Source organism: Lithobates pipiens, unplaced genomic scaffold, assembly GCF_037356315.1.
Source record: "Lithobates pipiens isolate NorthernLeopardFrog02 unplaced genomic scaffold, aLitPip1_a1.2 Scaffold_23, whole genome shotgun sequence".
Lineage (NCBI taxonomy): Eukaryota > Metazoa > Chordata > Amphibia > Anura > Ranidae > Lithobates > Lithobates pipiens.
Genome location: NW_027507785.1, coordinates 87,798,193 through 87,931,128, shown reverse-complemented (window position 1 = coordinate 87,931,128; position 132,936 = coordinate 87,798,193). Strand labels below are relative to the sequence as shown.

The 132,936-nt window shown below is 42.8% G+C and overlaps 1 protein-coding gene across 1 annotated transcript; it reads left to right on the top strand.

The window, feature by feature from the left end:
• The first annotated feature begins 20,845 nt into the window (after positions 1–20,845).
• Positions 20,846–104,757, top strand: EOGT (EGF domain specific O-linked N-acetylglucosamine transferase). The gene is made up of 16 exons (XM_077451978.1): positions 20,846–20,944; positions 26,789–26,998; positions 31,307–31,407; positions 36,783–36,891; positions 36,970–37,064; positions 38,453–38,557; positions 54,313–54,419; positions 61,677–61,780; positions 80,356–80,448; positions 84,292–84,363; positions 84,476–84,562; positions 86,572–86,640; positions 92,447–92,508; positions 94,433–94,552; positions 98,207–98,309; positions 101,370–104,757. Exons 2-16 carry the CDS (start codon positions 26,804–26,806, stop codon positions 101,514–101,516), a joined length of 1,569 nt encoding a protein of 522 aa, XP_077308104.1. The 5' UTR covers positions 20,846–20,944; positions 26,789–26,803; the 3' UTR covers positions 101,517–104,757.
• Positions 104,758–132,936: the final 28,179 nt, after the last annotated feature.

The window sequence follows — 132,936 nt, the reverse complement described above, 5'->3', positions numbered from 1 at the left end:
TATTAGGGGAGTAAGGCATCTCGTGATCTAGTGGGCCCAAACATGAGACATATGAAGACATGCATCTAGGATATTCATATTATCTGACCAAAACCTCATGAAGTGGGTAAGAGCTGCGGAGAAGGAATGTGTACCAGGGAGGGGGAGGAGAGGGTAGTTAAACGGGTAACACCAATATTGGGGAAAAAGCAAGGGGTCGGGAAAGAGGGAAGGGGGTAAGGCATGAGGGAGGGAATGGCAGAGGAAAGAAGACGGGTGGCAGAGCGAGATAACGAAGATGGAGTAGTGTCAAGGGAGAGAGGGTAAAGTGGAGTAGAGTAGTGCCGGGGGGGGAGAGGGGAACCAGCCCATTGGGTGAATGAATCTGAGCCATCTCAAGGAGATAAGCATCTGTGTATATAAAATTTTAATTTCCAGCTTGGGGAATAGGGCATACAGGATTGAAGACATAATTTCTCATTTGTTCAATAATAGACATCAAGAGCAAACACATATGGGGATGTGGATGTCGGAGGAAACCCCATCTGGAGCAGTATTAGCGCACATCTAAAGAGTCTGTTTTGAAAAGGTTAAGCAGGAGAGATTTGTAGTGCCATAAGAGTCTCGCCAATAAACGACCATTATGATTGCCCCAATGACAGTCTATGCACACATTCAACAGATTAAAAAAAGAAAGAAAAAAAACACGAATCTTTAAAGCGTAACTGAAAGGTGAATACTCACCTATACAAAGGTCTCTTGCCAGTGCCGGGACTCTCCATTGACCAGCACGGGATGAAGTCACATGTGTGCATGTGCAGAAGCCAGTTATCCCAGCACTCGGAGACCGGCAAGGTACTGCAAGCTGAGCTGTGCATGTACAGCACAATTTGCAGTGCCAGAGAAGACGACGAGCAAGCAGGTGGGGAATTTCATTGCATTTCTCTTCTGTAATAAAGGCCTGCCTGCTCGTTGTTTTCTTACAACAGGACTTTAGTTCCACTTTAAAGTAGAACTAAAGGCAAAAAATGTTTTTTTATTATTGCTTTGGATAGAGCAAGGGCAGTTTATCCCCCTATCCATTTCAATTTTTTTTCCCATCTGTGTCTTAGGGAGATTTGCCTTCTCTCCCTGTCCCATAGCAAAACAGGAAGTGAGAGGAACTCCCTCCAAAGTTGTCACCAGGGTCACAAGAACTAGTGTTGCCATTGGAAGATTTCCCCTCAATTCCTGTTCTGGTGACCTAAAATTTGGGATTATATTTCTCTACATCCAGTTCTGATATTTACGACAATCTGACACACAGCACAGTTATACCTGGGAAGCGAGGCGACCTAATCTTTCTCTGCTGCAATTTCACTTTTACTTAAGGGTCCCCTCCTCACCCCCAGCCTGTGATTGAACAGTGAAAGGAGTAGCAGCACACTGATGAGCTCACCTCTCTGCTCTCTCCTCTTAGCTTACTTTTTGTGCTTCTCCCTTCCCTGTTCTAAGCTCTGCTGTAATGCCTCAGTGCATGTTTATAGTGTAATTCCTCGGGTAAAACATAATTTAGAAGATTGTCATACATTCATCATCGGAAGCCTGCAGACAGCTGTACACACACACTAAGATTATTTCCATTTCATTAATCTTTATCCAGACATTAAAAAGGCTATAGTACCTCTTATTTATTATATATATATATTTTTTTTCTTCATCAGCTCATTCCCCACAGTTATTACCCTTTGTATCACTTGACCTTCCTGTTTGGATTGTAAGCGCTAACAAGCAGTTCCCTCTGATTCCTCCTGTATCGAATTGTATTGTAACTGTACTGTTTGCCTTCATGTTGTAAAGTTCTGCACAAACTGTATACAGGGGGTCCCCGGGTTACGAACCCGTTAGGGACTTCCCTCCAGTTTGTTATCCGGAAATGTTCGTAAGTCGGCTGCGCATGCGCAGAATGACAATTATGGACATTTCCGATGTTCCATTGAATGCCGTTCGGCGCATGAGTGCCAAATTACAGACATATTTTCCGAGGCTCCATCTGGCCGCGCATGCGCACAATGGCAGAGGGTCCCCGCAGCACCCTGTTTGTAAGTAGGGGTGGTTCGTATGTCGGGGACCTCCTGTAGATGGCATTATATAGATCATGTATATTAATAAATATATATATATATATATTAGCTGTGAATCTACAATTTACAGATAATTCCCTTCCCAATGCATGTGTTTTAAATAAGTTCATGCACATGGGCACCCGGGGCCCTGTGATGTAAAATTTGGACATATTTCCCCACCCAGAGGCCATAGGAAATGTGTACAGCTGGCCATGAGAACTTACAGGATGTGGTATTGGTAGCGTTTAAAGCCTCATTCAAATTGTTTAAGACTTTCAGAAGATCAGCAATGGTAGTCTCCATATTTCTGCGGTACAAGTGGAATCCCATCTATCCATCTATCTACAGTGCCTTGAAAAAAGTATTCATACCCCTTGAAATTTTGCACATTTTGTCATGTTACAACCAAAAATGTACCGTATATACTCGAGTATAAGCCGAGATTTTCAGCCTCTTTTTTGAGGCTGAAAGTGCCTCCCTCGGCTTATACTCGAGTCATCGCTGTCTGCCCGCTCGATCAGCGTGTCGAGCAGACAGACAGCGGCCATTCTATTCAAAAGCCGCGCCTCCGGCTCCGCCTTCGCCTGTGATAGGCGGAACACTGAATTTCCCAGCAGCCTGTGTTCCGCCTATCACGGACGTCGTATCATCCTCGTACTACGGACGAGGATGATACGACGTCTGTGATAGGCGGAACACAGGCTGCTGGGAAATTCAGTGTTCCGCCTATCACAGGCGAAGGCGGCGGCGCAGCTTTTGAACTTTACAATGGCCGCCGACGAAGAGGGCACGGGACGGCACGGCACGGGACGGGACGGGACGGGGGCAAGGCAAGGCACGACACGGGACGGATGCAAGGAGGCAAGGCACGGCACGGGACGGAGGCAAGGAGGCAAGGCACGGGACGGAGGCTCGGGACAAAGGTAGGCTGGACACACACACACACACACACACACACACACACACACACACACACACACACACACACACACGGATGGAGACACACACAGGGATGGATGGATGGATGGATGGAGACACACACACACAGGGATGGATGGATGGATGGATGGATGGAGACACACACACACAGGGATGGATGGATGGATGGACACACACACACACAGGGATGGATGGACGGACACACAGGGATGGACGGACACACAGGGATGGACGGACACACAGGGATGGACGGACACACACACAGGGATGGACAGGCATGTCTCACCCTCGGCTTATACACGAGTCAATAAGTTTGCCAGTTTTTTTGGGGGTAAATTGGGGGCCTCGGCTTATGTTCGGGTCGGCCTATACTCGAGTATATACGGTAAATGTATTTTATTGGGATTTTATGTGATGGACCAACACAAAGTGGCACATAATTGTGAAGTGGAAGGAAAATGATAAATGGTTGAGGTGCACTACTGCTGACTGCTGCCCTATACTGCAGCAGTCCTTTATCAGTATAGGGACTGAGGTACAGTCTGCTAATCATTCACAACCTACTAGTTCCACAAAGGTCCTTATAAGGACTGGTAAGGTATAGGGTACTACAGTACATAGGGTTGAGTGAGGTACAGTCTGCTATTCCTTCTCCTCTCTCCTCACAATTGTCCTCCACTCCACCTTCCATCACGCCAAGCTCACGTTTTTCTGCAAAAAGGCAGGCTTCCGTGGGCCTAATGTTCGAGCGTAAAAAAACGATGACGCCAGATAACCCTCTTGCCCAACGGTTGAGGGCTGGCTTGTCAGAACTGATAGCCCGCCAACTACTGCCATATAAACTGGTGGACTCAGAGGCCTTTCGAAAATTTGTGGCCATTGGAACACCACAATGGAAGGTCCCAGGAAGGAAGTATTTCTCAGAGAAGGGCATCCCAGAGCTATATGGCCATGTTCAGCGGCAAGTGAATGTATCTCTGGCACACAGTGTCGGTGCCAAGATACATCTGACCACAGACACGTGGTCTAGCAAACACGGGCAGGGAAGGTATATCACTTTTACTGCCCACTGGGTGAACCTTCTGACGGCCGTCAAGCATGTAACCCGTGGCACCCGTGTATCTATGGTGGGACTATGTTTGCACAGCTAGTAATTATTTTGTGGCTGCAAATTTGACCTGTAGGTTTGCAAAGTTCGCCTCCCATTAAAGTCAATGGGGCCCGCCGCGAACGTTACGGTTCGCAAACTGTCCCATCGGAAGTTCGTCCATCACTACTTACTATGGTCTTTTCCGACATAAAAAAAAAGTCACAACAGACGTCAGCAGTTGGGGATGGGGGGCCCAATGGGATAAAAATATGGCACATATTAAATAAATTTATAAAATTTATATTTTATAATATAAATTTGGTCCCGATCCAAAGCAGAAAGGTCCTCAAACTGGAGGGAGTTAAAAAAAAAAAAGTCATCCTAGTATTGGCTACCTTCTCTCCAAACCTATAGGGGTCCGATGTGCAGATTCTATCAAACAATGCCACTACCATGGCATACCTGAACAAACGGGGGGGGGGGGGGGGGGGGGCACAAGAAGCAAGGCTCTTCTGTTGCTGTCAACAGAAATCCTGAAGTGGGCAGAGATTTATTTACTCTCACCGTCAGCAGTGCATCTCAAAGGCATGCTAAATGCAGTAGCAGACTTCTTGAGATTACGAAAAAAACTGAAAATTCAGGAAGCAGAATGGATCTTGAGTCCAGAAATATTTTCATTGATCATCAGGATGTGGGGGCATCCACAAGTGGACTTGTTTGCATCAAAAGAAATGCTCAGCTGCTCCGTCGGTTCTTTTCTCTGCACCGAGACAGTGGCTCACTAGGGATAGATGCCTTAGCACATCCCTGGAACTTTCATCTGGGCTATGCCTTCCCCCCTTTTCAGCTAATTCCACTGGTATTAAGGAAAATACAAAAGGAAAAACTGTCAGTAATTCTGATCACCCCATCCTGGCCGAAAAGAGCCTGGTTTTCCTCTGTTCTACAAATGACAGTCAAACTATTCTGGCAGCTTCCTCTCAAACAGGACTTACTACTTCAAGGCCCGGTATACCACCCGGATATAGCCAGATAAAGCCTTACCGCCTGGTATTTGAGGAGCGGCTGTTAAGGAACAAAGAATTGTCAGAGCCTCCATTATCCACTTTACTTGCCGGTAGAAAGAAAGTAACTAGAGATATTTACGCTAAAGTTTGGAGAGTCTACAACTTTCATTCATCAAACCGAACCATAGAAGACATTGGGGGTTATTTACTAAAGGAAAATCCACTTGGAAGTAAAGTCGCTGTAGATCTAAAGGGGACATGCAAGGAAAATAAAAAACAACATTTTAGCTTGCACATGATTGGATGATAAAATCAGCAGAACTTCCACTCATTTCAGATCTACCCCTTAGATTTAGAGCGACTGTACTTCCAAGTGCACTTGCAATGCAAAGTGTATTTGACTTTCGTAAATAACCCCCATTGTGTCAGTTTTGGACAAAGGTCTTGTGATTAGCACTCTTAAAGTGCAAGTGGCTGCCCTGGGAGTATACCTAGAAAGGCCAATTTCTTCAGTTCCTTTGGTTACAAGATTCTTTAAGGCACTTACTAGGTCCACACCAGCTCCTACTAAGCATTTTCCTAAATGGGACCTGTCAGTAGTTTTGCAAGCCTTCCCAAAAGATCCTTTTGATCCATTAAAGACAATCTTGTTAAGGAATTTAACTTTTAAAATTGTATTCTTAGTTGCAGTTAGGTCCGCAAGAAGAATCCGTGAACTACATGCTCTATTAGTAAAGGAACCTTTCTTGTTAATTTACCCAGACAGGATTGTACTTAAAACAGATCCAGGGTTTTTGCCAAAAGTAGCATCAGTTCATAATAGGTCGCAGGAAACCATCCTGACAACTTTTTGTTCAAATGCTTCTGTAAAAAAGGAGAATTTATTCCATAACCTAGATCAGTGATGACAAACCTTGGCACTCCAGATGTTTTGGAACTACATTTCCCATGATGCTCATGCACTCTGCAGTGTAGTTAAGCATCATGGGAAATGTAGTTCCAAAACATCTGGGGTGCCAAGGTTCGCCATCACTGACCTAGATGTAAGAAGAATTGTATTACATTACTTGGAACTAACACGGGACTTTAGGTCTTCAAAACTCTTTATGTCAGGTCACCTTGAGGCAAGGTGACAGATACACACCGAAGGGATCTGGAGTGCACCGCAAGGTTGTGGACCCCAAAGCTGACTGCCGCGGACGGGAGACAGATCCCACCGAGGTTAGGGCATAAGATTCCCTGGGGCGCGAAGTCTAAGAGCCAGCAGGTGTTCACCAGAGCCTCTAGTGGTGAGGATGGACTTGGCTGCAACTGGCTCCAGGTCGCGACCCCCAGGGTCCCCCAGCTCACACCCACAGTAGGCAACAAGAGGACAGGGATAGTGAGGGATAAAGCCAAGGTCGGGGCCACAAGCAGACAGGAATAGTCAGGGACACGCCAATAGGTCAGGATCACAGGCAAACAGGGATAGTCAAGGACACGCCAAAGTCGGTAACAGAACAACAGAAGAGCACACGGCAGGTAACAGGAAGCTAAACACACAAAGGAATACACAATGGTTGATCAGCTGGGTTGGCTTGCAGTGCACAGGCTAATATAGAGTTCTCTGATAGGAGCTAGGGTGGAGTCATGCCAGAGGATGGATTACAAAAGCAGTCAGGTGAGGGTCGGCTGGTCTCTAGAGATGAACACATGGAAACAGGTAAGCAGACAAACTCTATTGCATAACCATGACACTTTATTTGTTCTTTTTTCTGGCAATAGAAAGGGCCACCAAGCATCAAAGGGATCAATTGCTAGATGGCTAAAATCAACTATTTCAGAAGCTTATTCCCTGATGGGTTTGTCTCCCCCGCCGGGAATACAAGCACACTCTACTAGAGCTCTGGCCACTACACAGGCCTAAAAAGCTGGTGCCACCCCAGATAAAATTCATAAGGTGGCTACATGGTCAAGTTATCTAATGCTTGTCCGTCATTACAGACTGGATCTTCTGTCAGCCAGTGAGGCATTTGGCAGAAAGGTCCTGCAGGCTGTTGTCCCTCCCTAGTTGGTAAGTCTCGATTATCCTCTCAGATGCTGCCTTGAAAGACGTTTAGGGAAAGTTCAAGTTAGACTTACCGGTAACTTGTTTTCCAGGAGTCTCTCAGGACAACAACGACCTGCCCTTTTCTTGTTTATATATTTGCTGTGACCAGGGGTGGACTGACAACTCATGGGGCCCCCAGGCAATCTGAGATTATGGGGCCACACAGTATACACACACAGACAGTATACAATCACACAGTATACACATACATGTACACACAGTATACACAGACATGTTTCTATTGGCTGAGAAGGTACTGGAGAGGTGGGGCAGCTATAATCTCAGGATTTTTAGACCAAAAGGATGTCGGTAAGGGACATTTCAGAGACAGATGTAAAAAAAACACAGATTTTTACATACTGTCCCTGGTTTTACTGAGGCTGGCAACCCTGATGGGGCCCCCTTGTGGCTCAGGGCCCTCGGGCAGTGCCCGAGTGGCCCAATGGTCAGTCAGCCCCTGGCTGTGACTAACCATAATCTGTTTATGTGTTCCAGCTTGGGCTAGAGGTACTCTGCTACAACTGACGAGCTGTGGGGAGAAGCCTTCTTTTTAACCTTTGGTGGAATTGGTGTTTCCTAGTGGGTGGGGCCACTCTCTCTGGTGCTATCCTGAAAGTCTCCTGGAAAACAAGTTACTGGTAGTATAACTTGAATTTTCAAGGCACTGTATATGCTGGTAGTTGTGTAAACTTGTGAATGTGTATAGATGTACGACCCTGAATGCTGACACTACTGATGTATGCCATGTACTGCTGCATCCTGTAATTGATTTCTATAGGCAGTTGTGTGTAGCAGCTGTGGTGTCCAGGCAGGGAGATACACTCAAGTTTGACGACACCATATGACCCCAGGTGCCCATGTGCAATAGGCCACTGAAAGTGATTGATTCACCATCAGTGAATGTTTTGTGTTAAGCCTCATACACATGATCGGACTTTTACAAAAGTCCGATGGTTTTGCGTGCACACGATCGGACTTTGCTCCATCGGACTTATGTTGTCAAAACGTTTGTCCGTTCGCACAGCCAACAAAAGTACGGTGAAAATGGAAAAAGTTTGTCCGATGGAGTGTACACATGGTCGCTAATTTGCATGTTTGTTGTCAAAAAGTCTGATCGTGTGTACGGGCCTTAAGTTACATTCTCTGATATATATATATATATATATATATATATATATACACACACACACACACACACACACACACACACACACACACACACACACACACACACACACACACACACACACACACACACACACACACACACACACACACACACACACACACGTGTATGTGCCCTATAGTCTATTTTTTATTTTATTTTAATTTTTTGACACAGTGATTGCCATATTTTGCTAATGCACGGTCAGTAGTGCGCCTCACTAAATAGAGCAGGATCTAAACCTAAAACAGCAGCTTATACACAACAGCAGTTGTTTAGCTCCGTTACAAATCCCCAGCAGCTGGAGAGCCCCATGGTACTTACATCTGCTGCAGTATTGGAATGTCATATGACATCTCACCCCTAGTGTGGCATGAGAAGTCCCCAGTACCCATCTACAGCTGCCAGCACCAGGGGGAAATATTTACCAGTACCACTTACCATGTAGATTTTTAAAATTTCCCTCTTAGATTTTAAGCTCTGATGAGCAAGGCCCCCTGATTCCTACTGTATTTAATTGCATTATAACTGTACTGTTAGCCATTATTTTGCAAAGCACTGTGTAAACTGTTGCCGATATATAAATCCTATAATAATAATAAAAATATTTTTAACCACTGTATGGTTTACCCCCCTTCCTGACCAGGCCATTTTTTGCGATACGGCACTGAGTTACTTTAACTGACAATTGTGCGGTTGTGCGACACTGTACACAAATAAAATGTTTGTCTTTTTTTTCCACAAATAGAGCTTTATTTTGGTGATTTTTGATTTCCACTTCATTTTTTATTATAGACAGACTATTTTGAAAAAAAAAAAAAACATTTTTTACTTTCTGAATGTATAATAAATTCCTGCCACGGCTCTATAATGTTCTATAATTAGTTTGGGTCAGCAGCAGATACTATATCACAATATATGTGAAAATGAATGTCAGTTTAATTAATGTTACTTTATTACACTGACATTTTTTTTTTTTTTCTATAAAACATCCAATAAAAAAAAAATAAATAAAAATAAAAAACGTCTTCATCAATTTAGGTCAATATGTATTCTGCTACATATTTTTGTTTAAAAAAAAATCCCAATAAGCGTATATCAATTGGTTTTCGCAAAAGGTATAGCGTATACATACTATGGGATATTTTTCTACTAGGTACTAGTATTTTTTTTTACAAGTAATGGTGGCGATCAGCGACTTACAGTTGTGCTCATAAGTTTACATACCCTGGCAGAATTTATGATTTCTTGGCCATTTTTCAGAGAATATAAATAACACAATTTTTTTTTCACTCATGGTTAGTGTTTGGCTGAACCCATTTATTATCAACTATGTTTACTCTTTTATAAATCATAATGACTACAGAAACTACCCAAATGACCCTGATGAAAAGTTTACATACCTGTCAGGGTCGTTACCTGGATGGTCGCGGTGCTGCCCGTGTTGGTGTGCGCCGATGTCCTGCAGTGCGTGCTGGGGTGCGTGTTCCTGTGCGCGCGGTGTTGCGCGCTCCTGTGGGCGCTGGTGCGCGTCGGTGTGTGCCCTCGCATGCCCCTGCTGGCGTCGGCGCGTGCACGTGCGCGGTGCTTGGCGCCAATCGGCCTATTTAGGCCTGCTGCTGAGATCATTCAGGTGCTGCCTGATCAACAGCTTCTCGGTTCCTGTCCCGTTGTCCGTATCCTGTGTTCCTGTTTGCAGATCTCCTGACGACCCGGCTCTCCTTAGACACCTCTGACCTCTGCCTGCACCTGACCTCGGCCTGTTTGACCTCTCTTTTGCCTGCTCCTTCTGTGCCTCTGCTGCCCGCCTGTTGCCATACCCTGCCTGCACCCGGACCTGCCTGCTTTGCTCCTGCCCCGTACCCAGTTTGTCTGTGTCCTACCTACGCACCTGCTGCTGGAAGTTTCCTGCAAGTTCCTGCTCCTGGAGCCATACCACAGGCTCTCTTACCACTCCGCACTCTCAGCCACCTGTCTGCTCTATCAGGGGTTGTAAGTCGGACACGTACGGGAGACCACCCTCTGCCCAAGTGGACTCACCGGTTCGGTAAGTGCCAGTCTGACAGTATCAGGCAGCCATGACTGAGTCCGGGCAGGGGGCCTCCCCCATGGATGAATTATGCAGACATTTGGCCGGTCTGACCCAAGCTGTGAAGAGTCTCCAGGATGGCTACTCAAGGTTGGAGGAGCAAGTCCAAGCCTTGTCCTCCTCATCTAACCCTCAAGGAACCTCTCCCACCGGTCTTTCATCTGCACCCTCCGTAGTGATGCTTCCTCCAGAGCCAAGGGTACCTACGCCCGAGAGGTTTTCTGGCGATCGCACCAATTATTGTGCGTTTCGCAACTCTTGTGAACTGTACTTCGCACTGCAGCCCCGGACATTCTCTCTAGAGGCAACCAAGGTGGGCTTTGTAATATCCCTGTTGTCCGGCGAGCCTCAGACCTGGGCCCCCCGTTTGCTGGAGCAGAAATCTGGAATCCTGGATAGCCTTGATAACTTCTTCTTGGCCATGTCTCAGCTATATGAGGACCCCCAGTTGACTGCGACTGCAGAAGCCGCACTGCACTCTCTCCAACAAGGTCGCAGAGCGGCCGCGGACTATGCAGTGGAATTCTGCCGTTGGAGCTCCGACACGGATTGGAATGACGCCGCCTTGCGCCACCAATTTCGGATGGGACTTTCTGACCCCCTTAAGGATGAGTTGGCACGGGTAGGAATACCACAAACCCTGGATGAGTTAGTCAACCTCTCCATTCAGATTGATCGCCGTTTAAGGGAACGCCGGTCGGAGAGGTCCTCCAGCCACTTCCGTCCCACCTGGGTGCTCCCCAAGGTTCCCAGTTCTGCTGGTCAGTTCTCTTCTACCTCTTCTGCTCCCGCTCTGGAAGCTCCTGAACCAATGCAGCTCGGGTTACTTCGGCCCTCGTTGACCCCTGAAGAAAAGCAGCGCAGACGTGCCCATAACTTATGTCTCTACTGTGGGGAACCTGGGCACTATGTCAGGGCTTGCCCCAACAAGACACATAAGTGTGTTTCCTCTTCCTTCATGTGTGCCTCTGTTCTACGAAAACCCAGTTCTCACCTTGCCCTTCTCCTCACTTTGCAGCTTCCAGGAGGGAGTTTCCCAGTGTCAGCCATCATTGATTCCGGAGCATGCAGCTGCTTTATCGATCTGACTTTCGCTGCCAACCATCACATCTCGCTCATACCTAAGGCTCAGGGGCTTGCTGTACATCTAGCCGATGGCTCCGCTCTTAGTTCCGGTCCTGTCACGCAAGAGACTGTCCCTTTGCTGGCTACTATGGGCACCTGTCACCAGGAGCACCTACGTCTGGATGCCATCTCTTCCCCCTTGTTTCCCATTATCCTGGGGATACCTTGGTTGCAGGCCCACAATCCAAGCATTAACTGGGCCACAGGAGAAGTCAAGTTTCTTTCTGAGTACTGTCAACAACACTGCTTGGCCCAACCAACATACAATTCCTCTCAACTTCTCTGTTTGGATGTCGATCCGAAATTGCATCAGTCCGTTCCTGAACCCTATAAGGACTTTCTGGATGTATTCAGTAAGAAAGGGGCAGACACTCTTCCCCCCCACAGGCCTTATGACTGCCCTATTGAACTGTTACCAGGTACTGAAGTCCCTTTTGGGAGAATTTTTCCATTAACGGAGCAGGAGTTAGGCACGCTGAAGGAGTATATTGATGAAAACCTGAAAAAAGGGGTTTATCCGTCCTTCTACTTCCCCTGCCGGTGCTGGCATTTTTTTCGTCGAAAAAAAGGACCATTCCCTACGCCCCTGCATTGACTATCGGGAATTGAACAAGATAACTGTCAAAAACCGTTACCCTTTACCCCTAGTACCCGAGATATTCCAAAGGCTGGGGTCTGCAGTCATCTTTTCGAAATTGGATCTTCGCGGAGCTTACAATTTAATCCGTATCCGAGAAGGAGACGAATGGAAGACAGCGTTCCGTACTCGTTTTGAGCACTTCGAGTACCTTGTCATGCCCTTCGGGTTGTGTAATGCACCCGCGACCTTTCAACATTTTGTCAACGACATCTTTCGTGACTACCTGGATCTATATGTAATTGCATACCTGGACGATATCCTAATCTTTTCCTCATCATTGGAAGACCATCGTAGACATGTCCGTAGCGTTTTAGCTCGTCTCAGGGTACACGGGCTCTACGCAAAACTCGAAAAGTGTGAGTTTGAACGCCAGTCCATCCAATTCCTGGGCCTGGTTATATCTGTGGAGGGCATCAAGATGGATCCCCTAAAAGTGTCTGCCATCCTGGACTGGCCTGCGCCTGTGGACAAGAAGGGTGTACAGCGCTTCATCGGCTTTTCCAACTTCTACCGGAAATTTATCAGGGGTTTCTCTGCAATTATTGCTCCCATCACCGAACTGACCAGGCAGGGTACCCGATTCTCTTGGACCCCTGAGGCTCAGCTGGCCTTTGAAAGACTCAAGATGCTATTTACTTCTGCCTCTATTCTGAAACATCCGGACCCAGCCTTACCCTTCGTTCTTGAAGTGGATGCTTCGGAAATCGCTGTGGGGGCGGTGTTATCCCAGCGGCAGGGTGCCAAGGCCCTTCTTTTTCCGGTGGCGTTCTTTTCTCACAAACTGTCGTCATCCGAAAGGAACTATGATGTTGGGGACCGAGAACTTCTGGCCATTAAGGCGGCTCTGGAGGAATGGCGTTATCTATTGGAAGGTGCTGCACATCCCATCCTGGTCTACACCGACCATAAAAACCTGGAATATTTGAGAACTGCCAAAAGACTTATACCACGGCAAGCCAGATGGGCTCTTTTTTTTTCCCGGTTTCAATTCCACATCACCTATAGACCTGGTTCTAAGAACGTCAAGCCGGATGCCCTGTCACGTATGTTTTCTAACCCTGAAAAGACTCGGCCTCCTGATACAATTCTCCCTTCTGGGAACTTCCTGCTCCTCCAAGGGGACCTTATCTCCCGGATCAGACAGGCTTCTGTTGGAATGCCCCCGAGCCCTGAGGTCAGCTGTAGTGAGGGGTTGTTCTGGCATAAAGGCAAGATTGTGGTTCCTGAAGCCTTGAAGGTGAACGTGTTGGAACTCTGCCACGACCATAAGATGGCCGGACACTTTGGTACCCTGAAGACTGCCGAACTGGTTCAGCACACCTTCTGGTGGCCTCAACTTCTCAAGGATTGCAAGGACTATGTGGACTCGTGTAGCACTTGTGCCCGAAGTAAAAACAGCCGGACACGGGCTTGGGGTCTACTGAAACCTTTGCCGGTCCCTGAGAGACCGTGGAAAATGATTTCGATGGACTTTATCGTGGAACTTCCCCTATCCGAGGGGTTCTCTACTATCTTTGTTGTTGTAGATAGGCTGTCCAAAATGGCCCACTTCCTCCCGATGAGGGGCACCCCCTCGGCAATGGAGACGGCCAAGATCTTTATCAAAGAAATTGTAAGGCTGCATGGGATCCCGGCAAGTATTGTTTCCGATCGAGGTGCCTAATTCACTTCAAGGCTTTGGAAAGCGCTCTGCGGGTCTCTTGAAATTGAATTGGCCTTTTCCTCCGCTTATCACCCCCAGACAAATGGACAAACGGAAAGAACCAATCAGTCCCTGGAGCAGTACATCCGCTGTTTTTCTTCTTTCTCGCAAGATGACTGGGTCTCGCTACTACCTATGGCGGAGTTTGCATATAACAACTCCTTGCATTCCGCCATCAACCAAACACCGTTCTTTGCCAACTACGGCTTCCACCCAGCTTTTTTACCCAACTCAGTCCCAGAATGCCTTGTTCCGGCAGTTTCCGAGACATTGGACTTCTTCTCTAAAAACAACAAACTCCTAAAGGAGACTATGGCCCGGTCCCAGGAATGCTATAAACAAAAAAAGTATGGTTATCTACAGCCAACCTTAAGATGGCCTGTCTCTCCAGGAAGTTAGGCCCTAAATTCATGGGCCCTTTCTCAGTAAAGAGGAGGATAAATGAAGTTGCCTATGAACTTAACATGCCTGACTCTTTTAGAGTGCACCCGGTCTTTAACGTGACCTTACTGAAACCCGTTACCCCAAATCCCTTTGCTGACCGCACTACTGGCCCACCCAAACCTGTTATAGTGGACAATGAAGAGGAGTTTGAGGTCGAAGCAATCCTTGATTGTAGGAAGAGGGGTAATGTAACCCAGTACCTTATCAAGTGGAAGGGTTATGGCCCTGAAGACAACTCCTGGGAGCCCGAGGGCAATCTGCATGCTCAAGAACTTTTGCGGGCCTTCAAGAACCGACAGGTTTCCAGATCGGCTCACCTGGGCAGCCGGAGTCTGCCCTTAAGGAGGGGGCACTGTCAGGGTCGTTACCTGGATGGTCGCGGTGCTGCCCGTGTTGGTGTGCACCGATGTCCTGCGGTGCGTGCTGGGGTGCGTGTTCCTGTGCGCGCGGTGTTGCGCGCTCCTGTGGGCGCTGGTGCGCATCGGTGTGTGCCCTCGCGTGCCCCTGCTGGCGCCGGTGCGCGCTGTTGTGGGCACTTCGGGTGCCGCTGGTGTGTCTGCTGGCGTCCGGGTGCGCGCGTTGTAAGTCGGACACGTACAGGAGACCACCCTCTGCCCAAGCGGACTCACTGGTTCGGTAAGTGCCAGTCTGACAATACCCCAGTTCTTAATACCGTGTATTGCCCCCTTTAACATCAATAACAGCTTGAAGTCTTTTGTGGTATTTGTGAATGGGGATCTTTATCTTCTCAGATGGTAAAGCTGTCCATTCCTCTTGGCAAAAAGCCTCCAGTTCTTATAAATTCTTGGGCTGTCCGCCATAAACGTCACGTTTGAGATCTCCCCAGAGTGACTCAATGATATTGAGGTCAGGAGACTGAGATGGCCACTCCAGAACCTTCACTTTCTTCTGCTGTAGCCAATGACAGGTCGACTTGGCCTTGTGTTTTGGATCATTGTCATGTTGGAATGTCCAAGTACGTCCCATACACAGCTTCCTGGCTGATGAATGCAAATGTTCCTCCAGTATTTTTTGATAACATACTGCATTCATCTTGCCAACAATTCTGATCAAATTTCCTGTGCCTTTGTAGCTCACACATCCCCAAAAAAAACAGCAATCCACCTCCGTGTGTCACAGTAGGAATGGTGTACCTCATCACAGGCCTTGTTGACTCCTCTCCAAATGTTGCTTTTATGGTTGTGTACAAAAAGCTCAATTTTGGTCTCATCACTCCTAATGACTTTGTGCCAGAAGGTTTGAGGCTTGTCTCTGTGCTGTTTGGCGTATTTTAAGTGGGATACTTTGTGGCATTTGTGTAGTAATGGCTTTCTTCTGACGACTCGACCATGCAGCCCATCTTTCTTCAAGTGCCTCCTTATTGTGCATCTTGAAACAGCCACACCACATGTTTTCAGGTGTATTTCATCTGAAGTTTTTCTTTGCATCCTGAACTATTTTCCTGGCAGTTGTGGCTGAAATTTTAGTTGGTCCACTTGACCGTGGTTTGGTTTCAAACAGAACATCTCGTTTTCCACTTCTTGATTAGAGTTTGAACACTGCTGATTAGTATTCTCAATTCCTTGGATATTTTTTTATATCCCTTTCTTGTTTTATACAGTTCAACTACATTTTCCTGCAGATCCTTTGACAATTATTTTCCTTTTCCCATGACTCAGAATCCAAAAACATCATTGCAGCACTGGATGAAAGATGCAAGGGTCTGTCAGGAGTCCAGAAACCTATTATATACACACACACACACAGTACGGCAGTAAAATAGATCCCCTGCAGCCAGCAACAATATACCCCATCTCAGCCGTACTCGACCCCCCCCCAGCAATAACAGATCCACCCAGCAACAATAGACCCCATCCCAGCCATACTAGATCCCCCAACAGATCCTCCAGCAACAATACATCCACCTAGCCACAAAAGACCCCACCACAGAAACAATAGATCCCTCGCCACAATAGATCCCTCACACAACATTATACCTCCCAGCAACAATGGGCCCCCTGTTACAAAATACTATTGATCAGATTTTCCGACAACTTTGTGTGACTGTGTGTATGCCACACAAGTTTCGGACAAAATCTGTCGGAAAAAAATCTGACGGATTTTGTGGTCGGACTGTCCGACCGTGTGTATGCTCCATCGAACATTTGCTGTCGGGAATTTCCAGCCACAAATGTTTGAGAGCAGGTTTTCAAATTTTCTGCCAACTTCACTGTCAGAAAGTCTGATCGTGTGTACACAAGCCTGACGCACAAAAGCTCACGCATGCTCGGAATCAAGCAGAAGGAGCCGCACTGGCTATTGAACTTCCTTTTTCTCGGCTCGTCGTACGTGTTGTACGTCACCGCGTTCCCACGTTCAGAATTTCCAGCAACATTTGTGTAACCGTGTGTATGCAAGACAAGTTTGAGCCAACATCCTTCGGAAAAAATCAACTGTTTTGTTGTCGGAAATTCCGATCATGTGTACACTAAAGGGCATAAGTGTTTGTTCACATCACAACACTGGTATCATGTACAGATTTTTTTTCTGCCCAGGAATGTGCAACGTGTATTCATGTTGTTTTCACATCAGAAAAAAACTGATGTGACATCAACACTGTGGTGTTAATGAGGCACATAACTGACATGCATGAAAACTGATGTCAACTCGTGTCTTTGTAAATGAAATGTGCGGTTTTCGCATCAGTTCTCATGCATGTATGGTGTGAACGAGCCCTACCTATGATCAATACAAAGCATATCACTGCAAACTCACAAACATACCCGTATAAGAGCTTCCATAAATGCTTACTGGTGCGAACGAAGGCTAAAGGCTTATTCTGACATGCAGTCCTTGCTGTCCCTCTGAAAGGTGATCCACAGTGGCAATTTGTCACCTCCTCAATTCTGGTTTTAGCCCTGAAAATGCTGACCCACCCTGCTGCAATTGCGTGCATTGCAGGCGCTTTCGGAGTGGCCTAATAACTTAAACTGGTCACATTTGGCTGCAGTTCTGAGTGCCCTTTTCAAGGTGGGTGACTGGGGGCAGTAAATCTATGGCTCAACTCCCTGCTTTTATAGCACCCTGGCCACCCATGTGAACAAGTCCTTCGGGCACTTTCACACAGCTGTGCTGAGGTCTAGCCACAGGGCGGGTGCAGCTCAATGTACCCATGGTTTTCATGCGGGTTGCCCGCACTTTTCCAGAGACTTCTATTAGATTGTGTGTTTTTGATGCGTTTTCTGAAAGCACATTAAAGATGCAGCATGTGGGACTTTAAGTATGCTTTCAGAAAACGCATCAAAAACACCCAATTTAAGGCCAGATTCACACCTATGCATTTTTAATGCTTTTTGCATTTTGCAGATTTGCACTACAGAACGTGTTCCATAGGAAACCATGTTAAATGGAGTGCAGTGCAAATCTGCAAAATGCAAAAAGCACTAAAAATGCACAACGCACCGTACTTTCCGACTGAAAATGTGCGATCGGATCGTGTTGTCGGAAAATACGATCGTATGTGGGCTCCATCAGACTTTTTCCGTCAGAATTTCCGTGACACAAAGTTTGAGAGCAGGATCTAAAATTTTCCGAGTAAAAAAATCTGATTTTTTAAATTCCGATCGTGTGTAGACAATTCCGACGGACAATGCCATGCATGCTCAGAATAAATTACGAGACGAAAGCTATTGGCTACTGGCCCGTTTATAGTCCTGTTGTACGTGTTCTACGTCACCGCGTTCAGAACGGTCAGAATTTCCAACAAAATTGTGCGACTGTGTGTATGCTAGACAAGTTTGGCCCAAAATCCGTCGGAAAAAATACGATGAATTTTGTCGTCGGAAAGTCCGACTGTGTATATGGGGCATAAGTGTGAATCAGGCCTAATAGAAGTCTATGGGGAAACATGGGTAACGCGTGCATTAAAATCGCAGGTACACTGAAAACACCCTTAGTGCTCACTAAACACTATGACTTTATGACTATGATTTAAAGCCGAGTTCTGCTGGCAGAAAAAAAAAAAAAAAAAGTCAACAGCTACAAATAATGCAGCTGCTGACTTTTAATATAAGGACACTTACCTGTCCAGGGAGCCTGCGATGTCGGCATCCCAGTCAATCTTCGGATCGTCTCTGCTGCTGCCGTCATTCCTGGTAAGGGAACCAGGCAGTGAAGACTTGCGGCTTCACTCCTGGTTCCCTACTGCGCATGCACAAGTCACGCTGCATGTTCTGATTGGTCCCTGCTGTCTTCTGGGACCTGTGTGTCTCCCAGAAGACAGCAGCAGGGGGGATTTGCTGGACATTGTGTAGATCGCCGCGCAATGTGCAGCAATTTTCCCCAAAGTGGGAGTAGATACCTGGTTTTGACAGGCATCTACTTCCCCTTCCCCCTCCCCCTCTAAAAGGTGCCAAATGTGACACCGAAGGGCAGGAGGTACAGAGGGTAAGGAAAAAGAGTCACCCCCTTTAAAATAATCACATTTTGCTGCGTTGCAATTTGAAATGAAGTTTTAATTTTATCCAGCTGTGCAACTTACAACATCTAATGCCGCGTACACATGATCAAACTATCTAGCGGACCAGAGTCCGCCGGACAATCCGCCCGTGTGTGGGCTCCGGCAGACTTTTTTTCCCCAAAAGTACGGTGGACTTAGAAAGTAGTTTTGACTCAAAAATTCCGGCTGTGTGTGTGCTAGTCCGCCGGACTTTTGAAATGAACGGACTTTCCCGCACACGAAGACATGCACATATTCTGGTAAAAGTATTTAAGATTTTTTTCTAATCAAAAAGAAAAAAATATAGTTTGGTAAAAGTATTCAGATAGCAAACCTCTTCTTTGGATATATTAGGGAATAGCGCCACTTCTACCCCTTACCTCTCTCAGTGTAAAGTTAATGACACCCCCAGATCGGTTTGTGGATCGCAGTGCGAACTTTGAAATGGTCCAGGAATTGGATCACCCATGCGATCCGATTCCAGTGCGGACCAAAAAAAAAAAAAAAAAGGTCTTGCACCATTTTGGTTTGAATGCGATGCGATTTCAGCCTTACAGTTTGTATGGCTGAATTTGCATCGCATGTGATCTGCACAGGAATGTGGTGCGAATCGCATGCGATGTCTGTCATCACACTAGTGTGAACTGGGACTAAAACTGCTTTAAATGTGTACAGCGAAGCGACACTAAACTCTGGTTTAGAAAATGAAAATTCTATTCCAGCGTGTATTCTCAAGACCCCTTTCATACAGAGAGTAATCCGTCCATCTCTCTGCTAATCCGGGGAATGACAAGTCCGTGTCCCCTCCGCTATGCAGAGCAGACACAGCGCGCTGTTCTCTATGGGGCGGTCGGATGGACTGCCTGTCTGTTTCTATCTGATTGTCATCGAATCTGATTTGCCAGGCGGATGGCGAACGTATCCCCATACGTCTGATGTTAGAGGACTGGATCAGATGCTGGCGGGTATCATCTGCTGCCCTATAGAGGGCAATGGGTGATCCGATCGATCTGTTGGTGTGGGAGGGACCTAAAGGATACCTCCACCTTTACAAAAATAAAAATAAATGCATTTTATTTTTTGAGGGTAAAAAAAAAGGTTAGGTAAAAGAAAATCTCAAATTTTGGGTTAACATCAGAACACTAATTGGGGGAAAATTTTCTAGTGACAACCTGGGAAGATCTGACTTTGGAGGGATTTCCTCTCACTTCCTGTTTGGTTACAGGACAGGGTCAGGAAGTGAAGGGAAATCTCCACAATGGGACACAGATGGCAAAACTGAAACCAATAAAAAATAAAGAAAAAAAAACTGACAGGGGTTATAACCCTTCCTTACTCTATGCAAAATGAAAAAGTGTTTTTTTTTTATACTTTTTTTTATCTAATAATTGAACGAAAAGAAGAAAAGTTTTTTCCCAGACATTCCCACCAATAGAAAGCTTGTTTAGTATGCCTGTGTGATGTAATGACAGTTATCTCTGAATAATCAGCTCCATAGCAGCCATGTAGGGGTGGTATCGGTGGGTATATAGAGGTGTACAGAGCTGTACATGGGAACTGGTTATACTGGACTGTTATATATACACAGCGATCCTCACCGAGCCATGCTGCTGGCTGGGCTCCGCCCTACTTCATCCTGATCCACGCCCCCATTGTCCTTTCCTCCCTCCCTCTCCTGCCGCTGGCATCCCGCCCCTTTATCTTCCCACTCCATGCTCCGCCCCTCTTTCCTTTCCAATCCACTGTTGCCCCTCCCTTTATTCATTTTAGCCCGCAGCTCCTCCCTTCTCTCCCACCCTTTTTCATCGCTTACACCGCAGCCCCTCCCTCGTCGCCCAGCTTCGCTTTCTTTCTGATCCTCTGCCCCGCCCCTACCAATTTATCATCTGGTGGCCCCGCCCTCCCATCCAAATCTCAGCCGGCTGCCCCGCCCTGCTTTTCCTAGCTTGTATTGTGCCCCGCCCTCAGCCCCTCCCCTTGTTTCCGGCTTCCCTCCTTCACTGACTCCCAGCCGGAGATCTGGGTGATGCGGCCGGGCAGAGATCGGGAGCCGGGCACAGGCACAGGAACAGGTGAGGGGGGGAGGAGGAGGAGGATTGCCGGGCTCATCCATTCCTGGCTGCATGGAGGGGGTGCAATGTGCTGCTCCTCTAATCTTACTCACAGCTCTGTCATGTTCATCCTGCTGCTTCACCCCCCTGCCAGCTCATTGGTGGGTTCTGTGCTCATTTCTATGACAAAGAAGGGCATGCTGCTGTAAGACTACAGATCCCAGCAATCCCTGCACATGTCTGATCTCCTGTACAGAACTTCATGGAGGGGATGGGACTGCCTGAGCAATGCATAGAGATCCTGTGTGCCCAGACACTGCATTCTGTACCAGGCACCCGCATACAGGACCAACCTGTACTCTAATGTTATTGTGTGCTGCTACATCACAGCTGTGATGTCATAGTGTGATGGGGCGTCAGTCACAATTCATGACATTAGATGTGTCATGTAGTAACACACCAAATCATATAGATGGCGCTCCCAAAGTGTGTACCCCTTTATAAAAGCCAGCGCCTGCCCAATACCCCCAGTCATGGGTGACCCCATCTCAAATACTGTCTGCACTCTACAACGTGGTGTACAATACATATTCTGTACATTACATACTCTGCATTCTTCATGCTGTGCTGTACATTGCATACTCTGATTTACTACATTCTGTACACTGTGCTGTATATTACATATTCTGGATCACTGCATTCTGTATACTGCTGTACATTACATACTCTAAATCAGTGCATTTTGCACATTGTGCTGTACACTACATTCTCTGCATTCTTCATTGTGTTGTACATTACACACTGGATCACTGCATTTTGTACACTGTGAAGTACATTACATATTCTGCATTCTTCACACTGGGCTATGTATCACATACTTGGGTCATCTGTATCCTCTAGACTGCACTGTACAGTGCATTCTTCATGTTTTGTTGTATATTACATACTTTGTATCTCTACACTCTCTATCACTTTGCTGTATGTTATATACTCTGCATTTTTCACGTTGTGCAGTACATTGCATACTCTGTACAGAATGTACAGTGTGCTGTATATGGCATACTCTGGAATGGATCACTTCATTCTGTATACTGCATTGAATTACATACTCTGGATTCTCGACACTTTGCTGTACGCTACATACTCTGCATTCTTCATATTGTGCTGTACATTACATACTCTGGATCTCTGCATTCTCTACATTTTGCTGTACGCTACATACTCTGCATTCTTCACATTGTGCTATACATTGTATACTGTGGATTGCTGCATTCTGTACACTGTGCTGTACATTACATACTCTGCATCACTGAATGCTTTAGACTCTGCTGCACAGTACATACTCTGGATTGCTGCATTTTGTACACTGTGATGTATATTACATATTCTGCATTATTCATGTTGTGTTGTACATTACATTCTCTGTATCTCTACATTCTCTACACTTTGCTGTACGCTACATACTCTGCATTCTTCACGTTGTGATCTACATTACATACTCTGGATCTTTGCATTCTCTACACTTTGCTGTACGCTACATACTCTGCTTTCTTCACATTGTGATATACATTGCATTCTGTACACTGTGCTGTACATTACATACTGCGCATCACTGAATGCTTTACACCAGTGGTCATCAACCCTGTCCTCAGGACCCACTAACAGGCCAGGTTTGCAAGATAACTGAAATACATCACAGGTGATATCATTTGCTGCTCAGTGATTGCAGTATTCTAGTCTGCATCTCCCCAAGGTAATACATAAAACCTGGCCTGTTAGTGGGCCCTGAGGACAGGGTTGATGACCAATGCTTTACACTCTGCTGCACAGTACATACCCTGGATTGCTGCATTCTGTAGATTGCTGTAGATTGCATATGCTGGATTCCTGAATTCAGTGCACTGCGCTGTACATCACATACTACTGCACTCAGCGTATATTGGGCTGTACATCACATACCGCAGACTGCACAGTGTAGGCTGTTTTGTATTTACCATACAGCAGACCTCTGTTCTCAGTATATTGTAATTATGTTCCATAGTCACTCAGGACTGCTGTGCTGCATATGACAGACTCTGGACCAGGACTCTCTGCACTGTGCTATACATGACATACTCCAAACTGCCATAACATTAAGAATATATTTCAGGAGTTCAGAGTTTTTTCCTATGCTATACACGCACACTTTTTTAGTTTGGATAACTAAATCTGCTACAGTAAACCCCTCTTGCCCTAAAGCAATACCTACTACCCACACACATTACTGTGCTACTATATGTCTGCTGTGAGCTGAACTTTGGAGTGTGTAGAGTTGGACAATGTGCTCCTTCATCCCACTGGAGTTTGTGTGGATCATAAAATCAATGATAAAATCAATGATAGACACACAGCAGATCACCTCCGTATCTTCTCCAGGCTTTCATCTTAGAGCTCCCAGCCCCGATAGAGGGCCATCCGGGGGAACTTTAAGCAACTTGCGTGTCTATATAAGCACATTTCTGACTTGTCATCCTATACAGCAACAGTGCACATTTTAAAAAGACAAACAAAAGGAGCTCTTCAACTTATCGCAATCCATGAGCTTCAGTCCAGTGACTTTGTCTAGGCAGAGATAATGTCAGCACTCTGCTGCGGGCAGGAGGAAGCATTTCCTCAGTCTCCTCTCCAGTGATCAGACTGCAACATTGTAACTTGGTAGCAAGTCACATGGTTAGAAGTTGCAGCAGGGGGCTGTTCTGTATCAAACATTTGTGAACTGACATCTCATTCCAGGAAGTAGATGGGTACCCTAGGTGAACAAAGGTGGCTCTATTATTCTGGAGAGGAAAGCCTATCTATCTATCTTATATTTTCTTATATTTTTTTCCTTTTCTTCCTTTTTTTTTTCTTTCTTCCTTTCTTCTTGTCTTATTCCCCACCCCTTTTTCTTTCCTTCCATCCTTTTCTTCCTTCCCATTTTTTCTTAACTTTTTTTTCTTTCTTAACTTTTTTTTCTTTAACTTTTTTTCTTTCTTCCTTTTTTTTTCCCCACCCCTTTTTTCTCCTCTCCTCCTCTCCTGTGCTTCTCTTTCGCTCTTCCTTCTTTTCATCCTTCTTTCCCTCCCTTTTATTCTTCCCCCCCTTTTTTTGTCTCCTTTCCCTTGCCTCCGCTTTCTTCTTTCCCTTGCCTCCGCTTTCTTCTTTCCCTTGCCTCCCCTTTCATCTTCTTTTTTTTTTTTTTTTTTCCCTTGCCTCCTGTGTTCTTCCTTATCTTCCCTTCCTTTTTCTTAACTTTTTTTTTTCTCTCTCCCTCTCTCTTCTTTTCCCTCTTTTCCCTCTAGCTATTCCTTTTCATCCTTCCTTTCCCTCCCTTTTCTTTCTTTTTCCCTTCCCCTTCCTTTTTTCTTCCTTTTCCCTCCCCCTTCCTTTTCTTCCTTTTTCCCTTCCCTTTCCTTTTCTTCCCTTTTTCCCTTCCCTTTCCTTTTCTTCCCTTTTTCCCTTCCCTTTCCTTTTCTTCCTTTTTCCCTTCCCTTTCCTTTTCTTCCCTTTTTCCCTTCCCTTTCCTTTTCTTCCTTTTTCCCTTCCCTTTCCTTTTCTTCCTTTTTCCCTTCCCTTTCCTTTTCTTCCTTTTTCCCTTCCCTTTCCTTTTCTTCCTTTTTTCCCTTCCCTTTCCTTTTCTTCCTTTTTTCCCTTCCCTTTCCTTTTCTTCCTTTTTCCCTTTCCTTTTCTTCCTTTTTCCCTTTCCTTTTCTTCCTTTTGCCTTTCCTTTTCTTCCTTTTGCCTTTCCTTTTCTTCCTTTTGCCTTGCCTTTCCTTTTCTTCCTTTTGCCTTGCCTTTCCTTTTCTTCCTTTTGCCTTGCCTTTCCTTTTCTTCCTTTTCCCTTTTCTTCCTTTTCCCTTTTCTTCCTTTTCCCTTTTCTTCCTTTTCCCTTTTCTTCCTTTTGCCTTGCCTTTTCTTCCTTTGGCCTTGCCTTTTCTTCCTTTTGCCTTTCCTTTTCTTCCTTTTGCCTTTCCTTTTCTTCCTTTTGCCTTTCCTTTTCTTCCTTTTTCCCTTTTCTTCCTTTTTCCCTTTCCTTTCCTTTTCCCTTTCCTTTCCTTTTCCCTTTCCTTTCCTTTTCCCTTTCCTTTCCTTTTCCCTTTCCTTTCCTTTTCCCTTTCCTTTCCTTTTCCCTTCCCTTTTTCCCTTTTCTTCCCTTTTTCCCTTTTCTTCCCTTTTTCCCTTTTCTTCCCTTTTTCCCTTTTCTTCCCTTTTTCCCTTTTCTTCCCTTTCCCTTTCCCTTTCCCTTTTCTACCTTTTCCCTTCCCTTTCCTTCTCTTCCTTTTTTTCCCTTTCCCTTTCTTCCTTTTTTTCCCTTTCTTCCTTTTTTTCCCTTTGCCTTTCTTCCTTTTTTCCCTTTGCCTTTCTTCCTTTTTTCCCTTTGCCTTTCTTCCTTTTTTCCCTTTGCCTTTCTTCCTTTTTTCCCTTTGCCTTTCTTCCTTTTTTCCCTTTGCCTTTCTTCCTTTTTTCCCTTTGCCTTTCTTCCTTTTTTCCCTTTTGCCTTTCTTCCTTTTTTCCCTTTTGCCTTTCTTCCTTTTTTCCCTTTTGCCTTTCTTCCTTTTTTGCCTTTCTTCCTTTTTTCCCTTTCTTCCTTTTTTCCCTTTCTTCCTTTTTTCCCTTTCCCTTTCTTCCTTTTTTCCCTTTCCCTTTCTTCCTTTTTTCCCTTTCCCTTTCTTCCTTTTTTCCCTTTCCCTTTCTTCCTTTTTTCCCTTTCCCTTTCTTCCTTTTTTCCCTTTCCCTTTCCCTTTCTTCCTTTTTTCCCTTTCCCTTTCCCTTTCTTCCTTTTTTCCCTTTCCCTTTCCCTTTCTTCCTTTTTTCCCTTTCCCTTTCCCTTTCTTCCTTTTTTCCCTTTCCCTTTCCCTTTCTTCCTTTTTTCCCTTTCCCTTTCCCTTTCTTCCTTTTTTCCCTTCCCTTTCCCTTTCTTCCTTTTTTCCTTTCCCTTTCTTCCTTTTTTCCCTTCCCTTTCCCTTTCTTCCTTTTTTCCCTTCCCTTTCCCTTTCTTCCTTTTTTCCCTTCCCTTTCCCTTTCTTCCTTTTTTCCCTTCCCTTTCCCTTTCTTCCTTTTTTCCCTTCCCTTTCCCTTTCTTCCTTTTTTCCCTTCCCTTTCCCTTTCTTCCTTTTTCCCTTTCCCTTTCTTCCTTTTTCCCTTTCCCTTTCTTCCTTTTTCCCTTCCCTTTCCCTTTTCTGCCTTTTCCCTTCCCTTTCCTTCTCTTCCTTTTTTCCCTTCCCTTTCTTCCTTTTTTTCCCTTTCTTCCTTTTTTCCCTTCCCTTTCCCTTTCTTCCTTTTTTCCCTTCCCTTTCCCTTTCTTCCTTTTTTTCCTTTTTTCCTTTTTTCCCTTTCTTCCTTTTTTCCTTTTTTCCCTTTCCCTTTCTTCCTTTTTTCCTTTTTTCCCTTTCCCTTTCCCTTTCTTCCTTTTTCCTTTTTTCCCTTTCCCTTTCTTCCTTTTTTCCCTTTCCCTTTCTTCCTTTTTTCCCTTTCCCTTTCTTCCTTTTTTCCCTTTCCCTTTCTTCCTTTTTTCCCTTTCCCTTTCTTCCTTTTTTCCCTTTCCCTTTCTTCCTTTTTTTCCCTTTCCCTTTCCCTTTCTTCCTTTTTTCCTTTTTTCCCTTTCCCTTTTCCTTTTTTCCTTTTTTCCCTTTCCCTTTCTTCCTTTTTTCCCTTTCCCTTTCTTCCTTTTTTCCTTTTTTCCCTTTCCTTTCCCTTTCTTCCTTTTTTCCCTTTCCCTTTCCCTTTCTTCCTTTTTTCCCTTTCCCTTTCCCTTTCTTCCTTTTTTCCCTTCCCTTTCTTTCCCTGACATCTAACTCTCTCTTCCTTCCTTACGTCTGTATAAATATTGTTCCTGTTTTTTTCCAGGAAGTGGACCTTGTCATGCGGTATCTAATCTCTGGATTGCTGCTGCATGTAGTACACCTTGCCGCTCGGTTTGCGTTTGTATCGGCCGTTAGAAATGACTCCTTTAATCTTCAGAAGATCGATCTTCCAGGTGAACACGTTCCATACTTTCTGTACGGTAACCCAGACGCGGCCGCCCTCTGCTCCCAGGATCCTCACTGTCCCTTTAGAGTAAGTTCATACAAAGCCGCCATTGTTCACCTGCGATGTGTCTGCGCCGAGCGTGGATTGTCCTTGCTGATCTGAAGTCCTGATGTGGCTGCGATGCTCACATTAAAAATAATAGCTCGGCGGAAGCTCAGTTCAAAACTTTTTAAAGTTGAACTGGCAAAATACACAGAGTACATAGGAGCTGTCTTACCAAATGATTTGTATTTCTGTCCATACAGTCCTGAGATTTACACAGCTCTGCCACACACAACAGCCTTGTCTGGTAAGAGACCTGATTTTTGTCTGCTGCTGTTAAAACAGAGCTACACTGCAAACTCCCCCATCCATCCATCCATCCATGGCTCCATGCTTTGTTTTCTTGTGAAATCATTTGAACCACCCCCTAGCATTTGCAGCTGTGGCCATCTTGAGTAAGGGCAAATGAGTCAGGTAGCATTTACTTCCTGGGATCCATCTGCCCTTAGCTCAGGCATGCAGGCAGAAGGGTGTGCTAAGCTGAGAAAACCCCTCCTCCCCTCCCGAAGACTTCTGGGATAGATAACATCATTTGCCTAGACATGGAAACCAGAAAGTAACTGAAGAAATGTTTAAAACAAGTAAATATGATGCACGTTCCTATCTATTTACTAATCCTAGCTGTACAAGTATTAAAAATGGTCAATGTTGATTGAGATTTAAGGTACTTGTACCACTTACATAAAAAAAAAAAAAACATTTAGTGAATAGAGAGCTGCAATTAAGAGGAACTTCAAGTCATAGTAAAGGCTTATGCATTAAAAAAATATATTATTGTTATACTTACCTGCTCTGTGCATAGAGCAGCCCCGATCCTCTTCTTCTATGGTCCCCACAGGTATTCCTGGCCCCTCCTCTTTGCTGAGTGCCCCCATAAAAACCCACTTGCCAAGGGTTTGCGCCTGTTCATAAGACACACACACAGCATGGCTCGGCCCGCCCCGCCCCCCCCCTGCTCTCACTTCACTGGCTGGGATTGACACGCTGCTGTGTCTCGGCCAATGAGGCGGCAAAGACCTGATGGAGCTGCTGCTCTCATAAACATTGCTGGATCAAGATGGGGCTCCAGTAAGTACTAGGGGGGGAAGCTGCACACAGGTTTTTTTAGCTTAATTTATAGAATGCATGACTATAAAGCCAGGCTTGACAAATTTGCTTTGAATCTAGGAGCCAGCTAAAAAAGTAAAAAAAAAACATAAACTAGTAAAGTGCACTACAAGGTCCAGCCCAACAGACAGCAGTCTATTCTATCAGCATGGTAAGGACAAGGGTCCTGCAGCTTGCCAGGTAAAGATCCAGGAAGATCCAGGGAGCGCAAACAACAAATAAATGGCAGAGCAAGATCCTCAGAATGATAAATTAATTTATTCCATAAAAACAAAGGTGGGAATGAACCTCTGAAACACGTTAGACCCATCCCCAGCATTATCCCCCCACAAACAGAAAGAGGTTGCCACAAGGTAGACTGCGCATGTGCAGGGCGCTGAGGAATGGTGGGCTTTCTGACAGCTGTCATGATCTCATCTCCCTGATGGCATCTATAGGGATAGGACAGGCTCACACATTGACAGATTGCCCGTTTCTCCATCCATCACGCTGCGTACAACCCTGTGGTGTTATTTATCTGCCATCCATGCCCATTACCAAGATTTTAACATGTAAGTGTACTATTTGTTTTTATGGAATAAATTAATTTATCATTCTAACGAGGATCTCGCACTTCCATTTGTTTGAGCTAAACTTAGTACTTAACTTAAACTAAAGTTAGCAGCCTGTTTATTTTTATTTTTAGCATAGCGTGGGTTGTCAGTGCCCGGGGTAGGGCAAATAACTTGTGCCCCCAACCCCCCCCCCCCCCCAATGTAATTGCAGCAGAGCGGTCAGTCAATAATCCAGACGCAACGTTGTTACATAAGGGTTGTAGGCTGGCTGGAAAGGAGTTTCCCCCTATGCCGATTGCCATCTCACCAACTTTCACAAATCCCCCCCCCCCCCCCCACAACAGCTCTCACCTCTTCAAAAATCCCCTACACTTCACATATTAAATCCTCCCTCTCTTCACATATCCCCCCCCAGTGGCAATATGTGAAGAAGAAAAAAACTATTTTAGCTCTGCTGGAGCCTTTTTTTCCCCTAGATTTTGAAGGGTATCTCCACCTTCATACCTGCAGAAACATTAACCACTTGCCGACCAGCCGCTGCAGTTGTACTGCGGCAACATGGCTCGGCTGCGCAAATCATCGTCATGTTACGTCGCTTCCACGTTCAGCCGCTAGGGGCACACACGCACCCCCCGCTTGCCCAAGTAGCCACTGCGAGTGACCGGCCGTCGCGATCACCGCCTAGCTCCCACGATTGCTCGGGGCACACGGAGAACCGGGATCTGTGTGCGTAAACACACAGTTTCCGGTTCTCTGAGGGGAGAAGAGACAGATTGTCTGTCCATACAGAGTATGAACAGCGATCTGTCATCTCCCCTACACAGTCCCCTCCCCCCTTCAGTTAAAACACACACTAGGAAACACAACCCCTTGATCGTCCCCTAGTGTTAACCCCTTCCCTGCCAGTGATATTTATACAGTAGTCAATGCATTTTTGAATGAATGAAATACTTGTATAGCGCACAATGCGAACTGAATCGCCTCTAGCACTGATCGCTGTATATATGCCATTGGTCCCTAAAAATTGTCCGATGTGTCCGCCATAATGTTGCAGTCCTGATAAAAAGCACTGATCGCCGCCATTACTAGTAAAAAAAAAAAAAAAATTATAAAAAAAAATGCCATAAAACTATCCCCTATTTTGTAGACGCTATAACTTTTGCGCAAACCAATCAATATACGCTTATTGGATTTATTTATTTTTTTACCAAAAATATGTAGAATACAAATCGGCCTAAACTGAGGGAAAAAAAAATATTTTTTTATTTATTTTTGGGGATATTTATTATAGCAAAAAGTAAAAAATATTGCGTTTTTTTTTTTTTTTTTAATTTTTTCAAAATTGTCGCTTTTTTTTTTTGTTTATAGCACAAAAAATAAAAACCACAGAGGTGATCAAATGGCACCAAAAGAAAGCTCTATTTGTGGGAAAAAAAAGGACGTCAGTTTTGTTTGGGCGCAACGTCGCAAGACTGCGCAATTGTCAGTTAAATCGTCGCAGTGCTAAATTGCATAAAGTGCTCTGGTCGGGAAGGGGGTAAAATCTTCTGGGGCTGAAGCAGTTAAAATGGTGATAAAGTCTTTTTTTTTTATTTTTATTTTTTTATTTAAAAATAACACATTTCTATACTTGCCTGTTCTGTGCAGTGGTTTTACAGAGAGCAGCCCTGATCCTCCTCTTGGGTCCCTCGCCGGCTCTCCTGACCCCTCCCTATAGCTTATTATGGGGGTACCCGAGCCAAGCCGCTGCTCTGTGTGTCCATTTACACACAGAGCTGTGGCTCTTCACCACCCCCCCCCATTGACTCACTGATTTTGATTTACAGCAGTGGGAGTCCATCAGGAGGGAGAGTCCTGGACAGCTGAGGCACTTGTGCAACATCGCTGGATCGGGATGGGGCTCAGGTAAGTATTAAGGGGGGGGGGTCCTCAATGAAACATAAAAAAGGTGAGTGAGTCTCCAGGTAATCACCACACACTAGTCGGGTGCTAGCCCAGCTCGTATGATGTGTATCATATCCAAAAGTCCTCTTTATTGAAGCTTCATATGACAAGTGGTTAACAGATGGAGCAGGGGACAAAAAGGTAGCTGCATTTTGCACAAATGTTAGTGCTTCGTCTTTAGGTAATGACTAAGCGCTAGCATTTGTGTGAAACGCAATCTGACGGATTTTGTGGTTGGAATGTCTGACCATGTGTATGGGGCTTTAGACTGGGATGCCATTAAAGTTCATGTGTGTGTAAAGGCTGGTGTCACAATACTTTTGGCAATATAGTGTATATTTTATATTCAATTGTGGGCAGGTGGGGAAGGATGCAGGGCAACATGACATTTATTCAAGGGTGATGGTCCGCTTTATTTTGTGCCTTTTTTATACCTGTCGGGAGTTAGCTTTAACCAATGGATAAGGTTTTGTAACTGCAATTTTCAGTCTTTTAGTGCTCAGCCCAAAATAATAAAATAAAATAACTGTCACTTTTTTTTCTTTTAAAGAAGTGTCCTTATGCTGGTGTGAATTGAGCATTTCATGTACTTACAAATACTCTATAGTTTCCAGTTCAATATCTATAAAACAAAAAATTGGTTATGGTGTTATTTATTTATTTATTTATTTTTTATTTATTTTTTTAGGAGCACCTGACCAATCGTAGGTCTTGCTGGGGTTATGAGGAGCCATGCAGGAAGGAGCAGAGGTTCAGCTATCCAGTCTGCGACAAGGTTGACTTTGCTTGGTATGTGGTTTACGGCTGAAGACAGATATTTTATTGCCTGCAGTTAAAAAACAGAATATAGGTGTGCCATAAGAGTGATCCTGGAGGCTGTAAAAGTTAAATTTTACTGCAATTTATCTCTTTATCCTTCCTGATAGGCATGCGTATCTATGAATGCAGTTATTGGTGCTTTTTGATTGCATGCGAGTATACACCTGTACTTGTATAAACGTACCACACTGAATGCATCTGTCCGAGCATCCAGGGCTGTACATCTGTACGTGCGTTCATGTTTATACTTGCGTATATCCATGTACAGCCATTGATTTCTACGGGAGGCCGTGTGCTCTGTACCTGTGGCTCCTGGGTGGAGAACTTCACCCAAATTTTATAGTGTGCAACCCCAGGTAGGTATGTATCAATGGTATGCATCCATCCCTGTTTAATTTGTAAAAAATTAGAGAACGGAAATGGGACTTTAAATGAAATATGTAATCGTGGGTATGATTAATAAATGTAAATAAGTTCGATAAATTTTGATTTTATTTGATGTCATTAACCGATAGGGGTGGTCCATGATTTTTAAAGCATGAATAAAATAAAAAAAGGATACAGGTGTAATCTTAAAAGATTAATATATTTATAATGTTAATCATAAATGTAACCGCTTGCCGACCGCCTCACGCAGATATACTGCGGTAGAATGACATGCACAGGCAAACTAACGTACCTGTACGTTGCCCTTTAAGAGGCGGCCGGCGGCGTGCACGCCCGAGGCAAGCTCTGTGAGTTGGGTCGTGGGTCCCGCAGACTCGATGTCTGCAGGGATACCCGCGATCATCTCACACAGAGGAAGAACGGGGAGATGCTAATGTAAACGAGCATCTCCCCGTTCTGCCTAGAGACAGTGTCACTGATCTCTGCTCCCTGTGATCGGGAGCAGAGATCAGTGACGTGTCACACGTAGCCACGCCCCCCACAGTTAGAATCACTCCCCAGGACATACTTGACCCTTACACTGCCCCCTAGCACTGCATAGCACTGATTGCTGTATAAATGACAATGGTCCCAAAAATGTCCGATGTGTCCGCCATAATGTCACAGTCATGATAAAAAAAACGCTGATCGCCGCTATTGCTAGAAAAAAAAAAAAGTTATTAATAAAAATGGCATAAAACTATCCCCTATTTTGTAAATGCTATAACTTTTGCGCAAACCAATCAATAAAGCTATTCGATTGTAAGCTCTACTGAGCAGGGCCCTCTTAATCCTCTTTTATTTTATTGTATTGTATCTGCATTGTCTCCTTTTTATATTGTAAATAGCTGCATAAATTGCTGGCGCTATATAAATCCTGAATAATAATAATAAAAAGCACTTTATTTATTTATTTTTTTACCAAAAATATGTAGAATACATACCGGCCTAAACTGAGGAAAAAAAATGTTTTTTTTAAATGTTTTTGGGGGATATTTATTATAGCAAAAAGTAAAATATTAGTTTTTTTTTTTTGTTTTAATTGTCGCTCTTTTTTTGTTTATAGCGCAAAAAATAAAAACCGCAGGGGTGATCAAATACCACCAAAAGAAAGCTCTATTGGTGGCAAAAAAAGGACATAAATTTTGTTTGGGAGCCACGTCGCACCACCGCGCAATTGTCTGTTAAAGTGATGCAGTGCCGAATCGCAAAAGGTGCTCTGGCCAGCAAAACAGTCCGGGGCTTAGGTGGTTAAGCAAACAAATCATTGTACATAAATTGATGCAATTCTTACAAAGAAATACATGAGTCATAAATTTACCGATCAAAATGACATAAATCACATGATATGGATACTGAATATTGATTGAAATCATGATTAAAATAGGCTTGGCTCGGCACCCTTAGTTTATAACCCGACGCGTTTCTTGGATTCCTGCCAGTCATCAGGGGTGGGATGCACCCATTTACTAAAAAATCAATAGAATGAATATTAATATATGTAAAACCTTCTAAATAGAGAGAATTTCGGAAACAATATTAAATTTCGGAAACAATATTTAAAAAAAAATAATAATTACTTACAGATTAACCCATAAATTGGGCAAAACTCCAGCAATGGGATTTCTAGTGGTCTGGAACAAACTGTCTCTCACCTAGGGAGGAGGCAGGGTAACACCCCCCCCCCCCCAAAAAAAAAAAATCGGAGAGTGGGCCAGGGGAAAACGACAGCCAAGGACCAACCCAGACTCCCTCTACACCTAGCCACTGGCACCCAGGTGGGTGTGGGGTTCATTAAGGGGTGAGTGCACACTGTGTGGTTGCAGACCCGCACCCACGCGGCTGTCAGATTGGGAGCAGTGTCTGTGTAGCTGCTGCATCCCAATTAATATGAATGGATCTGCCTACCCAGGAATGCGCAGAGCACCCACGTATCCCTGTGTGGGCAAACACAGCTTTTGCACATGCTTAAGTATGCCAGTCTGGACAAGGCTGTATACAGCCTGGAGAGACCAATTGAGGTTTTGAGTGTCAGAACTTGGAACTTTACTACAAGACATCTTAGCAAGGTGTCACTTATGTCCCTAAAGACTCGTTCACCCCCAAGTGTCAGGGCTGTATACATACTGTGGCTGCGGCAAATAATTGAACAGCATGTAGAATTCTGTGGGTATTACTGCTGCCAAACACAACCTATGCAAGTCTATGAGGCTGCCTCCTGGTGTTGCGGTTGGGCAGCATTTACAGGGTAAAATAAGGCAGTGAGGCAACATATCACTTCCTCACCGCCTGTCAAACACCTCTGAAAAGTGATTCGCTGGCGATCACTTTTCAGAGGGGCAGCAAGGTCTGCCGTACATGTTAACAAGCCCCAACCGACTCATATTTAATTTACATTGTCCGTTCTATTTCTGTATGTAGATAATGGCATTATAATTATTTTATTAAAAAAAAAAAAAAACACCTAAGCACCTTTTTTTTCTAATTGATATACAGATGTCATATGACTCAGATCTTTCCCAGCCTGTCTGCAGAGAAACATAAGCAGGAGCAGCTTCTAGTCCTCTGCTGTTGGTCAGGTGTTCAAAAAAAAACAAAAAAACCTTTTGGAATACAGAGTAAAAATAAATAATATGAATTCACGGTTTTAAATTGGCATACAAATAATTATTTGAAATTGGTTGAAATGATTGGTTGAACTAGATGGACTTGTGTATTTTTTTCAACCTGATATGTAACTATGAAATCAAATCTTTATTATTTTTTTGGCAATAACATGATGTGGGCGGATTTGTGCCAGTCACAGGCTGTGTCACACCCCTCCAGCCTGTGTCACAGAAAAGAGGGAGGCGAAGCCTCCATTAATCTACATATAATATCCATGTATTTATCTGGTTAGTGAACATGGAGGAGGGAGGGAGTAGGCTGCCACAGTGTATACGCCCATATGTGTGACTTTATACATGGATATCTGAAAAAGAGATACCGGCGCACAGATATATAATATCAATTGGGTCTGCTGCAGTCAACGTAACCCCTTTTAGATGGGCTAAGAAATGTTTTTATTCTATAGTCACATGGGCTGCTCAGATAGGGAGGAAATGCTCAGCATAGAAACTCACTGAAAACTGAGCATGTGCAGAGTTGTCACCACAGCTGCAAAATCCCTAGTTGAATTGGGAATTGAATTGACATGAACAGAAGGTGGAGATAGAGAGCATAGAGTGAGTAGGATCAGCATGTAAAACACAATTTCTCGATCGTTTTTTATGATGTGGGATTAGTGACACTTTAACTTACCGTATATACTCGAGTATAGGTCGATCCGAATATAAGCCGAGGCCCCTAATTTACCACAAAAAAAATGGGAAAACTTATTGACTCGTGTATAAGCCGAGGGTGAGACATGCCTGTCCATCGCTGTGTGTCCATCGCTGTGTGTCCATCGCTGTGTGTCCATCGCTGTGTGTCCAGCCCTGTGTGTCCCGAGCCTGTGTCCTTCTGCACATACGGTGGCCATGCCACGATCGCCGCACCTCTTCTCGTCTGTGACAGACGGCGGCCATTCCACTGTTCAAAAGCCGCGCCTCCGTCTGTGATAGGCGGAACACTCAATTTCCCAGCAGTCTGTGTTCCGCCTATCACGGACATCCTCGTCCGCAGTATGAGGATGAGCGGATGTCCGTGATAGGCGGACCACTGACTGCTGGGAAATTGAGTGTTCCGCCTATCACAGACAGGGAGGCGCGGCTTTTGAATAGTGGAATGGCCGCCGTCTGTCTGCTCGACACGCTGATCGGGTAGACAGACGGCGGTGACTCGAGTATAAGCCGAGGGGGGCACTTTCAGCCTAAAAAAAGAGGCTGAAAATCTCGGCTTATACTCGAGTATATACGGTACTGTGTTTCCCCGAAAATATGCCCGGGTCTTATATTAATTTTGTCAACAAAGGACACAGTAGGGCTTTTTTTCCGGGTAGGTCTTGCCATGTAATGTGCGGTCTTCTCTGCCCCTCTTCCTCCCTGCCTGTCAGGAATCCCCAGTGTGAACTGAGTTAAAATGCTTGTAAGATCCTATAATTTACTATATAACAGTGGTAACAGTAGTATATAATGTACAATGTGTGTGTTTCTGTAATGTAATTGTGCCAAATACATATGTTATAGCGCCGCTCTGCGCTTCTGTGACCCACTGGAGCTCTCTTCCCTGCAATTATGTTACAGAAACACACACATTGTACATTATATACTACTGTAATAGAGTGGATTATAGGATTTTTACAAGCATTTTAAACTAGGGCTTATTTTCAGGGTAGGGCTTATATTGCAGCCCTCTTGGAAAGTAACGCTAGGTCTTATTTTCAGGGTAGGCCTTATTTTCGGGGAAACGCGGTAGGCATCATGTACACTAGCAACATTATTATTTTTTTTTTTTTTTTGCAAAAGCTCCATAAAAGCCCATCTGTCCATGTACACATAGGCTTTTACTAGATTTGCGGTTATGGGAGCTTCAACCTCACTCTCCTGAATGCAGAAGAATCATGTTCCAGGAAGGAATGTTTTAACCGATGTCCGTGAATTTGCCGCGTTTTCCCACGGATGGCGGTCAAAGTAGTTTTGTGGTTTATTTAGTAAAGCCGGAGAGTGCAAAATCAGGCTCACTTTTGTGTAGAAACCAATCAGCTTCCAGGTTTTATTTCCAAAGCTCAATTGGACAAGCTGAGGTTAGAAGCTGATTGGCTACCGTGCATAGCTGCACCAGATTCTGAGTGCTCCAGTTTTAGTATATCAACCCCTTTGTGTACATAAAGCCTTAAATACTGTTTGTGGTCATAATAATTACTTTTTGGCTTACATGGCGTATAAAGACGCAGACAACGCATTGGTGTGACTGGGTCCTAAATGTATTTGTTCTTGAAGGGCAAAGAACTTAGAGGAGGCTCAAGAAGTGTTCTGGAGACAGGCAGACTTCGGATATGTGAAGGAGAGGATCTATGAAATGCAAGTTTTATGTCATCCTCACGAGCCGGTCAGTATTCCTGTGCAGACTGTTTTATCATTGATCACCATGATAGAAAATAATCATTCCTATAATTCTCCCTTTTAGGGTGACTCCCTATTGGCCTGTTCTGCCAACCTTCAACACTGCAGAGCCACCAACCTCTACCTGGACTTGAGGAAACCTAGAAGAGGCCCTGACAGGTCAGACAGATTTAGAAAACTCCAGCCTAAAAATATCAACGTCCTATTTATTTAACTCTTTCATTTCCAGAGCCGTTTGTGCAATTTTTTTTGCACACATTAACCATTTGCTTACTGGGCACTTTAGCCCTCTTCCTGCCCAGACCAATTTTCAGCTTTCAGCGCTCTCACATTTTGAATGACAATTGCGCAGTCATGCAATGCCTGTACCCAAATCAAACTTTTTTTCCCCAAAAAAATAGTTTTATTTTGGTGGTATTTGATCACCTCTGCGGTTTTTATTTTTTGCGCTATAAACATAAGAAGAGTGACAAGTTTGAAAAAAAAAAATTAGATTTTTTTACTTTTTGCTATAATAAATATCCCAAATTTAAAAAAAAAAAAAAATGATTTTTTTTTCCTCAGTTTAGGCTGATCTATTTTCTTCTACATATTTTTGTTAAAAAAAAAAATTGCAATTGCAATAAGCGTATATTGATTGGTTTGCACAAAAGTTATAACGTCTACAAAATAGAGGATAGATTTATGTAATTTTTTTTTACTAGTAATGGCGGTGAGCTGCGATTTTATTGTGACTGTGACATTATGGCGAACAAATCGGACACTTTTTTTTTTTTTGTATAATTTGTATTTTATTGTAATTTTCAAAATTGAACAAAAAGAAAGAGGAACAACACAAGAAATCAACATACATAAGGGGAATACGGGGAAAAAAAAGGGGGGGTAGCCCAGGGGGGGGGGGGGGGATACATACAACCTAGTCAAGTTACAGGTATGCATACATGGTGGTAGAGAGTCACATCGGACACTTTTGACACTATTTTGGGACCATTCACATTTATACAGCAATCAGTGCTATAAAAATGCACTGATTACTGTATAAATGCCACTAACAGGGAAGAGGTTAACACTAGGGGGTGATCAAGGGGTTAAATATGTTACCTGGGGAGTGATTCTAAGTGTAGGGGGAGGGGATTCACAAGGGGAGGAGACCGATCGGTCTTACTCTGTACTGAGAACACATGATCTGTCTCCTTTCCCCTGACAGGACATGGATCTGTGTATTTACACACACAGATCCACGTCCCACGTCACAGATCCCTCCTGCGGACGTCATTTGACTATGGGCGGGGTATGAAGTGGTTAAGCTTTGACAAAAAAAAACATGGAAGCTGATTGGTTGATTTTGCACTCTCAAGTTTTAGTAAATCAACCTTAATATGCTGTGTAGTTGGGGGATATTTAAGTATTTGGCTGGATTTTTGCTTTAAGCTTTATAATGGGTAATATTTATAATTAAATGTCTGGCTAATGAACAATTATTTTCTTAAAAAATGATGGACCTTTTAGATGTTGCTGACTGCTGAACCTTTGCCGTTCTTTCTTAGATTTAAGGAGGATTTTATCCAGGATGGTGAGATCGGAGGTCACTGTGAACTGGACTCCAAGAAGCTGCAGTCTCAAGATCAGCGGAAGGGCCCCTTGCAGTCTTGGTAGGTCTCATCATTTCCTGTATCATTATGTACCCCTTCTACAGGAAGGGGTCTTGTGTTCTAAAGTGAACCTTAAACCATTTTTCTTGTTGTAGATGGGGTTAAAGCCCCTGTCATTATTTTCTTGTCCTATTCCAGTGACATTTGTAAGCGTTTAGATTTCACATCCGTTTCTGGCCTGGTGAAAATTCTTAACAAAGGGGAACCAGACAGCAATAAAACACTATTCAAGAAATGGCCAGCGTGACAAAAACCTAAATTTAAAAATCAAAGTTTATTGGGGTTCACATGCGGAAAACTGGTAAAGGAAAAAGTTCAAAAGGCAAGCAAGTCCGCCAACATTTCTTTTCTCAAGATGACCATTGTGTCTGTCACCTTGGGAAAGCGGTCCAGCAAGGCCCACAAACTTTGGATATGCTTACTTTTACACTTTATTTTTGTTCAGGTTATGCATGTGAACTTCAATAAACTTTTTTTATTTTTGAGGTTCATTTTTGGTGTGCAGCTCTTTTCTTGAATGAGCTATGATACAGTATTACCATTGTACAGTGGATATAAAAAGTCTACACACCCCTGTTAAAATGTCAGGTTTCTGTGATGTAAAAAAATGAGACAAAGCTAAATCGTTTCTCAACTTTTTCCACCTTTTTAATGTGACCTAAAAACTGTGAAAAACAAATCTTTTAGGGAGGTTAAGTAGATATGCAACCACATTATTTTTTTTTTTTTATAAGTGTGCACACCCTCTTATAACCGGATGTAGCTGTGTTGAGAATTAAGCAATAACATTCAAACTGATGTTAAATAGGAGTCAGTACACACCGGCCATCATTTTAGAATGCCTCTGATTAACCCCAAATAAAGTTCAGCTGTTCTAGTAGGTCTTTCCTGACATTTTCTTAGTCGCATCCTACAGCAAAAGCCATGGTTTGCAGAGAGCTTCCAAAGCATCAGAGGGATCTCATTGTTAAAAGGTATCAGTCAGGAGAGGAGTACAAAGGAATTTCCAATGTATTAGATATACCATGGAACACAGTGATGGCAGTCATCATCAAGTGGAGATAAATATGGCACAACAGTGATATTTCCAAGAACTGGACGTCCCTCCAAAATTGATGAAAAGACGAGAAGAAAACTGGTCAGGGAGGCTGCCAAGTGGAATACAGCAGCATTAAAGGAGCTGCAGGAATATCTGGCAAGTACCGGCTGTGTGGTACATGTGACAACAATCTCCTGTATCCGTGTCTGGGGTAGAGTGGCAAGATTGAAGCCCTTTCTTATGAAGAAAAACATCCAAGCCCCACTAAACACATCTGAAATCTCCCAAAATCATATGGGAAATAATGTTATGGTTTTTACAAAACCAGTTGTCAGAACAGATGCTGTGAGACAACGCAGTCACCGCACATCCACTGACACACTGGAGAGCAGCGCTCTTATGCAAGTGAATATTTGCTGATACTTAATTTACCGATTCAAATAATGTACATCTTCTTATATAACAAACGTATATATGATTAAATAAATAAATCAATAACTCCACATGACTCTAGAACAGTGTGCAACGTAGTCCAAAAAAAAAGTTTTTTTTCTCCAATCAACACTATGCACACAGGAGGAATTACACCCCCTATCTGCGTGCAAACAATCCAAAAGGGGAATAGTTCAAAAGGGAAGAATAATCCAATATGGGCCCCTTGTGCTGGAAACTATTTTTCACCACCACCGTACTCTTTGCGACACCTCCACACGTGAATTCCACAATCAGGGGGTTGTGACAAGTGGAGCACCCCCTTCTTTGGTAATACTCTTACCGAAGTGCACCGGTGAAGTCCGCACGTCATGTACTCATTGGGCTCCTCAATACTGGTTGATACATTATTCATCATCCTCCCTTAGAACATTGTTGTGACCATTGCTTCCACCGTCCCCAATGGTTATAATACGGACAAAAAATGAAAACATATATAGAGTAATTCCGTAAAAAAACTATTACATTTATTTGAATAAAACAGCAAAAAATCCACTCACAAACGACAATTTCCAATAGGCTTTAAAATCATAAACACAGAATATTCGTCAGGATCACTGCAGGTTAATTTATTTGCTCACCCATCCCCTGGACTGCATTAGGCTCACATATAGTTGTGCTCCTATGGCCTTCACTAATGGTCCTCTCCTGCAGCGTAACCTTTCGTCTGTTATTAGACATCATCTGAGGGTGCCGGTACCCATACTCCCCTTCCTTTATATACTGTATGTTGTTAAGATAAATTAGTCGGGTTAATTACCTCATTTTTGTGGGTTTCCGCCGTTCGAATAACCGCACCGCTATGTTAATGATGTCATTATGAGGCGACGCGCGGTCACATGGGTCAACACTTGTTCTGACAACTGTTTTTTGTTGACTTTTGTATGAACATATTCTTATGGATAAGGAATTTAAGCAGCTGCAGTGTTTGAAACTTTATAGTCTCCAGCAAAGATACTCAGCGGTGGTATCAGCGCTTGTGTTTATACAGATTGCAGACGCAGGGCACGATAGTATAAACAATTTTTAGACTGTTATGGTTTGATGAAACCAAGGTTGAACTTTTTTCTGGCTATGTTTCCAAAAAGATGTGTTTGGCGCAAAAAACAAAACTGTACATGACCAAAAGAACACCATACCCACAGCGAAGCTTGATGGTGGCAGCATCATGCTTTGGGGCCGTTTTTCTTTAGCTGGAGCTTCAGGAGCCTTAGTCACGGTTGAGGGAATTATGAACAGTTCCAAATACCAGTCCATATTGGCACAAAACCTTCAGGCTTATGCTAGGAAGCCGAACATAAAGAGGAACTTCATCTTTTAGCAAGACTATTACCAAAGCATATATCCAAATCAAGAAAGGAATGGCTTCACCAGAAGAAGATTAAAGTTTTGGAATGGCTCAGCCAGAGCCCAGACCTGAATCCTATTGAAAATCTGTGAGGTGATCTGAAGAGGGCTGTGCAGAGGAGATGCCCTGGCAATCTGACAAATTTGGAGTGTTTTTGCAAAGAAGAGTGGGCAAATATTGCCAGGTCAAGGTGTGCCATGCTAATAGACTCAACCCAAAAAAGACTACAGAGTACTGTAATATAATTAAAAGGTGCTTCAACAACGTATTACTTCCCTCCATGTGCACACTTATGCAACCATATTATTTTTTATTTTTACTTCCCTCCACCTAAAAGATTTCAGTTTGTTCAACTGAGTTGTAACATTTATAGGTCACATTAAAGGTGGAAAAAAATCTGAAATGATTGATCTTTGTCTAATTTTTTTTACATCACAGAAACCTGACATTTTAACAGGGGTGTGTAGACTTTTTATACCCACTGTATGTGAACCCATTTTGAAGGCAGAAGAGGGTCTGGTGGTGGATGGATTGGACAGCAACAATAAAAACCTGACAGTGGTTCCAACCCTTCTTCACTCTACCCAACACAAAACAAATTGCTTTAGATATAAATATCAGTACCAAGAGCTACTTATTCTCTTCCTACAGCAGCCTATTAAATCTAGGCCTCTAAAATCCACCTATCATTGTACCAGGATAAGTACAAAGTTAATTTCGTGTTCTGGGGAGATATCATCAGTTCTTACCTATTCTGTAGAGTATATGTTACCATTAGGGATGCACCGATACTGACATCTGTGCCGATACCAAGTATTTCCGTGAGTATCGGTACTTGCCCAAATGCTCCAGAAACCAATACTTTGCGGTGCGGTTTGCATTAATACAAAATGAATGGGCGCAAATCACAATGCAAAGAATCGTATGCAATTTGACCTGGAATGCGTCGCTCCTGTGAGTGTGTATAGAAAGGGATTAAAGCGCCATCTAGTGGGCAGTTTAAAAATTTTATAACTCAAAGTACATACCTGGCCACATGCAAATTAATCTGCATAGATGTCCTGGTCCGCTGATTATAGCAAATCACGGCTGCTTGAGGTGCTCACAGGGCTGAAGGAGATGTAGAGGTAGTCCATCCCCAAGCTGACATCACATCCACCTTATACCCACAGGGTCCTGGAACTTCTCCAACGGCCCTGATTTGCAACCATCGGTGGACCGGGATATCTTTAAAATGTGATTTGCGACAATTTTCTTTTTTTGTTACATAGTAGGTGAGGTTGAAAAAAACACAAGTCCAGCAAGTCAAACCTGTGTGTGTGATTATATGTCCCCCGCTGAGACCACCGCCTGTGAAAGGGAATTCCACATCCTTGTCGCTCTTACAGTAAAGAACCCTCCTACGTAGTTTATGGTTGAACCTCTTTTTTTCTAATTTTAATGAGGCCACTTGTCTTGTTATACTCCCATGAAAAAGTTTTATCCCTATTGTGGGGTCACCAGTATGGTATTTGTAAATTGAAATTATATCGCCTCTCAAGCATCTCTTCTCCAGAGAGAATAAGTTCAGTGCTCGCAACCTTTCTTTATAACTAATATCCTCCAGACCCTTTATTAGCTTTGTTGCCCTTCTTTGTACTCGCTCCATTTCCAGTACCTCCTTCCTGAGGACTGGTGCCCAGAACTGGACAGCATACTCCAGGTGCAGCAGGACCAGAGCCTTGTAGATTTGTTATAATTTTATCTCTGGAGTTATTCCCTTTTTTAACGCATGCTAATAATCTGTTTGCTTTGTTAGCAGCAGCTTGGCATTGCATGCCATTGCTGATCCTATCATCTACTAGGACAGACCTTTTCCATCCTAGCCCCCCCCCCCCCCCCCCCCCCAGAGGTTTTCCCCCCAGTGTATAGATTGCATTAATATTTTTGCCACCCAAATGCATTATTTTACATTTTTCTACATTAAACCCCATCAGCCATGTAGTTGCCCACCCCATTAATTTGTTCAGATCTTCTTGCAAGGTTTCCACATCCTGCAGAGAAGTTATTGCCCTGCTTAGCTTAGTATCGTCTGCAAATACAGAGATTCAACTGTTTACCCCATCCTCCAGGTGGTTTATGAACAAATTAATTGGGGCTCTTCCCAGCACAAAACCCTGGGGGACCCCACTCCCCACCCCTGACCATTCTGAGTACTCCCCATTTATCACCACCCTCTGAACTCGCCCTTGTAGCCAGTTTTCAATCCATGTACTCATCCTATGGTCCATGCAAACGGATCATATTTTGTACAGTAAACGTTTGTGGGGAACTGTGCCAAATGCTTTTGCAAAATCCAGATACACCATGTCTACAGGCCTTCCTTTATCTAGATGGCAACTCACCTCCTCCATAGAAGGTTAATAGATTGGTTTGGCAAGAACGATTCTTCATGACTCCACACTGATTACTGCTGATACAGTTTTCATTACTATTATCTTATAGTCCCATATCATCCCCTCCAAGAGCTTGCATGCTATTGATGTAAGGCTAACTGGTCTGTAATTCCCAGGGATGTATTTTGGGCCCTTTTTAAATATTGGGGCTACATTGGCTTTTCTCCAATCCACTAGTACCATTCCAGTCAGTAGACTGTCAGTAAAAATTAGAAACAATTGTCTGGCAATTACTTTGAGTTCCCCAAGTACCCTTGGGTGCAAGCTATCAGGTCCCGGTGATTTATTAATGTTAAGTTTCCCAAGTCTAATTCTAATTCTGTCCTCTGTTAGCCATGAGGGTGCTTCCTGTGATGTCTCATGAGGATAAATACTGCAGTTTTGGTTACAGAAGCCCCCCGGTATTCAATTCAATACCTTCGCCATCTCCTCATCTTGTGTAACCAGATTTCCTTCCTCATTCTTTATGGGGCCAATATGATCTGTCCTCCCTTTTTTTCTGTTTACATTGAAGTTCTTGGTATTTTTTATTTATTTTTTGCTCTCCTCCGCTATGTGTCTTTTGTGTTCTATCTTAGCCACCCTAATTGCACCCTTACATCTCTTGTTGCATTCTTTATAAAGTCTGAATGCTGATGATGATCCCTCAACCTTGTATTTTTTGAAGGCCATCTCCTTTGCTTTTATATGCATTTTTACATTGGAGTTAAGTTATCCAGGACTTTTGTTCGCTCTTTTAAATTTATTACCCAATGGGATGCACTGGCTAATGCCCTTATTTAATATACTCCTAAATCAAACCCATCTCTCCTGCATGTTCTTTGTTCCTAAGATTTTATTCCAATTTATGCCTTCTAGCAAGGTTCATAGTTTAGGGAAGTTGGCTCTTTTGAAATTCAGTGTCTCTGTATTCCCCTTATGTTTCCTATTTGTGTGATTTATACCGAAGCCATTGACCTGTGATTGCTGTTTCCTAAATTGCCCCGTATTTCCACATCCGTGATCAGGTCTGTATTGTTGGTAAACGGTAGATCTAGTAACGCTTTATTTCTAGTTGGTGCGTCTACCATCTGAAGCATGATATTGTCCTGCAAGACATTTAGGAACTGGCGAGCCTTAGATGAATGCGTGGTTCCCTCTGCTCAGTCTGTCTGGATAATTGAAATCCCCCATTATGATATAGTGTTGGGTCTCGAGCACGCACAGTTGATTTCACGGCTGTATACTTACCTGTTGACTCCCATTGCCTTGACTGTTGCCTCTCAGGTCCGTTCTCGGTGGGAGGGTGATCTCGGAGCGGTATCGGTTGAAGACTGGGACGAGGCTTTGGCGAACCACAAAATTGTGTCGCCTAGGCTCTCGGACCGCCTTACCCACCTTTATGTCCTCCACAGGTCCTACCTTACACCCCATCGTATAGCCAAGTACAGGCCTGATTATGATCCCCGCTGCCCCCGCTGCACTTCCTTGGACGCCTCCTTTTACCATCTAATTTGGGCATGTCCGATCATACAGGTTTACTGGGCACAGGTTGTCCAGTTCCTCCATGACCGCATGGGCTCCCCACTGTCGTTATGCCCTAGACAATGCCTTCTGGGGCTCCTCTCCCTATCTGACAGCGATAAATACCTTAACATTTTTCTACAAGAAACCTTATTTCAGGCCAGAATGCAGATAGCCAGAACATGGTTGAGAGGAAATCCCCCTACTATACAACAATGGATAAGAGCGATTAATGTTACTCTCCCCCATAAGAAAATGCTATACTCTCACAGAGGCTGCCCCCATAAATTTAATAAAATTTGGGACGGGTTTGTTGGAAGACCCCTCCACTTGTAGCGTCGAGGGCTAGTTGTTCTTAGTCTGCTGTGCCAGCGGATCTCCCGTGTCAACCTCTGTCAAACAGTCTTCTCACTGCTTTGTGTCTCATGAGTTACTCTTGCAACTACCTGTATGTTTCCAACACTTGTATGTGAAATGCACCTGTTTGTGTTAGTGGCGCCTGTTGCGCCAGGCAATGCTGTCATTAACCTGTCTCTTATGCTCAATAAAGCTGCATTTTGAAGCAAAAAAAAAAAGAAATCCCCCATTATGATAACACTTCCCATCCTTGCTGCTAATCCAAATTGTGATAGGAGGTGCATCATCCCCTCCTTCCTCAGGTTAGGGGGCTTATAACATACTCCCAGTATTATTTCCCCCATAGCTTCATCCCTTTGGAGCTATGCCCATAAGGATTCCACCTCCTCCCTAGCTCCCTTAGTGAGATCATCTCTCACATTCACTTTATTCTTTATATATAGACATACCCCTCCCCCTTTTTTACCCTCTATCCCTGTGATAAAGGGTATACCCTTGAATGGTGGCCAGCCAATCATGAAAGCTGTTGAACCAAGTCTCTGAAATTCTCACAAAATCCAAATCCTCCTCGTACAACGGGTATCTCTAGTTCACCCATTTTGTATGCCAGGCTCATGGCATTGTTACTATACTTACTTTGGGTTTATGTGTTTTAGTCAACCTACCACTAATGCCCCAATATTACCCTCTGTGCTGACTATCTCTACCTCTGGACCCCCACCGGTCACCTGGTTTAAAAACCCCTCTAACTTTTTGGCCATCTTTACTCCCAGCAGATCTGCACCCTCCTCATTTAGGTGCAGTCCGTCCCTTCTATAGTACTGGTGACTGACTGAGAAGTCAGCCCAGTCCTCCAGGAACCCAAACCCCTCCTTTACTACTCCAGCTCCTCAGCCACTTGTTTACTTACCTAATCTCCCTCTGCCTTTCTGGTGTGGCTCGAGGTACCGGTAGTAGTCCTGAGAATACCACCTTGGAGGTCCTTTTCCTCAATTTGGCTTCTAAGTCCCTAAAATGGTTCTTTAGGACACTCAATCAGTTCCCAACAGGAAAGTCCAGGTAACACTGGGGGAAGGGGGCATTAAATTTACTATCTGGTTAGATTACTGACTGATTGTCCTGTGGAATTTTTTCACCCTTGGGGACCTGCAGTGCCAAGCTTGCTACATCAGCCCGCTGTGCAGCCCAAAAGTTTTCTACCTTTTTTATGTGTACTGGAGCTGGAATACTTTTAGGGCTATATTTAAAGCAAATATTTCCTAAGAGAAACCTGAAGGCTGCGATTGCTGTCCACCTTCTACAAATGCTAGTTCCCTGGCTCTTATAATGTCCCTTTGCTTTACTGCTGACCTGCAACAATCATGTAGATCCGAAATGTCATAAATAAAGTACAGACAAAAAAGAAAAAGCACCCCCCCAAGTTCCCAAGTTTCATAAAATTGTATTGCCGCATACACGCGGCCAGACTTTTCGATGGACTTGGTCCGGCGGACTTTGCAGCTGAGGTCCACCGGACTTTCAAACGAACGGACTTGGCCACACACGATCACTCCAAAAGTCCGATGGATTCGAAAGTGATGACTTAGAATAAGGAAGTTCATAGCCAGTATCCAATAGCTGCCCTAGTGTCGGTTTTAGTCCGTTGGACTAGCACACACACGACCGGATTTTTCGACCGGACTCGAGTCCATCAGAAAGATTTGAAGCAAGTTTTTTATTTCTAGGTCTGCCAGACTTTTGGGAAGAAAAAGTCCACTGGGGCCCACACATGATCGAATTGTCCGAAAGGATTCCAGTCCGCCAGACCAAGTCCGTCAAAGTCCGGTCGTTTGTACGCGGCATTAAGGAAAAGTCAGCGCACAGATCACAAAAAGGATAATATAAGGAATAAAGGTTATTCCATTACTCTCCATTACAAAATACGCAGCAGTCCAGCTGGTAATGATAGAATAAATAATTAGAAGGCAGATTTAAGTGTTCCCACAAATGTCGAAAAGTAAAGCGAAGGCACAAATATTTAACCTTCCTGGGAGGACCATTGTTGTGGATCAGGTAATGAGCAATGCTCATCTAAAGTGAGATTGGACCAAAAAGGATTATTGGGAGATTTCGACCAAGGGGCTTTAGATATACGAGGAGTGTCTAAAAAGTCTGGTGACATGGTCCGACATTTTAACGGCAACATGGGCCAGGTGTGCGCGCATGCACATGGTTATCCAGAGACACACGAGAAGTGCCACCTAGCATGGAGTACACATGACCATAAGGGACACTGTGGACAGTTGAACAGTCTGTATGAGAAGTGAGGTCACAGTGCAATTGAGTAACAAGTTAACCTCATGTTCTGCTACAAATTGTGGGGAAAATGGCGACGGAGACGCATGAGATGTTGGTGCAAGTGTACTGGGCAGAAGCTGTGAGCAGGAAATGTGTTTACTACTAGTTCAAACGCTTTTGTGATGGGAATGAAGGATGAGTCACGTTCAGGTCGGCCATTGACAATCAGAACCCCCAGAAATAAATGGAGCGAGTGCGACAAATTCTGGCGTCTAACTCTCTGATTGCAAAGGAATTGGGGCTGATCAAGGACACGGTGTGCACCTTCGTCCTCAAAGAATTGGATCAGTGGAAAATCTGTTCCCGGTTTGTGCTGCTCAAGCTGACAGACGAACAGAAAGCAAAATGGATGGAAACCTCTGGAGATTTCATTACCATGTGTGACCAGGATCCATCCTTTCTGAAAACCATTGTTACAGGGGATGAGACACTGGTGCTACCAGTTCGATCCGAAATCTAAGTGCCAGTTGATGAAATGACACTCCCCATCATCCAAAAAAGAGTTGCCTGCAAAAATCCAAGGTCAAGAAAATGTTTTACGGAAGTGGCTTGGGAAAGAAGGATCCGCCAACATGTCAGGCTGTGGCGTCAGCCGACAGCAGACTTCAGCCCACTGTCTGCTGAAAATGGGTCACAGGAGTGCAGAACAAACTGCACTCTTGTGGTCTACAGAAGTACAACCAACCGAGCTTTAGCTGTTCTCCTTTTAATTGGCCCTAGCATGTGTGTACATGTGTGCATGTGTGAAATAGGGGCCTTAGTTTGTACACGGGATATGTGAATAGATAGTATGTAACGTTCAGCATACATTGTTTAAAAAAAAAAAAAAAACAACCCGTAGTAAATAAAATATTTAAAAAAAGTAGAACTGGGTACTTTTTTAGTTCACCATGCTGACCTGCTGATACCTTTTTGTTAAGGCTTCATTCACACCTGAGCGTTTCATTTTCAGGCAGAAAGTCGTGAAAGTGCGTTTTTACAGCATTTTTTTGCCATGATTTTGCACAGGTCAAAAGGTCACCAATGTAAAAAGCAGAAAAACGACCTGTAATCTGCCCAAAAAGAAGCTCATGTACTTTTTTGAGCTTCAGACGTTTTGCTTCAGGCTACAAAACGCTCAGATGTGAACAGGGGCCATTTAAACTAATGGGATTTTGATTGTTTGGCGTTTTTTTCTGGCGTTTTACGAGCTGAAAATGCTCAGGTGTGAATGCAGCCTTAATGTGACTTGCCTGGAGTTCTTCCTTTCACTGATTTTTTTTAAATCTCAGGTTTGCACTTTTTTGTAGTAGCCAAAGTAGTACAATTGTAATTAAACACCATAGGTATAAATCAAAGTCAGGCCAGAGAGGTCTAATCAATTTCTTTACACCTACCGTAGACAGAAATCGATGGCTCCGTTTTGTGTTTTTGCTTTCTCTGCTATTGATTGGGAGTCGCAGACTGGTATACTTGCTTTTTGGGGCCACACAACATTTTTATGAGACCTTTCCCTGTTCCTTGCTGTATTTGAATGTAGGTTAGATCTTTTTACTTTTACAGATAATTGTAACATGAGCAAGCTGAACTCCTAACAGCTACTACTTGCAGAAGGGTTTGTATTTCTGCTTATTTACATTGTCTGCTAGGGCAGGAGACCTTTTTTTTTTTTTTTTTTTTTTTTCTGCTTCACTTAGGCAATAGAGGTCTGGTCTTTCCTCCAACCTGTGATTGGACACTGAAGGGAGAAGCAGCAGACTGATGAGCTCATCTCTCTGTCGCTCTTATTATCTTGGTAGCTTTTCCCTCTCTAAATCTGAGCATTGCTGTACAGGGGATTGCAAGCGGCCGATTTCAAGTCAAATTCAGATACTTGCATATAAAAAACTTAAGTTTTTATAGCATTTAAATAAAAATACATTTAATTAGAGGTGCACCGAATGGAGATTTTGGTACTGAAAATGTAGGATGCATTTGGCTGAAAACTGAAAATGACTTTTTAAAAATATTTATATTTTTTGATATAATTGTATCATATTCGACTTTTTAATTCAATATCATCAATTTAAAATATGGATTTATTGCCGGCCATTATTGGGACCTTTAGCGCAAGAAAAGCTCAAGCAAAATATATCCCTTTTAAATTATATTTATATATGCACACTGGTCAGTTGCGCTTCCATTGTGGTGTTAAAAATCCGGCTTGGTGCATTTTTGGTCAGTTAAAAAATGCACCTCCCAGTTCAAATGCATTGAAAACGCAGCAAGAACACGGCATTAACACACCCATGTTATGTTTTGATGCGGTTTTTGAGTCACAGGAAAAACGCACCACAAGCACAGTAAATCATGGTAAAATCGGCATGCAAATTCAAGGTAAAATCGCAGTGAATTTGCAGTAAAACTGCTGCAAACTTGCTGTAAAATCCCGGTTCGTTTTTGGTGCCAGTATTGCCACCTTTTTCTCTTATCAGCTGAATGTCGATAACATCATTTTCATGAAGGTGAATGTATGCAGCACTGAAAACGTAAAATTATAAAGTAAGAGTCCATAGTGTTAAAACAGAATCCTTGTTCAAGGAAACAGCTGGAACCACCCACCGTGTAGACAGAGACAATAAGGTGAGCATGAAATTATCCTCCACCGAACATCAACCCACCGGGCTTTTTACCAAAGAAAATGGACCACTGAGTTACAGGTGGTCAAACAAGCGTGATATATTAACATCGCCACAGAACCACTTCAATTGGATCATAGATGGCTGGATCTTGTAGTCTCACCAAATGGAAATTCATAGGTACATGTATGAAACACAAAAAGGCAACTCCTCATGGTGTAGTATTTAGGGTGAATTTATTTCATAAAAATCAGCTAGGGTTCTCACATTGCATTAGATAAAAGCAGGCATGTCACAAGCTACAATCTGTCATGGATATCAATTGTTTCCAACCACAAAGATGGCCACGGTCGGCACGTTAAAGCGCTGTGATGTCAGAGCTCCGCCCTACGTGTCGTTTCGTCCAATAGGAACGTCTTCAGAGGCGTGGTCAGAGATCATCATATCCTCTTTATTTAGGAGGGAGGGCGAGCTAGAAACGCCCCTCCCCCCTGCATTCCAAGCCTCTTTCATCCACCGGGAGCGGAACCACGTCATAACTAAGACATGCATGACTAGACACACCCACGACGGCCATGTTTAGGGAGACCAGACAAGGAACATTTATACAATATACCAATCTGGTTTCTGAGAGAGGATAAGGAGAAAGAACTGGGCCAATTTGGAAACGGATGATAAATATAAATCAAAGTGATCAAAACAACCAAAAAACATCAAATTTAAAAATAGAAAAATTTATAAAATTCCACAAACGTCTTAATCAAAGACCGACTGTGGAATAGAAGCAATGCTGCCATCTAGTGGTTGGAAACAGGTAATATATAAAAAATACTAATACATAAAAACAACATGAAAACATTAGCTAAAAATATATAGAAAAGGAGGAAGGTTAATCTAGGGATTCAGCTATTGTTGATAAACGCAATGACATCCTATTCTATATTTAAGCCAAAAGGTCTATAAGATTTTAAACACAAAATCCACCAAGTCTCCATCTTTGAGATCTCTCTCCTGATGTGGCTGCCTCTCCAATGAGGATGAAACCTATCTATAGCCATAAAGGATGTACCCTTTAAACTCTTATTATGGCACAAAGTGTAACGTTTTGATAGACTATGGTTCAAAAAATCTTTACGAATGTTCTCCAAATGCTCCTTAAGCCTGGTTTCTAGCTTGCAAATAGTGTAACCCACATAATGTAGGCCGCAAGGGCATGTGTTCAAACTGCATTCTTGGTCGAACAGGTAATGAAAGATCCCACATCATATGTTTAACCAGTAACAATCGAACTGAAGGAGAGATACTTTCTCCCCCTAAGGCAATTATTTTGGGAAACTTCACAATCACAAACTCCAGCCACAACTCCGTGGGTAATTAGCTGCCATTACCCACATAGGCGGTGCAGCAGTCTGGGAATTTTAAAACACAACTTTTCTTCCCCTTCTTTACTTAGATCCCTTTCACATTGGATGTGTTTTTCAGGCGCTACAGCGCTAAAAATAGCACCTGAAAAAGCGCCTCCATTCCTCGGGCTTTCACACTGGAGCGGTGCGCTGGCAGGGCGTCAGAAAAAGCCCTGCCAGCAGCTTCTTTGGAGTGGTGAACTCGCCGCTCCTCCACATTTTTAAACCTGTATGGAGGGGATTATATGGGCTTCCTTTCTAGCTGTCTGACTGTGATTAACACATTGACTGAGCCAGAAAGAACATGCAGAGTTAGGACTTCTGTCTTTCTCTATCCACACTTTTCTTGTTCTGGGTCAGTGACTCACAGGATTGCAGCCATAGAGAGCCAGACAACTAGCATTTTCAGAAGGCGGTGAACACTGGTAGCCATGTATTTCTCTCAGCACAGGTTTCTTTTAAGTATGGTGGAGTTATCCAGTGGGAAGTCATATTTGTATGCTTGGACGACACGGTTTCCTATTGGTACGTTGGAACTTGTCTTGGCTGGGAGCCACGATGGGTTAGCCGACATGACGGTGCTGGAAGAATAAGACTCCAAGAGTGAGATTCCATTGAGACACATGAGATCACAGATTCCTGGAAACACTCAAGTGCTGTCTTATAAACGTGGGAAGTATCAAGCAAATACCAGCCTAGGTTCCAGCAATGGAAAGACTGGGTAAAAAACTTATTGGGGAGTTAACTCTTTAAAAACAAAAAGAAAAGACATTGGAACAATACAAAAAAAGAGTGGAATTAAACTTAGTGGTTGTAAAGGCAAAAGTTTTTTTTTTTTTTTTTATCTTAATGCATTCTATGCATTAAAATAAAAAGCCTTTTGTGTGTAGCAGCCGCCTTAATACTTACCCAAGCCCCATCTAGATACAGCAGTGTTGCAGGAGTGTCTCGGCTGCCCAGGACTCCCCTCCTTATTGGCTGAGACGGCAGCGCAACGCCATTTGCTCCCACTGCTGTCAATTAAAGTCAGTCAGCCAATAAGGAGAGAAAGTGGTAGGACCGGAAGCCGCTGCGCTGTTTGAATGGACACACGGAGCTATGGCTCGGCTCAAGTGCCCCCATAGCAAGCTCCTAGCTGCGGGGGCACTCAACAGGAGGGATGGGCAAGGAGCACAGAAGAGGGAACCGAGAAGAGGAGGATCGGGCTGCTCTGTGCAAATCCACTGCACAGGGCAGGTAAGTATAATATGTTTGTTATTCTTTAAAAAAAACAAGACTTTAGTATCACTTTAACAATTACAAAACTGCAAGCAGGCAGCTCTTTATTGCAGAAGAGACATAAAATGTAACCAACAAACCTGCCTGCTCATGAATGTACACTGATCTGCAGGTGTTTACCTCAGCATGCATTCTTGGCACACTCTGGCTGTGCCAGAATGACTAATGCCTGGTACACTCTGTGAATTTTTTTCCGTTCAACCCATTGGTCAGAGCTACTGTACTAATATCCAATGTTAGTACAGTGATCTTCCCTGCTGAGCTGTTGTGTTCTGACAGGGGGACACTGATCGGGAGTCGGTTCCCTGCTGGTTTTTCTCTTCCAGCAGGAGCCGGCCAAATCAGCCGGCTTCTGTTGGACTGGCTGCCATAAACACAGGCCAAATGCCGGCCAGTTTATATTGAACCAGCCGATGATGCCTGATTTGGCTCATTTGTATGCATGCGTGGGATGACATCTTTTCACCATTGGCCAATCAAGAGGCCTGAAAACCCAGCACCTGGAAGCAACTGGGGAGGAGATGACAGCGGCTGGTAGGGGATGTAAACGCTGCATCGCTGGAAGGTGGAGGTGTGTATTTCTGGGGGTTTAGTTTAGTTCTGATATAAAGTAAATTTTTGGGCAAAAATCAATCCCCCCCCCCCCATACTTCCCACCCATTCAGAATGAAAAACCCTTCTAAAAGCCTTTTACAACTGAATCTGCTGTCATGTGACCCTCTGTGGTGCCTCTTCTGTTAGTGCAGACTGGTGATCCATCACTGCCATCCACTCCCGTCAACCAGTCTTATTGCCACCCCTCACGTCACTTGAATCAAATTATGATAGAATTATCTCATTAGTATAATCCTGTTGATTTCGGTGTGCTGCATATGAAGTGACAACTGTCAAATGTTTCAGTCTCTCAGCGGCTTTGACATGTGCTTTACAAGTCCTCATTCTTATTAATTTTCCTATGAATTCTAGGTTTGCAGAACTGCAGTCATACAGCTCTTTATCCTTCAGACCTATAGAGGATGGACACTGTAACATCATCATTGAAAAACCAACTTATATCATGAAGCTGGATGCAGGTAATTGCCCCTTGAAGCTGATGATTAGATTTAAAATCTATTAGTCATGGCCAAAAATATTGGCACCCCTGTCCTTCGCCCAGAAAATTGTTGCAATTCCAAATGTTTAACCATTCTCATGCTTATTTCTTTTGTATTACTATGACACAAAGTGGAGAAATAAAAAACCAAATCTTACACATTCCACGCAAAACTCCAAAAATAGACTGGACAAAGTTATTGACACCCTCAATTTATTATTTGGTAGCACAACCCTTGGAGAAAAATACCTGAAATCAATTGCTTCCTGTAACCATTTATGAGTTTCTAACACCTACTAGAGTTTTGGACCACTCTTCTTTCGCCAACTGCTTCAGGTCTCTCAGATTGGAAGGGTTCCTTTTCCAAACTGCTGTTTTGAGATCTCTCCACAGGTGCTCTGATTTAGATCTGGACTCATTGGTGGCCAGTTCAGTACTCTCCAGCGCTTTGTCTTAAACAATTTCTGGGGTGCTTTTTGACGTGTGCTTTGGGTCATTATGCTTCTGTAAGACCCATGACCTCTGACGGAGACCCAACTTTCTGACACTTGGCCCTAAATTGCACCCCAGAATTCTTGGGTGATCTTCAGATTTCAAAATTCCATGCACACAGTCAAGACATCCAGTGGCTGACGCAGCAAAGCATAAACCTCCACCATGTTTGACTGTAGGGATTGTATTCTTTTCTTTAAAGGCCTCATTTCTTTTTCTGAAAACAGTAGAATGATGGACTTTACCAAAAAGCTGTAATTTCGTCTGTCCACAGCACTATCTCCTAAAGCTATTTTGGCTTCATCAGGTACATTTTGGCAAACTCCAGTCTGGCTTTTTTTATGTTTCTGTGTCAGCAGTGAGGTCCTTTCTGTGTCTCCTACCAAAGCATTCCCTTTCATTCAGATCGCGATGTATAGTGTGAGCTGACATAGTTGTACCCTGTGCCTGAAGGTCAGTTGATCGGGTACTTTAGCCACCATTTGAACAATCCTTTATTGCAATTTTTGATCAATATCTTTCGTCCACGTCCAGGGAGATTAGCTACAGTGCCATGGGCTGTACAGTTCTTGACAATGTTGTGCACAGTGGACACAGGAACATTTAGATATTTGGAGATGGATTTGTAACCTTAAGATTGTCCATGCTTTTCCACAATTTTTGTTTTCGCATTCTCAGACATTTCTTTGCTGCTCTTTCTCTTCTCCATGTGGCACACAAAGACACACAACAGAAAGGTTGAGTCAATTTATCACCATTTTAACTGGTTGTCAGTGTGATTTCATATATTGTCAGCACCTGTTAATACAGCTGAGTTTAATTACAAATTACAGGAGCATCACAAGCTTGGAATGCAATTATTTCTTACAATTTTTAGAAGGTGTTAATATTGTCCAGTCCATTTGTGGCGTTTTGCATGTAATGTGCCAAAATTGGCTTCTGACAGAAATGCAGGGGGGCCAGTTATTTTGGTCATTAATAAATAAATCTATATATAAATAAATCTCATATATATATATATATATATATATATATATATATATATATATATATATATATATATATATATATATAATACATTTAATCTGTGAGTACACCCCTCACGTTTTTGTAAATATTTTTAGACGATCTTTTCATGTGACAACACTAAATAAATTACACTTTCCCACGATATAAAGTAGTGAGTGTACAGCTTGTATAACAGAGTAAATTTGCTGTCCCCTCAAAATCACTCAATGCACAGCCATTAAAGTCTAAACTGCTGGCAACAAAAGTGAGTACACCCCTAATTTAAAAAAAGCCAAATTGGGCCCAATTAGCCATTTCCCCTCCCTGGTGTCATGTGACTTGTTAGTGTTACAAGGTCTCAGGTGTGAATGGGGAGCAGGTGTGTTAAATTTGGTGTTATCGCTCTCACTTTCTCATACTGGTCACTGGAAGTTCTATATGGCACCTCATGGCAAAGAACTCTCTGAGGATCTGAAAAAAAGAATTGTTGCTCTAATTAAAGATGGCCTAGGTTATAAGAGGATTGCCAAGACCCTGAAACAGAGCTGAAGCATGGTGGCCAAGACCATACAGCAGTTAAACAGGACAGGTTCCACTCAGAACAGGCCTCACCATGGTCAACCAAAGAAGTTGAGTGCACATGCTCCGCGTCATATCCAGAGGTTGTCTTTGGGAAATAGACGTGTGAGTGCTGCCAGCATTGCTGCAGAGGTTGAAGGGGTGGGGGGTCAGCCTGTCAGTGCTCAGACCACACACTGCATCAAATTGGTCTGCATGGCTGTTGTCCCAGACGGAAGCCTCCTCTAAAGATGCTGCACAAGAAAGCCCACAAAGAGTTTACTGAAGACTAAGGACACTGGAACCATGTCCTGTGGTCTGATGAGACCAAGATAAACTTATTTGGTTCAGATGGTGTCAAGCGTGTGTGGAGGCAACCATGTGAGGAGTACAAAGACATGCGTGTCTTGCCTACAGTCAAGCATGGTGGTGGGAGTGTCATGGTCTGGGGCTGCATGAATGCAGCTGGGGAGCTACAGTTCATTGAGGGAACCATGAATGCCAACATGTACTGTGACATACTGAAGCAGAGCATGATCCCTTCCCTTTGGAGACTGGGCCACAGGGCAGTATTCAAACATAACAACCCCAAACACACCTCCAAGACAACCACTGCCTTGCTAAAGAAGCAGAAAGTAAAGTTGATGAACTGGCCAAGCATGTCCCTAGACCTAAACCCTATTGAGCATCTATGGGGCATCCTCAAACGGAAGGTGGAGGAGCGCAAGGTCTCTAACATCCACCAGCTCTGTGATGTTATCATGGAGGAGTGGAAGAGGAATCCAGTGGCAACCTGTGAAGCTCTGATTTAACTCCATGCCATAGAGGGTTAAGGCAGTGCTGGAAAATAATGGTGGCCACACACAATATTGACACTTTGGGCCCAATTTGGACATTTTTCACTTAGCGCTGTACTCACTTTTGTTGTCAGTGGTTTAGACATGAATGGGCGTGTATTGAGTTATTTTGAGGGTGCAGCAAATTCACACTGTTATACAAGCTGTGCACTCACTACTTTACATTGTAGCAAAGTGTCATTTCTTCAGTGTTGTCACATGAAAAGATATAATAAAATATTTACAAAAATGTAAGGGGTGTACTCACTTTTGTGAGATTGTGTGTGTGTGTGTGTGTGTGTGTGTATGTATGTATTATAAAATGTACTTTTTATTTTATTTTTTTATATGCAATGGTGTCATAAGTGGACCGGGTTTGGACTGTAACTGTAGATAAGCTGAACTGAAGTAAATGTCTCCCTATACACACAAGTAAAAGTGTTGAGTTTTGCTCTGACGGTACGTAGACAACAGAAGGCCCTCCACCTCCTGTTTGGGCTGTACTAAGTGCTTCCAGAAGCAGTCAGGGCTTCCTCAGGAGCCAAAGTCTAGGCCAAATTTGGCCATACATGGAGCAAATTTTGGCCCATTCCTGATAAACCAGCTGAAATTGGCTCAGTGGGTGGCCCTGTCTGTTCGACATCCTTCGAAGAATCAAAGGAGCTGGGTGGAAATCTGTCACCTGAACAGCAGCTGGCAGGTCTGGCTGTCCAAATCCAGTAGCTGATTTGTCCATCCATGCTGTGTAGGGTGGCAGAATTTCTAGGTGCATGAGCAGCTTAAAGTGGAACCAAGCTGTATCTGAGCACCACAAATTGAAAACGCCAATTAATTCATTTTTAAAATTCAAAACAAACTCCTCCATCCATGTTTCCGTGCTTTATTTGGTTGAGGAATCCGTTTGTAAAACCCCTCCGTTAGGCTCCATTCACACCAATACGTTCTTTCATGCTTTTTACAGAAATGCAGGAGTTTTTTTTTTTTTTTAATATGGGTTCCTATGGAACACGTTCACATCAATGCATTTTATGCCTCTGCGTTTTTTGAAAGGACCAGGGACTTTTTTAAATGCAAAACGGTGCTTTTTTTTGCATTTTTTTTGGTTCAATAGACTTCAATGGAGAAGCTGCAGAAAAGCATGTAGTGCATTTTTACTGCGATTTTGCAGCAATTTGCCTTTTTTAAATCTGCCCAACAACAAATTAAAAAGAAAACAAACACAAATGCTGACAAAATCATGGAAAGCACTGCAGAAACGCTCAAAAGCAACATGCATAGATGTGACTCGAGCCTTAGCATTTCTAGCTGTGGCCATCTTGGATAAGGGCAGATGACTCATAGTAGCATTTACTTTCTGGAATCCACCTGCCCTTAGCTCGGCATGCAGGCAGGGGGGTGTGCTAAGAAAGCCCCCTCCTCCCCTCCTCCAGATGAAAAGGAAAGAAAATGGGCATGAAGACTCCTGGGATGTATGACTGAATTTTGGCCTAGGTTAGAAACCAGGAAGTAACTGAAGAATGTAGAAAAAAAAATGGGAAAAAAAGTTTAAAACAAATAACGATAATACACTTTTTATCTGTTTATCTTTTCACAAATGCTAACAGTTTGACCGCTTGACCTCCAGAAGATTTTACCCTCTTCATGACCAGAGCATTTTTTGCTATTCGGCACTGCGCTACTTTAACTACTTAAGGACCAGGCCTCTTTTTCAGATTTGGTGTTTACATGTTTAAAACAGTTTTTTTTTGCTAGAAAATTACTTAGAACCCCCAAACATTTTATAATGTTTTTTTTCTAACATCCTAGAGAATAAAATGGCGGTCATTGAAATACTTTTTTTCACACCGTATTTGCGCAGCGGTCTTACAAGCGCACATTTTTTGGAAAAAATTCACTTTTTTGAATAAAAAAATAAGACAACAGTAAAATTAGCCCAATTTTTTTTCTTTATTGTGAAAGATAATGGTACGCTGAGTAAATTGATATCCAACATGTCACGCTTCAAAATTGCGCCCGCTCGTGGAATGGCGTCAAACTTTTAGCCTCAAAAATCTCCATAATCGACATTTTAAAAAATTCTACAGGTTGCATTTTTTGCATTACAGAGGAGGTCTAGGGCTAGAATTATTGCTCTTGCTCTACCGATCGCGACGATACCTCACATATATGTGGTTTGACCACCGTTTTCAGATGCGGGCGCTACTCACGTATGCGCTCGCTTCTGTGCGCAAGCTCTTCATGACGGGGTGTTTTTAAAAACCTTATTTTTTTTCTTATTTATTTTAATTGATTTTTATTTATTTTTACACTGCTTTTTTAAAAAAAAATAAAAAAATGGATCACTTTTATTCCTATTACAAGGAATGTAAACATCCCTTGTAATAGAAAAAAGCATGACAGGTCCTCTTATATATGAGATATGGGGTCAAAAAAAAAGGAAAAAAATAAAAATTAACATTTAAAAAAAAAAATACCTTTTAAGAGGTATGGGCGGAAGTGACGTTTTTGACGTCGCTTCCGCCCTCCTATGGTATAGAGATGAGTGGGGGCCATCTTAGCTTCACTCGTCTCCATACCCAGCTAGGAAAAGGACCCGATCGACTCCGCTGCTACCGACGGCTCCGGTAAGCGGCGGGAGGGGGGTGGCACCTCTCCCACCGCTGATAGCGGTGATCTCGCGGCGAATCCGCCGCAAAGACCAACGTTATCGTACAGGCGACCGGCGCCTGAAGAGATGGATATCTCTGTTGTGGCAGCAGCTGCTGCCGTTACCGACATATCCCTCTTCAAAAATAGGACGTACATCGGCGTGCACTGGTCGTTAAGTGGTTAACTGACAATTGGGCGGTCATGCAACACTGTACGCAAATTAAATTTTTAGTATATTTTTCACACAAATAGAGCTTTCTTTTGGTGGTATTTGATTTAATTAGTTTTTTTGGGGATATAAATAAAAAAAAACTAACATTTTTGAAAAAAAATATATATTTTTTACTTCTATAAAACATATTTCAAATTTCTTCATTAATTTAGCCCAAAGTGTATTCTGCTACATGCTTTTTGGTTAAAAAAAAAAAAAAAAAATCCCAATAAGTGTATATTTGGTTTGCATGAAAGTTAGGCCGCGTACACACGCGCGGACTGTTCGCCCAACCTTGTTCGTCAAACAGTTTGACAAACAGTCCGCTCAAAATTAGCATGAACGGACTTGACCACACACGATGAACGAACAGTCCGCTGAAACCGTGCGCGATGACGTGAACGGCACGTACGACGGGACTAGAAAACGACGTCCTATACACTGCAATGCAACCTTCGGCGTGTAAATCCTTTCTGAGTATGCGCGGAACTTAGTTTGACGAACAAGCCTACACACGAGCGGACTGTCCGCTCAAACCAAGTTTCAGCGGACAGTTTTACGGAAATTCCGAAAAACTTTGTTCGTCAGACTGTCCGCTGAAACTGTCCGCTGAAGCCCACACACGAGCGGACTGTCCGCTGAAACACTGTTCAGCGGACAAAGTTGGGCGAACAGTCCGCGCGTGTGTACGCGGCCTTAGAGTCTGGTATAGATAATGTCATGTTTATTTATACTAGTAATGGTGGTGATCAGTGACTGATAGCGTGGCGGACAATCTGACACTAGCTGAGGTGTATACATCAGTAGTGACACTAATACAGTGACTAGTGCTAATATTATGCACTGTCACTGTACTGGGAAGGGGTTAACATCTACGGCCATCATGGGGTAATTTGTGTGCCTAACTATGTGTAATGTATGTGTTTTATGTGCTCCTTTTTTTCCCCCTGCTTTGCAGGGAATAAAAAAACAAAACGGCAAGATCGCCTGTCAGTGTTCGGAGCTCTGTGTTTAAGACATAGAGCTCCCTTCCCTAAATGACAGAGCCGATCAGCAGCTTCGGTGACCAGTCATTGGCCGAGACCTGCTGATCGCCTTCAGCTGTAACAAATCACAGCTCAGCTGGGGCGGTGGACGCGCACACGTGGCCCTCTACGCGGAATCGCTGATCACGTACCAGACACAGGATCCGGCGCAGAGCGGCCACCCTGTAACAATATTGCCGGTTGCCAATAAGTTAAGGATTAAAAATGGTTCATGTTGACTGGGAGAGTTTAGTTTTTGCTTTAGGACATGAAATTAGGTCATTGTCTATAAAATGAATCCCAAAACACGCTGTCATCAACATTGGCGCAGCAAGCGGTAGAGATACATTATCATGACTTAAAATGCACCGGACTGAAAGTTGTGACAAAAATTGTGCATACAAGTTGATCTACACAGCTCTTTATATTGTATGTTTTTTTTTCTTTTTCTTTTTCAGGTGTAAATATGTATCACCACTTTTGTGATTTTGCTAATCTTTACATAACACAACATGTGAACAACTCCTTTAGTACTGATGTCCAGATTGTTATGTGGGACACAGTAAGTAACTTTTAACTAAAGACTCTTTTCGAGGAAAATGAATGTACATTGTGTGAAGGTGCTAAAGGGGTCAGTATTCTGATATACACTATATTACCAAAAGTATTGGGACACCTGCCTTTTACACACACATGGACTTTAATGGCATCCCAGACCTTGCTTTGGTCTGCATGGTTAAGAGGTTGTCTTTGGGAAATAGATATGAGTGCTTCCAGCATTGCTGCAGAGGTTGAAGGGGTGGGGGGTCAGCCTGTCAGTGCTCAGATCATACGCCGCACACTGCATCAAATTGGTCTGCATGGCTGTCATCCTAGAAGGAAGACTCTTCTAAAGATGATGCACAGGAAAGCCTGCAAACAGTTTGCTGAATACAAGCAGACTAAGGACATGGATTACTGGAACAATGTTCTGTGGTCTGATAAGACCAAGATAAACTTATTTGGTTCAGATGGTGTCAAGTGTTAGATTTTATATTAAAGTAAAAATATTGCTCATCCATGTCTTTATGGACCTTGCTTTGTGCACTGGTCCAAATCATTTGGTGGAGCAGGGATTATGATGTGGGGTTGTTTTTCAGGGGTTTGCTTTGGCCCATTAGTTTCATGGAAGGGAACTCTTAAGGCGTCAGCATACCAAGACATTTTGGACAATTTCATGCTACCAACTTTGTGGGAACAATTTTGGGGATGGCTCCTTCCTGTTCCAACATAACTGCGCACCAGTGCACAAAGCAAGGTCCGTAAAGACATGGATGAGGGAGTTTGGGGTGGAGGAAATTGCCTGGTCTGCACAGAGTCCTGATCTCAACCCAATAGAACACCTTTAGGATGAATTGGAGCAGAGACTGCGAGCCAGGCCTTCTCATCCAACATCAATTCCTGACTTCACAAATGTGATTTGTGAAAGAATGGTCAAGCATCCCCATAGACACACTCCTAAACCTTGTGGACAGCCTTCCAGAAGAGGTGAAGCTGTTATAGCTGCAAAGGATGGGCCATTGCAATATTGAACCCTACGGACTAAGACCTGGATGCCATTAAAGTTCGTGTGTGTGTGTGTGTGTGTGTGTGTGTGTGTATGTAGGTGTGTAGGTGTCCCAATACTTTTGGTAATATAGTATATATTACTGAGCTCTCATCCGTACAATCCAATGTTGGGTTAGTACAGAACTTTTTGCTATGCGAATTAGCAGATCTACAGAGGTTATTGTCACTTTTGCAGTCAAATTTGAGAACCAAATTTCATACCCAAAAAATATGTCTTACCTTTTCTAACGGTTTCTTTGAAGCAGATTTTTAAATTCAAACAAAAAAAGAGGAAGACAAGAGAGAACTTTATAGGTTGTCACCAATAGCCCCTAAATAATGGAGATGAGTACTAGAATTTTGTGTATAAAAGTATACAAAATGTATTCACAATCCCAAAAATCTTTAAAATCAGTATAAAAATGTCATACATCTATAATGGTTGTCAACTATATTCCCGGGGGGGGGGCAAGGGGGGAACAGTACATGTAGCCTAGAAATGTATATAGAACAAGTATAACTGCAACATAAGCATCAGGTTCCCAACAAATTGTACTGGGCTAAGTAGTATGGGGAATCCAGTTGTCAGTCTTGATCTCTACGCATTTTGCCAAAAAATGGCTTCTTCAGGAGGTCCTACTTACACTCACTGGCCACTTTATTAGGTATACCAGTTCAATTGCTTGGTAACACAGATTGTTAATTAGCCAATCACATGACAGCAACTCAATGCATTAAGACATCTAGGTGTGGTGAAGGCACTTTGCTGAAGTTCAAACCAAGCATCGGAGTGGCGGAAAAAGGGGATTTAAGTGACTTTGAACGTGGCATGGTTATTGGTGCCAGACGGGCTGGTCTGAGTATTTCAAAAACTGCTGATCTACTGGGATTTTCACTCACAACCATCTCTAGGGTTTACAGAGAATGGTTTGAGGAAGAGAAAATATCCAGTTGTGTGGACAAAAATGCCTTGTTGAGGTCAGAGGAAAATGAGGTGATAGAAAGGCAACAGTAACTCCACTAACCACTTTTTACAACCAAGGTATGCAGAATAACATCTCTAAACTCCCAACACAATGAACCTCAAAGCAGATGTGCTACAGCAGCAGAAGACCACACCGGATGTCACTTCTGTCAGCTAATAACAGGAAACTGAGGCTACAATTGGCACAGGCTCACCAAAATTGGACAATAGAACACTGGAAAAATGTTGGCTGGTTTGATGAGTCTCAATTTCAACTGTGACATTCAGAGGGGTCAGAATTTGGTGTAAATGTGAATCGTGGATCCATCCTGCCTTCTGTCAATAGTCCAGGCTGGTGGTGTAATGGTGGGGGGGGGGGGGGGATATTTTCTTGGCAGACTTTGGGCCCCTTAGTACCAATTGAGCATCGTTTAAACGCCACGGCCTACCTGAGTATTTTTGCTGACCATGTCCATCCCTTTATGACTACAGTGTCCCCATCTTCTGATGGCTCCTTCCAGCAGGATAATGCACCAGGTCACAAAGCTCAAATCATCTCACCACTGGTTTCTTGAACATGACAATGAGGTCACTGTACTCCAATGGCCTCCACAGTCACCTGATCTCAATCCAATAGAACTCCTTTGGGATGTGGTGGAATAGGAGATTCGCATCATGGATGTGCAGCCGACAAATCTGCAGCAGCTGCGTGATGCTATCATGTCAATATGGACCAAAATCTCTGAGGAATGTTTCCAACACCTTGTTGAATCTATTCCATAAAGAATTAAGGCGATTCTGAAGGCAAAAGGGGTTCTAAACCGGTACCAGCAAGGTGGACTTAATAAAGTGGCCGGTGGGTGTATATTAAAGAACAAATTGTAATTACTTACAAAACTTAAAGGGGTTGTAAAGGCAGAAGGTTTTTTCTATCTGTGCATTAAGATAAAAAGCCTTCTGTGTGCAGCAGCCGCCCCCCCCCCCCCCAATACTTACCTGAGGTCCATCTACATCAAGTGATGTTGCAGGAGTGTCTTGGCTGCCCGGGACTCCCCTCCTCATTAACTCCCACTGCTGTCAATTAAAGTCACTCGGCCAATGAGGAGAGGGAGGGGGTGGGGCTGGGCCACGAGCTGTGGCTCGGCTCGTGGGCCCCTATAGCAAGCTGCTTGCTGTGGGGGCACTCAACAGGAGGGAGGGGCCAGGATCCCTGAAGAGGTGCCAGAGAAGAGGAGGATCTGGGCTGCTCTGTGCAAAACCAACTGCACAGAGGAGGTAAGTATTACATGTTTTTTTTTTTTTGTTTTTGGTTAAAAATAACAGACTTTAGCATTACTTAAAAATACTAAAAATGACTTAAAATTCTAAATCCTAAAATAAACTTAAAAGTCATACCTATAAATGCCATGTCTAGTACTCGCAAATAAAGACTGTTTGTCTGTTTTACATCCGTTTTTCATCTGATCCGTTTTTTTGTTTTTTAATGGAAGAAAAATAAGGCTTTGATCTGTTCTAAAAAAGGGATGTTGAGGGAACTGGATTTAAACAGATGTAAATGTATGATCATCCGTTTACATCTGTTTTTCCATAGCGATGAATTGATGTCCGTTTTTCATCTGTGAAAAACTAACAAACGGACTACCCGTGTGAAAGGGGCCTTAGTATAAAACCTTAAATTTAAAAAATATTCCAATGCATATCATCAACCTACTGTCAGAAACCATGAAATCCGACCGAAACAGAAGTACAGTTAAGGTGGGAGTTCCGCCATTTTTTTAAAAGTCAGCGGCTACAAATACTGCAGCTGCTGACTTTTAAAATAAGGACACTTACCCGCCCAGCGCGCCCGTGATGTCGGCACCCGAAGCCGATCTCTCGATCGTCTTTCAGGTGCTGCCGCCGCCACCTTGGGTATGGGAATCAGGAAGTGGAGCCTTGATGCTTCACTTCCCGGTTCCCTACTGCGCATGCGCGAGTCGCGCTGCGCAATAAGGATGGTCCCCCGTTGTCTCTGGGATCCATGTGTTTCCTAGCAGACAGCGGGGGACCCGCAGGAAGTGGCGTAAATATCCGCAGATTCTGCGAATATCTATGCCGGAAGTGGGTGCAAATACCTGTACTGTACAGGTATCTACACCCCCCTCCCCCCTGAAAGGTGCCAATTGTGGCGCCGGAGGGGGGGAGGGTTCCAATGAGCGGAAGTTCCACTTTAGGGTGGAGCTCCGCTTTAGATCATACTTGTTTAATAGAAAAAGTAAATAGAGCAAACGTAGTCAAAATATAGCCAGAGTTCAGGAACCGTAACGGATAGTCAGACAAGCCAAACGTCAGAGTCGGAGATGAGCATATTAAAACAGCAAGCAGGATCTGGAGCCAGAAGGGATGTCAGCCAAGCAAGTCTTTTAACAGGAAGGCAGGAGAGCGTCTCTGTGATGTTGACCAAGGCGAAGACAGAGATCCTCTGGACTGGATGGCATAAGTAGGCAGGACTGACGAGCAGGATCATCAACAGCTGAGTGAAAGATATAAATAGTAGGTTATGGCGCTAAACCCAAAATTATATACCTAGCATATGATAGCCTGTCTATAAAAAATATATATAATATTAGTGATTTATTTGCAAATAATATGATGCAAATTTATGACTCAGTGCTGAAGTATTATTTAAGCTTTATAAAATTAAAGTGAAAAGAATATAATGGTTGGTGTGTGCAAATACGTGCTGACACTACTGTGTCGAATTAATGGAAATTGCCTATGACAATAACACCAAAAATCATTCAAAAAATTCATACAAAGTAATTAATACCAAAATCCTTGTGCATAGAAAAAACTTTCAAAGTCGCATCCTAGGGTCGCTAAAAAAGTCCCATATAATAATGTCCTAGGTAGTAGTAACACAAGATAAAGTGACTAGTGCAGTAAGTGCCAATCTTCAATGCAGAGAAAACACTCGTCCCCGGTGCGCCAGTGTTGTGGTAATGTGAATGCTCTCACCAGATCTTGTACCCCTGTGGGGTTGGATGGGCCTTCACGGTATAAGCCACTCTGTTGCTATCTGGATACTGCTGTTGGTGCGCTGGGGAAATGTTCACTCTTCACTTTATATAAACTCCGTTGATATGTACATTAAGGGAAGAAAACATATCCATGGTGTAGTACGTTTAAGCAATCTTTTATTTGAATAAGTATAAGAAAACTACTCACATTTGCAAGTAAAAAAGTTTGCGTTATTTGTAAACAATCTCCGCCGGCCGCTTCTGGCTATAGGAAGGGTGCACGTACGTAACGTACGTAGGTACGTGCACCCTTCCTATAGCCCCCCATTTTAGGGGGTAGAGGATCTAGGTAAAGGCAGCTCTAACCCCTGTAAATTTTACGTTTAATAATTCACAGTTATATTTATATCTTCAATTCTTTATTTGTTTTCAATTTTCACTTATTTCAGTCACTCACAGGGTGGGTAGTCCGTAGCGCAACTTTATTCATTCATTTACATCAACAGCTGAGTAACTGTGGAGAGATAGGAGCTGCCAATTAGCTGACAGCTGAGCGGCCAGGACAGAGAAGGAAGGACTGAGGCCAGCCCTGACACCTACACACATACTCCTGTGCTGTATCCCAGCACACAGATATCCCGCTTATTGTATTACTATACCGACTCCACTCTCGTTCTGTGTGAGCCCAGTACTTCCGGCGGAAGTGACATCACATCTAGCTAGCTCCCTCCCTACGCATTTCACCTTCTGGCATCCTTGATCACTCCCAGAGGGCATCAGAAGGTGATTTGTGGCTTGTATTTTCTGATTTATACTGTGTATTAGTGAATAATTGTATAGCACTAAACATTTTTTTTTTTTTTTTGTAGATATGGTGTGTGTATATATGAGATATTATTATTTTATATGTAATTTTTTTAGTTTTTGAAAATTTGGGAGATTTTTAGCATAATATAGTGCTACATATTGGACTTATAGATTGTGACGCATTTAGGCTGGGTTCACACTGATGCGAATTGGATGCAGGTTTCCCCACATCCAATTCGCATGACAGTAAATTGTGACCGGCTCTCTATGGAACCGGTTCATACATCTCCAAACCACAGCAGAAGGGTCCTGTGTATATTTGACCCCCATTTCAGGTCTGAATTCAGGAAAAAATTCTGACCTGATTCACCCCTGAAACAGAGAACAGGGACACACCGGACCCCTGCTACAAGCCCCTCTGCACATAGTGTGAACCCGGCCTTAATGTCTGTTGCAGTGGCTAGGATTATTTAGGAAGGCAAAGATATAATATTTAGGTTTTTAAAGCGGTTCTTCACCCTAAAGGGGAAGTTCCGCTAGTATTATCCCTCCCCCCCTCCGGTGCCACAATCGGCACCTTTCGGGGGGGAGGGGGGTGCAGTTACCTGGATAATCCAGGTAACTGCACCCACTTCCGGACAGACCGCCGCATGGCTCTGCCCACCGCCGCATGGCTCTGCCCACCGCCGCATGGCTCCGCCCCCCGTTGTGTTCTGGGAAGCACACAGTTCCCAGAGACACAGCGGGGAACCAGCGCAGCGCGACTCGCGCATGCGCAGTAGGGAACCGGGCAGTGAAGCCCTCATGCTTCACTTCCCGATTCCCTGACAGAGGATGGCGGCGGTGCCTGCAGCGAGACGAGCGATCGCTCGTCATCTGCCGCCGACATCGCTGGAACCTGGGACAGGTAAGTGTGATATTATTAAAAGTCAGCAGCTGCAATATTAGTAGCTGCTGGCTTTTAATATTTTTTTTTTAGGTGCAGCTCCTCTTTAAATAGGATATTGTAGGCACGTTTCTGTTGCCCTAAATGGATGGCAATAAAGTAACAGACACGGGCAGGTTTTTTTTTATTTTTTAAGTACATTAACATACAATTCAGAACCCACACATTGAGGTCCTTAACTCATTTGTTAGAAGAGACAGTGTTCAGGTCGAGTTTACAACTAATATTGAAATCTGCTAGCACAGTACAGACATGGTTATGGTAAAGTCCTTAACATTGCATAGAAGGGAATACTAAGTTATTTTTTTTTTTTTTTTACAAGGATACATTTTTTTTAAAGGTAAGCATACATTAATTAAAAAACAAAAACAAGAAAAAAAACGACGTGAATGGGAACAGATATAACGTTGGCTTTCTTCCAATATGGCTGCAAAAGTTGAAATACATTATAAAGGAGCAAAACTTTATCATTTTAGATTGGTATGGTGGTTAGAACCCTGTTTTTTGATTTTCATTTGATATTTTCCCTTACTTCCCTGCCTGCAGATCGTTCCAAAATAAAGAAAAATCCCTTCTAAAGCCTTGTACACACGATCGGATTTTTCGACGGGAATTGTGTGATGTCAGGTTGTTGTCAGAAAATCCGACCGCTTGTACGCTCCATCAGACAATTGTTGTCGGATTTTCCGTGGACAAATGTTGGATGGCAGGCTTTAAAATTTTTCGCGGACAAATGTCTGTTTTTGGATTTTCTGAGCGTGTGTACACAAGTCTGTCAGACAAAAGTCCAAAGTACAAACATGCATGCTCAGAAGCAAGGACGAGCCAGAAGCGGTCGGTCTTGTAAACTAGCGTTCATAATGGAGAATTAACATTTGTGACGAGGCAAATTATGAAATATCGAAATGCAGCGCACAATTCTCTTCTTCTTTAAAGTGATAAGAAAATTAAGCTGCTTTGCTGATGATACTGATAGAGTTCTTCCAAACGTATTTTCAAAGGCTTTTTTTTTCTAGTGATATCAAGAATAATATTACTAGGCTTGTTTTTTTTGTGGCAAGTTACCGCAACGCCATTGTCCCTTGTCAATTTTGCATTGTATTTTTTTTTTTTTTTATGTAACTGCCTACTCCCAAACTGTCATTTGAAGTAAAACACAAGTATTATTCTCCACAATTTTTTTTTTATTTTTTTTTTGTGCATCAAAAAAAGAAAACAAACTTAACCAAGAAGTTCATTCTTTGCATCCACAAATATAGAAAATATGCCAAATCAAATCATTATTCAACCAAAAAATAAAATAAAAGCCTCATGCATGTGTCCTGCTTCTTAATATAGGGGAGTCAACAATGCCAAGAGTTGGTGAAAGCAGGGGTCCGTCATCTGGAGATAATTTCCGAAAAACATCTGGATTATTCTCCTGGAGCTCCCGCAGCAAAAGCATATGACATAATTGGTCATGATTAATAAAGCAACCACTTTTTGGTCCAAGAAATCCTCCTCTTCCTGGTCTGGACTTGGGTAAAAGCAATAACGCCAAGGCCAATAATAAATAATACGTGATCTCCTCTGATTCTGCAACATGGCTGGTTGACGATTGGCCATTCACAAACAAACTGAAAAGTGCAAAATGAAAAGCGCGAATCAACACTCACCAAACTTCTACTAACATGAAATTAGCAGAAGGAGCCCAAAGGGTGGCACATGACAATTTAACTTTTGTAGTCTCGTAATACGTCACTACATTTGTTTGTTGGCTGACAATTCCTTGCCGTTTGTATGCAAAACAAGTTCCTGGCCAATGCCCTTCGGACAAAAGTCTTAGGCTTTGTCTGCGGAAAATCCGATCGCGTGTGCGAGGCTTTAGACTAAAACCGTTGTCCCTATTGGACGATTTCCCCTCTGTTCCCATTTCAGTGACAGCTATAAATTGTTGGAATTCCTATCATTTTCTGCTGGGAAGAAGGTGGTGACTGGGACAAACCTGAGGGGGTAAATCTTCCCATTCGTGACACAGACAGCAATTACAATTTTGTTTTTTGTTTCCACTATTAGGAGCTGTCTGGTATATGACTGTAAATCGGAGGGCCCAGAGACACTAAAGCTGCCCATAGATGGATTGAAATTCATCTGGATTAGCAGGGAGAGGACACATTTTCTATTCATCTATGGCTATTATTGGTTGAAAAAAAGGCAATCTACTGATTGACTTCTCGTTAACCATCCTGTTGGAAAATGTATGCTTGATCAGAGCTGCAGGCTATAGACTGTGTATTGTGATGGTGGGGAAGTCTTCCTGCTGACAGAATACAATAACACAGTGGGGAGGATCCCCCATCCACCTCAAATGTGTGCATGGGGGAACCAGGTCAGTTATTTCATTTAACCCATTGGTTGAGCAAAAAAAAAAAAAGTCCCATCTATGGCCAGCTTAAAGTGATTGTAAAGTCTCAAGGTTTTTTGCCTTAAAGTGGATGTAAACCCGAAATGTATTTATTTTTATTTTGTCTGGCACAATATAGAGTATGGGATTTTAGATCAGCTGTGGCCAGTCTTGCCACAAAGAGTTAATCCAGCTCTGAGCAATCCTCACATATTTTTTTTTTTTTTGTGAAATAAAACGGACAAACTGTGAAATCTTTGTCCGTTCTTCTCCCTTGCTGTGATTGAGAGGTGATTTACATATGTCATGCACTAGCCTAAGACATGCATTATTTTTTAATTCCCAACCCCACTCCTTTCTTCAGCAGCTCTGGACTGCAAGGATTGGCTGTTCCACACCTCAGCATGAGTTGGCATGCTGAAGTCATGTGGGGACTTTTCTGGGTTTTGACTGGATGTTAGTGATCATAGCAGAAGTTCAGTGTAAGAAATACACAGGAGAAAATGCATGTTGATAAGGGGAGCGTAGAGGTGGGCGGAAAGTCTACTGACATCACGACTCCACCCACTAAGCCCTGGAAAACTGACCCAACCACAAAATCTGCAGTTTTTCGGGTCTCATAGCAAACGGAGGGGAGACATTTGACAGATAATTACACATGCAGGAGGCATGTATATCCTTCTAGATAACCAATATTGCAGTCGTTTAGAAAGGATGAGAGTGGGTTTACATCCACTTTAATGCAAAAGGTGAATAACCTTCTGTGCTGCAACTTCCCCCCCAGACTTCCCTTTTCCTTACCTGAGCCCATCCGATCCAGCGATGTGCACAAGCCCAGCGGCTCCAGCTGCTTTCTCTGTCCTCATTGGACAGGTCTATAGCAGCAGAGGCCATTGGCTCTCACTGCTGTCAATCAAATCCAGTGACACGCAGGGGATGGGGCGAGTCCCGCTGGCTGTGTCAATGAATGCAGCAGTGGGACTCGGGAAATCGTCTTTCCGTGGGGGGTTTCTTGATCGTGCATTGGGGTTACGTGCTTAATTAAAATGGACCTCTACTCAGACAATTCACTTGGCATAATTCTTTCCCTCTACACATTTGCATTTTTCTTTCTCCCATTACGTCCAATCCCTCGTTCTTCACCTAAGCTGGTGCAATCCACAAACACAATGACCATTGTGCACCTTGGAGTGGATGGTTAAGGCGATGTGGCCCTCCTCGGATTGAGAATCTTGGACTATACAAGCAACAAAAAAAGCAAAAGGGCACATTGAAAGATAAGAGACTTCCTCTTTTGCCCATAAGTAATGCCGCGTACACACGATCGGAAATCTCGTCGGAAAAAGCTCTGATGGTTTTCCCGACGGAATTCCGCTAAAGCTGTCTTGCCTACACACGGCCACACCAAATTCCGATCGTTTAGAACAGTGATGGCGAACCTTGGCACTCCAGATGTTTTGGAACTACATTTCCCATGATGCTCCACTACACTGCAGTGTGCATGAGCATCATGGGAAATGTAGTTCCAAAACATCTGGGGTGCCAAGGTTCGCCATCACTGGTTTAGAACGTGGTGACGTACAACACGTACGACGGGACTAGGAAAAGGAAGTTCAATAGCCAGTAGCCAATAGCTTCCGTCTCGTAGTTGAGTCTGAGCATGTGTGATTTTTGCCGTGTCGGAATTGCATACGCACGATCGGAATTTCCGATAGCATGTTCTCAATTTTCCCGAAGGAAAAACTATCAATTTTTGCCTGGCGGAAATTCGGACAGCTAAATTTCCGATGGAGCATACACACGGTCGCATTTTCCGATGAAAAGCTCTCATCTGCCTTTTTCTGGCCGGAAATTCCAATCGTGTGTACGCGGCATAAGAGTGGTACTTCTTTCTGGTCCCATAGACGACTGCATTGTTCATTCTAGCTCCAGGGCACCCAGTTGAAGGGCCTTTTCTGGAAACAAAGCGCATCGCAATTTTGGCCAGGGCTCTGATAATCGATCATCTAATAATTCAATGTTGCTTAGACTGATTTGTCTGTCTTTTCTACATCATTGTTCAGGCTCTGTTCACATCTTGGCATCCCAGATCGCAGGAGGGATCGCATCGATTCTGCCCACGATCCCGAATCGCAGTAAATCGCGGGACGCCTGTGCAATCTCATAAACTTCCAATGGCACCCCGATCGCGGCGTAATTTTGCCACGATTGTTGCCTGACAAATTGCAAAACAGAATCATGGGGCGCTTGTCGCCCAAAAAAAGTTCTTGTACTGGACCTCCTTTTTTTTTTTTTTTCTTTCTAGGTAGCCAGATAGAGTTCCTCTTTAAGATGCAGATAGTGCTTACCAAAATACTTCATTAGGACCCATGCCTTTGGTGCTTGTGAAAAGGAATATTTCTTTGTTGAAGGGGATGGTAAATCGGGCCTATTTTAGGAAAACCTATTTGTGATCATTACAGGACTATTCTTAAGCGTGAGAACAGGAAGTCAAATCTCTTGTTTGTTCCATACTTGAAGCCGAGAGAAGATATTGTTGAAATACTAAATCTACGCAGTGCCATGGGAGAGCGGGCTCAGGGAAGGAAATGTACTGGAGAAAGTGCCCGGGAAACTTTCCATACAATGTACCATCGTAGAATACACTCTGTCATATTCTATTCTATTCAGTCATATTCTATCCATTTATCTTGTTTGCAGTTAGTAGTACTTTTTATTGTCTCATCAAATTGGTAAATTGTATTGTATTAGATGTTCAAAGTCCTAAAGGCAATTTCTTCCTTAGAAAGCAGCTACACCCTAAGCAGAATAGCCTGACTCCCTGCTAGTAACTGCAGAGCAGGGACTTTGCTTTCTATATGGAAGCAGTGGTCTCTCTGCAGATTTATGATATTAGGGTTATAGCTCTGCAATTAGAAAGGTTGCTTCACGCTGATTGGAGAGCTCTGGCGCTGATTCAGTGGAGGGGGTTCAGAACTGTGCAGAGAGAGCACTGCTTCCACATAGAAAGCAAGAGTCTGCTAACAGAGGGTCAGGCTTTTCTTAGGTTGTAGCTGTTTTCTAAGGAAAGTTTAGGACTTTGAACATCTTTTGTTTTGATGCACCTGGAATGTATATAGCTGATGTAAACTGAGGGCTAATCTGGACATTAATCCTCTACTTTTTGTAAGGGCCTTTGGGTGGGCCTGAGTCTGGCTTATAGCTCTGCGATTTAGAAAGGTTGCTCCCTGCTGATGGGAAAGCTCTGGCTCAGGTTTAGCAGGGGATGTGTCGGGTCTATGCAGAGAGACCACTGCTTTTACACAGCAAGTCAATGAAAGGAGATTGATGGAAAGGATTCTGCACAGTAAAAGTTGTGAAAATGTGGAAACTCCCTCAAGAGCCGGTTCTGGTCAGCTCAGTGGATTGCTGTCCCCTTAAAAATAACTCAACACACAGCCATTAACGTCTAAACCGCTGGCAACAAAAGTGAGTACACCCCGAAGTGGAAATGTCCAAATTGGGCCCAATTAGTAATTTTCCCTCCCCAGTGTCATGTGACTCTTTAGTGTTACAAAATCTCAGGTGTGAAACTGAGCTGCAGCTTGGTGGCCAAGACCATACAGCGGTTTAACAGGACAGGTTCCACTCGAAGAAGGCCTCTCCATGATTGACCAAAGACGTTGAGTGCACGTGGTCAGAGTCATATCCAGTGGTTGTCTTTGGGCAATAGACCCACACCATTACACCACCTGCACCAGCCTGAACCATTGATACAAGGCAGGATGGATCCGTGCCTTCATGTTGTGTATGTGTGTGTGTGTGTGTGTGTGTGTGTATATATGTATGTGTGTGTGTGTGTGTGTGTGTGTGTGTGTGTGTGTGTGTGTGTATATATATATATATATATATATATATATATATATATATATATATATATATATATATATATATATATATATATATATATATATATATATATATATATATATAAATATAAATTACACATACAACATGAAACCATGGATCCATCCTGCCCTTTATCAATGCTTCAGGCTGGTGGTGTAATGGTGACGGGGATTTTTTCTTGTTACACTTTGGGCCCCTTAGTACCATTTGAGCATCATTTAAACGCCACACCTCAGTCGACTTCACCAAGTCTAAATGCCTAAATGCATTGAGTTGCTGCCACGTGATTGGCTATTTAGCAAGATGTGTTATCAAGCAATTGAACAGGTGTACCTAATAAAGTGGCCGGTCGGTGTGATATATATATATATATATATATATATATATATATATAATAATATATTTATTATAGTTTTTTTTCTCATATATTGTGTGTATGTGTTGGTATGACCACTCATGGTCCCCATCAGGGAGTATGTGAAAGGGGCACTGAAAGTCCACTTGGAAGTGCAGTCGCTGTAGATCCGAGGGGGACATGCAAGGAAAATAAAAAAACATTTTAGCTTGAAAATGATTGGATGATAAAATCAGCAGAGCTTCCACTCATTTCAGATCTACCCCTTAGATTTAGAGCGACTGCGCTGAAAGTACACTTTCAGTGCAAAGTGGATTTCCTTTAGTAAACAACCCCCATTGTGTTGTCACCCTATAACAGGTCATGTCTGAGCAAAGACCATCCTAGCAAGATGACCACAAATTTATTTTTTAATGAAAGCTGCAGATTTAAAGAATAAAAATAACGATATCACATTATAATGAAAGCTTATATGAGAATTTAGTGGTGGTTTTCACATGTACCCAAAACAGTGAACACATTTTTTTTTTTTTTATTTATTATTTGGGTCCTCTTGAGACCTAAAGAGAAATAAATGTCACATCTAATTTACGAGTATAGTGGTCATACCAAATAATAGGGCTAAAAATATATTTTTTTGCAGCCCCCATTCGCTTTTCTTAGCAATGCTCGCAGCGAGTCTCTGGGGAGCCGGTGTGCGGGTGGGGGGAGGTCCGGCAGGATATAGAGGGATCTTATCACCGGCAGCCAGTCGGTTCGGTGACGAGGAAGGATATCCTCCCACTCAACCTGTTGGGTTCCATGCCAGATTGTATCAAAAGGACGGATTGTGATTTACACTGGGCTGCAATCTCCTGAATTATTGAGGTGTGTAGCCCGGTCTGCATCCTGACTGGCTGTTGTGTGGGAGATACAATGACCACTATAGCAACGGAGCAAGCTATTGTCATCAAGCTAATGGCCATCAACTCCCACTCCTATACAAGCAGCACACCGCTTTGTTCGAGCTGCCACACCGCTTCAAAACCGATCTTCTCCCGCTCAGGCAGTTTAATGTGCTGTCACATTTCCACATCTGTCATCTGTTTGTTATGATAATTAATTGTATTGCCTGTGATAATAAGAGCACATCGCATATAGATAGGTCTCTTACTTCTCGCAGTCGTCAGGCTATTACTTTTTACCCACTTCAAAGCATCAACCAGCTTAGAAGTGATCAGCCAATAAGAGTTAAAGTGGTATTAAATCCAAAAGCAAACTTTTATTATAATGCAATTTACCAATCTTTAGATGTGGTGTCTACATTCGTTTTCGTTTTCTTTTTTTAGGCTTTTTTCTCTCTTCTTTTTTTTTTCACCCAATGACCTGGCCAGAAGGCTGTTGTATCTCAAAAGAACAAGCTCTCTTGCGGGTGTATCAGGTAGAGGGTTGAGACAAACCATTTCCCACTGTCAGGGGTGCCTACAATAATCGGCTTATGTACAATCTTTATCCCAAAAGGAAAAAAAAAAAAGTTTGCTCTAACTGCTTATAAATTGTTAGCTGGAGTTTGGCTTCAGTTTGTTAGTGTATCTATATCTGCTATTGCGTCTAATGGCACGTACACGTGACCGGTTTTGCCATTGGAATTAAGTCCGAAGGTTTTTTTCAACATAATTGTGAGAGAATTCAGCTCAAACTGTCTTGCATACACACGGTCACACCAAATTCCGACGGTCAATAACGCGGCGACGTACGACGGCACTATAAAAGAAGTTTAATGCTTCTGAGCATGCATCACATTGTTTCCGAGCATGCGTCAGAATTTTGCGCGTCGGAATTGCATACACCGAACTGAATTTCTGAGAACCTGCTCCCAATCTTTTGCTGGCCCAAATTCCGCCAGCAAAAGTCTGATGGAGCATACACACGGTCGCATTTTCCGATTAAAAAGCTCTCATCTGTCTCTTGCTGGCCGAAAAATTCCGATCGTGTGTACGCAGCATAACACTCTTCTCCCCCAAGACTGACAAAGCTACTGTTTAAAAGTTGCTCCTTCATCCAGAGTGGGGGGCACTCTAATACAGGAGGTGTTTTACTGGTCAGATCACCAGCTGAAAGCAGAGGGGAAAAAGCCTAAAAAAAAATGCAGTCACCACATCTAATTGGTAAGCTACAAGTTATTACAGTTTTGGGTTTAATACTGCGTTAAGTCACTTTAGTTAAAAAACAAAACAAAAAACATTTGCAGTGCATTCCTACAGTAAATGCACATTTCCCCATGTTGTAGCCCTTTAATTTCTTCAGATCCGCGCTATAGCTGAACGATGGCTACATCGTGGACCTGCTTTGCCGGGAGTACGTCTATTGATATCCTCCCTTGCCCCAGCGGCCTGCGCGCTTCCTGCAGGGTGCACTCGGTGCGCTCTGTGATCAGCGAGTCCGACCCCTTACCATGTGATCAGCTGTCAGCCAATGACAGCTGATCATGTGATATAAACGGAGCCGGCAAACGGCTATTTTTTCTCCTCACTCTCACCGCGTGAGGAGAGAATAAAAAAGCCGATCACCGGCGGCCGTCAGAAGGACATCCGTCCCGAACACGGAGAGCTGCCGCTAGCTCCTCAGTGCCCACCTGTGCCACCTGCCAGCGCCACCTATCAGTGCCCACCAGCGCTACCTATCAGTGCCTATCACTGCCACCTTTATCTGTGCCAATCAGTGCCACCTTAACTGTGCCTATCAGTGCCCACCAGTGCAGCCTCATCAGCGCATATCAACGAAAGGAGAAAAATTAGCTGTTTGCAAAATTTTATAACAAACTTTTTTTTTAAATGTCCATTTTTTTGATTTAGCAAAAAATAAAAATCCCAGCTGTGATTAAATACCACCAAAAGAAAGCTTTATTTGTGTGAAAAAAATGATAACATTTTCATTCCGGTACAGTGTTGTATGGCTGTGCAATTGTCATTCAAAATGCGTCAGCAGTGAAAATTGGTCTGGGAAGGGGGGGGGGGGGGGTTTAAGTGCCCAGTAAGCAAGTGGTTAAAAGTATAGAAATTATCTGTTGATCCTGACAGAAATCCAGTGAGTTCCTAACTACCTGTGTGAGATGACAACACTGCCTCTGCTGCACTGAAATCCCAACTAGTGTTGTCAGCCTTGCCATGGGCCCTTGCCGCAGCTGGCCCATTGAGAAAGCACAGTGCAGTTTGCACATGTGCAGTAGAAAATTTTGCTGTGAAGCCACAAAGGCTTCCCTGTCTGTTTACATTACCCAAGATGGCGGTGCTAGCACCCCATAGCTGATTAAAGAATCTGCTTGGGTGAGGACATCATGGAATTTCTTGACAGGTAAGCGCCCTAATAGTAAAAGTCAGCGACTACATTAAAAGTAGCTGCTGACTTTGAATTTTTTACTTGGGGGTGGAGCCCTTCTATAACCTCTTTCGTTGAAGTTCTTGATGATCCAATAAATAGTTGATTTAGGTGCAATCTTAGTAGCAGCAGTATCCTTGCACCTGAACATGTGCAGTATCCTTGCACATGTTTTCTTGCAGATAACCACGGTTAACAGAGGAAACACAATGATTTCTAGCACCACCCTCCTTTTTAAAGCTTGCAGTCTGTTATTCTAACTCAAGCAGCATTACAGAGTGATTTCAGGCCTTGTCCTCATCAACACTGACACCTGTGTTAACGAGAGAATCGCTTACATGATGTCAGCTGGTTCTTTTGTGGCAGGGCTGAAATGCAGTGGAAATTTATTTTTAATTTTTTTTTTTTTTTTTTTTTTTTTGGGATTAAGTTAATTTTCATGGCAAAGAGGGACTTTGCATTTCATCTGATCGCTCTTCATAACATTCTGGAGCATATGCAAATTGCCTTAGAAACTGAGGCTGCAGATTTTGTGAAAATTAATATTTGTGTCATGCTCAAAATGTGTGGCCATGGCTGTAGGTATCTTTCTGTACTCATGCTTGCATGGCAGATGTATTAAATATTGATTGTGTTGTTGTTTTTTTGCCAAGACATATATTTTAAAATGTATTGCGCAGTCTTCATTTTTCCAGTTATTTCACTGCATGTACAATTCTGTGCACGTTTTGCCTATACATTAACAACATACACTTTTTTTTTTTTCTTTTTTAATAAAAAAAAAGAATGCACATTGTAGCTCACTTCAAACTCCGGAGAGAAGAAATGATTATAGGGCAATCAGATTTTTTTTTTTTTTTTACTTTAGAAATAATTGCAAAAACAGAATCCTGAGGAATTAAGGGGAAAACTTCTAATTAAACTGATTATATGTGTATGTGTTCCATACAGGGTGAAACATATTCAATGGTTTACATTATTCTTGTTCCAGGTCTGTGACTTAAAAAAAATGGCTGCACGAGTACTTCTCTCACCATACAACGTGATCTGTACAATCTGTAATTTCCTTTAGATCTACCAACAGTGAGGGTCTACCTGATTGGATACTAATTGATTAGATCGGTCCTCCTATTACATTTTTGATAAATCTGTAATTGATTGTACGGTTGGATTGTATTGTGTATGGCAAACCTAATGTCCCTCCCTCCCCAGCAGCATGTGCTCCCCTCTCCTATCCCCCACTGCTCCTGTTTGCTACCTTGTACCTGGTTGGCTGTAACGTAGTATAAACGGTAGACCTAGCCTTTAACTCTTGAAGACATTTTTTGGCCTCCCCTGGTTTTACTACTTTTTTTTCCTGAGTCTGCCATGTGCTGCACTGTGTATTAGTGGAAGCTGCTATCAGGTTGGGGTGTAATTGGTACAATTTTTTTTTTCTATGTTAGATCTGTTCTTAGTGCGGGCTGAGGTGCTGTGAATAGATTCTGGCTCAATAACTTCCTGTAAAAAAGACCAGTCACTGCTGCTCTCTGCTTGTGCAGGGTGACTGGTCTTGTCTCTTCCCCCTCTTTTTTTTAGTTTTCTGCAGGCAGTCTGTAGTGGGTGGAGCCTGCTGGCTACCTCCCATAGATCTGCCCTCTGTATAGGCTGTTTACAGCACAGTGATGATGTCATTGTTGCTTTGTAAGGTAATATCTTGTTTTTTTGCATTTGGTGCACCCAAAGTGGATTTATATCTGTTGAGGCTATTGTGTAACATATTTGAGAATAATCTATTTTATGAGAGTATGTATATAAGAAGTATGTATGTATAACAAATGGTAAATGGATGTTCATTTCTCCTGATTGCAGAGTTTCTATGGCTATGGCGATTTGTTTGGTGAGATGTGGAAAGCATTTACTGACCATGAAGTCATCCATTTGAAGGAATACGATTCCAAAACGGTAAAGTTCATTCCACTGCTTCCTCTTGCCTGTCAGCACATGTGAGTGAAAATTCACCTGATTGGCCGAAAGTGCACCCTCTCTCAGTCTGAGTGCTGCTATTCATGGCTTTTAAAGTGCTTTCAGCTTAGATTTAAACACTGACAAAATCTGCATATACAGTTGTGTGAAACAGGAATTGCCCCCTAAGGCTAGGTTTCCACTATTGCGAACCTAAAGTCTCGCGATTTTGCCACGATTTTAATGTGACTGGAAAAAAATGCCTGTGTATTCTTGAGGTCTATGGACCTCAAGTCGCATCAAAGTGGGACCAAAGTATTGCAGGGACTACTTTTGAAGTCACTGCGACCTTGAAGTTGCACCGATATGAGTGGTACTCATTGGAAATCATGGGAAACGACTTGTCATGGGACTTTGCAGTCTCACGTCGCATGATACGTGGCACTAGTGGAAACTGAGCCTAAACCTAATAACTGGTTGTGCCACCCTTGTGGCAACAACTGCAATCAATCGCTTGCGATAACTGGCAATGAGTCTTTCACACAGCTGTGGAGCCCACTCTTCTTTGCAGAATTGTTTTAATTCAGCCACATTGGAGGGTTTTCCAGCATGAACGGCCCATGTAAGGTCATGATACAGCATCTCAATTGGATTTAAGTGCGGGCTTTGGCTAGGCCACTCAAAGCAAAATTTTATTTTGTTTGAACCATTTCGAGGTTAACTTGCTGTTGTGTTTCCGATCGTTGTCCTGCTGCATAACCCAAGTGCACTTGAGCTTGAGGTCACAAACTGATGGCCAGACATTCTCCTTTAGGATTTTCTGGTAAAGCTCAGAATTCATGGTTCCATCAATTATGGTAAGTCGTCCAGGTCCTGAAGCTGCAAAGCAACCCCAGACCATCACGCTACCACCACCATGTCTGACTGTTGCAAGGATGTTCTTGTTATGAAATTCTGTATTCGTTTTATGCCAGATATAACGGGACGCACACCTTCCAAAAAGTTAGGTTTTTGTCTCATCAGTCAACAGAATATTTGCCAAAAAGTCTTGTGGCTAATCAAGTTGTTTTTTGGTAAATGTAAGATGAGTCTTTGTGTTATTTTTGGTCAGCAGTGGCTTTGTCCTTGGAACTCTCCCATGGATGCCATTTTCGCCCCGTCTTTCTTATTGTTAATCATAAACACTGATCTTACCTGAGGCAAGTGAGGCCTGCAATTCTTTAGATGTGGTTCTGGGTTCTTTTATCACCTCCTGGATGAGTCGTCATGCTCTTGGAGTCATTTTTGTAGGCCAGCCACTCCTGGGAAGGTTCACCACTGTTCCAAGTTATCTCCATTTGTAGATAATGGCTCTCCCCGTGGTTCACTGGAGTTCAAAAGCCTTAAGCCCTATACACGCCATTAGATTTTATGCAGATTTTTGGCTTCAGATTCATCAAAACCATGTAGTGCAAGGGCCTGCCTGATTGCATACACATTGAAACTCTTAGCCCTTGTACACACGGTCGGACATTCCGACGGAAAATGTCCGATCGGACAGTGTTGTCGGATAATCGTGTGTGGGCTCCATCGGACTGTTTCTGTCGGAATATCCGATGGACCAAGTTTTCCAGCTTGGCTATAAAACTTTCCGACAACATGATCCGATCGGACCTTGTCCAATCATGTGTAGAGAATTCCGATCGGACAAAGTGCCACGTATGCTCAGATCAAATTCCTACACCAAAGCTATTGGCTACTAGCCTGAACATAGTCCTGCCGTAACGAAATAACGTCATCACATTCTGAATGATCGGACATTCCGACAACTTTGTCCGACCGTGTGTATGCAACAGTTTCGGACAAAATCCGTCGGACAAAATCCGACGGATTTGGTTGTCGGAATGTCCGACTGTGTGTACAAGGGCTTAAACCCCATACACACTATTAGATTTTCTGCAGATTTTTGTCTTCAGATTTACCAAAACCATATAATATGAGGTCAAACCTTAAAGCAGAGTTCCACCCAAAAGTTCCACTTGTTGTACTCCTCCCAATTCCCACTTCCATAAAAATGAGCCACGGGTTTTGACGTCACCGCCCAGGCACCCTCCTCCTCCCTCGGCTGCTGGGCCCATAGGACAGAAGAGCGGAGCCTCGCACATGCGCAGTAGGGTTCCCGGTGTGAAGCCATAAGGCTTCACGGCCGGGTTCCTTTATTCGCAATGGAAACGGCAGCACCCAACAGCTGATGGAAACATCAGCTGCAGTGCCAACATCGCTAGACTCCAGGTAAGTGTTCAATTATTAAAAGTCGGCAGCTGTAGTATGTGCAGCTGCTGGCTTTTAATTTTTCCAGCGGTGGGCAGACCTCTGCTTTAAGAGTTTCAATTTGTATGCAATCAGGGAGGCCCTTGCACTACATGTTTTGGTAAAGCTGAAGACAAAAATCTGCAGGAAAATCTAATAGTGTGTATGGGGCGTAAAGGGGTTGTAAAGGTTCATGTTTTTTCACCTTAATGCCTCCTATGCATTAAGCTGAAAAAACATTCGGCAATTGCAGCCCCCCAGTTTACTTACCTGAGCCCTCGAAAGTCCTGCATCGATAATGCACTTGATGTTGGCCCAGTCTTCTTGACTCTTCGTTGGATAGATTGATGGCTCAGGAGCGTGCCTGCAAGTTAAAATGGAAGGCCACCCTAAAAAATAAAATAAAAAATAGCATTAATATTCTTAAAATAATAAAAAAAAAAAATTAGATTTTTTTTTTAACTTGCCAGAAACCCCTGTTGCTAGACAGTCTTCCTAATCTGCCTCTTCCTACTGCGCGGTGATCTTCGGTCTTCTTTCCTCCTCGCGTCGTCTTCTGGGGAATGAGGTGCGCTGTGTTTTGGGAAATGTGTGTACCAGAACACAACGCGCCCTGTTCACAAAGCGCCACGCGACTCGTGCATGCACAGTAGGAAACGGGCGGTGAAGCCGCAAGGCTCCAATGCCTGTTTCCCTTAGTGAGCGGGGCAGCGCCGGGACAAGATACGAGGAATGTATCGGCCTTGGGGGGCCGACATTGCGGGCGCCCTGGACAGGTAAGTGTCCTTATTAAAAGTTAGCAGCTAAAAACACTTTAAAAAAAATTAAAATTTCAGCTGGGAGACCACTTCCCAGAGGGGATTAGCTGATACGGGGAGGAGCCGTGACGGCCACAGAGGGACCCCAGAAGACGATGATCGGGGCCACTCTGTGCAAAACGAGCTGCACAGTGGAGGTAAGTATGACATGTTTGTTATTTAAAAAAAAAAAAAGTGAAGCTTTACAACCTCTTTTAAGAAATGGCTTTGAAACCCTTTCTTTGTTTGTAATCTGTTCTTGAATTTTTTGAGCTTGTAACATATGTGGCATTTTGTGATCTGTTAGCATGCTTCACTTTGTCAGACAGCTTTCATTTATGTGATTTCTTGATTCAACAGGTCTGGCAGTAATCGGGTAATTACTTTTTCACATAGTGCCAGGCAGGTTTGAACAGCTTTTTTTCACTTAAAATAATATTTTAAAAACGGCATCTTGGATTTACTTGGGTTATCTTTGAGTAATATTAAAATGTGTTTGGTGATCTGAATCTGTGTGAGAAATATGCAAAAAAACTAATCAGGAAGGGGACAAATACTTTTCCACACAACTGTAAAATGCCACTTCATATTTTTATTAGCTACATAATTTATTGCTTTGTTTTTAGTATCTCCTGAAGTTCAGTTTTAAGAAAATATTATATGTAACATAAAAAGAAATACATAAAAGAATGTTGGATTTTACTGGAGTGACATTTCTGTTAAATAGAAGGTAACCTGTTCACATCTTCTGTTGTAGGTTTGCTTTAAGGATGCCGTGTTCTCACTTCTCCCCAGAATGAGATATGGCCTGTTTTACAACACGCCTCTGGTAAGCTCGTTATCCCGAGACATGAAAGATGACAATGGAATATTATTTGAAGACTGGAGGTTTTGCGCTTTATAACTGCCGTAAATCTGAGCGTGTTTTTGTTTTTTTCCAGATCTCTCATTGCCAAAGCACCGGATTGTTTCGGGCCTTTTCCCAGCACGTGCTCCACCGGCTGACCATCTCCCAAGAAACGTTAAAGGTGCGCCGTAAATCCGTGGCACAGCGCTGTTTCTGACCAGGGATCTTTTAAAGAGATATCTTCTGCTTTTTAAAACCTTTTGAGTTTATTTGTGCAGTATAATATAGCACCATACATTTATTCATGGAGTACAGTTAAAGCAAACCTTCGGTCATTTTTTCAACTTTCCATCTATTAAATCTTCTGCCCTTATTGTTTTAACTTAGTAAAACATTTTTCTTCTGCCAGTAAATACCTTATACAGCCAACTTCTTGTCTGGTAAAAGACCTAGGCTTATGACATCATGCACAGCTCTCTCTCTCTCTCACTCTCATGAGTTTGCCAGGAAGGGAGGGGGATGAGTCATAAGAGGGCCAGTTAGAGCTGCAGAGCTGGAGGTGTGCCACTGTGTGTCTGTCTAAAGCCAGGAAGTGAACAGGCAGCAGCTTCAGCTGCCCACAGTTAAAATGGATCCAGACAGACTCAGTGGAGGGAGATTTCTGCAGCATTTTTGGCAAGTACAATAAAAGTTGTGTAGGGGAGTAGCTTTTGGAATTCCAGTCTTCCAGATAAGATGGTGATTATTTCTGCGCTACCATCAAGTAGAGCTGCATTATTAATTGTTAAAGAATCGAGATCGCGATTCTACTCCCCACCCGATTTAAAAAAAAAAAAAAGCATTTCCTGGATTCAGTGCAGAGAGTTCTCTGCTCAAGCCAACAGCTCCCAAAAAAAACTAAAGGAAAAAAAAAAAACAGGCAGCCTGCCAGGTTTCTCACAACATCGATTAGGCAGAGATAAAGAGAAACATTGTAACATTTCGTTCTTTTAGATCAAAGGGATGATCTTCAGTCTGTAAATGAGGCCAGTTTAACCACTTAAAGTGTAAGTTCACCTTTACAGATAATCTGTAAGGTGACCTGGAGCCCCTTCCCATTGCACCCGGTCCCGCTAACCTGGAGTCCGGCGATCTCCCATTCTGACAGATCGTATTGGCGCTTTACCAGTCAGGGAATTTGAAATCCCCATGGCTTTCTCTCCCCTTTGCTTGCGGTGACAGGACGGGCTATGCGGGTTCTGGTTGCTCAGCGCTGCCCATGTGATGGTGCCAACCAATTAGAATGCTCCTATACGTACCTCCTGACGAGATGCGTTTAGGAGATTGAGTCGCAGGGAATTTCTAAGCCCCGTACTGGTGAAGTGGTGACCGATGTGTCGGTGCGGGTGAATGCTGGACTCCAGATCAGCGGGACTGGGTAGGATGAGGAAGGGGGTCCTGTGTAAGTTCACCATACACATTTTTCTGTAAAGGTGAACTTACTCTTTAAAGACTAAACCTTTTTCTGACACTTGTTGCTTACAAGTTCAAATCTGTATTTTTTGCTAGAGAATTACTTAGAACCCCCAAACATATTTTATATTTATATATAATTATTTAGCAGGGACCCTAGAGAATAAAATGGCAGTTGTTGCAATTTTGTTTTTGTCACGCTGTATTTGCGCAGCGGTCTTTCAATTGCACTTCATTTTATGGGGGGCGGGGGGGGGGGGAATACACTTTAATGAATTTAAAAAAAAACTAAACTGTAAAATTAGCCCATTTTTTTTGTATTATGTGTAAGATGATGTTGCGCCATTAGAATTGTGATCTTTTCTCTAAGCAAAAAAAAAAATTGTGATTCTCAGTTTAGTTAGAATCGTGCATATAAAATGTGGGTGTGGATTTATCAGCTGGTTATGATTAGATTTACATATTTATCATTTTATTTATATATATATATATATATATATATATATATATATATATATATATATATATATATTGTGTGTGTGTATATGTATGTGTGTGTGTGTGTATATATATATATAATATATTATGTGTGTTTGTGCGTGTGTATACAGTGTATACTGTTCATCTTTTTAAGGCACAAAGGCATATTCAATGTTTAAATTCCTATCTGAGTAATTTTATTTGTTTTAAACTAATGTAACACGTAGTGATGACTTTTTTCTTTAATTTTGGCTCTAGGAGGAGAAAATCCGAGTCACCATTCTTATTCGTAGCACGGAGTTCCGAAAAATATTAAACTTGGACAAGGTATAAACATTTTATTTTTATTTTATTTTTGTTTTTTTATTAATTTGACCTGTTCCTTTCTTCAGATGGTATAAAGCAATGGTCATCAACCCTGTCCTCAGGGCCCACTAACAGGCCAGGTTTTATGTATTACCTTGGGGAGATGCAGACTAGAATACTGCAATCACTGAGCAGCAAACGATATCACCTGTGATGTGTTTCAGTTATCTTGCAATCCTGGCCTGTTAGTGGGCCCTGAGGACAGGCGTTGATGACCACTGGTATAAAGTATCATCTAGAGTGAAGTTCAGGACCTCTTCTACCCCCAGGAACCCCCATTAGCCCCTGACATGCAAATCTTGACTTTCCTCTATAGAGTTACAGACTGTCTCTTGTAACCCCTGTTTGGTTATCCTAAGTGACAGACGGCCAAATGTTCAATGAAGATTTGCTGGAGGTGGGAAAATACTTCAAGTTTTTGGAGATAGTTGAGGTTTGCCTCTTGGAGCACCACAGATTTAGTGGATTCCAGCATGCTGAGAAGCTATGCAGATAAGAGAGCCTGTATTGCATTCCCAAATATGTTTTATAATATTTGTAAAACAAGAAAAGGTGGTAAGTAATTTCTGTTTTACTGTCTATACTGGGCAGGCCCTTTTGACATTTCACAATTTCTTTTCCATTTATCGCATAGTAGGCAGGCCAAACTGCATGAAAGAAATATCATTTACCTCCTTTGCGTCCACTCTATAGCCAAATGGCCACTCTTTGCCGGAAGGCTGTCAGATGATGTCGTCCCATGCTCGCGCTTACTGCGCACCCCCTGCGGGACGCATCGTCAGTGATCTGTGATCGCTACATCCTTAGGACGCAGCTAATCACCAATTTGGGTAAAGAGCCAATCACGGTGGCTCTTTACCACGTGATCAGCTGTGTCCAATCCCGGATGTAAACAGGATTTGACTGCTATCAGCAATCCTCCCCTCACGCTAACAGTACGTGAGGAGAAGAGAGCCGAAAACCAGCAAATCCTCATAGGGGACATCTGCACTGACAATCGGGGCACTGATCATCAGCATTCTGATGATCAGTGCTGCTGATCAGTGCCCACCAGTGATGCCTGTCAGTGCCACCTATGAGTGATGCCCACGAGTGCCGCATATCAGTGCTGCCTCAGCAGTGCCCCATCAGTGCAGCCTCATCAGTGCACATCAGTGAAGGAGAAAAATTACTTTTAACTAGAAATAATTACTTATTTACAAAATTTTCTAACTGCAAAAAACTTTTTTTTCCAAAATTTACGGGGGGTTTTTTTCCGTATTCTTTAGCAAAAAATAAAAAACCCAGTGGTGATTAAATACCTAAAAAAAAAATGCAAAAAATGTTGGTTGGGTACATTGTTGCATGACCGTGCAATTGTCACTTAAAGTGTAACAGCGCTGAAAATTGGCCTGGGCAGGAAGATGGTAAACGTGCCCAATAGGCAAGTGGTTAAAGCACAGAATATTAACACAATTTATTGTTTTCGTTTTATATATTCAGAATCATTTTGTTAAATTCTTTTTATTGCTTTAGGTTACGGAAACATACAAAAGTTGCAATACAACAATTGGACAAGACCATACACTACATACAAAAAATATTCTATATTCGAACATATAGCCTCAGGGCACGTGCGGACTGTTGAGATCCGCCTGTCAGTTTTTTCAGTGGACCTAAACGGACGCTCTATACATCTCTATGGAGCAAAGGATGTCAGCGGTGATATGTCCCCTGACACCTGATCCGCCCCCGATCCGCTAAATACAGATGGATGGAAACTCTATTTTTTCCATCCGTCTATCGGATCAGATGAAAACGGCCAGGCGGTCATAGAGGAGAGCGAAGATCTGACAGGTCAATTTCTGCAGAGGCGGACTTGTGATTCGTCGGCTAAGCAGGGATCAACGGAGCGATCCCTGCTGAGCAAGCGGATATCTAAATACGGATGCGCACAGTGAAAGGGGCCTAAAAGTGATTTCGGGGAAACCGTGTTTTTATTTTTTTATTTTTTTTTATTAAAAAAAAAAAATAAATAAAAAAAGATTAAGAATTGGAGAAAAAGACGCGTTGTCCACGACAAACCATTGAATTTCCAACTTTCATGTTTCAGTGGCGTTATGGTAATGCATATGGCACCACAATACACCTTGGTGGTGCTCCTGCATTGCAGCAAGCTATGTATTGTGGTTTTCTGCTGAAAATACTGCATGCACAATGTTCGGTCTGTTGTGTTGAATCGGCAGCCCATTCAAAAGAACTGGCAGCCCTAACGTAATGCGTGATACAGCACAGTGGATCAGGTTGTTGTAAATAAATCCTTAAATTATGCATGAAAAGGATCCTGTTGTGTTTTGGTTGCAATTTTCTTTCTTGGTAGTCTTTGGAAGTCAGACCTTTGAGATTTATGGCAATAAGTGGACGCAGTATTGTACAGGTTGCCCTCCCCTCTTCCAGGCAGCTGGGAGTTCCCAGGGGGGATTTTTCTCTTTCCATTAGTAATGGCTGGCTTAAAGAGGACAGATCATCAGACAGAAGTGTTGGGGTGGGGTAGGAGGCCTGGGCCAGCAGACACCGCATGCCTTGTTTAGCCAGCACATTCCAGCAGAATTTGGAGACTGTTAACTCTGAACATTCCCATGTACAGTCATTCGGTGTTTTAGTTTGATTCTCTATTGCAGCTGGTACCTACAAAAGGTTTTTGTCATTAGCACAAACACAGGATATTAATTTGCTAATAATGAACACTAAACATAATTATCAAGTTGGGTCGTATGGAAGAGCTTTAACCCTTTCGCTGCCAGGGCCATTTTTGTGTTTTTTGTTTTAAAAAATCATTTTAGGCCTGAAGATTAACCCCCCCGCCCCAACATTATATATATATTTTATGAAAGCTGACACCCTAGAGAATAAAATAGTGGTAGTTCCAGTTTTTTATGTTACACAATATTACCACAAAGGTCTAGGAAAATGCTAAATTTCAGTAAAAAACACTAAAGTGGATTTTAGGGCAAACAAACACAGCAAATATATGGTAAAATATAAAAGACGAGGTTGTACCAAGTAAATAGATACTCAACATGTCAAACCCTAAAGACCCTGCATGTCTCTTTTGGGCTCTACTGAATGTTTTGCAATGCAGATTGCATTGCACAACATTACTTCTCAGCCAATCTAGCCGGGGACACTGACAGGCTGACCCGGAAGTGATGCCATGGACCTTGCTTTTCCGGGCCACAGCAAGAAGCACAGGAGAGTGGACGATTGTCCGCTCTCCTCCCTCCCTTTCACCCGCCACCCGCCTCCCATGTTGGTCCTGGGCCCGCAGATTGGGCAAGTGGAGGCAAGAAAACATGGTGGGGTACCGGGGAGAGTGTGTAAGCAGTCGGGCAACAGCGCAGCCGCCAAAATGCTTTCACCTGACAGGCAGGAGTCTTGACACAACAGGAAGTAGGATGAAATCTCAGAGAGAGGAAATCCCTCCCCAAGACAGTTCTAAAGTAACAAGTGTCCCAGTTGGAAGATTCCCCTTTCAAAACCTGTAACGATTTTAATAAAGGCATGCTGAGGGCAAAGAACCAGCCACCAATATTGCCTGTGGCCTCCTGTTATTTACCATGTCTTGTTCTGTTTCTATGTGGAGGTGGCTGTCTTGGTATGTCAGAGCCTCCAGCAAGGAGCAGTGGAAGGTGCGTGATCTAACACATGAATCAAAATGCTATAGTTTATTCTTAAACAAAGTAGATGAGTACAAAGAAATTACAACGTATTCATAAAAACTAGGTTACAAAATATTCATTAAGAATTAATCATGCCCATACAAGGGCAAATGCTCAATGGTAGGCTAACACGCTTCGAGAGGTTCCCTCTTCATCAGAGCCTTGGAAAGCAAAAGAAAGTCTGTAAAATGTGGTAGATATACATGGAGTGGAGTGGCTGATTGGGAGATGTATCGCATTGTGGGTATACTCTAGAAGTATCCACATCACAGCGCTCTAGATGAGATAAATACCAAATGTATGTGTGTATAATTAAAGTTGTAGTAGAAAGCACATGTATAGAAAGTGTTGGGATTATACATTGTTATTACAGACGAGGGAGGTATAATTGGAGTATTTTAATGTTCTAACGTTTCAACATTTAGTCACTGAAGTATTGAAAAATTAAAACATTAAAAAAAAACATTAAAAACCATTAGAAACTAAAAAATATTTTATTTTAATATTTCAATACTTCAATGACTTAATGTTCTAACGTTTCAACATTTCAAAACTCTAATTATATGTCTCTTGTCTGCAATAACAATGTACAATTTATAATCCCAACACTTTCTATACATGTAGAATAGAATGTACCTCATTATACCTTGCTTTGTGCACTGGTCCAAATCATTTGGTGGAGGGGGATTATAGTGTGGGGTTGTTTTTCAAGGGTTGGACTTGGCCCCCCTAGTTCCAGTGAAGGCGTCCGCATACCAAAACATTTTGGACAATTTCATGCTCCCAACTTTGTGGGAACAGTTTTAGGGATGGCCCTTTCCTGTTCCAACATGACTGCATAACAGTTCACAAAGCAAGGTCCATAATTAAAGCATGACCTCAATCCGATAGAACACCTTTGGGATAAATTAGAGCGGAGACTGCGAGCCAGGCCTTCTTGTCCAACATCACAAATGCGCTTGTGAAAGAATGGTCAAACATTCATAGTTTCATAGTTAGTTCCCATAGACACACTTCTAAACCTTCTGGACAGCCTTCCCAGAAGAGTTGAAGGTGTTATAGCTGCAAAGGGAGGGCCAACGCAATATTGAACCCTACGGACTAAGACTGGGGTGCCATTAAAGTTCATGTAAAGGCAGGTGTCCCAATACTATTGGTAATATAGTGTATGTTTTAGTTTGTTTATTATTTATTTATTTATTTCTCCTAAAAGCAAATAGGAAATTGATGTGAAAAGTCATGTGACCATTTTTACTCCCAGTAATGGTGGCCACACGTTTCAGTTTTGTTAAAGGATCAACATGCGATTTGTTCAAAACTATTGTATCGGCAAGCAATCGTATAGTCCTAACCTCTCTTCCAATCAGTTTAGACTCTCTTTATATTGACCAGGGCAGAACATGGTCCATTGTTTTGCATCAACCTTCAGCACTTAGACACTTGACACGACTTAATCACATTTCAATCAATCAGATTATGGAAAACGGTGGAAAGTGCCTCTATTATCTATGGGACTGTTCAAGAGAGATTTAGCTTGGAGATATCCATCTGTTCGTGCTTGTTTGACCTTTGTAGTTGGGGTCAAGCTATAAGAGCACAACCTTGGGAGTCCTGGTGGAGGTGGCACGTGATTTGTTCGATTAACTTTTTAGTCAATACTTGTTGTGGACTTTTCTTATAAAATATTTTGGACATTATTACGCCTATCACATAATTTCACCATAATTGGATGTATTTACCGCATGTCTTGTGTTTTTTTTTTTATTGCAAATTTAACTATATTATTTGTATATTAGCGCAGTACTTTTCTTATATTGTATCTTAACTATCGATCAAAATCCATTTCCTGTGTGGCATATTGGTTGCTTAAGTTGTGGACTATAGATTGCTTTTTTTCCTATTGTAAGATTCACTGGAAAAAATCGATTTATTATTGGACTGCAATTTTATGGTGATATCTCCATTTTCATTCTCTGACACACACTGAGAACTGGAGCAAAAAGTGTTGAGTTGCAGATCTACTCAGTTGTCCATTTCTAATATTTGATTGGTGGATGTTTTCTCTCTAGCTGGTTGGTGCCTTGAAGACGATTCCTCTCTACCAAGTCAATGTTGTGGATTACAAGTACAGGTAGGTGAACTGGAAATGTCAACTGTAACTATCCTAAGTAACCCATTTGGTTCTGATAGCCAGGACCGTTTTTAAGGCAGGGCAAAAGGGGCAGCTGCCCAGGGCCCCATTACTGTAGTGGGGCCCAAAGCAGCTGCCTCATACTTGCCAACTATCCCAGTTTAAATTCCCTTATCCCTTGAAGTTTTAGTCCCATGCTCTGCCCTATTGCCATATACAGATGGCTCACCTGCAGACCCGTTGTTTACATGTAAATAACCTGCATTGATATGTAAATAGCGGTGGCATTAATATGTAAATAGCCGTGGACCGTGGCATTGATATTTAAATAGACGGCATTCATATGTATATCATGTCCCCCTAAGGTCACATCCACTATCACTTCTGCTGAATGCTGCCCACTAGGGAGGTAAAGGAGCATGCTTGAAAGTCCTGCCTACAATTGTGGTAATTAAGCCTAACCTCATGTTCTGCAAAAGTAAGCAAATTGGAGGTGGAACTCTTCTTCAAAATAACATGGTGCCATAGCACCCTGAATTTTGGTAATAAATCAGTGAGCAGTAATGCTGTGCACTAACCTCTTGCAACCAATCAGTGAGCAGTAGTAATGTGCAGTAACCTCTAAAAACCAATTAGTGAGTGGTAAACATTTTCAATAACCTCTAGCATTCAATCAGCGAGCAGTATTGATGTACAGTAATCTCTAGCAACCAATCAACAAGCAGAAGTCCTATGCTGTAACCTCTAGAAAATATCAGTGAGCCATAATGTGTGCTGTAACCTCTAGCAGCCAGTCAGTGAGTGGTAATGATACACTGTAACCTCTAGCAACCAATCACAATCGCTGCCTGATCAGGGTCCAGTCAATATTAAAGATGGCCCTGCTCATAGCAGAAAGTGTTACTAGAAATGTTCCTTTATATCCAACAACTGCTCACTTTGGGTCATTTTGGGGATCACTTAAAAATAAGTAAATTACTTTTACATTTTACATTCATTGATTATCAAGATATTTTTTTAATGGTCACCTGTACGACTTTGCTCACACATGGGGACAGATTTATAAAGCAGTGAATGTGACTTTCACCAAACATTCACAAGTGCTAGTTCAATTAGGCTCTTTTCACACTAGCACGATATCTACGGCCCCCTGATAAGTGGTCTATGATGGACCACTTTTCAGAAGAGTGTAAAGGAGGTTTGCAGGCATTCATTTTCAATTTTATTTTTTTCCTTTTGCCTTTTTATTTTTTGTTTAGCTCGCGATTACTGGCCCATTCACTTACATGGAAGAGATTGACAGGTGGTGCAGCCTGTTAAACTCGGCAGGTAGTGTCAAAATTACCACAGCAATGTGTACCCATCCAAGTGGCACCATGTCAACTTATAAGAAAAAACTGCCTGTTCCGTCCCCCCCTCGCAAGATTGAAAGGAGCCTTACTGTAATTTAACCACTTTAGTACCAAGCTATAGCCAAAAGATGGTTACAGCATAGTACTATAATTCTGGTAGGGCTTCCATAGACGTACCCCGCCCCCTTGGGTGGGAGGAAAAGAAATGCCAATGCTGTGATTGGACACAGCTGATCACATGGTAAAGAGCCTACGTCATCGGCTCTTTACCAAAATCGGTGATACCCTGGGTCCAAGGGACAACGTGCACCAGCGATCTGCACGCCCCTGCGGGCGCGCCTTTGCAGCAAGAATGGGAGGACGTCATTTGATATGCTTGAACACAGGTGCGTATTGCTTGAGGTAATGTGGCCTATGTGCGGCACTGTAGTCTACAACATTGCTAAATGACTGCTGTGAGTGGAGCAGTTGCAGGGTAAACCTCCCAAAGAGTTTTCTCTATTCCAGAGTCCAAACAGAATCTTTATGACCGAAGTAATTTTTCTATTTATTTTTTATTTTTTTCCTTTTAGATCTCTTGGATTTCTTGAACAATTAAAGATCACACATAATTCCGATATATTTATTGGGATGCATGGGGCTGGGCTGACGCATTTGCTCTTTTTACCAGACTGGGCCGTTGTATTTGAGCTGTAAGTTCCTTTTTTGCTTTGATAAAAAAATATACTGCGGGCAAAGAAAAAAGGTTATTATTGATAGGGGGCAAGTATGCTACAAGTGAAGAACAATCCTGAAGCGAAGTTGCGTTTTTAAGCTATATTTCATATTGTGCATTAACTAATAATATGCAGTTATAAGGACTTGCAATGTCTTGGACACATGGGAGGTTGATTTACGAAAACCAGAGAGTTCAAAATCTGCTGCAGCTGTGCATGTTAACCAATCCGCTTCCATTTTTTTTTTTTTTTGTCAAAGCTTCATTGAACAAGCTGAAGTTAGAAGCTGATTGTTTACCATGCACAACTGTACTAGATTCTGTTTTTAGTAAATGAAACCCATGGTGCTCATGTGTGCCTATAGGCTCCACCTTCTTTCAAGTACTGACAGCAGGTCATTGCTGAGATTATGATCCATTTCTGCATGTAAACTCCACCTACTTTTCAAGAATTGGACTGATAATAGGCCCTTGCTGAGATTACAGTCCATGTCCACATTTAAGCTCCACCTCCATTTCAGGAATTGGACTGAAAGAAGCACTTGATGAGATTATGATTCATGTCTGCATTTACACTCCACCTCCAGTTCAGGAATGAGACTGAAAACAAGCCCTTGCTGAGATTGGGATCCATGTCTGTATTTACACTGTACTCCCTTAGTGGAAATAAATATTGCAGATAGACTTTTTAAAGAGTCTCTTCTGTAAAAAATACACCTACCTACCTGCTCGCAATACCCTGTAGAATGTACAATGAGCCACCCATGCGCAGTTTAGTTTACTTTCATGCACACTGGCTGTGTGCCGGGATGACTGCATTTCTGTGTATGCAGGGATGTGCCATCATCCCACACCAACCAATGAAGGTAGCTAAAGACGGGCACCCAGAAGAAGCTGGGGAGGAGATGCTGGCAGGGGACCTGTGGGCGTCGAACGGTTGGAACAGGTAAGTATCTGGGCCTTTATTTCCGCTTTAAGCTCTTCACAAACATTACAGATTGACTGTACAGTCTTTATACAATCTCCTTTAGATTTACCAAACAACTGTGCAATTGGAGGGTGTACCTAATGTAGCCATTTCATTATATTCAATCAAGCAAGCCCTGTGCAGTTGTTGGCAGATCTGAAGATTGTACAGTCAAAATGTATACAGTATATGGTGAACTTTAGGCCTCATGCACACTAGACGCTATAAAAATGCCAGTAGCGTTGCCACATTTAAAACCGTGAGTTTTTGCTCCCACCTTTGTGGGAACAGTTTGGGGACGGCCCTTTCCTGTTCTAACATGAATGTGCACCTGTGCACAAAGTAAGGTCCATAAAGACATTGATGAACAAGTTTGGGGTGGAGGAACTTGACTGGCCTGCACAGAGTTCTGACCTCAACTTTATTGAACACTTTTGGGATGCATTAAAGTGGAGACTGCAAGCCAGGTCTTCTCATCCAATCAGTGTCTGACCTTACAAATGCGCTGCTGGAAAATGGTCAAGCCTTCCCATAGACGCACTCCTAAACCTTGTGGGCAGCCTTTGCAGAAGAGTTGAAGCTGTTATAGCTGCAAAGGGTGGGCCAACTCAATATTGAACCCTACGGACTAAGACTGGGATGCCATTAAAGTTCATGTGCGTGTAAAGGCAGGTGTCCCAATACTTTTGGTAATATAGTGTATATAGTGAGTATTTGGACTAGAAAAGCTTACAGTTTTTCAGATATTCAATGGGAGAGTTGCTACATTATTTTAGAATATAATGGCTCCTGTTGCAGTTCCCATTTGAAAATAAAAGTATTTGGAGTTCTTCATTTGTTCATATTTCCTAAAATGACATCTTGCAGAAGAATGTTCAATATGTATTTATAGATTCTTAAAATAAGCAGAACATTTGTTTCCCACGAGATTTGTGTGCGGGGGTCAGTCTGGTACCCAAGCAGACCAGATCTATCTACTTGTATGTGAAGACTGTGATAATCTACTGCCATTAATCACAGTGACAGGGCTCCTTCTCCATTAATAGTGCGTTTATAACCGTGACGTAGTGCAGGTATATTGCTACAGTGTAAATCTTGTTTTATGGGAATTTATGGTGGTAAGGGTTAGAAAATATCCATTTAGTCTACCGTAGTTTAAAAAATTCTCGGTTGAACCATTACCATTTACTAGTGACATGCTGGATGTATGAATTAAGATTCATGTACAGGTCCATTAAGGAATATGTCAAAGAACATGGATACCCCCTTCTCCTTTTTTTGGTATCCATTGTAGTATTGAGTGGTCTCCACTTCTGACAAGATCTCTAGTAAACTATAACAGGATGCCTAGTCCATTGTTGCCTATAGTGGATTTCAGATAGAATGATTGTAGACTTTATGGCCAAAAGACACCTGACCATCACATCTATATGAACTTGTATATCCTATTCCAAAACTGAGGCTATTAATATGGAGTTGCTATAGCATACTTCATACAGTACTTCTAAAAGGCTTTTCACAAGATTCTGGAGTATTTCTCTGGGAATTTGTGTCAATTTAGTCAAAAAAGCCTTTGTGAGGTCAAGTAGTGATGTTGGGTGAGAAGACCTGGATCACCTTTTTAGAGTGTCCTAATTCATGTCAACGGTGTTCAGAAGGGTTGAGGTCAGGACTCTGTGCAGGCCACTTAAGTTTCACCACACCAGACTGGTCCAAACCATGTCTTTATGGAACTGGCTTAGTGCCTAAGGCAGGGGTCTCAAACTGGCGGCCCTCCAGCTGTTGCAAAACTACAAGTCCCATCATGCCTCAGCCCGTGGGAGTTATGCTTGTAACTGTCAGCCTTGCAATGCCTCATGGGACTTGTAGTTGAGCAACAGCTGGAGGGCCACCAGTTTGAGACCCCTGGCCTAAGGGCACAGTCATGTAGGAACAGAAAGGGACCTTCACCAAGAAGTTTAAACAAGCCCATAATTGTCTTTATGTACAGGTCCATTAAGGAATATGTCAAAGAACATGGATACCCCCTTCTCCCTTTTTTTGGTATCCCCTGTAATATTGAGTAGTCTCCACTTCTGACAAGATCTCTAGTAAACTATAACAGGATGCCTAGTCCATTGTTGCCTATAGTGGATTTCAGATAGAATGATTGTAGACTTTATGGCCAAAGGACACCTGACCATCACATCTATATGAACTTGTATATCCTATTCCAAAACTGAGGCTATTAATATGGAGTTGCTATAGCATACTTCATACAGTACTTCTAAAAGTTCAAACCATGTCTTTATGGAACTGGCTTAGTGCCTAAGGGCACAGTCATGTAGGAACAGAAAGGGACCTTCACCAAGAAGTTTAAACAAGTCCATAATTGTCTTTATATGCTGTTGCGTTAACAGTACCCTTCAATGGAAACACTGGAACCCAATCATTTAGAGAAGTGTCCACCTACTTCTGGGGATATTGTAGGAATGATGGTCAGGTTTCCAAAAACATATGGCCATATAGTGAATATAAAAAGGGCTGTTAGGGCGAGAGCTTCCATTTCTGACTTGTATTTAACTGAGTATTCCCATAATTGTTATCCTCCTGCATTTGTGTTCATTTTACATTTGCTATTGTTTTATGGACAGGTCAGTAATATGAATGATATGAATTTTTCAGGTATAACTGTGAAGATGAAAGGTGTTACTTGGACTTGGCAAGGCTTCGAGGAGTTCACTACATCACGTGGGAGAAGGCCAGCAAGGTGTTTCCTCAGGATAAGGTAAGTCTTTGATTGTAAGGTCTGGAGGATACATATTCTTAATCTGTGTATTGGCCAGTACGGAGCGATGAGAGGCACCACAGGAAGAGAGAGGTCATCTCCTCCCTAGTGGGAGCGCAAACAGCAATACAATCGTGAAAGAGGGTCTTGCCCAATTTACACTTACCACCATATCTCTCTGATAAACCTGGCTGTTAGTGGTACTCTCACTGTTGCCCACAGTAGCATATCCTGGGAAGAGCAAAATAAGAGTCAACCTATCGCTCCTATTACTTAAAACTTAAATAAAAAAACCGGCAGCTGTAAGTGGTATATAGCGCTTCCCAAAATTGATAATACAGTAAAATAATTGGTACTCATTGAACAAATAAAAACACGCACAGTATCTCCCAAAAGTGAGTACACCCCACATTTTTGTAAATATTTTATTATATCTTTTTATGAGACAACGCTTAACAAATTACACTTTGCTACAATGTAAAATAGTGAATACACAGCTTGTATAACAGTGTAAATTTGCTGTCCCCTCAAAAGAACTCAACACACAGCCATTAATGTCTAAACCGCTGGCAACAAAAGTGAGTACACCCCTAAGTGAAAATGTCCAAATTGGGCCCAAAGTGTCAATATTTTGTGTGGCCACCATTATTTTACAGCACTGCCTTAACCCTCTTGGGCATGAAGTTCACCAGAGCTTCACAGGTTACCACTGGAGTCCTCTTCCACTCCTCCATGACATCATCATTGAGCTGGTGGATGTTAGAGACTTTGCACTCCTCCATCATCCATTTGAGGATGCCCCACGGATGCTAAATGGGGTTTAGGTCTGGAGACATGCTTGGTCAGTCCATCACCTTTACCCTCAGCTTCTTTAGCAAGACAGTGGTCTTGGAGGTGTATTTGGGGTCGTTACAGTGTTGGAATACTGCCTTGCGGCCCAGTCTACGAACAGAGGGGTATTATGCTATGTTTCAGTATATCACAGTACATGTTGGCATTCATGGTTCCCTCAATGAACTGTAGCTCCCCAGTGCCGGCAGCACTCATGCAGCCCCAGACCATGACACTCCCACCACCATGCTTGACTGTAGGCAAGACACGCATGTCTTTGTACTCCTCACCTGGTTGACGCCACACATGCTTGAACCATCTGAACCAAATACGCTTATCTTACTCTCATCAGGCCACAGGACATGGTTCCGGTAATCTGTCCTGTAGTCTGCGTGTCTTCGGAAAACTGTTTGTGGGCTTTCTTGTGCAGAAGAAGCTTCCTTCTGGGATGACAGCCATGCAGATGATGCAGACCAATTTGATGCAGTGTGCGGCATATGGTCTGAGAACTGACAGGCTGACCCCCCCCCCCACACCCCTTCAGCCTCTGCAGCAATGCTGGCAGCACTCATACCTCTATTTCCCAAAGACAACCTCTGGATATGACGCTGAGCACGCGCACTCAGCTTCTTTGGTCGACCTTGGCGAGGTCTGTTCTGAGTGGAACCTTTCCTGTTAAACCGCTAAATGGTCTTGGCCACCGTGCTGCAGCTCAGTTTCAGGGTTTTGGCCATCTTCTTATAGCATGGCCATCTTTATGTAGAGCAACAATTCTTTTTTTCAGATCCTCAGAGAGTTCTTTGAGGTGCCATGTTGACCAGTATGAGAGAATGAGAGCAATAATACCAAATTGAACACACCTGCTCCCCATTAACACCTGAGACCTTGTAACGAGTCACATGACACCGGGGAGGGAAAATGGCTAATTGGGCTCAATTTGGACATTTTCACTTAGGGATGTACTCACTTTTGTTGCCAGACATTTAGACATTAATGGCTTTGTGTTGAGTTAATTTGAGGGGACAGCAAACTTACACTGTTATACAAGCTCTACACTACTTTACATTTTAGCAAAGTGTAATTTCTTCAGTGTCGTCACATGAAAAGATATCATAAAATATTTACAAAAATGCGATTGTTGTACTCACTTTTCTGAGATGATGTATAATGAAAAAAATCCAAGTGGTAAATTATTATAGACCCCCACCCAGCCTCTGCAGTGAGCACAACTGTAATAATCTGCGTGCTTGGAGCGCTACTTTCTTGTTATACCCTGGCGGTGATTAATCATTAGCAGGGTGTTGCTTTTGCCTTGCGACAGAAGCTGGTGGAAAGCAGGCTAGATCAAAGTGGTGACTGCAGAAAAGATATCACTGAGTTCCCTTGCTGATGTGAGGTCTCTGATAAGCTGCATTGTGAATTTGTGTGGTGGTGGATGCAGTGATTTTCACGGTAATCGCTTTTATTATATAAGTCTACACTGACCGGCCTCGATATGGGCCGTACACACGATAGGATTTCCCAACAACAAATGTTGGATGTGAGCTTGTTGGAAAGTCAGACCGTGTTTAGGCTCCATAGAACATTTGTTGGCGGAATTTCCGCCAATAAATGTTTGAGAGCAGGTTCTCAAATTTTCCAACAACAAGACTTGTTTTCGGAAATTCCGATTGTGTGCATGCATGCTCGGAATCAAGCAGAAGAGCCGCACTGGCTATTGAACTTCATTTTTCTCGGCTCATCGTACGTATTGTATATCACCGCGTTCTCAACGTTCTTAATTTCCGACAACATTTGTGTGACCGTGTGTATGCAAGACAAGTTTGAGCCAAGATCCTTCGGATAAAAATCCACGGTTTTGTTGTCGGAAAATCCTATCGTGTGTACATAGCTTTAGCGTTTAGAAGACTCCACAAAGTTTCAGCGGTTGTGTGGAAGTTGCCGTTTCAGTTTGTGTTTATTGTAAAACTACATTGTCCTCTCCTCGCCCATTGATTGGTCACACATTGATGGCTATGGTTACAGCAAAGGAAAATTAATTGGTCATTAGTTCAACCTGTCAATAATTCCCCTTGTGCCCTATGCAGAAAAAAAAAAAAAAAGATCAATAGCTCCTGGGGGCTTTAAATGAAAGCTAGTTCTGTGCACAGAGTGACTTAATTAACTTGTCTGTCGGTAGAATAAAAAATTTTTTTTTACCTGACAATGAAATGATGCTGTCTATTATAGGGACATCACCCGACTTTGGGGGAGCATCCGAAATTCACAAACTACTCCTTCGATGTCGACGAATTCATGAGGCTGGTAGGCTCGGCTGCGGCTTACGTGTCCCATCATCCGAAGTGGCCGTTTCGAAAACCGCGTGATGAGCTTTGACCGTTAACAGTTGGGATCCAACATAGAACTTATCCACATTTTTACATAAAATTATTTTATTCAGTGTAATTTGTTTATTTATTAGTAATGTTTTTTTTTTTATGTTGTTGATGAGGACATTTTTAAATAGGCAGAGAAGGAAACAACATTTTTTACCCATCATGCATTGCTTCCGCAACACGCCTTACTCGCTAGTCCGGAACATAAACCATCAACGACATGAATTGCCTTCTAGGTGTCATGTTGTACTCGGCTAAAAGGCTTTATCGCATGAGTGAAGTCTGATAAGAGAGCTTAAAATTAAATACAGCGGCTCCGTTCAGTGTCAAAGGAAGCAAGGATTCTAGAGATCAGGGCTGGCACACAAAATGACGATCATTAAGTTATTTAAAGGGAAAAGATAATAGTTTTGGGACAAAACGTTAAGCAAGCGGCTCTTTAAAGTTGAATGCCAGACAGATACAAAAGACACGTTTATACAGCTCTCTATTAACAAACGTTTCAATGCATTTTTTAATGCAACTAGTGTAAGCAGCTGAATATGACTCGGTAACAGCCTCTGACAGTCACCTTTACAGCAGAGCTCAGACTGGGACAGGGATGGGCAGGACTAGGAGCCAGTTAGGTGTATTGCAACATGCTGGTAGGATGAGAGAGCAGAGTGAGCTCCTGCTGCTGTTATCAGTCTCTTATGAGTATTTTACTGTTCAGTTAGAAGGCTGGGGTTGCAGGAAAGACGCTATTTTTTTATTCCTTCACTGTATGTGGGGTCACCTACATGGCTGTATTGTGGGACAGGGCTATGTAGATCTCAGAAATACAATCCTTTGTCTAATCAAGCAGCCCCTCTATATTTATTTCATTTATGTATTTAGCTGACCTGGAGTTCAGCTTTAATTTTTAACATTTTATACATTTTAAACTGATCTTTTCTACACTAAAAATAAACAATTAAGGCAATGTTCACCCATGTCATGGGATTTTCTAGAAAGAGATTTTTTGGGGAACTTTGTTTCTCATTTGAAACCGTTAACAGAATCATACGAAGGAGGAAAAGTAAATAGAAGAGTCAATTCTCATGTGTGTATATTTCATTTTGAGCTACTGAGCACTGTAAACAGCAGGCATTTTACAGCATGTGGTGAGGGGGAGCTGCAAAATATGAAAAAAGGGGCAGAGGATGCCACCTGCTGACTGCATATGAAAATTAACCACTTCCCATCCGGTCAATAGCAGATTGACGTCCGGGAAGTGGTTCTGTTATCCTGACTGGGCGTCATATGATGTCCTTCAGGATAACATGCCGCCATGGGGGCGCGCATCGCGGCGATCGGTGTGTCAGTCTGACACACCGCTCCACCGATCTCGGTAAAGAGCCTCCGGCGGAGGCTCTTTACCACGTGATCAGCCGTGTCCAATCACAACTGATCACGATGTAAACGGGAAAAGCAGTTGATCTGCTTTTCCTCACTCGCATCTGACAGATGCAAGTAGAGGAGAGCCGATCGGCAGCTCTCCTGACGGGGGGTCTGTGCTGATTGTTTATCAGTGCAACCCCCCCCCCTCAGATGCCCACACTGGACCACCAGGGAAGCCCCCAGGACCACCAGGGATGTGGGCAACATGTGGATGGCCAGGTATGTAACCCATGGCCATCCACATGTGCCCAATCAGTGCTGACAAATGGGCACTGACTGGCACCATCATGTAAAAAATAAAATCGGTGATGCCCAGCAATGCCACCCATCAGTGTCCAGCAGTGCCACCCATAAGTACCCATCAGTGCCGCCTATGAGTGCTCATCAGTGCCACCTATGAGTGCCTGCCAGTGCTGTATACCAGTGCCGCCTATCAGTGGCACCTCATCAGTACCACCTCATCATTGCCCATCAGTGCCCGTCAGTGCAGCAATATCAGTGCCCGTCATTGAAGAAGAAAACGTACTTATTTACAAAAAAATTTAACAGAAACAAAGAAAAACTTGTTTTTTTTTTTCTAAATTTTCAGTCTTTTTTATTTGTTGCACAAAAAATAAAAATCGCAGAGGTGCTCAAATACCACCAAAAGAAAGCTCTATTTGTGGGAACAAAAATGATAAAAAATTTTAGTACAATGTTGTGTGACCGCGCAATTGTCATTCAAATTGCTACAGCGCTGAAATCTGAAAATTGGCTTGGGCAGGAAGGTGTCTAAGTGTCTGGTATTGAAGTGGTTAAATATATTGATGTGCAGTATTTCAAAATGTTGAGTTCTTACTGGTGTCTGAGGCTCCATTGGAGAAATTTCTCTTCAATCCCGTAGGGGTTGATTTACTATAACTGGTGCACTCAGAATCTGTTGCAGCTGTGCATTGTAGCCAATCGGCTTCTAACTTCAGCTTGTTCAGTTAAGCTTTGGCAATAAAACCTGGAAGTTTTAGGCACTCTCCAGTTTTAGTAAATCAACCCCATAGCGGCAAAGACTTGCTAGACTGGAATTGAGGAAAAATTTGCAACGGGGTCAGGGACAACAATAAAACGGGCGGTCTATTTGTTTTTATTGCTGAAGAAGACTACCGCTCACTTTTCTGTCTGGAGAAACCATTGTCAACGTGTAAGTCGGGGAAAAACTCTCAGATGCTCCCAGATACCAGTAAAAACCCAACAGGGGTTCTAAACCCTGCTCGCCATGCAAAAAACCCTTCTAGCTAAAAAATTATATATAAAAAAAAAAACTTTTGTTTTATTTAATGACCATAATGAGGAAAGGAGAAAAAAAATATAAGCAAATGCACTATAAAATAAAAAATAAAATAAAAGGAGATCATAGTGGATTTTGAATACACATTTTATATCTTGTACCTAATTAATTTTGAAGTGAAGTGATTTTTTTTTTATTTTTTTTTACTTACTGTTCCACATTTTGATTGCTGTATTGTATTATAAGATTTGTAAACACTTTACTTGTTTTACTAAAATACAGAATACTCGAGCGCTGGTGCAGCAAAAATACTCAAGTCCCCAAAATTGATAAAAAATATATATACCAAAAATTAATGATAAAAGCTGCACCAAAAAACAGTGATCCCTCACTTTGCATACTTTACTTGTTTTGTTTTTTTCAACTTAAATTTGAAGTATCAAAGGAAAATTATCAAATTGTCAAAAATCCTATTTTTGTACCATTAGTTTGACTTTACATTTCATCAGAAATAAATGCAAGGTGAGTTGGAAGTCTGTTTTATAAAAAAATATTTCACTGGGTTGTGTGTTTTTGTGTGGTTATTTGTCTTGATTCTGACAGTTTTCACCAAAGGGGAGGGATGCACTGCACAAAATCTATTTTGTAGGTGGATAAAGACTTTCTGGCCATCTTTTCCAAAAACGTTACTCCTTCCTAAATTGAGCCTTTTGTTCGGTTATTTTCACATTTCAGACTTTTTATTTTATTTTCACCTGGTGATCCTGTCAATAATACACTTCCTGCCCAAGGGTAATAATACACAGAAGCATAGGCACTCTAGGACAAGAGTGTCCAACCTGCAGCCCAACACAAAATTGGAAACTTACTTAAAAATTTAATTTTTTTTTTTTTTTGGGGGGGGGTGGGGGTTTGTAAAAAAAAAAAAAATTAAAATTTACACTTAGCGAACACGTGAATGAAGAAACATTTGACAGCGTCTCTTTCCTGGACTTTTATAAGTTTTATCTTCCTAAAGAAAAAAGATCCCACTATTCACAATCACGCCTTATTCCTGTCATCAGTTTTCAGTGGCACCTTTATGTGTGAGCAACTATTTTCAAGGATGAGAAAAGAAATGGAAAGATGTGCCTACTAAGTGCAGTATGTTGAAATAAGAAGAATTTATTGGTATAAACAGTCAAATGGCTAATCACATGACAACTGTGAGAAAACAGGCATGGGTATGTCCGTATAGGATGTATGGTTACTGTAGGGTCCGGAACTCCATCCCAGAGTGCAGTCTCCATTGGCAGGGGGATGGATGGTGTGGCCAGCCTGATTCCTGCTTCGCAGCAGCGTGTGCACCAGCGTGGAATGCACAGAACCAGAAGTGACGTCAGGGTGCGTCAGATGAACCAGTGCTTACAAGCGTCCAACATTTTTTTCTGCCAAAGCACTGCTGCCAGGAGGAAAGGTGTCTAGGGGAGAAGACCAAACATTCAGTGTACAGGAGGCCTAAGGGTTGGGTTCACTTACAAATGATCATTCTTACTTATAGACCTCATTCACATGGGCACTGAGGTCCATAGTTCGTGAATAGGCTGGGTGTTTACGTGGCTGAAGCTGCCAGCCTATTCAAGTCTATGGTGACAAAATGAGATATCATTTCCCCCCTCTACAAATCATTAGTAAGTAAGACCTCATCTGGAATATGCAGTTCAGTTTTGGGCACCAGTTCTCAAAAAGAAAATCGAGGAACAGGAGAAAGTGCAGAGAAGGGCAACCAAACTGATAAGAGACATGGTAGAGCTCAGCGATGAGGAAAGATTAGAGGAACTGAATTTTTTCTCTCTTGAGAAGAAGAGATTAAAGTGGAAGTACACCCATGGATTTAAACAGTTAAAAAAAAAGTCATGCCAGGAATGCTAACTGCCCATTGGCTGTGCACTCAGCCAAACTATCAAACCATCCAATGGCTGGTGTCATAACGAATCACATGTGCAGCACCATAGCAGTTGAAGATTAAACAGAGGCAAAGATGGCAGCTTCCTTGCCTGAAAACGATGGGGGAGTTTACCTCCACTTTAAGAGGGGATATGATCAACATGTACAAATAAAGAAGTGGTCCATATAGTGAACTTAGTGTCGAGTTATTCACTTTAAGGTCATCACAGAGAACAAGGAGGCACTCCTTGTAACGGAACGACTTACACACTCTGCTTGAGTGCTTCTGTCATATACCGCTTCCTCCAGTCTGAACATAAATATCAAATATTATAGCTGCATATTGCAACCAAGAACTAGGCAGGACTGGTTTGGATGCAAAGCTGGAACTCTTGATTTTGAAACTCAGACACATACTTTTATATCCCACAGGAGGACCCCCCCCCCCCTCCTGATCATATTAGCCTAACAATATAACCTGTATACAGGAATATAATTACAACAAAAGACCTAACATTACGTTAATTAGCGACCTGGATGACTCATGGGTATCATTCCAGGTCAGACTTCCTGGTCCCAAGCTCAGAGATGACAATACATATTATTACAAGTATAAACACAACTCACAATGGTTTGCTAGCAGACAAATTAACATGGGTGAAAGACCCTTAGGAGGCATACTAGACCTACTTACAATAAACACATTGTAGCAGGTAACCCCAGACAGGTGGCTTGCTGATTACATCTACATCTGCTATGAGTCCCACTGTATGGAGCAATCATTGCTGGAAATGTGGCATCTAGGCCCTTAACATGGCTCCCAGGCCTAGTCCCAGTTTGTGTGTCTTGAGGAGACATATACTTAAATCCAAAGTAACAAGATCACTCTACGGATCCCCCAGGTACACACCTTCCAAAGAGTAGTGTTCCCTTAAATACCAGGGCCCTTAGTCAATGGGTAAGAGGCTTGCTCCCAGTCCATTCCAAAAGCCCCTGTCCCAGCTAGGTCTGTAACACTTCTTACGTCTGGTGGGAACCCGATTTCATCTTCAAATATGGAAAAGTTTCTTCACAGTTAGAGCTGTGAAAATGTGGAAAAGACTCCCTTCAGAGGTGGTTCTGGCCAGCTCAGTAGATTGCTTTAAAAAAGGCCTGGATTCTTTCCTAGGTGTACATAATATAACTGGGTACTAACATTTATAGGTAAAGTTAATCCAGGGACTATCCGATTGCTTCTCGGGGGATCAGGAAGGATTTTTTTCCCATGCTGTAGAAAATTGGATCGTGCTTTGTTGAGGTTTTTCACCTTCCTCTGGTTAAACTGTGGGTATAGGATTGTGTATATGGGATTATATATATTTTTTTTGGTTGAACTAGATATATTTTTTCAACCTCACTAACTATGTAACTATGACACAGCAGCTACATCCTTGCATACATGCATGTCCAAGAGGGAATGCAAAGCTCAGCAGCTGCATGAACACAGATGGTTGTCCAAATTTTACAGCCATGCTGGTGTACACACGGCTGTCAAATTGGGACAAGCCTATATATGCAGCTTTGCATGCCCTGTTGGACAAGCACGGATGTAATTCACTGATGGGAGTGTTCTAGGGTTACCACCTCATCCCTTTAAACCCCAACACATATGAATTACACAGGTTCTGAGGCTAATTTAATGCAGATAAGGCACTGAGTTTAATTATCACCTTAATCAGCCACAGAACCTGTGTAATTAATATGTGTTTGCTTTAAAGGGATAAGGGGGCAACCCTAGAGTGTTCCAGGACTGAACAGAGGCTCTTTGTGTGCATAAAGCCTCATTCACACTTGACATTTACATTTGACAGCTATGTGGGCATGGGTGAGCAGCCCTGGATACACACTGACTGCTTTCAGGTCCAAACACCCACAAGGCTATCAAATTGGGACAAGCCTCTGTCCCTTAGACTTGAATAGGTTGCCCGCACCTGGTGTCTTCAGCCGCCTAAAACAGATCTTCACTGTATCTGAGCACCACAAATTTATTTAATTCATTTTAAAGTGATTGTAAAGTCTATTTTTTTTTCCTATAAAAATAACAAACATGTTATACTTACCTGCTCTGTTGCAGTGGATGCGCACAGAGCAGCCCAGATCCTCCTCTTCTCGGGTCCCTTTTCTGTGCTCCTGGTTCCTCCCTCCTGTTGAGTGCCCCCTCATTAAGTGGCTTGCTATGGGGGCACCCAAGCCAAGCTGCAGCTCCGTGTCTCCATTCAGACACAGAACCGCAGATCGGCATGCCCCCTCTCTCTCCTGATTGGCTAATTGACTTTGAATCATGAGGGAGAGTCTCGGATGGCTGACACACTCGTGGACATTGCTAGACAGAAATTGGGCTCAGGTAAGTATGAGGGGTGGCTGCTGTACACAGAAGGCTTTTTATGCATAGAATGCATTAAGATAAAAAAACCTTCTGACTTTACAACCACTTTAATATTCAAAGCAAACTCCCCTATTCATCCATGTCTCCATGCTTTATTTTGTTATTGTTTTTATTTTTATTTTATTTAGAAAAACAAGCTCTAGCCTTTTTGGTCGTGGCCATCTCGAGTAAGGGCAAATGATTCATGCAGCATTTACTTCCTGGAGCCCAGAAGAAGAACCTAGGAAGCAACTGAAGAAATGTAAAAAAAGTGTTTAAAACAAGTAAATATGATATATTTTCCTATCCATTTACTAATGCTAGCAGCATGAGGATTAAAAATAATCAATGTTGATTGACAGAGTGAAGTTCCAATTTAACCACTTCCCACCCGTCCCATTGCGGATTGACATCCGCAATGTGGCTCCGTTATCCTGACTGGACATCATATCCAGGCAATCGGTGGTGCTGTGTGTCACTCTGACACACCGCATTTCTGATCTAGATGAAAAGCCTATGACATAGGCTCTTTAACACGTGATCAGATGTGTCCAATCACAGCTGATCACAGTGGGAACCAGGATGTGCCAGTAATCGACTTTCCTTGGTTCGCGGTGACAGAGAGAGCCGATTGGCACCTCTCCTGTCAGATGGGGGATCTGCGCTGATAATCAGCGTAGCCCCCATCAGAGGTGCCCACCACAGCTGCCAGTCAGTGCCCATCAGATGCCAGTCAGTGCCCACCAAAATGTCAGAAAGTTCCAATCAGTGCCCATCAGTAACCCCTGTCAGTGCCCTTCACAGATGCCAATCAGTGCCCATCAGTAATGACTGTCAGTACCTCCTCATCAGTGCTGCCTATTAGTGCCCATCAGTGCCATCTATTAGTGCCTATCAGTGCTGCATACCAGTGCCCATCAATTCTACATAGTAGTGCCTCCTCATCAGTGCCAACTCATTAGTGCCCATCAGTGTCCGCCACTGAAGGAGAAAACTAAATTTTATAACAGAAACGAAGAAAAACCTTTTTAGTTTGCTTAGCAAAAAATAAAAACCCAATGATGATCAAATACCACCAAAAGAAAGCTCTATTTGTGGGAAGAAAATGATAAAAATGTAGTTTTGGGTACAGTGTTGCATGACCACGCAATTGTCATTCAGCAGAAAATTGTCCTGAGCAGGAAGGGGGGAAAGTGCCCGATATTGAAGTGGTTGAACACCCAGATCATTCACGGACTATGGACCTCAGTGCCCATGTGAATGAAGCCTTATACCCCTTTCACACTGGAGCGTTTTGCAGGCGCTATAGCGTTAAAAATAGCACCTGCAAACCGCCCCAAAACAGCTGCTCCATGCACTCTGAGGTCTTTCACACTGGAGCGGTGCGCTGGCAGGACATCAGAAAAAGTCCTGCCAGCAGCTTCTTTGGAGTGGTGAACTTGCCGCCAGAAAAACGCAGATCCGGCAGTGTTTTGTGGGCGGATTTAACACTGCTCCGCTAGCGGCCGACTAGTGCCCCTAAAACGACGGTAAAGCGGCGCTAAAAATAGCACCACTGACGCCCGGGGCAGCTCGGGTGTGAAAGGGGTTTTATACGCACCAAGAGCCTTTCTTCAATCTTGGAACACTCCCATCAGATAGGAGTGTTATTACAACTTTGCTTGTCCAACTGGGCATGCAAATCACATCATTGTCTTTTGCATGCAAGGCTTGAACTCTAAAGATGGTAACAATAGGCCTGAGATTGGCTACCAGGCAGCTGGCGCCACCAACAGATATGTCCCCATGAATACCCCATGTGGTCATACTCTGTAGTGTGATAATGACCCTCTGCCATTCATTCACTAATCGGTAAAAATCCTCCCTTGTGTAGATATCCAAAAGCCCTGAGACTGCTGCTGGATGTAGCCAGATTGGATGTGATGTCAGCCGACTCAGAACTGTCACTTCAGTGACACTCTAGAGTATTCCTCTTCACTCTGACCCTGGAAGCTTACATAAATGTAGTGGGGTAAAGGAGCTGGGCCAGCACAGAGAGTAATTCAACACTACCAAAAGAGTAGAGGGCTATAATGTGCAAGCAGGGAAGGGGGCTGTACTAGAGATATGACTAGTCAAATTGGCTAGCATGTTTAGAGGCCAGTTGCAAGTGAGTAAAAAAAAGAGGGAAAATATTGCAGGCAAGCATGTCAAATACTTATTTTTTTCAATGCTGTTACCTTACTTGGCTCTTGGTGTGGTTTGAGTATTTCTTCCAGATCTGTGCAGTTATCCAGTGTGAGACTTCACCCCTGTGCAGAGACTTCCTCTAATAAAGACTGGGCCACGGCTGCTCTCTCTCCTTGTGCAGGGTGACTGGTCTCATCTCCGCCCCCTCCTGTAGTTTTTTGCAGCCAGTCTGTAGTGGGTGGGGCTTACTGGATCCTTCCCACAACTTTGCTATGTGCAGCACAGTGATGCAGTCACTGCTACTTTTACATGATAATATCTGGGTTTTAGTTCACACAAAGGTGATTTTTATCCTTTAGGAATATATTTAAAATGAAAGTTTTGTATGCCTGTAGTTCAGCTTTAAGCTGGTGTCAAGGCCTCTTTAAACGATCCATTCAAGCAAGCCATTGCACAAAAAGAGTAGCAAAGTAATTCTGTTGAAGTCAAAATTTCGATCATTAAGCTGCTTAGGATTAGTGGAAGGGGAATTCTGGCTGCTCTGGGGTGCAACACTTTGCGGTAATTAATAAAGCCTTACATTGGGTTGTGGCGAGGTACATAAGGATTATTCCACATTGAAATCTGTCACCCCCCCAGGACAAACAGAGCACTTCCGCCCCCCTCCTGCCCGCAGGCCTCCAAAGTAAAGTCATTTCACACCGTCTGTTGGAGTTCTTAATGTCCAAAAAGACTTCACGCTTCAGAATTTCCCAGCAGGCCCTGTGAAGCCATGACAGATCGTGGTCAGGGACTAACCTGATTCATTCTCTCATATTTTCGAGCGTTTCCTGTGCCGTCTCACACTGGGAGTCCCCTCTCCTGATCAATCATGAATCCTCTGTTTGGGGACGTAGATCGGTGGCTGGCATCGGCTCCATGAAAACCAGGTCAGCAGAAAATACAGCGTATACCTCCAGTGAGCATCCATCAATGCCTGGCTTTAATCATCCCTGTTTATTTTTATCTTCCATCTTATTTTTTTTTCCCCGGCTATCAAGACAGTTTTTTTTTTCTATCAAAGCCAAGCTGGTCTGGAAGAATTTGTGCAGAAAGGTTAAAGCGGAACTTTAGTGCTGAAAATTTGCAAGAAGTACGTTTTATTTTAATTTATTTATTTACTATGTCTCTTCTGCAGTAAAGGATTTTTACCTTCCACCTTGCACATGTCTAATGCCACGTACACACGACTGGACTTTTTGACAGATTAGGTCCGACGGTCTTCCTGACAGACTTTCGGCGGAGGCTCGACGGACTTGGCCACACACAATCATACCAAAGTCCGACGGATTCGAACGTGATGACGTACGACCGGACTAGAATAAGGAACTTCGTAGCCAATAGCTGCCCTAGCGTCAGTTTTTGTCCATCGGACTAGCATACAGACGAATGGATTTCTTGTTAGGAACTGGGTCTGGCGGAGTTCTGGCGAAAAAATGTGAAAAATGTTCTATTTCGAAAGTCCATCAGATTTTGGACAGCAAAGGTCCGATGGAGCCCACACACGATCTAATTGTACTACGAGGAATTTCAGTTCTTGAGCGTCACCCTTTGGGCACCTTCTGCTAATGTCGTGTTTGGTGAGCATTGATTCTGAGAATGCGTGTTTGTACTTTCAACTTTTGTGTGACAGACTTGTGTACAGACGATAGGAAACTCTGACAACAAACCGCAAACTGTCGTCCGCCAAAAATTTACTAGCCTGCCATCCAACATTTGTTGGCGGAAAGTTGGACAACAATTGTCTGATGGAGCATATAAATGGTCGGATTTTAGGCCAACAGTCTGTCATCACACAATTCCCTGACGAAAATCTGATCGTGTGTACGAGGCTTAAGACTGGGCTGCCATTAAAGTTCATGTGCATGTAAAGGCAGGCATCCCAATACTTTTGGTAATATTGTATATGTGCGGTTTGCAATGCATTAACCATTTCAATATCGGGCAATACTTCAATACTGGACCCTTTTCCTGCCCAGGCCAATTTTCAGCTTTCAGTGCTGTCGCACTTCGAATGACAATTATGTGGTCCTACAATGAACTCATAGGAAATATTTATCATTTTTTGAGACAGATAAAAATGTATTTTGGTGTTATTTTTTTCTTTTCTTTTGTTCATCTTTTTTTGTACATATAACCATTAGAAGAAATAATGTAGGGAAAAAAGAAAAAGAAAAAGTCAGCATCCATAATGACAGGTATTGCTTGCTTTTGTACAAATACAAACATCAATAGTGCAACAGCTGCAGGTCTTATCACGTCCCTGACTTTTGGTCGAAGGGGGCAATCACCTCAAGCATTGGGGGAACGTGAGCAGATCAACATGGTGAGCTGATTTGAAACATTTTGAACAGAAAAAGAAAAAAAACAAAAAAAGAACAAACCATAATTAGTGCAAACAATGGCCAAAAGAGTGCGAATGGAGCACACAAACAAGTGTGAGCCTGGAGGGGGTTTCAACCGCCCACCAGATGGGTTAAAGAGTCAACTTTCCTAGTGTATGAGTGAGACCGACCGCCAACCCAAACAAAGTCGAAGAGGACATCTAGCGTCTGGCCATAACTGAATAAAATATAACAAGAAAACACATAAAATAATATTCAAAATACATTTGAAGCATGTAGGACACTAAATATTGCTGAAGTGCCAAAATTCGTCAGTCACTCCTGGTTCACGGGCTGATAAAAAAGAAAAATGAGAAAAAAAATATGAAGTAAAGATTACTTTAGGCGCCTCGACAAGTTGTTAAAATATAGGATCTGCTAGAGCCAACAGGGCAATATCCAAACTAGAGGAAACCGGGACCGACCTAGACACGTTTCCTCCATGGTGCCCAGATAAAAATCAAAACGCTCCCGAATACCCTTGCAAATAGCAATCCACTCCGTTTCCATGATCTCTGCCACCTTCTCATGAGCTCTTCCAATGGACAAGTATAAGACGTTTTGCAGCATTGAGAAGGTGGGGGAGAGCACTACATTTATAATGGAAAAGAGGATGGTGGGAATGTGGAATAGGTAGTGCTTTGGCAAGAGGGGGAGTCCAATATTATATGCATTAATGTGTTTTTTGGCCCAATGAAATCTATGGAAGCTTATGAAAACACATGTAAAATGCACTAAAAACACGTTAAAAAACATAAGGCTGCATTCATCTGAGTGTTACATGAACATATGCATTCACCAAACAAGTGAAAAACATGTCACACTTGTGTTGCCTTTCACTGTTAATGAAACTCCAAACACGGTAAGCAGATGTGCGGTTTTGTGTGCATCAAACGTGCTAAAACCCGCGGTTATAGAACGTGCCAAGCTCAACACCTAAATAGGTACATGAGCTTCTTTGGTGCATTTGGCTAAATTAATTGGCTGCCCTCTGCGTGTAGCGCAAAACACACACCAAAAAAAACATGAAAAAATGTACTTTCACAAAATGCTAGGTGTGAACATAGCTTAAACAAAACACAAGGAAAAACGCATGATAGTGTAAGTGAAGAGATGTGAAAGAGGCCTTATGCCGCGTACACACGACAGGACTTTCCGGCAGACTAGGTCCGGAGGGATTAGTCCGTCGGACAATCCAATCGTGTGTGGGCTAGTCCGATAATGTTTCGACAAATAAACCCGACGGACCTAGAAATAGAATATGTTTCAAATCTATCCGATGGACTCAATTCCGACGGACTAAAATCGGGAAAACTGTTCGTCTGTGTGCTGGTCTGACGGACCAAATACGACACAAGGGAAGCTATTGGCTACTGGCTATTGAACGTCCTTGTTTAGTCCCGTTTATGTCATCACGTTCAAAATGAATGGACTTACAAACAGACTTAGTCCATTTGTGTGTGGCCAAGTCCATTCTTTCGTAAAGTCCGTCGGAACTCTGCCGAAAGTCCGCTGGGAAGAGCGTTGGATCTAGTCTGCCGGAAAGTCCGGTCGTGTGTATGAGGCATTAGGCTTCAGAACATAAAATTAGGATGTATTTCCTCTCCTAGGAACCACAGGTGCTGCTTATAGCCATCCACTGACATGAATGGCTGTATGCAGGTATATTCAAGAACTACAGGGGCATCAGAATTGACACGTTTGCGTCATCTCTAAGCCACCATCTCAGTCAAGGAAGTAGATGCTGATTTGGATGATGGCTCCATCCTCAGGAGAAGAGATGTCCAGACAAAACTACGCAATCATACAGCGAAACACGTTAACGTCCACGCCTGAGACGCCAAACTAACATCCCCTGCAGCATTGGTGAACACACGAGAAGATTGCATTGATCAGTGTGTGGATCCAGCACCTGACTACTTGACTGCCAGCCAGCCCGGCCCCTCCATGTGGAGGACACATTGTCTGTCCAGACATACACCCCCAGGGTCAAGCTTCACAGCACAGCCTTCCATAAGCAGCTACAGCTGGGACTGGTACAGAGTGTCACACTCCACGCAATGACATATGGTGATGTTGATTGTCTGGAGACTGGCCCGGGAATGGTAAAGTACTGTTGCTACGAGTTTCCATGATGTCATGACATCACTGCCATTGTCTCCACTCAATCACAGCCTCTGCATACACCTGATCTCCATACTGGGCCCAGTCACCTGCATGGTGACAGATACATGACTGAAGTTGCTCCCATCTCCAGTTTCTGTGAGAGCTGAGGCTCACCTCCATTCTCAGATGTCTTTTCCATCATTGCGACCTACCATCATTTCAAGGGGTACTGCAAATGTTAGCAATCCTGCATATAGGGACTGATGCCCTTGCTCCGTTGATCTCAGCCCTTGAGCAGCTTGATACATGGCCTTGCCCTTTCCTCACAGCCTGATCATCCACCCTCCTGCACATATAGGCACCCTGCATCAGAAATGGACTAGTCCTCGTCTGTTGGCTTCACCTCATGGGTTGACAGAACTTTATACAGAACAGTCAGGTCCCCTATTGTCCCAGTGGGTTGTGCGTCCTCCATCTCTCCCCATGCTTGAGCCTCCAAGGGGCCAACACATGGCAGCACCAACTCGAGGTGATCTTTGATAGCATTGACAACGGCATTGACCGTGGTGTTACCCTGTGTGTCAGTATGCTTGGCATCCGGACAATTTTATTTTATGTTTTTTTGTCACTGTTTGTGTTTTTGTTCCCTGTTAGCATGTGTGTCATGCTATGCCCATGTGGTTCCAGGTGTTCCCCATCTGGGTGACTGTGCACTTAGACCCCTGATTTCAGGCGGTACATTATTGTTATTTCTTAATAAATTTACACTTTTTATATCAGTGGTCCACACTCTGACACTATCACAGCCTTCTGTTTTCCAACCCTTGGGAATATTTATTCGTCCCGGAGAAGAAGCATATGAAGTCATTTCGGTAAAAGGTAATTAATACCTGTAAAATAGTTCAACCAATAGAAAAATAAATTTAGAAAATAAACAGAAAACCACCATATACACAATCTTATATCCACAGCTTTTCCAGGGGAAGGGGGAAAACCCCCAATAAAGCATGATCCAATTTGTTATTAAATGCTTTTAAAAATTCTATTTTATAAACCAGTTTGTAAATTTGGATTCAGAAAGAGCAGAAAGGGTATTTTTGTAAATACACTCTGAGTGCGGGATTTTCAAGTTCATAATTCTCTTGCGCATCCTTCTTCATTCCACACTTTTATGAATGTCGAGAAAATGAACCAATTAGCTAAGATGCTGTTGTCCTAAAAAGCTATTCCGTGAAGTGATGGCCCATTCTTGTACATTCTAGACGGCGATATCACCCTGGTCATTAGACCGAGTGCTCAGAGCAAAGAGAATAAAATCTTTCATTAGACTTTTAAAGTGAGCGAGATCTCTCCCAGAAAGAGATGATTCCCAGTTTTTCTTAGCAGGAGGTCAGGCAATGAGTTTTCTACCTGCGCAACCTTATGCTGACTTGTCTTCTGTGGAATATGAAACGCAAGGTTAATCTTTTTGCATTAAATGCCAGCCTAGCTGGGTGCATTGGAAACTGTATCTATTTGGGTTAGTGCCATTTTATTTCACCGTAGGAAAAGTTTATATTCTGTGTGTGTGTGTATATATATATATATATATATATATATATATATATTTCTTTTGACTATTATTGTTTTGCAAAAATTGTTTTATTTTCTCGGAATTCTATAGAAAAAAAAAAATATTTTTTTTTTTAGCTTTGTGCATTTTCTTATTATGTGACCCTGAAAAAAAGTAAAAAAAAAAAAATGAAAAAATCTTTAATAGTAATGGCAAAAAATATACAGAAAAATCTGCAGTACAAAAATAGCTCTTGGGAAGTGAATTAAGCCCTGGTTCACACCAGTGCGGCTTTGAAATGATTGATACTTCAAAGCCGCCGATCAGTAGGATTTCATGTGCAGCTTGCTGACATCCGTGTGACTTCATTTACTCAGAAGTCAATGCGCGTAACACATGAAATCGCACAGAAATAGTGCAGGAACCTTTTTTTAAAGTTGCTGCGATGCGAGTCACTGTGATTTGACGTGATATATTGCCAGCAAGTGTGACTTGTCATGCGAAAATCGCACCGGTGTGAACCAGGGCTAAGGCTGATCAGGGTTATCTAGGGGATAATAAAAGATAAAATAGGAATTTTGTTTAAAAAAGTTAAACTAATATTAAAGAATTTTTTTTATTAAAAAAAAGTAGTTATACTTACCTAATCTGTGCAAAGATATTGCACAGGGTGGTCCTTTACCTCCCCTTTGGTTGTACCCTGCCGGTGCTGTCTGCTCCTCCTTGCTCTGAGTTCCTCCTTAGCAAGCTGGATGCTATGGAGGCACCTGTGCACGCAGTAGAAGGAGCCTATGACTCCTGCAGGAATCCCTTCCCTCTTTTTCCTCTAATTCCCTCTCTCTTCCTTTTCCTCTCCCTAATTGCTGTATCTTTATCTTTGGGCCTTCAAGGGTTTTTCATTGCTGCCTTGTACGTGGTGCTTGGGCTATCCCATCCCTTGGGTTGTGGGTGGTACTAGACACATATGAGGTGCAGGCCCTGCAAGCTTGGACAGTTTCCTGCACAACTGTGCTTTCACGTTTTGGTTACATTTGTTCTATAAGTTGCTGCTGTGATATCGTCCAATTTTGTTTTTTTCAGTTGCCTTTGATATCTTAGGCCGATTGGCCCGTAATTACTTTTCCTTATTTTCTCACTTGTACGTAAAGCTTTTGTATTATTATCTTACACTGTATGAATCTTACTGAAAATTTTAATAAATACTTTTGTATAAGAAATGTGTGAGTTCTCTTCCTGGCCCATACAGACCTAAAATGTAAATGTGACCATTTTGTCGCTAACTTGCAAAGTTTGGAGAAATTAGGGTGGCAGTGTGCTCAGTATGACTCCCCAATCTCCCTGCTCAATTTGGGGTTCAACGGGCCTCATGATCACCACAAACCCTAACAATAACCCTAAATTATATGCCCACCCCATTTGGTCTGTTGAATGTACAATTGAAAGCATTTTGTTTTATGTGTTTGATAAGTACCTATTGGTAATATCACATATTTAGAGTTGACCTCTGTCTTGTAAACACTTAAACACTTCCTGTGTTATCTCAATGAAACCGATTAGCCCTCCCTGTTATTTTGGGACTACAGATCAATAAGTCTTTATTTGTAAAGAATGAACTAGGTGGACTAGGTAGCTTAGCAAAAGGGAACTGAACAGGGCTGACACCATTCAGTCCACAAAAAAACTGTGTATTGTCATCTCACAACAGGACTTGGAGGAGTTGAGTGCATTTCTGGCAAAATTATAGGTATTTTTCCATACTTGCAGTCTTTAAAGGGAGCGATCATGGGGAAACGTGCATGTATTGCTGAAATGTACTGCATGCTTTTACTTTGACAGACGCTTTTTTTTATTTCTTTTTTATTGCAAGATTTTGCATATGCATACAAAATACACATGCATACAAAATAAACATGACAAAGATACAAAAATACAAAAACTGTGACTGCAGGCGCAGAATAACAAACTACAGCCGTACGATTAACTGTAAACTACGCAACAATATATAAATAAAAAACAATGCCCGTGGTTAGTACAGCAAGTGTCACACAATATGACATCAGGAGAGAAGGACCTCTCTACAATAGCACATATAATACAGTATATGTCAGAAATACATTCCGCACCGGTCCCCTATTTACCAAGATATTGATCGGGGATGGAACCAACAAACTCTAGAAATCAAAGTTCTCCTGTAGGAGAAACTAAGGCAATATCTAGCACAAAAAGCATCACAACTCAATCCAACCCTGTAAGCAAGGAGCTTTGACATACACTTTAATACGATGTATATAAAATGCATGTAACCAGATTCACACTTTTCACAGGGCTTCAGGGTAGTTGTTCTAAGTTGAACTACAGCCATTTGTCACACAATTCTGTGTTCTGCATGAGGGTGAGAATGCAATGGCAGAGAAAGAGGGTGCCAGGAACATGGTGACAGCCATCAGGCTAATGCGCCTGCACATGTTAATGGACATAGGAGTCTAACTAGATGTGCAAACTTGCATACATGCAAGCATGCAGGTATGTGCACCACAAATACTGGCACCATGTAGACCAGCCTTTCTCAACCTTTTCAACAAAGAGCAACCCTTGAAATAGTTCTGCAGTCTCAGGGAACCCCTGCTAAAAATTAGAAATCTACAACTCATGATACATTAGGTTGATGGTCAGTGGGAAGAATGGTCCTTACACTTATGGTCATTGGGAAGAATTACCTCCTTACAGATAGCTAAAAAGATCAATGGTGTCAGTGGGAACTTATCTGAGAGGCAGAAATGTCCCAATGCTGAAGGAACCCCTAGCAACCTCTGGAGGAACCCTAGTTGAGAATCACTGATGTAGACTATTCAAATCTGAGCTCTGCATAGGATCATTGCCGAGTAGTCCTTCAATCTGCTCTCCTGCGACTCTTGACCCTTAAACTTATGCTGACCTTGTCATTGACCCTGCTGTCATCTGACCAACTTTTGGATTATCATTGTCTACATATGTATTTCTGCTCATCTCTGTTGTGCAGACCGACCTTGGCCTGAACTTTTGACCAAGATTCTGTCTATGGACTTGGTACCTTACTGTCTGTATCTTCACAAACCCCAATTTTTCTTGACTCTGATCTTGCCTTTGATTCAGTACCTTCTTACTTGACTGTTCCTTGTCCCGGCTTGTGGGTGCAGCTGCAGTGTGGTGCACCAACGGCAAAGAAAACACTCAAAGGCTGAGGTGGATGAGATCGGTATATTAAGAAAGTGCCAAAAGTGTACAAACAGGCCCAGCGGGTAGGCACAACTGACCGGAGCCACTTACTAACAGTACCAGAGGACTACACTCTTAAAATGATGCCGGCAGCTTCTGCAACAAGAATAGGGAATGGTCCACACCCAAATGAGAGGCTTCCTAAGTAGAGATAGCATAGTTCCTGCACTTTACCTACTCCTCAGGAATCTTTCCCTGCCACTATGCACTGTCCCTACCAGATGGAGAAAATGTCCCTACACTAACCACTCGCACAAAGCCTGTCAAACACAGGAGCCAGAGTCAGCCACTGTCCTGACCCAAGATGGCCGCTAAGGTCACGTGGGGTGCCAGTGTCCTATCAGGCAGCTGTCCCCCTGGTGACCGCAAGAAGTCATAGAGGAACTAAGCTCCTCACGACTTCCTTCCCCTTTCTGCAGTGCTGCTTTGGTCAAGGGCCACCTACAGTGGGGAGTTAAGACTGCACCTGCCTACAGGCTTGTGACTCGACCTCACTCAAAATTGAATGTGGTGTATTCACGGTGTACCACCAGCTGTACATCTGCTCATCTGATATGAGAGCATCAAAAGGTACAGTCCCCAGTGTCTGCACCCTGCTGCTTCTGCCCTTCTATCATCCTGCCTCAAGTTCCAGAGGTGTTTGGACAGATATTGAGGCCACCCTCTTTGTCTTGACCTCCTTCCTCGTGCAGGAAAGAGGGCAAAGCTGGATCTATAGAACACATTTGCCTGCATTTTACTAAATTTCAGCTTCACAGAAGATGAATATACCTAGTTCTATTGGGATTGTACTAGTGGGGCAATTGGCTGCGAAACATGCCCCCTGGATGGTAGGCTGTGTCAGGAAGTAAGTTTGAATACAATATTTTAATGTCTGCCTGAATGACAATTCTAATAATGAACAATGTTGGATAATGGATTGCTGCTGCTAAGCTGTAATCCTCTAAAGTAAACTCTAGATGTATCTCCACATAGATACAGCTGTTGGTATCAAGGAAGGAAATTAGTCATGTGATTTCTAATTACTGACCATTTTTAATTGGTCATTGGATTGTTCATTCTCCTGAGCTCTCTTTTCCAGGATTTGTATGATAATACTAAGGCCGGCCACAGACAGAGCAAATTTCTTTCCTACAACCACAACTTGACACGGACCGTGTTGATGGGTGAATCCCTCCCACAGCGCTTTTGTGTTCTCCGGCAGCCTGCCTATACATGGTTTGATTTGAACTGTCTATGGCTGGCTTTACAGCCACTAGCAATAATCACATGTAAAATTTGTCAGGCTGGTTGTAACACCAAGTTGATCAACTTGGGTATCTTCAACCTCCCCATAGATTGTTTGAATCTTGGGCAGTTCCTGCTGAACCAACCGAGATTCTAACCACCTATGGCTGGCTTTACAAAGTTTGGGAAGAGATCACAAGCATAGCAAATGCCAGAGCAAACCTAAAAATTGTAACTCGCACCTCCATCAGAATGATTTAATAAGACGACTTAAAGAGTAAAATTAGTGGTCATCAGCTTAGACAACCAAATTCTTTTCAATCACCTCCGATCAGTGGCAGTTAAAATGTGATTGGTTGCTATTGGTTTCTTCATTTTGCATGCTTATGTAGCACACGCATATAGAGGAGACATTCATCTGACTTGTTTGTGCTGTAATGAGATAGGAGGCTCCATTACGCTGTGATATGTCTGCAAAATGTTTCCACTTTTTGTCACATTCAGATCCCTCTGGTGTTAATGAAATGGACGACTGTGTTAATTGCCAACGGGCGGATTTCAGCTGGTGAGCTGTGCAGTAATGACATTGCTGTTATACGGCTTTGACTTTTGTATGAAGGATGAGGAGGGTAGAAATTACCGTATTTCGCAATAAAAGTGACACTTCTATTTTTTTCAGTGATATTGTGAGTCCTGGCATGACTGTTAATTAACAGACTGGTAAAAGAGCAACACTAACTAATAAAATGGGGGTTAGAGCGGTGATGATGTGATTTAATCCATAGGGTTGGGATATATTCAAATAAATATTGAATGGGGCACTGGGCTGGTTTTTCTGACCATCAAGAGCCCTTAATCCTGGCTAGGCTTTTCAATCTCAGTTGCTGGTGGGAACAATGGCTATTTCTGACCAGTGACTTGCTTCTTTCACCAGGTTTGCAGGGCAGGCAGAATGCTAAAATGAGAGCAAGGTAACACTGTGAATTCATTAGTATATAGACTAAACCCGGTCATATACTCATCACATTATTAGTATGATATCAGCACCTCTCACATAAGCAGCTACTTAATTTAATTATTAAACCAAACTACATTTTGGTAATATACTGTATATAAAAAATAGACACCTTTTTTTCACATAGAGCATATTAAGCTATTTGCTACCCCCCGTCCCCCAAAAAATCCAAAAGTGTCAAATGGAGAATGGAGGGTTAGAATGTTATCTTAAATATGAGTAACTTTTAGAAGTGACAAGTGGATATCCTCCACTCAAAGGTACAAATTCCCACTGTTCCCCAGAACTCAGGTGCTGGCTGGAAGGTAGCCATTCATGCTCCAAACACACTTCGAAGAAAAGACAAGACAACCACACACCTATCCAACGTCAAGGCTTTATTGCAGCATAGTACCCGCCCAAAGATCTCCCATGCCACCGTGTTTCACCACTCAAGGCTTAGCCAAAGGGTAACTGTTTAATCCATACAGGATAATGGACATGTTTATGTATGTTTTATGGTAATGATTGGACCGGCACCAGGTCAGGTTGTAGATTCAAGCCTATAAGCCTATAATAAACAGTTATGATAGTGACTACTCCAGTTAATGGTGCTAACAGCCAAGTAGTTAACATAGAATGCGGTTGGAATACAACCAAAAATGATTTACCTATACTAGATTGTTGAGCCTTATATGAATTCTAACCTGAATAGACATAGAAATGAAATTGCCCTGGTGGATACCTTTACAATCCCTGATTATAAGTGTTATACGCAAAAATAGACACTGTCCTTTCCAAATAACAGATCTGTACCACTCTATAAATAATCCAAAATCAACTGAACACTTAAAAAAAAATAGTTTTTTTTCAATACCATTACCAAATCCCAAAGAACCATTGCCAACAATATGCCAACTGCTGGACTCAAGAAGAGACCTGTGCTGGAAAGACCATTTCATGCTCAAAATCAACATGAGTAATTGCAAAATGGCATCCAAAAATTATTCAGTATTTAATGGAGGTCAGCAATATAAAACAAGTCAATAAATACTCACTGTAACTGTACTCCTAACTCACACAATATATATCTTAACAAGTAAAAGGCGCAATGTTCAGATACCTCAATATGACAATATATGGTCCATAATAGTCCAGAGGCAAGTGTCAAGGGAGAAATGCGTGAGTCTGTCAGGGCTGCAACCAGGGAGACCAGAAGCAAGTTCCAGTAGAAGTAGGAAGAAAAAAGGAGAGGGATGCCTCTGAGGATGCCTCGGTGTCCACAATGATTGGAAACAGGTATATAAAAAGGGGGGAAGAGAAGGAGAGGGGGGAAGGGGAAATGTCTAATTTAGGGCAATGGGTGCAAATTGTCGAGCTTCATAAAAAAATCCACCATCGGCCTAATAGTATGGGTAATTGAACAATTTCCAAAATCTTTGATAGAAGCTGAACATTTCAAAAAATGTGCCAGAGAGACTTTCTGGATATACAACCTCAATGTTCTCTCGCCAGGTGGCCTAAATGAGGGTATCAAGACTGTACTATGATTCTTCTTTAGATAGACTATTGGACGTCATCAGTTTTTAACCTTGTTTTTGTTATTCCTACCACAGGTTTCTATATTCCTCTTTATCTTATATATGGGGGTGGTGGGTTCATATTCCAGTGAGTATGCGGTAATCTGGCCCTGACATTAGAAATAATATAGAACATTATATATTGTACTAGGCCAAACATAACTAACATCTTCCAATTTGCACCCATTGCCCTAAATTAGACATTTCCCCTTCCCCACTCTCTCTCTCTCTTCCCCCCTTTTTATATACCTGTTTCCAATCATTGTGGACACCGGACAGGCCTCGGCTTGTCACAGGCTGTAGCGATACACTGCTCTTATCCTGCCTGGAATCTACACCCTGCAAAGAGGACTTTCTGTGATCCCACCTCACCCTCTCTGGGTTCTGATGTACTGCACCTTGTCAGCTATAAGAGGACTTGCTGTGACTTGTAGTTACACCTTATCCTTCTTGGGATTTTATGTGTTGCATCCTTCAAGTTAGAAGCGGACTCACTGTGACCTGTACTCCCACCTCCCCAGCCCAGAGATGCACCCAAACCCAACTTTACTTCTTTCCATGTGAGTGAATATTGTTTTTATAATACATTGTTTATGATATATACTCAGAGGCATCCCTCTCCTTGTTTCTTCCTACTTCTACTGAAACTTGCTTCTGGTCTCCCTGGTGGCAGCCTTGACAGACTCACCCATTTCTCCCTTGACACTTGCCTCTGGACTATTATGGACTATATATTGTCATATTGAGGTATCTGAACATTGCGCCTTTTACTTGTTAAGATATATATTGCGTGAGTTAGGAGTACAGTTACAGTGAGTATTTGTTGACTTGTTTTATATTGCTGACCTCCATTAAATACTGAATACAAACAGAAGCCTAACTAACAACTAACTGCAGTATATAAACTATATACAAAATGGGGAACACTGAAAAGCAGGGGGAAACTTTGGGTGCAGGGAGCAGATGGGAAGGGGGAAACAAAACTGGGATCAGGAACAAGGGGGAGCAGGTATAAGGCAGCAGGATATAGGGTACAGGGAAGGAACAAGAACAGGATAATGGCTAGCAATATCTATCAGCAAGCAAAATACTGGAATGAGAAGCACTTAGTAGGGGAGGACCTAAATACCCTCCCAGCAGCCAGCATTAGACACCCTCTAGTGGACGGTGGAATTACAACCTTCACCCAGGGAACCACAGTGCCGCCAGCAGGTGATCCAGGTGCTGACACTCTGAAATAATAGTGAATACATTGGAAAGAACACAGGGCACAGTGTAAGAAACAGAGACAGTTGTCACAAAAATACAGCCTAAGTAACCTCAGATATATGGAAAAACCTGTTTGTCAGCTGGATGGCACATTCTGGGAGTCTGGGGATAGTAGAGTGAACTCCATGAATATGGCTTTCCACAGCTTCATCAGGGGTAAGTTGATTTAGAGATCCTTTTGACATGCCAGCAGCTGGTAGTGCTGTTAAGATTTGACAGTCTTTGTCATGCCCTAACATAAGTCTCCTTTGCATCTCATTGTAAATCTAATAACATAACTGCTGCAGCCCTGAGGAAGAAGGGGGGACTTTCCCCCAAAACGTTTTGACTTTACTTGTTACTCTTAACCAAAAAAGCTCTGAGTGGTAGAAACTTTTCTACTAGGCACTCCTCAAAACCCACCGCAGAGTTCATTACCTGCTGAGTGTTATTTTTGTTGCGATCAGAGAGGTAGCAGTCTAGGACCAGAACAACGTCCATCTACACTACACCTTCATTACAAATTGGCTCCTTTGGAGGTCCCTCTCCATTGTATATCCATCAGAACCAAGCCTTGCTTCTATTGGTCCAGAGCTTTGACATAGGCAGATCCCAGAATGGAAGTGCTAGTCAGGATTATCAGATTATTTATGTGAATTGATTTCACCACAGATACAAGTGTCAGTTTACTATGTGTCCAGAATGGGATTAAACAGGATCAACATGGGTCAATACCTCATTTGTGAGGTGATTGACCTGGTAGCTATGCTCATAACTTTGGATTATAAGTAGCATTTGGGATAAGTGAGCGCTCTGTGCGGACTGACTATATCATAGATTTAAGTGTCAGTTTAATTTTTGCCCAGGCTGGGATTAACTAGAATTGCAAACATCGAAGGGGATCAATATTCCGCCTAACAGGAGGAATTGTGTGCCTTTCATATGTTTGAAATGTGTTTCAAGTTTGACTATGATGTGATGTATAGTTATTGTACATTAAATTGGGTATAGAGCCCTGTAATGCAATAATTATATTCAGTGGTTGTTCGCCTAAGAGGTGCTGATAATTGAGACCAATAATGTGATAAATACTAAGTTTATTATGTACCCCCATATGAACATATTATAAGGATAGGAGAAATGTTCTGTTTGACTGTAGGCAGATATCTTGAATATGTCTTTACTTCTTTCAGCCCCATAACTGTAGGTCTGTAGTGCCATATGGACCCTGGGAGTTTGAGTTTGCAGGAGCCTGTAGGCGAATGCAGGTCCTCCTTTGTCCAGAAGGTGTCACTGTGCTATTTCTACAGATGGAGTGTAGTCTGTTAGGAGAACTGTCCCCCTAGGGCAGTGATGGCGAATCTTGGCACCCCAGATGTTTTGGAACTACAATTCCCATGATGCTCAACTACACTGAAGAGTGCATGAGCATCATGGTATATGTAGTTCCAAAACTGGGGTGCCAAGGTTTTCCATCACTGCCCTAGGGACGCCATCAGTATCTCATAGGGGCTTACCTGCATCATTTGGGCACACCTGCAGCGAGTGGTCAAGGGCAGAAACCTGTCTGGTTAGGAAAAGTACATAGTGCAGGGAAAGGTTCCTGGTAAGTAAGGTCAGCTCAGAGACAGCATCTGCTTGGAGGACGAATCCCAGTATCCAGACCAGCAACATGAGGCTCTTCATAGCAACATTATAGTGCCCCCTAGATACACCACAAACCCCCACCCCACCGGTTGAAGCCATCCAGCAGTAATGCAGAACCAAGCTTGGTGACACTGTATAAATACTAACTGCTATACTTCCTTATATCAGAAAATTGTCTTTATTCTTTACAGCTAAGCTAGATAAAAGATAAATTACAACATCAAGAACTATGTGTGTGTTCTCCTCCTGATTGGGTACCCTGGGCCTAGGCCCCACCTACAAACCTGTGCATTTAACTCATGATGCACTAATCCCAATTGCAAAATGTAATAAAAAAAATTTTTTTTTAATAACGCGGGGCATGCATTACATTTTTCAAAAGATGGACTATACCTTTAAACGTGGTCCTGTATTTTACAATCTGTACAGCCTTTGTATAATCTCCTCAAAGTAAATTGAAATCTAATCACTAAAATATCATATAAACTTTAATAAATTAATGTCAATTCAAAATGTTATTTTCAATCTTTATAAATCTAAAGCTTTAGTTTGAAACCAAACCTGGTGATCCTGCCACGAAGGCCCTTGTTCAGGCACTTCCAGATATAGCATGCAAACATACTTTCCCTGTCTATTAAGGCGGATTCACATATGTGCGGCTGCGGTTTGCAGTCTGGGGACTGGTGCTTTCCTCGTTACCAGTTCAGATGATATTCAGGGGTGATTCAGGTGTGGATTTTTGCCTGAATTTGTACCTGAACCAGACCCATTTTTAAATACATTTTGACTTGATATACAAGCAATGTCTTGATATACAAGTAGCGTCATGTCACAACTGAGTATAAAACAGAACAGAAGTGCCTTTAAGTGTAGTAATATGGTTACATTTAATGAACATTTAGCAAGTCACATGGTTGATGATTAAAACAGGCACATCTAAGTATGCAGGCATCTGGGGTAAAGCTGTCCACATAGACCATCCTCCACACCGCCATCGACATCATCTCTTCCATGCTGCGCTCCATGAGTGATTCAAGCCTCGCTTTCAAATCGCTCTACTGCAGGGTAGTCTTCCCGGTCATGATTGCCAACTGACAGCGGTAAAAGCCGGCAGTGCAGAGGATGGTTTATGTGGACAGCTTTACCGCGGATGCCTGTATACTTAGATGTGCCTCTTTTAATCATCACCCATGGGAGCTGCTAAATGTTGTACTTTCATTAAATGTAGCCATATTGCTAAACTTATGCCGTGTACGCACGCCCGGACTTTCCGTCAGAAAAAGTCAGACGGAATCATTTCATAAGATATTCCGGTCATGTGTGGGCTTCATTTGATTTTTTTTATTTTTTTATTATTCTGACGGACCTAGAAATAGAACATGTTTTAAATCTTTCCGGCGGAATCAATTCCTATCGGGAAAACCGTTTGTATGCTATTCCGACGGACCAAAAAACGATGCAAGGGCAGCTATTAGCTACTGGCTATTGAACTTCCTTTTTATAGTCCTGTCGTACGTCATCGTGTTCTAAACTGACTTTGGTGTGATCATGTGTAGGCAAGTCCGTTTCTCCATCGGAACTCCGTCTTAAAGACTGTCAGAGTTTATTCTGACGGAAAAAACGGTCGTATGTACGCAGCATTAGAGGCGCCTCTTTTCTCTTTTATACTCTGTAGCTCCTGCTGGATTTTGCTTCTAATCCCCCTGTGGAGGCTTCCATTTGTGGATGGACATTTTATGGCTATCACATTGCTATAATTTTTTTATATGGACTATAAACATAAGGATTTATGAATAAATGGTTGTGGAACAAATCATCTGAGTTTCCATTATTTATTATGGGGAAATTCAGTTTGGATTACAAGCATGTTTCCGGAAAAACTAATTATGCTCCAATCCAAGGTTGTACAGTATATAAAGCACTGTGCAGGTTGTCTGCACTAATAACCTTTTCTATAGGGAATAAGGCATGTCCATGCACCAACTGGCCATGCTATGAAGAAGATCATAGTGGGTCCTTGTTAATGAAGACTGGAAGATGTCCTGTCTCTTCTCTTTTTAGGTTTACCTAACAGCTGCAATTGCAATGGACGCATGTTGTTGTTCAAAGACCGCTAGTGATATCATCTGACCCCTCCCAGCCCCCACCCTACACTCCAGCATTAGGTAACATTTGTAGAGGTCCTGTTCTGCTCTCTGTAGTAAATCAAACTGATCCTTCATAAATACCAGCAGCCTTTTAAAATGACAGGCTAGGAATAAATGTCACACTGTGCAGATCATACACTTCTGTAAACATGATTATTAAAACACCATGGCTTATAATTAGCGCCTCCTGCGAGTGCTTCAAGCTTAGTGAAATCCTTTGCTATAAGACGCGTTAATCAGCGTGTCATACCTAGGAAAGTGAAAATTAATGCATCGGACCTTATTAATGTATTCATTTTTTTAAAGTATTTTTTTTGCTGTAAATGCCCCTGAAATGGAAAAAGACATATTGGGTTTCGTATTAGCACAGTAAAGTTGAGCAAGCTGTCTGTCTTTCTGTAAGCGAGTAATGTGTGGAAAGACTACAGTTCTGGCCAATAGACCCTTCTTTAAAAAAAAAAAAAACTTCCTATAAAATTATATATGCATTCAACATATTTTATGTATATTATTTACCCATAAGTCTCTCTTGTGTAGAAAACCAAAAACCCCAAGACTGCTGCATGATGCCGTCATTTTGGATACAATGTCAGTAGCCCAAGTAGATTTAGAGCCATCACTTAATTGATATTCTAAGCAGACATTCTCAACCAGGGTTCTGTGGAACCCTAGGTTTCCTTCAGGGGTTTCTAGAGTAGTGAGCAGTGGTGGAGTGATCTCTGGCCAGATGGTGCCTGTATAGTCCTGAAAACCAACGTCACTTGGCAGAGCTATCATCACTGGAGCTTCTTCTCTCTTATCTTAGACAACACAGATACTAATGATCATGTTAGCTGCCTTTAAGGGGGCATTTTTCCAAATGTCCACCAATGTATTGGGGCATTACTTTGACCACCACTGTAACGGGAATTCTTTTCACTGAATGCCAGTGTGAGGGGGCCCTTCTCTATTGACAGGCAGCGTGGTTTGCCTAATGTACAGTGATCTGCAGATATAATAATTTTTTAGCAGTGGTTCCCTGCAAGTTGAATAGCATTTCAAAGGTTTAAGGTTCCTTGGCTTCATTATAAAAAGGTTGACAAAAGCTGCTCTATAGTATTCCCTTTATAGCTCCTTTGGCAGCTACATAAAAGGTTATGTAGGATGGTGAAAGAAGAGCAAAGGAGTTGGGCCAACACCGAGAGTATTTAGATACTGCCACCATTGAAGTGGGCTATGACTTGCAAGATTTGAGTCATAAAGTATAACAGAGCAAATTTGCACATGAATGTCAATACACAAAAACACAACAGTAACCGTATAACTACTCCACAGAGGTGCTTATGAAAAGCCGAATTGCAGCTTACACTGTGACTTTAGGAGCATAAAACAGTATCTCTTCATATGAAATGATACACCTTAAGCAACCCAACAGGGTAAGCAAACGTAGGGCAGCCCATGTCATTTGACAAGTTGTTGAGATAGCTCTTCTGCCGGCAATGTTGGGTCCCTTTAAAAACCATTGGTGTGCAGGGTGATGAAGATGAGCCAATACATGTGTTGGCAGGTTGCCTAATGTGAGCTAGTTAGCATGGCTGCCCTATCTAGGGAAAATAGGTTAATGTCTCTTGTCGTTGTTCCCAATCTATATTCCCAAAGAGCTGCTGCTGGAAAAGAAGATGCTGACTCTTTGGGACACCAACATCTGGGATATCGCCCCAATGGACTTTGCCTGTAAGGGCTCTACCTGTGCAGGTATGCTGGGGCGGCCACAGTAATGCCCTGTACACACGGTCGGACTTTCGACGGAAAATGTGCGATCAGACTGTGTTGTCTGAAATTCCGATCCTGTGTAAGCTCCATCTGACTTTTTCCGTCCTAATTTCCAACACACAAAGTTTGAGATCTGGATCTAAAATTTTCTGACAACAAAATTCAATCTTTTTTTCCCAAGTATATATTCCGAACGTGTGTGGACAAATCCGACGCACAAAGTGCCATGCATGCTCAGAATATATTACGAGACTAAATCTAATGGCTACTGACCTCTTTATAGTCCCGTTGAATGTGTTTTACCTCACCTCGTTCTGAATGATCGGATTTTCCGTCAACTTTGTGGGACCATGTGTATGCAAGACAAGTTTGGGCCAAAATCCATCAGAAAAATTGTCAGAATGTCTGACCGTGTATACGGGGCATTAGGGTTAGTTAGGAGAAGGACTTTTGCCTGTTATGCTGTTATTTTGACAGTTCCAACAGTAAGGTTGCTTCAACTGCTTTGAGCCTGATCTGAAGTTATTCAAAGGGGTGCATGTAGGGTTCTGGCATATTTTAAAGAACCTGGGTCTGTAAGGCACTATAGGGTACGAGTGACACAACTGCAAGAGGTTAACTCGGCAAGACAAGGAAGAGGAGGTAGTTGCCATGGTTAACCGAAGGAAATAAAATGCTAAAAGCAACCAATCTTTAGGCAGGATACCTGACTAGGTGACTGGTCCTCTGGTAGCGAGGAGGTCGGTGCTCTGGCTCCCTCTCTAGCAGTCTGTCTCCTATAGTAACGGGGATCAGGCTAGCGTTACGGAGATGCAAGGGTGGATCACGAGGTATGAGAAGGAATACGTTAATGAGCACTCGTGAGATTCATGCTATGTGCTCGGCGGGACTCCATTCTGTTACTGGGACTGAGGTAACAGAGGGTGCTGGATTGGTGGAGTGGGCGCAGGTTCAACACGCCCCTTCTAATGCAAAACATACAATTGCAGTGTGTAGCAACATGGGACAAACTACCCGTCACAGAAAATCTTCACTATATCACTATACTCAGGGAAGCTCATCTCCAAGTCGTGATATGCCTTGATGTTCGACTTTTCACACACCCGCATTCCCTGCCTGGTCCCGGACATTGATGAGCACACACTGTGCAAAGTATACCTTTGCATGCACGGATGCAGTAGTCCCTGCCCACAGGTGGGGTACAGCAGTGGTATATATTGTGAATTTTGAGCTTAGTAAAAGAAGAAAACTCCTTTGGAGCAACAAGTACAAAGTACAAGTACAAAGAAAGAGCAGGCCCAGATTCAGCAGCTGGAGGGGTCTAGGTTTTTATGAAGCAATAGCAATCAGAGATGAAAGCAAGAACAAAGTCAGCACTCTACTGGTCTATGTAGGGTTCTGCCTAAGGTGACTTGGTGATACTTACACTGGCAGGTGTAACGGATCCTGGATTTTGAATTGTCAATAAGTGGAAGCAGCTTAGTAATATATCTGGGGTTGAGGCTGCTAGAAGGTGGTTACAACTAAATAATGAGTCTGTGACCCTCACAACAACTTCCTTCCCAATGGTGATGGGTTTAATGTATGGCGTGGGCCCCGGCGTGGACTCCAGTTGAACCCCCTGGCTCTAGCGTCCAGCAAATCCAGCTCAGCACTGACTGGGCACAGCACAGCAGCTTCTTTCTAATCCTGGTCTGGTTTGCATGCTCCTCAACTGCCCCGACTCTTTGCCAGGCTTTTCCTTATATCTGACTTCTGCTTTTTGGTGTCCATGGGCATTGTAGATGCAGCACAGGGATGGTTATGGTTCAAATCCTCTTCCAAACAACATCTCCCAGACTGCTCCTGTGTAAAGCCAGTCATAGCTAAATAAGGCATAACTGACATTGCCATCTTGTGGACAAAAAGATTTCTGCAATCAGCAACATTGCTGAGTGTTGCACAATTATGTTGGTCTAGCTCACACCAATATAAATTTGCTTGCCTTATACCTAAGAGACTGCTGTGGCAGCTGACAATTTCTGTAATAGATGCTACTACAGAGATCGCTGTGCTTTTCTGTGTCCTGTGCACACTGACCAGAGGGGGGAGCTAGCTTGGCACTCCTACCATTTACAGAATGCCTTGTATTTTTTTTCAGTGAATACAAGGAGTTCTCTGATTGGGCAAGGTGGAGATCCTGGCATCGCCACCTCTCCTGTCCACAATTTCCAGATAGAGAATGCCTTGTATTCTGAGATGAGCTCAGATGACTGAGGACATCTTGGGGTCAGGAAAAGGTACTACCAAGGGGGCATCTACAGATTGAAGG

What these genes read in the sequence shown, in the direction of transcription:
- EOGT (XM_077451978.1), top strand. Translation starts at nt 26,804, where the DNA reads ATGCGGTATCTAATCTCTGGATTGCTGCTGCATGTAGTACACCTTGCC. An exon ending in TCTCCCAAGAAACGTTAAAG is followed by an intron (nt 84,563 to 86,571) that starts GTGCGCCGTAAA and finishes TTTTGGCTCTAG; the next exon opens with GAGGAGAAAATCCGAGTCAC. An exon ending in AAATATTAAACTTGGACAAG is followed by an intron (nt 86,641 to 92,446) that starts GTATAAACATTT and finishes TTTTCTCTCTAG; the next exon opens with CTGGTTGGTGCCTTGAAGAC.